This window comes from Lepisma saccharinum, chromosome 23 (assembly GCF_977018435.1).
Source record: "Lepisma saccharinum chromosome 23, izLepSacc3.1, whole genome shotgun sequence".
In the NCBI taxonomy this organism is placed as follows: domain Eukaryota; kingdom Metazoa; phylum Arthropoda; class Insecta; order Zygentoma; family Lepismatidae; genus Lepisma; species Lepisma saccharinum.
Genome location: NC_139251.1, coordinates 34,476,038 through 34,620,216, shown reverse-complemented (window position 1 = coordinate 34,620,216; position 144,179 = coordinate 34,476,038). Strand labels below are relative to the sequence as shown.

The 144,179-nt window shown below is 38.7% G+C and overlaps 2 protein-coding genes and 1 pseudogene across 3 annotated transcripts; 2 read left to right on the top strand and 1 right to left on the bottom strand.

The window, feature by feature from the left end:
• Window positions 1-12,852: 12,852 nt before the first annotated feature.
• Window positions 12,853-20,042, top strand: LOC145977867 (protein LLP homolog). 2 transcript variants are annotated; one of them, XM_083110195.1, is made up of 3 exons: window positions 12,853-12,934; window positions 14,201-14,366; window positions 19,778-20,042. In XM_083110195.1, exons 2-3 carry the CDS (start codon window positions 14,225-14,227, stop codon window positions 20,011-20,013), a joined length of 378 nt encoding a protein of 125 aa, XP_082966321.1. In that variant the 5' UTR covers window positions 12,853-12,934; window positions 14,201-14,224; the 3' UTR covers window positions 20,014-20,042. The 2 variants fall into 2 exon arrangements, with proteins under 2 accessions (XP_082966321.1, XP_082966322.1); XM_083110196.1 differs by having other exon boundaries at window positions 12,859-12,962.
• On the top strand, window positions 13,132-14,194 carry LOC146005464 (ATP synthase subunit s, mitochondrial pseudogene; annotated as a pseudogene).
• Window positions 20,043-31,517: 11,475 nt separating the features above from the next.
• LOC146005390 (epidermal growth factor-like protein 7) lies at window positions 31,518-123,612 on the bottom strand. The gene is made up of 9 exons (XM_083144621.1): window positions 122,308-123,612; window positions 77,122-77,247; window positions 73,540-73,658; window positions 70,296-70,391; window positions 51,143-51,262; window positions 50,700-50,818; window positions 46,381-46,497; window positions 41,160-41,280; window positions 31,518-31,912 (listed from the first exon to the last, which is right to left on the bottom strand). Exons 1-9 carry the CDS (start codon window positions 122,643-122,645, stop codon window positions 31,884-31,886), a joined length of 1,185 nt encoding a protein of 394 aa, XP_083000747.1. The 5' UTR covers window positions 122,646-123,612; the 3' UTR covers window positions 31,518-31,883.
• Window positions 123,613-144,179: the final 20,567 nt, after the last annotated feature.

Sequence of the window (144,179 nt, the reverse complement as noted above, 5' to 3'; positions counted from 1 at the left end):
TAATACTCCTACTCGAACCTGTTTGCCGGTTGGCAGAGTACCAGTGGCTAGGGGTGCCTGCCCACCCCTCAAAAAGGTACCACTCACTCACTCACCCTCTTCCCCCCTCTGTATGTTCATAATTTGGGGAGGCAAAATTTCATGAAAAATGGAATAATAACAATAAATCCTACTCATGTACATTGTGGTACAGTGGGATCCATGAGTATTACCATGAAAATTTTCCATCACCATGTTTGTGCACTTTATTTGACGTAATAAGAGCTTCAAGAATTAAAAGAAAACTTAAGGATAGGAGGGACAATTTCCCCTAGGTTTTTCTCGCTGGGGCATCTTCCGATCACTGTTGTCAACTTCGCTCTTTTGGAGCCAGATCTCTCTCTTTCGTGCACTTGTTTCCCACCCTCCGCCCCACCATGATGTGATCACTGGCTCCGGCCCATAAAGACCAACTTTTGCCATGAGTGTACATTTTGCACGTGACATGATATTCATATATAGGCTGCATCACCCACCCCCCTCTTTCCTCCCCAGGTATTTTTATATATAGCGCTGTGGCTAAGGTGAAGATGACAATATTATTATCCGGGAATCCTTTATTTTCGATTTCATATGAACATCATTGGATTATTGAGATGGGTGATGCCGCCAAATTTAGGCGGTGAAAACTAAGAATAAATTACCATCACTTTAAAGCTAACGGTAATAGCAGTGCCCCCACCCCTCTGACACCTACAATTACCCTAGGAGGCACTTTATGCGGCCTTCGTTAATCTAGCTCCTTGAAAGTCATCTTTAGCTCTAATAATGGTGAAATGTAGCTCTTTTATGCACACCAGGTTTAGCAACACTGCCAGGATGGCTGTATGAGGCAAGGAGAAATGCATTAGGTTTATGGGACCATTACTGTATTCGTTCTCTCGGGAATATCAAACATGCAATGACGTAGAAAAGTACATGGATGGAAAAAGGTCACATTGAAGTATGTTGTAGTAGTAGGAAAAGTCGAAACTCCCATTTGATTAGCCGTAACTAGAAGTTGAAGTCGATTTCCCATAAGGAATACATGGGATTCGGTAAATACTAATTCATCATATTTTTCAAACATCGTGTCTATCTTACTAATCAGCTTGAAAAACAGTTTCCACTTGCAACATGGAGAGAAATTCATACTCTTTTGCATACTAAACCCTTTTTTAAATAGCAGTGCCCAATCTGACGATATTGAAATAAATGCACAACTAGTGCGTAATTGTCCCTCCTTGCCTTAAAACAAGCTGTTCACAACTTCTGCACCAGCATACATAAAAAAATCCATCGCTTAAAAACACACATGATGTAAGAGAAATATGAATGAAAATATCACATCATGGTAATACTCATGGATCCAACTGTACTTGGTACTTAATATAGAATTCTGTGTGGAATCCAAAGCATGGCCTTAGCTTCTCTACCACACATACACATAAAACTAATTGTAAGAGTGATTGGAATAGGTGCATGCAGTAGCATTTGGGGTTAGGTAAACTACTGAATATGAATCCACTTCACACAAGTAGGTAATAATAATAATTGTAACTACCATTATGATATTACAATACATATGCAAGTTGAAACCCTCAATATAAAACAGCCTATTGAAATGCATTAAAACTTTTTGTGATTGTGTAACGGTTATTACTGTTGGCCTCTTTTACTTTAAATATTTCATTTTTAAATTGTAGGTACTGGAGGATTAAATTACATGTTGAATATAGTACAGTAAAACCTCATTAATCTGGACATATAGGAGGGGGGGATAGTTGACCGGTTTAACGAAAGTCCGAATTAACTGAAATAACGTAAAAGAACAGTAGAAAGTGCATTAAAACTCCGTTTAGAGCAAAAAAACACATTTACTATGGTGTATTTAAAGGGCATAGGCCTAAATGCACTATACAGTACAGTACAAAGTCTGCAAGAAACAGAATTTCATCAGTAGTTACTACCTTTTCTTTCGGAAGTTCTTTTGTTGACTTCTAGCTTCATTTAAAACCTTGCATTCTGTTTTGTTTTTTATCCAGTTTAATCGAAGTCCGGCTTATTGGGGTCCGAATTACCGAGGTTTTACTGTACTTGAAGTGGAGCATACTAGGGATGGCCAAACGGACCCAGATCCAAAAGTTCCGGATCAGAAAATTCCGGATCCGAGAGTTTGGTATCTCAATCCCATTATAATATTACCACACCTTAAAAGGTATTATGATCTTCGATTACAAAGAAATTTTTCATTAGTTAGTCCTTCAAGATTTTTTTTTTCAAGTGTTGTTCCTAAAATACTTTGCTACGCATCGGCTACCACACTCGTGCACAAAAATAATCGTACTTGTTTAACATAAAATGTCAGAGGTGATTTTGTAAATGCCATTGAAACGAATATGTATTCATTCGAATGTATTGGAAATGGAAACACACATAAATGTGACATTCCATTCCAGGATGAAACCTGTAACAAGATAGAAATGTTATACAAAAATTATACAATTGTTCTACATTATAATATATGCAGTGTTATATAATTACAAAGTGTAAGACTAAGAAGGGAGGTTATCTAAGTGTCCCCTTCCGATTTCCATGAAACTTGGCAGGTGTATAGAGGGGCTCAAAGGAAGAAATACGTGTTTTTTTTTGTTTCGCCTAAAAAACTGTTTTGGGGGCAAAACCAGCCTCAAATGTCAAGATGAGGACAAATTGACGTGGGGATCTGACCCTTGTGTACCCCTCCGATTTCCATGAAATTTGGCAGGTGTATAGAGGGGCCCTATGCCATATTTACGTGGTTTTTGGGGTCAGATCTCCACTTCAATTTCTCCTCATCTTGACTTTTGAGGGGGGGTTGCCCCCTAAAACAGTTTTTTAGATGAAACACAAAAACACGTACTTCTTCCTTTGGTCCCCTCCATACATTTGCCAAATTTTATGGAAATCGGAGTGGCACACAGGGGTCAGATCCCTGTGTCAATTTGTTTTCATTTTGACAATTGAGGGGGGTTTTGCCCCCTAAAACAGTCTTTTTTAGCTGAAACACAAAAACACGTACTTCTTCCTTTGGCCCCTCTATAGACCTGCCAAGTTTCATGGAAATCGGAGGGGGAGACTTAGACCTCCCTTGTAAGTGTATTAATTAAGTGTAACAATATGTTATAAACACATTCTTACTTTCCAAAGAAGCGCTCATGTGGGATGGCAAAATTGATCTGGATGCAAGAAATTTTAGGATCCGGAACCAACCAGATCTGGCCATCCCTAGAGGATACCATCTTCTCGGCTTGGATAATTTGCATGAAGTAGTCCCTTCCTGGTCTATTCTCAACGCTCCAACAAACATCACTCATTTTATGTAGGTAACGGAAGTGGTATAATTTATTACATATGATATTATAAATTCTATTATCTCTCCCCCCCAAATTCCTATGAAGCAGCATACATCACAACCCCCTCTGCTTCCTGGACACCCCTGCCTGTGCCCCTCAATAAATTAAATAGAAAAAAAATTGGATGTATATTGCTACCTTCATTTGGTGCAAAGGTACATAAACCTTAATCTTAAAATTCAGCTAGCTTATCTACAGGGTAGGGTTCTTTGTGGACAACGAAACCAGACAGGATGCCTTCCAATAGAGACGTTTAAACGAATATATTATTTAAACACAGGATACATGGAGTAAGAATATTTACATGATAAGCTACTTTCTTCTATAATTTTCTCATTTACAGTCAATTTTCATCTCAATATGCTTTTTATTATTTATTTTCTCTATTTGGATATTCTTCTATTTGTACTTCCTTCATAATGGACAGATCTGGATCGGGACTTCCTTCTTAATTAATGGTCTGGATCGGGACTTCCTTCTCAATGGATGGTCTGGATCTGGACTTCCTTCTCAATATGGAGGATCTGGACTTCCCTCTTAATGGACGTTCTGGATCTGGACTTCCTTCTTGTCTTCTTTGTGAACTTCCCTCTGGATTTCAATTTATTTATGTTTTGACGATTTAACGAATTCCCTTATCCTTTTCCAACTTTTTCCTTTAAGCTTTGGGAATAATACTAATATCCTCCCTTGCGGCTGCGATTGGAACGCGCCAACACTAACTAGGTACAACAGAGTGTATACTTGGTGCAAAGGATTGACATGCAAATCCAAGTAGGTGCTACGGTTAAAATGCGCAACCAAAAAGTGCTGTGGGGCGTCGATTGGAACGTGAACACCACTGATGTAAACAAAATTTCCGCTATGGGAATGATAAATCAATCGGACAGATGCAATATCTGTTCAAAGACACAAACTTGTATCCGTGCTTTGACTTCCTTAATTTTCATATTAACTTACATATGATCACTGATTTGATTTATAAAATATATATATTAATTTATTTATTTCATTTTTATTCTTTGTCTTCTTATAATATATTCTATTGTTTTTCATCTTTCCAATTTGCTTTGTTCTTATTTATAAAGTTATTCACATATATTATGCCAATTCTTAATCTTGCACGCCTGGTGCTGCCATGTCTATTCCTCTTTGGCAAACGTTTTACATTACTTGGTCCTATTGGGTACGTAACACAATATTCCCCCCGTTGGCCATAAAAAAAATTGTCGTAATATATATATATGCAGATACAATTTTTTTTTCAAATTATATATGTATGTATATTATTTCTTCTTGACACTTTCTTTCTTCTCTTCTGTACAATTATATCTTCTAATGTTGTCTAAATTCTCTCTCCTTTCTACATCTGTTTTTATGTGCTTTAGAAGAACTGTATTTCTAAAAGTACTTATCACTTCATATGGGCCTTCATATATGAAAAATAGCTTTTTGATAGCTTTCTCTGAAGCTTTGCTCACCGGATGTGTTTTACAAAACACCAAATCTCCTTTCTTGATATCTATTTTCTTAACCTTCTTCTCGTCCTTTGTCTTTCTTCTATTTCTCTTTTTATACAGCTCTGATATCACTTTCTTCATTTCGCTTTTTTGCTCCATCATATCTGGCCACTCCAGTTTCTCCAATTTCCTCGATATCTATCATCGCTTCTCTCTCTTTCTTCCACAGAGTCTATGTTTCTTTCATATCTTCCATTGTTTCTTCCTACGTCTCTTCTTTCTGCACTTGGTCTCTAATTTCTAACTTCTATTCTTCTTACATCAAATTCCTGTCTCCGGAACTGTGGTTTTGAGCGCCCTTCTCCTTCTGAATGTTGCCTCTTTCCATAGAATCTTCCTTCCTTATCGTTCCAGGAATTCTGAGTTTTTCTTAGCACATCTTTGGTTCTTAGATATTCAATCAAATCATCAACTGCTTTTATCTTAACCGCTGCTATAGCTCTATGTATTCTTAATGGCAATGTTTGGACAACTTGTTTAACCAGCTCCTCTTCACTGCATCCTTCCTTTAGGTTTTTGAAGCTTCTAAGAGTCTCCCATGTATGTTCTTCCAGGCTGTCGACTTTTGACCAATCTACATATCTTCTTTTTAATGCTTCTAGCTGCCTTTCCTTTATGTCTTCACTGCAGTAGTAATTCAGGAATTTTCGGCTGAACTCCTTAAAATTTCTAAATTTGTGCTCATTTAGTTGATACCATCCTGCTGCGGACTGTTCAAAACATGTCTCTTTGACGTTCAAAATCATTCCTTCGGGGATCCTCATAAGTCTGACATTTGTTGTTAGTTCCCTTAAAAACTTTCTGGGACATTTATCAGATATATTCCCATTGAATTTTGGAAGATGTTGCAATTCTTGTGGCCTAGGTATCCTGGTCCTATAGTTCTCGTCTCTCGGGAATTCATTTTCCAATATGTCTAAGAGCCTTGCATTATTACTTCCATCTTCGCTATTCTTCCATTTCCTTTTCTTGTGACCTCCCGCTATTCTATATCTCTTATGCTTCTCTTCTTCCTCCGTCGTCGATACATCGCTTGAACTCTCTTCTCTCCGCTCCGTCAGCTCTTTCTTAACATTCGTTTCTTCACTTTCTCAAAACCTAGGATTTATGTTTCCTTCTTTGATGAATAGCTTTCCTAACTTTCTTTCCACTTCTTCTACTTTCTTTTCTGTCTTCTCTATCTTTGACACTGCCCCATTTAATTTTCTGTCTAATTCCTTTCCTTTCTTATCTGCTGCATTAATTTTATTTTGATTTTCCGCAATGTCCTTCTCCATACTGCTAGTTTTTTCTTGAACTTCTTGCAGTTCCCGCATGCTTACTTCTGTCAGTTTTAGAACTTAATTTTCCATTCTATTGCTTGTTTCCCAGCTTCTATCTTCCATTAGGACCTTCGCTTCCTCTATCTTGCTTTCATTTTCATCTACTCTAGAAGATACTGCTTCTATTTGCGATTATTTTCAACAATTTTTCTTTCCATACTGTTGGTTCTCCTCTATAAGTTTTGAAACTTGTTCCTCGATCGTCCTATTTATATCCACGCTTTTGTTTTCAATTAGCAGTGTTGTTTCTTCTGTCTTCTTTTCCAATGATCTTCTATTTTCTTCACATGTCTCGGTTATATTATCGTACATTTTCTTGCTTTCATTTCTTACTGCTTCTAATTTTCTACTATTTTCATCGAGCCTTTCTTTCACTTCCTTGTTATTTTCTTCTAACTTTTCTTTTATTTCTCTGTTGTTCTCTTCTGCCTTCCTATTACTTTCTTCTACCTTTCTATTACTTTCTTCTACCTTTCTCTTACTTTCTTCTAACTTTTCTTCTATTGTTCTATTACTCTCATCAATCTTCTCCTTCAATTCTCTGTTATTTTCATTATCTGCATTGACAGCTTTTGGAACCCTTCAACATCCGAGTAGCGCACAAACCCATATCCCAAATCGGAAGGGCACTACCCAACTTCAAGAGATACTACCTACCCAAACTTGCATCCCCCGGTGTCTACAAGACCACATGCCAATGCCACAACACCTACATTGGCAGAACCATCCGCACCTTCCAAGAACGGATTAACGAACATGTAAAAGATGCCAAAAACGACACACCTAAATCAGGCCTCTCCCAACACCTCCACTCCACTAACCACACCATCTCCTCCATATCCATACTTCACCCAACCGGCTCTGTCATAGAAAACACCATCAAAGAAACCCATGCCATCATCCAGCAGAAACCAGCACTAAACCTGGACAATGGGCAAGCACACCCAACTTGGCACCCTGTCCTCAGAAAGATCCCCGACCTGAAAAAGAAAAGATGCTATGCACATACTCGACCCCCCTCCAGCCACGCGGGGAACAGGAACGGCACATTACCGAGCAACGCTGCCCAGCCCCCCAACCCCCAACTGACAACGCCACCGGACAACAGGAAGCAGACGACACAAACCAAGATGCGCGCGCCAGTGCTGCCGAACAGGAAAAATCGCAACCACCGCCACCCGGGAACAAACAATGTAGTGACGAGGTACCATCTCCGCTTCAAACGCCGTACCCTTTTGTGAATGAAGACAGTGGATCTTCGAAATTAATAGGATTGAACCATTAAATTGTGCAACGCGGAAGTACGAAATCTTCTAAATTTCACGTAAGTAATTTTAAACCACGTTTACCGCCATGAATTTCCATCAAGTTTATTTCTTCTGTTTTCTTCTGCTTTTCTTTTAGCTTTTCCTTCTTGCATTCCTTACATGTATAATCTTCTTCCCTTTTACTTATTGATATGTATTTCTCCTTTCTTATTCCTTCGAACGTCCAATGTTTCATTTCCTTACATGTGACACAGAAAATAATTTCTTCCTTGTTTCCTTCCTCTCCGCAACAAATGAAAGTTTCCCTTTTTTCTCCATGTTCCTTCATTGTAGCTTCTCCATTCTCATTTCCATCTTTATCCTTTTCCTCCATTTTCAATTAATCTTTCTCTCTTCGCTGTCTGATTCCTAATTCTCTAGCTCCAAAAGTTGGTCGCCATTTATTTATGCTACCATCATTTGGTGCAAAGGTACATAAACCTTAATCTTAAAACTCAGCTAGCTTATCTACAGGGTAGGGTTCTTTGTAGACAACGAAACCAGACAGGATGCCTTCCAATGGAGACGTTTAAACGAATATATTATTTAAACACAGGGTTCATGGAGTAAGAATATTTACATGATAAGCTACTTTCTTCTATAATTTTCTCGTTTACAGTCAATTTTAATTTCAATATGCTTTTTATTATTTATTTTCTCTATTTGAATATTCTTCTATCTGGACTTCCTTCGTAATGGGCAGATCTGGATCTGGATTTCCTTCTTAATTAATGGTTTGGATCGGGACTTCCTTCTCAATGGACGGTCTGGATCTGGACTTCCTTCTCAATATGGAGGATCTAGATGTGGACTTCCTTCTCAATATGGAGGATCTGGACTTCCCTTAATGGACGTTCTGGATCGGGACTTCCTTCTTATCTTCTTTGTAAACTTCCCCCTGGATTTCAATATTCTTGTGTTATTAAACCTATACACAATACTTTAAATTGTGGTGATTGGCCTACTGAGTGTTTAGCTTATGTCTGTGTGTTACCACTACGAAACAAACTCACCACAATATGCCTTTCCTCTTCGGTAGTTTCCTTCGAGTTGCGCCCCATTTTTCCACACAGGTCCAACCCTGGCCTCCAGCATGCACATTCCCTGTTGCAACAGAAGAAAGCTCGTACTTGCACTACACGAGATTCACCTTGCGTCTCAAAAGCGAGTACCTAGGGGGAATGATTTCATGGAACTATGTAGCAGACGAATACTAGTTTGGTGCGTAATATGACATGATTTTCGATATTTGTGTTGTGTTCGAACACAGCAGGAAATATCTTTGCTTTTTCTCTTGATTTTCGCAGAATGAATGTGGACGTGTGTCGGTATTACATTTTGCTCATTCTTTTCTTCTTTTGCAAAGTGCTATACATGGTTTGACAGTCTGATTGTGCTCAGACGAATACTTTCTGGAGCCACTGTATATACTCTTTTCCATCCCTACCAATTTCCTTTAGTTCTCAACATTATCCCTCCATCTTCGTATTGGTCTTCCTACTGGATTATATGATTATATAATAATGTACTAAAAAAAATGTAAGTTTATGTACAGTATATAGATAGATAAGGGAAAAACTGCTAAGCGGTAATCCCAAAAAGTAAATAAAATTTAGGCTCATAAAAGTACTATATTTAGAAGTTTTGTATTTACTTTGATTTATTGTTAGAGCCCACAGTGGCTTGCGGGAGAGAACTTTTTTTCTTTTATAAAATTTCCTTTCTTGCCCAAAGGAGTGGTGGTTTGCCACGGTGGCATCCCCAGGATATGGTTGGGGTTATCCCCCCCATTGATTCAGTTATGATCAAAAAAATTGAGAGCACAGATGAAATACTTTTTTTTTCAGATGTGTTTGAGTGGCATTTCACTAATGTAGGTAGTTTACATTTAACAAAGAGAACAACATTTGATATTAAATATTCGAGTTCACTTGCAGCAATGCACAGCCAATCCTTAGTGAAAAAGGAATTTGTGGAGAATTTCCTTCTGTTATTTTATTTGCCTTTATCTTTATAATAATTAAAATATGATCTCCCATTGTCAAGAAGCATTAATTTTTTAATCTCCGTATGACTCACATAGTTTTTCTGGTCCCTTCTGATCAAATTTTGAAGTTAGTCCTATGCTTAAGTTGAGGAATGCCAGAAGTATTTATCAGAAGACAAGAACCAATCTTCTTGAGAACAGCTTTCTTCTTAGGCAGTGTCTGCTGCCACGTTCTTTTTCTGCTGGAACCTCAAAAAAGATGTGCGTGGCAGCAGACTCGGTCTTTGTTTTATTGTGATTTCATCATGCTATGTATGCAATTACGTCTGTAACACATACTGTTAAGTTTTAGCGATTACTTACACAAAAATGATTTAAGATTAGGTCCCTTAGCATTCTTCTAATAATAAACCTAAATGCTCTCGCAGTTAGGTAAGGTTCTGTTAGCATTAAAATAATATCGCTAAATGCTTTCTAAAGATAAAGCTTCTAAATTACCTGTACATTCATTCCCACTAATCATAAACTTGCATTTATCTCGTCTTAATCTGTTCTTAAGATTTGTAACATCCTCTTAGCAGACGAATTACGTGGCAGGAGCAAATTTGACGCTTATTCTTACTGCTGACACGCACGTGGCAGCAGACTCTGCCTTCTTCTTAACCAACCTTTTATAAAACTCCCAAAAAATTACCCCACTTATCTGACACACATGAGATTTATCTTTTGAGTTTGTGTGAAGATGCAGGACTTTAAATTCTTGTTGCAGGTCTGTATTGAAACTACAGGGTGGGTGAGAAGTAACTAGGCATTGAACATTTCTTGTAGTGTTTGTCAGGGGCGGCGCGTGCCTTTTCAGTCAGGCAGGGCACATTTTTCTTTTGGGTGGGGAGGGGGGCAGTTAGCCTCTATATTCCTCTTTAAGGTTTTTGAGGGGAGTTCCTTGATATGGAGTAAGTAAATTGTTCGAACAATTTGGAATAAAATTAACATTCTGATCAAGATATCTCTCCAAAGAGCATTAAATACTCACTACGTAGGAATACGAAAAATCAGCAACATATGGAACAAAAATACATGAATAAAAAAAAAACCTCGAATACTGACGTCGCTTGCAGTAACTAAACTTTGGGTAGATACTGGAATGATTAGGAAAATGTTACACTGCAGTTTCTCTTCCATTGTCAATGAATTGAAAGGCGTACATATTAAAGTTTCTACATGATTCAATGTCATATTCACCAAGTATCCACTAATATCAATGACTAAGTAGGAAGATGATGCAGCGTTAAGTTCAGTTACAACACTTTACATTAGCCATGTACCCCCAAAAAGTTCGTTTATACTTACGAAGATATTCTGCATGTCAAGTTGCTGGAACACAGACACAATTACACAAATAAATAAACACGTACAGTAACTATAATATCGCGAAAAACTAATTATTTCATAAGCGACCAATACGCACAGACGGAACGCAACGCAAACTCACACACTAACTCAAATCCAAATCCGTATTACAATGGGAAGAAAAGAGGAAAGGAGGATCTTTTTGAAAATACGAGGGACTAGTTTGTGCAATAAAAAGTGTTGTCAACTTTTCAGGTCGCCGGAACAAGCGCGAAGAAAAGCATTCGAGGGATTTTTTCTATCTTATTGCTGCAGGCTGGAAGAACGAATGAACTGCCTACCAAGCGTTGGAAACACTGAACGGTGAACGAGGCAAACATGAATGGGCAGGGCACCTCGTTTACTGCCCAGAGACGGCTACGAATTTTGCGCTTTTCCATTGTGAGGGGACCGTCCCTTGCCTATGCTGCAAATGTTGGGATCAGTCAGTGACGTCACGTCTCCAGGGCAGAGCCGAAATTGGACTCTCTCCAACAGGACGGAGAAATATATTAACCTCGCACAGGGTGCATGCCCTGTAAGTCCGGTTGCAGCAACGTAGGGGTTGAGGGAAAAAACAAAAAAAATATTTACGCGTATATACCGATCGTCTCTTCAGATGAACTTTTTATGTTAAAATTGTTGTGGGGCAGTGCCCTAGTTGCCCTTTATGTAGCATCGCCACTGGTGTTTGTAATATTTAAGCAATCTCAATGAAATTTTCTGCACATGTACATTATGGAATGGGTCATTCCATGTCAAACTATCCAATGGTGGTTGCATGACCATTTTAGAAAAATGTGTTGTACATAGGTTTGTACATGTTTCTAGATATCAAAACAAATGTTCAAAAAAAATTATTGTCTTTAGCTCTCCTGGGGCAGCCATTTTTCCAACATGGCGCATGGCTTTTTTTTTACTCTTGTAGCAGTATACAGAAACCTTAATATCTCAAAAACCATTAAAGCTAGAGACCTGAAACAAAATTCATTTTGTAGCTAATGAAGTATACTTCCTATGATATTCAGGTATGTTTTGCTTGAAATTGCATCGTAAGTACGAAAATTATGGTGGAAAATGGGGTAAAAATAGTTAAAAAATTGCATTTTTAAGCCCGATTTTTTTAATGAAGGGATTTAGTCTAAGGCTTGATTTTTTTCATGTGTAGACCTACCTGCAGGGTGTCTGTAAATAAAATATCAGGGCTTAGAAATGCACCCCTTTTTTACAGCATGGGCTCAAATATGGCTGTTCATTGAATTTTGAGTTTTCGGAGTTAAATATCTCAGATGGGTTCTCTTTAAAAATTCTGAAGCCCTTCATGAACCTAATTCACAGTAAAAATATCAACTTTTAGATTCAACTCGTTTTGGTCAATATGATCCCGATCCCGACATCGGGAAATGACTTTTCGGGATCCCGAGCAGTCGGGAAATACCGAATGGTCATTTTAAGAAGTTGTTCATTTTCAACGTTTTCTGCATTGCGAGTGTCTGGAACGTATCAGAAATTGTTAGTTTTTATTCCAGCAATGCAAAAACAATCACTTAAGTTGAAAATGACTTGTAGAATTCGAGATGTTTAGAGCTTCGGAAAATTTTGAACATTTCCCGTCCCGAAAATATCCCGACTTTGTCGGGAAATGGCGAATATTCCCCGTCCCGAATGTCGGGGTTAAGGCCCGTATTCATAGTTAAATCTCAAGACACTGTAAAAAAATTACCGTCCCGACCAAATCCAGAAATGACAACTTTTAAAAATAACCATTTGGAATTTCCTGACTGTTCGGGACTGCTATAACTCGGGAAATGATTTCCCGAAGTCGGGATCCGGACACATGTCGTCGATGTCGACTAATGAAAACAAAATGGCCGAGTCTGCTGCCACGCGCGTGTCAGCAATTAACCTGGCAACTATGAACATGAACTAATCTGTCTTGAATCTGTGAGTTTACCAAAGCAACGTGAAACAGATGTTGAATAATTTCAAGTAATAGGTAAAAGTTTTGTATTTTGTGGCCTCAGGTAACTGTGAAGTATGGATTAAATTGATTGACAACATTGCATGTTTGTCACCTAGAACCTAATTCTGCATACATAATAGATACAATTTGAAATTTTTAAATTTCTGTATTCTTAACGTGAGCACTGCAACATGTTTTTCCCAAATTTTGTAAAAGGGCTAGGATTGAAAATGTACAAAGCGAATATCACGTCTAAGAAGAATATGTGGCATTGGGTGAGTACAGTTTTTAACCAAGTCGACGTATCCCGCATTCAAGCAGTTGGTCCAGATAGAGCGTGTGCAGAATGGGTGTTGAGATGCGGAGGATCGATCAAGTGGAAAGATTACAATGAAACTTTGAAGGATTACAATGCATTGCCCCCAGAACACTTTAAGCACTATATTGAGGAAATCGATGCTACAGAATCATGTGTAATGGATAATGGCTTTATTCACTTAAGGGACTTAAAATATTTGACTCGCTTAATTTTACACAGGTGTTACTTTGTAGAAGACGAAGGGTTAATTCAACTTAGTGAACATACAAGATCTACCCTTCAACATTTGCAAGTGAGTAGTTGCTCAAACATCACTTTCGAAGGAGTGAAATCCCTCAAGGAGCTTCAGGAACTGAAGACTTTACTACTATTTGATCTTGACAATGTTGACGGTAGGGACGAGTGCTTCAAGTTTCTTAAAGGTGAACTACCCAAATGCACAATTCAATTTCCATGCGAATGCCCTGAAATTCATCAAAACGAACGCCAGTAACTGGTGTGTTTTGTCTAAAAAAATTGTAAGGAAGGCAAACTTGCTTACAATTATTGGCATGCCAAAACGAGGACATTTCTCTTAATGTAAGACCAAACATAATTATGGCCACGAAGCCCGACGTGAAGTAATTCATTTTTAACATGTTAATCTCAAAATTTACAGTTTCACTTATTAGTGATCAGTACTGTGTTTTAGTTCTGAAAGTTTTAATTGTATTATTTAAAATCAGTTATAATTTATGTAGAAGAATACGCGGAAGATGTAAATATTTGTACCTGGTTACTGTGCTGGTTTTGCTAAACTCTTTCTCTGTTTATATGCAAGTTATTGCGTGGATCATATTTTTGTGTTTGTGCTATTTTGTGATTTAATGTGTTTATTGCACTCTAAACTTCTCTTCAACTTCAAGGATGGGTCTTGAATGGTTAATGTTCAAATCTGGTGATTATTACATCTTGTGTATCAACGTCCATTTATGTTTTAGGCTGTTTGCACATAGGTGATCAACATGGCAAAAAGCATTCGAAGCAAGTGGAAGAGGAAGATGAGAAACCTGAAGAGAGTGCGTTATGGTGCAAAGGAACTAGAGATATTGAAGTCTGTTGTTGGAGCAAAGTCGGAAATGAAGAGTTTATCAGATATAGTGACAGGTAACTCATGTTATTTCCATTTCCATTTGTAACTAGGCATAGTTAGTCACTTTTTGTTTATTAATGCCATATGTTATGAAGATGAATTACCAAGAAAGCTACAGATTTGGGTAAAAATTTGATACGGTCCCAACGGATTTCTTCATTTTTACACAAGATACTATTTACGGAAATGAGTTTCTGTACCATTAAGACGATTGTGGAGGTATTTTTTTTGGTATGACTGGAGATGACCGGACCCCTCTCCGATTTTCTTCATATTTGGCATACTTACTAATTGAGGCCTGCTAATGACGAATCTGAAGTTAAAATTGGTCAGAAACATCTAGAAATTGCAAACTAATTGTGAACCATTGACGCGAAAATCAACTTGTTTCCATTCCAAAAACTAGCACCTTATTTTAGCTTATTTTGCAATTTCTAGATGTTTCCGTCAACTTTTAACTTGAGATTCGTGATTAGGAGACCTCAATTAGTGAGTATGCCAAGTATGAAGAAAATCGGAGAGGGGTCCGGTCATCTTCAGTCGTTCCTTTTCTTTCATCGTGGAATCTATTTCACCAGGAAATCATGTATTTTTGAACAGAAATATGCGAATGTTTGATGACTTAACTCCCTGTCAGTGTTTCCAACCATGCCGTTTTTTGCAAGATGATGACAATTTTAACTATGTTTGCCTAACGTAACCGAACCTTGCCGTGCATGGTTTGTGGGGCTATCTGTGAATTGTTTGTGGGGCTTTTTCAGTTTCTGGGATGCATGGTTCATGAGGCTATCCGTGAATGATTCGTGGGGATTTTTCGGTTGACAAGGTTGGAAACACTGCATACCCAATGATGTACCACGCTAGTCAAGCTTTCTCACCATATTGTGTCTTACGGAAGCGAAATAAGGAACAACAATAATTACTCCTCATGTCACAAATTGAAATTATTTTCGTGAAAAAGCAAAATACCACCTTGAAGAATCTTTCGTAATGCAGAATAGGTAAGTACGAATGTTAAAAATGACGAAAGAAACGATTGAGAGGTGTTGGGACCATACCGAAGTTTTACCCAGAAATGATCCTTTTGAAAGTCTCTGAGAATAATTTATGTGAAATTAGGTTATGAAAAATATATTGTAAATTTTAGTTGCAGCTTTCTTAGGCCATTTGTATTACGTTAGTCGGAAAACAATACACAGGGTGTTTGCCCATGTGGAAGACCTAGAAATCCTGGAGGAGTCGTGGAAATGTACTCTTTTTCTGGAAAATTCAACTTTTTAAAAATTACTCCCCTGGGTTTCTCTGGTGAAACAAAATGGAATCTGGAGAATCCAATCCACTTATCACTATAGGCGATAGATACCTGAAACCATGAGTTTTCAACCATTGCAGTGGCCAGAGTTGAGGGGTAACACATAAATCTTCTCTTTCCTTTCTGCGACAGGCTCTGCTGAAACGGATTTGGCAGTTACATGTGAACTGTGTCTTCAAGAAGACAATAACTATTGTGATTTAAATTATTGCTTGAGATCATTGATCTATCCTGCTAGACTCACTACTCCCCGGTGCACAACACTGCAGTAGAAATTGTTTTTAAATACTCCTGGAAAAGGGGGTCATCTTTTGAACTCTCTAACATGTAGAAATCTACTACAATAAGTGGTCTTACCAATTTTTTTTTTGGGGGGGGGGTTCAGTATTCCCTCATCTGGATGAATATATTACTAAGTTTTAATAAATTATGAATTCATCAAAATAATTCTTTATTAATCTTTAGTCAGTTCATTTGAAGTAATACATAGTAACTGCCTTCCTCTACCAAACAGTCCATTACACTTTTCGTCTTTCTTCACATTGTTTGTTATCTTTACATGTGAAGTTATTATTCTAAAACTCGTGAGGTGGTAATCTAATTGTGAGTGTTTTGCTAAAGTATAGTGAACTTGTGTTCTAGTGCACTAATTGCTCTAATGATTTGGTCTAGTACAGGGGTTCTCAAACTTTCTTGCTGTCGTGGCCTCCCTCCTCTGCCAAAATAATCATGCATCTCCCCTCAATGAAATGCATATAGATGATTCCATGTGATATGGTCATGGAAGATCAACACGAGATCTCTTTGTGTGTTTATTTACTGTTGGTACATATACAAGTAATGAAAATCTAATGTACCTTCTGTCAAAAAAGTACCGGGAATTTGTAATTTAAAAGGCCCGCGCAAAGGATTTGTTAAAAATCTTTTTTTTCCGTAAGTTGGTAGCTCTGTACTTAATTACTATGCCAAACATGAGCGCGATCTGTCAACCAGTTTGTTTACAGCAGCAGGTTGAATCAGTCCACTTCAGTAGTGCATCACGATTTTTACAATGAACGAAATAATTGAACAAAGAGTTTGCCTTAAATTTTGTGTGCTGACTCGCTAAAAATGTTAGAAAAGACTTACTTTAACTGAACTTTAAAAGCCAGGTAAAAATTTTCAGACACCTGTATATTTCTACCCCTGCTGACTATTACTGGTAGTTACAGTATATATTGTATTGTAGGAAAATGTGTCATGGTTTGAACTGTTTACATGAAATCGACTACAGTACTTACTTGTTACAATTTTTGGGTCGTGTTTCATGTTAGGAATCACAATAATTATAACAATACATAAATGTAATTAAATTTAATAATATATACAGGGTGACTGGTAATTAGATGTATTCCCTGAAAGGGGTTAAAGTAGAGACAATTTGCAATAAATTTGACCATATGATACCCCGTCCGAAAATTAGTAGTTTTCGAGATAATCTAATTTCAATTGTTTTTTTTAAAAAAATGACAATTTTCCACATAAAAAGATGAATGGAGAAAAAACTGCTCATTATATGGAACTTGTTTCAGCATTTTCTGATAGCTAACAAATAAGTGATTTGTTGAAAAAAAAAAGTTTTTCCCAAATAACAATCACATGTAAGTAACGGGTGGGTCTAAACTTACAAGTGATGATAAAAAAATGCACTCTTAGTTTATTTGGCAATGTATTAATAACAAAAATGGTATGACACGAAACGTACAAATTACTTAAATTACTTCCTTGTGACATCTGCTATCCAACAAGGTACAAATGTTGCTAACATTCACATTTGTGTACAAGAAATAATACTTTGTTGATGTTCATGTGAATGGAATCAATGAATAATACAATTAAAGAACATTACACGTCTTGCTCAAAGTGGGCACCTCCGTTACGAATGCAGGCACGCAGGTTTTTTCGGACATTTGGTCTCTTAACTCGTGATGTGATGGTGTCCTTGATGTGTTGACCAGCTGTTAAGATCCTCTCCCTGAGCTCTTCTTGCGAGTTTACCTGTGTCTTGTCATGTGGCTCCAAATGTAGAAGTCGCAAAGCAAATCGGTGGATCGAGCCGGCCTTGGCAAATCCATTTCTTTGGGTAATTTTCATCCAGCCACTGTCGCACGCCCAGGCAGAAGTATGGATGGGCGTCATCAACAATCATTTGATTGAGCCATTTTTCCTGCCCCAAATCTGAAATGGCATCACTTATGAACATTTTTTGAGGAACAGGATGGCAATGTTGTTGGAGGATGTGCCTCTAGCTACAAGACGTGACATGATTTATCAGCATGATGACTGCCCATCTCGATCCCCCGATCGATTTGACGTCTTGCGACTTTTACATTTAGAGCCACATGACAAGACACCGGCAAACTCGCAATACGAGCTCAGGGAGAGGATCTTAACAGCTGGTCAACACATCAAGGACACCATCACATCACGAGTTAAGAGACCAAATGTCCGAAAAAACCTGCGTGCCTGCATTCGTAACGGAGGTGCCCACTTTGAGCAAGACGTGTAATGTTCTTTAATTGTATTGTTCATTGATTCCATTCACATGAACATCAACAAAGTATTATTTCTTGTACACAAATGTGAATGTTAGCAACATTTGTACCTTGTTGGATAGCAGATGTCACAAGGAAGTAATTTAAGTAATTTGTACGCTTCGTGTCATACCATTTTTGTTATTAATACATTGCCAAGTAAACTAAGAGTTCATTTTTTTATCATCACTTGTAAGTTTAGACCCACCCGTTACTTACATGTGATTGTTATTTGGGAAAAACTATTTTTTTCAACAAATCACTTATTTGTTAGCTATCAGAAAACGCTGAAACAAGTTCCATACAATGAGCAGTTTTTTCTCCATTCATCTTTTTATGTGGAAAATTGTCATTTTTAAAAAAAAAAACAATTGAAATTCGATTATCTCGAAAATTACTAATTTTCGGACGGGGTATCATATGGTCAAATTTATTGCAAATTGTCTCTACTTTAACCCCTTTCAGGGAATACATCTAATTACCAGTCACCCTGTATATTATAATTATTGTGATTTATCCAATATGTGGAAAGTGTTCTGTAAATTCTCACCTCTGATAGTCAATTTCTGTTCAGTTTTGCTTCTCTTTCTTATAACTAGAGCCTGGGAGTTTAGCAAATTGCCCTTTTTCCTGCTGCATTTATTGTCAAAATTTTTCATTATGTACATTTTCTATGCTGTTGCTAATGTTTTAGAAGTATTTTCATTTTTTCTTTTTTGTAGCCTACTGCCTATTTTTTATTAATGCTTTTTTTTCAATTTTCAATGAAATTTTAGTTTGTTAAATAAATTTATTTTTATTTGGTTTATTATGTGAATATTTTTCACCTTATGCACTAATCACTCCTGTCTAAATGGAGAGAGACATTCTTTCTGACACGTCTATGAAGCTGACCTCCAATGGTGGATTGTTTATAAGAGTACGCTTCGGCACCAAGGGCTCCTCGTTCGAATCTCAGCCTGGGCACGGGTGTTCTTTGAGAGTGTTCCATCAATTTCATGTCGCCATTCATACTTATCTTTGCGATTAGCCAAAATGGCAGAAAAGCGAAGTAATATAAAACGAAATCGTTCAATACGTCCTATTAAAGTTGAAAGCTAAAGTAAAAAAAAAATCATTGGCATTTTCAAATCCCCCATTCTCCTAGACTATATACAAGGTACATGTCCTAATTGTACATAAAGGTTCATTTAAGACCACACCTGACTATTAGATCATTAATTTCCAACAGTCCTATCACCATCCATGTATTTTTGGAAAAATTGTGTTCCATGCAATTATTGTTTTTAGGTTAATGAACGATTAAATATGTGACAGACACTGGTGCATTTTTATTAATGATGGCATTTTTGTAGTTATAATTATTGTATTACTGCACCTATATAAAAGAAAAAAGAGCAGTGATTCAATAACAAAATGATTTCTTGAATTTTAGTGATATAAAATGTGTGGGCGTCTAACTGCACTCCCTCCCTCTCTTAAGTAAATTTCTTGTATGATGCCAGTAAGCTAGGGGTTATTTTATCTTTTTCTTTTTCAGTTGTTGATGCAAATGAGTTACAGCAAGAACAGTCATCAGATGCTAATGATCATGGAACTTCTTCCAGTGTAGAACCTATTGATGCTGACGAATCTTCTAGTAATGAAAAATTGTTGCTTGATGAGAATGGACGATACCCTCCTTGGGTAGGTTCCCGCCAGCTGAAGAAGCTGAAAGTAATGAACCGGAAAAAACAAAATAAATTGAAGAAATTGAAACGGAAGCTTAAACGCTGATTTGATTGAAATAAAGGCTTTTTATTGTACTTGATTATTTTTATTTTTCATAACTTCCAACATAAGAACGTAAGTAAGTATTCGCAAATAAGGAGCTTCTGTCATGCATAATTGCTGTTTCAAAAGTATTCATGTTTGTCTTTCTCAATGCATTTCTAACATGTTGGCTGGTAACATGTTAAAATGCATGGAATGTAAGTGTTGGCTGCGGCAAATCTACACTCTATGGCACAACAGCCCTCAAACTGCTAGGGCTTGCCGAGTGGCTTTTTTTATTTGTTGTAGTGTGATCATCAGCACATTGGGCCCCTTCATCGGCCTTCCAGGCTTTCAAGGCCTGAGTCGCTGCTTCTTTTCAATTAGCTCCCCAATTGTTCTCACAATGCTGCATAAACACCAAAATTTTTGGATCACCCACAGGTATCGAACCCAGGAACACATGCTTCAGAGGCAAGAGTACTATCCAATTTGCTATAGGGTGCTCCATGTTTAAAGGAGTTGTTTAGCAGAGAATAAAGTTTTTATGATAAAACCTGATAAAGAAAATAGGATTCTTAAAGTAGAACATTACGAAGTGGTGTCACTTTAGAAAATAAAAAACTTTTCATGTAACACTCTTTACATGGAGTTACAGCAAGAACATTGCCATTCTCAAGGTTAAATGTCCACCAAAAAGTATCCAATTGTAAAAGTTGAAGAATTGTTTAATGAGTTATTATTGGTACACGATTTGCACATACTTTTTTGATACATATTATGTGCAAAATTCTGTAAAACTTCCTATTTTATTTGCTTAGTCTCATTTTATAATATTTTGTTAGGATCCATTTTACAATACCGGACACTTCCCCAATTTCATTAATATTTCGCACAATTAATAATTTAGGGCTCCTAAGCATGAATCTGCAGTTAAAATTTGGCGCTCACGTGTGGAACTGACAATGCACAATTGCTCGTTATTTATCACAAGATTTTGCGTTTTGAATACTTAAGGAACAAAATATATATTCCTGATATTACTACGACCCCAAATTTTAACTGTTTGCCTAACCTAACCTTGCCGTGCATGCTTCGGGGGCTATCTGAAAATGGTTTTTGGAGCTACGCGTGCATGATTCGTGGAGCTACCCGTGCATCGTTAGAGGGGTTTAAGGCTAATTCCGACCAGGCACCATCAAAAAATGTCAGTTTCGTAGCACTTGAGCCACAAATTTCAACCACAGAATCGTGATCAAGTGTCCTAAATTAGTGAGTATGTGAAATATGAACGAATGCCCCCATATTATTAATATTTACCCAACCGAAACTAACTAAAAAAATGACTTTTTTGAAAGCAAAACTTAAGGAAAAATGGACATTACTTCCTTCCTTTAAAAAAAGGACGCCATCTTCCTCACATGAACAACTGAGGGTCTCACTTATCACACAACACTTTAGCAACCTTTGGTACTGAACTCAACGTAACGAATTGCGAACATCACTTGTTCATATGAGAAAAATGGCTCCCATCGTTGTTTATGGATCTAGAAGCAGTATGGTTATTCACAACGTTATTTTACAACTTCTACATGTTAATTTACAATTTCTACACGTGACCACCAAATCTTAAGTGCAGATACGTCATCAGGACTCCATAATTAGTGAGTATTTGAATTAACAAAATTATGCCTTTTTTTGTATTGTAAAATCGCAGCCTTCTACACGTTATTTTGCAAGTTCCACACGTGAGCACCAAATTTTAACTGCAGATTCGTGATTAGAAGCCCTTAATTATTGAGTATGCGAAATATGAAACAAATTGGGGAAGTGTCAGGTATTGTAAAATCATACCTTTAGTTATACCAATATTTTAAAATTTAAAATTCCTAATACCTTTGTACTGGTCATATACAGGGTGTACACAAGTAAACTTATATCTTGTGCGTGTGCGAATTACTCACAATTACAGAATAATAAGCACTCTTAAATTATTATTATTTTTTTTTAAATTACTAAATTTCTTTTAGTTATGATTAGTGAGAATGTACTTTTTTCAAACAACTTTTCAGGAATCAACTGTTCTCTTCATCAGGTTCTTTCTTGACAAGCGAGATCGCTTCATAGCCACATCAAATTTATTTATTTAATTAAAGTTTCAGATACAGTACTGAAATACCATTTTATACTGAAACTGTAGCAACATGAAGAAAATAAAAACAACAATACAAGATGGCAGATGAAAAAATAAATTGTTACACGTACATTCTTAGCGATTGTCGGAAACTGTGTTCTGACAAGAAAATATCGGTATTTACAGGCAGGTTATTATATAAGTGGGGGAGCATATAGTAAAGAGACCGCTGTAGGAGAGAGAGCCTTGTAGCGGGAATCTGAAAGAGCTTTACTTTGCAGGTTGGCCGTGCGGGTACTCGTAGATGAAATTGGTTGACAAGGAATTCAGTTTTAATTTTGCCATTAATGATTTTATGCAAACATTTCATGTCTGCTAGTTCGTGACGAGTGTGTGGTGATTGGATCTTCAAAATAGACATAATATCTGTTTTATGGAGGTGTCTGAGAGAGGGAATTCTATGGCAAGCAATTGCGAGGAAAAAGCTGAGAAAAAAGTTGAATTATAAACAAGGAAAAAGGATATAGGAATGACTATGGTAGAAAAGGAATCCTAAAAACTTGCCCAATCCTGTTAAAACTTCCATCCCACACTACCATCCTTTCGTAAAACCATGTAAATTAAAAAGTCAATATTAAAAGAATATTTAGACTTGAAAAGTTAAAAGACTCTCCCCAATTCACTTTCGCCCATGAGGGATCTGGATTGCCTTCTCGCAGAAAGCAGGAAGTTGTCAGATTCCACTCCCTGCCCACAAATTTCCCCTTCACTTCCCCCACTTTTAGGAAATGACTTTTAGCGAACACAGAGGTGCGAGATGTCGTTAAAAGACAATACAACAACTATCCATCATTTAGGCCATACTCCCCTGCCCACTTATGTCACGTCATACTCAAAGTCACGGGTTTCCCGAGCCTCGTGAATTATGTCCAGGGTAATATGAAAACCTATTTTTTTGTACTCGTGCTTTTCTCATCTTTTGAACATCCTAATCCAAATCTAGTCAACATTTCCATCATCCGTATTTAATTTATTAGTCCTATCTTTGCAAATGTAGGTAGCCTCGTATACATTCCTGCTAATTTGTTTGTTTTCATTCCAAACAACCTCCCTTTTCTTAATATTATGTTCCGACAGCCCTGTTCTAGGAACTCCCTCCCTGATATCTTTATCATGCTCACTGCATCTTATACTTTGAAAAGAAAATGCTAAGGAGAAAATAAATGAACTGGGGAGAAAAGGAGGGGGCAAGAGGCATAAGAACTATAAAAGAAAACTGAATAATGTTAAGAAATGGGTCAAGGACAATGTCTTTTTGATCCGTTCAGATAAAGAGAACAAAATGGTTATCATGGATAAGGACGAGTACAAAAGAAAATTGGAGGATTGTTTTTGTAGTAATGATTTTGGGGTGGTGGTCAGAATCCGATTAACAAAATCAAAAGGGAGGTAAAAAAAGGGATAGAAACTAGTATTACCTTAGCAAGAGTAGAGAGAAAGAAATTAATTGAGTGCTGTAAGAAAGGGAATATCCCAATAGCCATTGGGATCCCAAAAACTCACAAAGGAACCCTCTTAAGACCAATAATCCCTATGTATATGCATGCACCTGGGGTACAAATTAGCCAAGAGACTTATTTCTAAAATTAAGGAGGTGGGGGAAAACACCAAATTTAATGTTAGGAATTCTTGGGAAGTAAAAAAACGAAATAGAAAAACTTGAAATTACAATTACAGATAATATTATGAGCTTCGATGTCGTCAACTTGTGTCCCTAGGGACAAAGCTGCAGACTGCCTACAAAGGTAGTTAATGGAAAAAGGGGTAAATGTTGTTATTGCATGGGAGTATGTAAAGTGGTTCCACCTGTACATGAGGAACCTGATTTTTGGAGTTATATCTAGTATTTTTCTACATTACATAGAGAGTGCGGCTATGAACCAAATGAAAGGTGAGGTTAAATATTTCTGCAGGTATGTTGACGACATTTTGATTGTAGGAGAGGAAAAGGGCTTAAACAAGATGTTTAGTATATTGGGAGAACAGGAGGAAAAAATGGGACATAATACGAGGGTCAGTCAGAAAGTAACAGTCATTGTGGCGTGGCGCTAGTAGTAGTGGGCAGAGCACAACTGTTGTTATGTCGCACAATCTGTGATTCAGTAAGCTTTCAACTGTGCTAGTGAGAGCATTGTAGTGCCGCACGTGTGCTGGTTAGAACATCACAAAATGTGTGCTGCCATCAAAAATCCCAGCGAGATACGGGGAGTGATAAGATTTCTTTGGGTAAAAATTCATGGAACGTGGTACGATGATCACTTCTGAAGTTTACTGTAACACTTTGCAGAAACTGAGAAGAGCCATCCAGAATAAACGTCGCGGTCTGCTGACATCTGGGGCTGTGTTCGTGCATGACAACGCTTGCCCTCACACTGCTCGGCGAACACAGGACCTTTTGCGCCAATTCAAATGGGATGTTTTTGATCCTCCCCCATACATCCCAGACTTGGCTCCTTCTGATTTTCATCTGTTCACTCACATGAAGTGGCTTGGGGCACAGCACTTTGCTGACAATGAGGATCTTCAAAATGCTGTGACAGGTTGGTTGAATTCCCAGGTGGCTGAGTTTTATGCAGAAGGGATTGGTAAGTTAGTGAAACGCTATGACAAGTGCTTGAATTTACATGGCAACTATGTTGAAAAATAGAGGATAGCTGTACCTTTCAGATGTAAAGTAAAAATTTATTGTATCTATGCGGGTTTTTTATTTATACCCAAACGGCAGTTACTTTCCGAATGAGCCTCGTATTAAGAAAAGGGAGGTTGTTCAGAATGAAAACAAACAAATTAGCAGGAATGTATACGAAGCTGCCTACATTTGCAAAGATATGACTAATAAATAGGGATGATGGTAATGTTGATGAGATTTGGATTAGGATGTTCAAAAGATGGGAAAAGCGTGAGTACAAAAAAAAAGAGGTTTTCATGTTCAGTAATTTTTAAATACATCTTTTAAAATTTTTTTAAGAGTGCTTATTACACAAGTAAAGTATACAACTTTGGAGTGTAATAAAATGGCAATATACAGGAAAATAGTTGGTGGAAGTGTCTTTGTGAACTTGCAACATTGCACTAGTTCAAAACTCTGGCAAGTGGCAGCGCTAGTTGTATTGTTAAGAGGAATTACGTCGTCACAAAAAAATTAACGCATCTCTTGTGGTTTGCAGACAAAAATTTCTAACTCTAGTGCAGCGAAATTTCAGATTTCACATCACAAAGCCGCTTACGCAAAAGAGCATCCATCAGTCAGTGAGTTAAAATGTTTAAAGAGACAGGAAATGTGCAAATGTATAAGACCAGTGGCAGTCCTTTGCGGGAATGACATATCTAAACATGTTGCAACAATTTGTATTTCTACAAATCCAGATTGTTTCCAGTCATCATTTACCAACAAGATAACGCAACTCCCAAAAAACTTTTCTCGGTAGGTTAGAGCTTGTTTAAACCAACCAGTTCGCCTGTATGTTTTTCTTAAAGGTTGGCATAACCAGAAAAAGGTTTTTTCCTAGGAGGAAACAAGGACACAAATTAGACATTCCCTAGAAGTGTAGAGCAACTAGCCATGAAAGGTTGTGTCTGTGTTTATCTTGATGTAAGCTTGAAAAAGTTCTGGGAAACCAGGACGAAACGTTGCTGGAAATATATAAACCACTAAATATACTGTATTATATTATTTTGTAGCCAGTTCCCCTGATATTATCCATGTGATTTCTTTCTTTGGAGCTTCATGAAGGGTGCCATGTACAAGAAAGGGTGGCATCAATAATTGACTTTCAAGCATTCATTGCTGAAACCTTTCAACAGGTAACACCTTTCATCTTGCGGTGTCCATGCAACCAACATATGTTACATCGACCAGATTGGTTTGTAACAGGCTCTAAACTAGATTTACATCGAGCTGTCACGCCAAGGGTCCCGGGTTCGAATCCCACTCGGGCTTGGTTGTTTGCGAGTGTCCATTCATCAATTTCATCACTCATCCCCATCTTCGCAAATTAGCCAAGAGGCACAAAATGCAAAGTAAAATAAACTAAATCATTCAATCAATCTAAACTAGATTTAGACTCTAAGGCACCAAACTTGAAGCAGTTACCAAAATTTGTTTCAATAGTGTAAAGTCGAATGTCAAAACTAGTGCATGGGAATAGCAACAAACTCTGCTGTTTTCTCTTAGGACTTCACAGGAAAGGAGGATACTGATTGCAATCTTAAAATCAGTTCTAGAGTTGCTGCATCTTGTCAATCCTGGATAATATTCACATGGAATGTCACTACATAGCCACCATGGCTGGAGGGATAGAAGCATTCTATGTGGCTGTTCTGTCATACTTTTCATCTTTGTAAGCTAGTGTGTTACAGATGTACTACCCAATAACCAAGATGCAATAAAGCGTATTACAAATCACTTGGCCAAAGAAATGTAAATAAAATGGTCAATTTACTGAAAGAAATATTCCATGTTTCTACAGCACTATGATGGACACAAAAATAAATATAGTTGCACTTTGCAGCTTGCAAAATGGAAATAGAGTCAGGACTAATGTTCTTCCATTTTTCAGTGTTCTTTTCCAGTGCTAATATTTGCAAATTTTATACAACTTATTCCAAGAGTTATTTCATGGTTTTTATGCAACTGTTTCATGTCTATAAGTAGGTTATATCTAGACCAGTGGTTCTCAACCTTTTTCAGTCCGGGACCCACTTTGAAGGATATTACACTTCATGGGACCCATAAGCAGGGTGCTGGCAAAATTACTTCCAGGGGTGTCCACTCGCTTTATAATCATATTTTTGCTAACATTGAGTACTTTATGCCCTCTTTCCTACACTTGCATAAATAAATTATACATATCGTAACGTTCTACTAGGAATGCAGGATCGAACCAGGAACCTTAACCATTCTGGTGGCTGATGTAGCTCACTGAACATTCATCCTCATTATATGAGCACTCGCCACTGGCAGATAACTTGATGGTAATGAGCGAGAGGTTAACTATACACACTTTGAAATGGCAAAACACAATTACTTTGATTTTATACCTTCAAGTCTGGATCAACATGGTTGAAACAGGATAATACCTGTCTATCACTGATGAAGTTCCCTGTAGAAAGCTCTTAGAATAAGCTTGTACTGGATCGCTCAATCTCCACAGTTCCTTCTAGTTTCAAGACTCGACACAAATGACCCCTCACTCCCCGTTGCTCTCTAACTTATTCCTTCTTCCGACCCCTTGGGCATTGCCCTGCAATACCAGGTGCAGCACCTTAACTCCAATAAACTAGGAAGATTTGTTAATTACTGACATGACATTCTTTGAATACCTGAGAGAGCAACGGCCGGTGATTGAGGTTATGAATTCTGGCTTGATACATTTCTCTATTTAGAGGAGATTGATACGATATTCATTCTAGAAAAGTAAATATGTCATTTAAAAGTCTAACTTACTCTAGTCTAACGTCTCACGAAACACACATGCAGAAATTGTGAGCACTTTTTTTTTACTCGCTGAACTAATGTGATGGTTGGAGCTGTCTTTTCCACATACGCTATACGCTGGGGTATGTCGGGTTCAGTGATGGTTAACTTAAGTCGTATATCTGAGTGCACGTCAAGTCTTATTTCTGTAGTTGCTTTTCAGAGATTAAAATCCCTTTTCACACATACGGGTGGGAAATAACCTTTTGCTAGGGGTCCACAGTAAAAAGTAAGAACAATTAAGAAATTTTGGTAATACCAAATGTTTACTACGACAAATGTGGTTACAAAAACAAAATTAAAAGTTAGTATGTCCGCCGTTTGCTTCTCTCACAGCACGAAGACGATCAGGGTAGGAGCTTAGAAGATTCGCAAACAAGTCCGTATTCCTTTCCATGTCACGGAGGACTTGTTCCAGATGGAGTGTTGCCTGGGAATAGCGGTCCGGTCCACGTTCCACTATCATCAAGGACTCAACTGCATCCTTCAGAATAGCCCCAAAGTGCTTCGCTGCATTCAGGTCCGGTGATGCACCCGGCCATTCAGAACTGCTGAAGAAGTCAATGCCACTTCGCCGAAGAAGGTCTTGGTTTTAGCATTTGCCTTGAAGCAAGGTGCTTTGTCGTGAACTAAGTTTTAATTTTGTTTTTGTAACCACAATTGTCGTAGTAAACATTTGGTATTACCATAATTTCTTAATTGTTGTTACTTTTTCCAGCAGACCCCTAGCAAAAGGTTATTTCCCACCCTGTATATGAGGTGGAGAAAGGCATGAGCAACTCTAATGCCTCATCCGAATGGCGATAGGAAATATCAAGTGACACTTTAAGTCGACATGCATGTGACACACAGATAATTTAGAACTGATTGCTGCGACTGAAACGAAAATGACAGATATCCGATTCCCTTGAGTTAAACATGAGAGAGAAGTACTACATACAACACGGGTTGAATTTAAATTGTTAAAACAATATATCTTTGTAATATATAGGTTTTTAAGAGAGAGTAAATAAATTTTTGAGTCCAATAAGATAAGAGTAAATAAATTTTTGAGCCCAACTTTGCCACCCACAAGACGGTCCCTCAAGACCCTGCAGTGGGTCACGCCACATAGATTGAGAAATGATGGTCTAGACTGATGGCATGTTGGTAACCAAGAGCTCTTATAGGTTTGATCCCCAGGTGGAGGGACATTGCATAGTGGTTGTTTTCATTTTCAATTGTAGGTCCAGTCATGAGTAGACTCAGCATAAAGTGGACAAGAAGTATCGGGAGTCTGCAAAAAATTCTACATGTTCCTTTTTGTGAACTCTAATTATCCTATAAAGTTTCAGTGGCGTGGCATGAGCATTGCAGGTGGTTGTGCCAAGTTCAACGGAAGATTACATCCTGTTGGCTTAAATAGGGTACTGCTAGAATGAATCTCGCGTGTTTATTTGCCTGAAGTTGGCAGTTTCCAATAAAATGCGATCCTCCATGTTTTATCATGTGATTGAAAAGTTTCACTGTGCAATACTGTTGTTAAGATGGTGTTTTATTTCTTGGAGTGCATGTTTTAGTGCATGAAAGTGACAAGACATTTGGACCACCCTGTATAAAATCCAATTAGGATTGTATGCTAATAAACACAAACTTTGTCACTACAGTAACATTCCAACAAGTCATTGAGTTAAATTATGAGATTCTTATGTTCCTAGTCAGACAAAGGCATGCAGGATGTTTATTCATACAAGGAAGGCAAAAATTATTAAACATTTATTTAGTTCTCTTCTAAAAACATATACATAGAAGAGAGTCAAATTTTGGCACAGTATACAGCACTATTATTAATATTCCATACTTGCACGTCATTATTTCTATATAAAAATATACCTAAACTAATAAATGCATACATATTGATATTGCATAAGAGTGGCAGTGCATGTTTCATCATGATGTATATAGGGCAGTATCTGGTGATTATTTGGTATGTATATTACCTTGAATGAATAAATGATACAAGTAAAAGTTATTATTATTTGTCAATTCTTTATGATAATGAAAATGGTGCCTATTTGCAAGTTAAGATTATGCTTGGAATGGAAAAAATGGTGTGTATATTTATGAGCTGAAATATTTCTTGTAGCATAGTGGATACATCTAAAGTTATTGACAGATCTACACTTCCGACAAGTTGTTTTTTCTAGGACAATATGCTCAAAATTCTACTCTACATGGAAATTTTTTACAGAATTAAAGTAGCCTTGTTTTATATATTTGAGGTGGTGTATCAAAAATATTAACTGCTTTTGGTTGGTTCTTGTTTGTTCTCGTGCTATGCAAGAGGATGTAACTGAAAACACTTGGAAATGTTGTATTGTATGCCCTGTACATAGGTATCGTATTTTTCACAGTGATGCACGAGATAACTGAAGGACAGTAATTGTTACTCAAATTGGCTTATAAGTAGAAAAAGTGATCTTCTAAACACATTTTTCTTTCATGCAAATTTAGCATTTTACTACATTTTTAAATGCTTCTGGCAAATTTTATCACTTTTTGCACATATTCCATGATGAATGCCATGAAAATCTTAAATCTTCTCCCATTTGAGCTTAATATGTGTGTGTAATATTTTGGCAAAAGTAGCATTTTGTGAATACAGTGATCACAGTAAATATATATAGTGTCAGATGCATCACATGTTATTTCAATACTATTTTCCCCCCAAATTTTCTAACACATTTTATCAAATGTTGGACCCTCCCTCCCTGAAAAAAAACCTTGGATATTAGATGGCTGCTAGTAATTGCATTATTGACAGCCACTGCTGCCTGTGGATATACTTAACAACTCATGAAGTTCTGGAGTGACAGTTCAAAATTGTTATAAACCAGATAAATTGCAAATAAATTTGCATATCAGAGAAAATGAGGATGTGAACAAAAAGGAGAGAGGAATTGAAGGGCCTAGTGGTAAAGAGGGTATCGCTCACCAGTGAAATGTAGGTAGCAATGTAATATGTATGGTCACACCAACTTCTAGCAATTTGTGGAATGAGTAAAGCATGGGGTTGTGGCAGTTGTCAGCACAAGTTGTATTCCACGTTCTGCAAACTGCTAGCAAATGGTGTAAGCATATATAGTACATCGCTACCTACATTTTAGCCATGGTGAGAGATGTAACATGGTCCTCCCCGATGGCGCAGTGGTAGCGTCGTTGCCTTGTAATCAAGGGGTCTCAGGTTTGATGCCCGGTGGAGGCACATAGTGGTTCGGATCCCACTTAAAACTGTAGGTCCAGTCCCGATTAGCCTTATTGTGCACAAAGTGGACTTAAAAAAGCCAAATCAAACCAAACCAAACATGTAGAGTATGGATGAAATGAAAAGAAAATATGGTTATTTGAATGAAATTGTCATGCGAGAACCCAAATTTATCAAATTTACAGGAGAGAGGAAATGACGTATTCTTAGGAATATGTCCGACTCTTAAAAAGAGGGGCCAGTAAATTGGGGATATTTGACTCAACCTTACTGCTGAGAAGTGGAGATATGCCAATCTTAACTGCAAATAGAGCTCTTCAGATGAGTTTATTCAAACGAAGGTGGCAATATATTCATAAATTATAAAGTTTATTTTTACGTAGTCATTGGAATGTGTGGAGCATTGGAATGAACTTCTTCATGTTGTTGACATGAGTGTCATTCATGTTAATGGTAATCTATTTGCTATTTTAGTTAATTTAGATTGCTTTTATATATCTTGTGCTATTAGCAACACTGAGGATTAATGACCTAAATCTGGAACCTCTGGCTTTGTATTCTTCCATGTAGGCCAGTTTATTAACTGTAATATGAGTATATATGAAAGTAGAAAGTGAAATAATAGAATAAATGTATTGTAAGCTAAACAAATAGTGATATAAATAACATGGAACCATTTATCAACATTTTCAGATGTTGGCTAACATTGTAGAACGATTGTTCAAGATGAGATGAAATGCAATTATTGTACTCCCAAATGTGGTTAAATGTCTAGGGTAATCAATGCAGCTCCTAAAATTATTTTGGGTATTAACTATATACTAAAGTAAAATATTTCTATCAAAAATTCATGGAATAATCAAGTAACAAAATGAATACATAGCAGTTCAGTATAAAATGAACACAATGATGTCTGGCAGTAATAAAATCTGGAACAATTATGAACGTGAGTTCACTTCTTGAATGGCAGAGTATCATTTTTATAGTCCCTTGTCTTTATTGCAGGCACCTGAAATAGAAATAACAATAAGTAAACAATGTAAAATACTTTTGTTATACACATTTTGGTTGTGCATTGTTACTTCTTATGCCCCCAATTTAAAATGATGACAAGAATTGCTCATAAGTGTATCAAATGTTCATGTGTGTGTCGACCTCTAAGATAGACTAGAAGAAGTGACATGTAGTGTTCCTCAAGGCTCTATTCTAGGGCCAGTACTATTTACCATATACATAAATGACCTGCCTTCAAACTTACCCTCAGTTAAAACTACCTTATATGCAGATGACAAGAGCATTGTGCTAACTGGCAAAAATGAACAAATTCTAAATTCAAATATAAAAAACACCTCAAACGAACTCTGCAAATTTCTCTCATTCAAGAAATAAGAACAATGAAGAACCAGTAATAAAAATAGAAAATGAACACATCAAATATACAAATTTCATAAAATTCCTGGGTATTTGGATACAGAAAAATCTCAACTGGGACATACATATAGAGCACCTGGCAGGGAAATTAAGCAAAACCATATATGGCATACGAACCTTAAGAACCATAATAAACAGGGAGACAATAAGAACAACATATTTCAGTCTTTTCCAGTCACTAACATACGGAATTGTATTTTGGGGGAATGCTAGAAACAGTGCAAAAACTTTTATTTTGCAGAAGAGAGTAGTACGAATTATGGCAGGAAAGAAAATAAATGAACCATGTAGGAAAATCTTCAGGGATCTTGGCATTCTACCATTACCTTGCCTATATATATTACATTTACTGTGCTATGTAAAACAAGATATGTCTAGTTTCTCCAAACGTATCAAGGAAGTACATCAATACAACACAAGAAAAAAATCACAATCTGGTTATCCAAACTTATAATACCACTCTCCTTGAAAAAGGTTCTAAATTCGTAGATATCCACATGTATAATAAATTACCTGATCACATGAAAACAATGGAATCAAGTACCCAATTTAAGAGGGAATTAACAAAATTCTTATTACGACATCGTTTTTATTCAATGAATGAATTTCTAAATTTGTAAATATTAAATTACATAAATTGTCAACAAAGAGAGTTCGGTTGTACAGAAAATGGAATTATACTATTTATATTATCATGTACGAAGATTCACTATGTGCTATTATTGTGCCTAAATGATCATTAATCGGTTCTGTATAGATATTGCATTCTTCCATGTTGTATAAGTTACATATTTACTTTTGCATTTTATTTTTACTCTAAAAAATTTTCTTCGCTTATTATTGTGCTCGCCTTAAATATTGTATGTAATTTCATTCCCATAGTGTATTCTTCCTTTATTTGGTTTTCCTTCATGTAGAAGTTATTCAAATCATTGCTGTAATTCTTGTCTATAATTGTATTAATATTTTATTAGTGTATTTGGATTTCCTTCATGTAGTAGTTCTTAAAATCATTACTGTAATCCTTGTCTAAAATTGTATTAATATTTTATTACTGTATTTATTGTTATATGACGATTTCCATACCTATGGACATGGGTCAACGGTAAATATGAATATGGTTAGTAAATAGCGTGACCATAATTTTTGACCCAAAAATGGGACATCCCAAGGAGATCAGTTTACTCCTCTCCTGAAAAATCGGTTAGGTCTAATTATAAAATTATTGTTTGATTTAACGTATCATTATTATTATTATATTTAAAATATGATCTCCCGTTGTCAAAATGTATTAATCATTGTAATCTAGGTATGACTCAAACAGTGTTTTTGGTCCCTTCTGAAACTGAGGTGTGTCAGAAGTATTTATCAGAAGAACAAATCTTCTTGAGAACAGCTTTATTCTTCACCAACCGTTCATAAATCTCTCTGAAAAACCTTACCCCAGATATCAGACACACAATGTGAGATTTGTCTTTTGACTTATATCATAAGAACTTTCAATTCTTTATGAAAATGGCGTACTGAAACTGCATGGGCACTTCTTGGCGATACTTATTCACTGTTCTACAAATAGCAGAACACACAAAACAATACAATACATTTTTTAGCAAGGAAATGTCTCTTAAATTTAGACTTGGTTTTCAAGATTACTCCTAGACTTTTATAAAACAGGACAAATGGTGGCTTTTTACTAATATCGACGGGACGACCGGAACGACCGAAACACACCTCTGAAATGGGACTGCCCTATTAGTAAAGTATGATTTGAAGTGGGTACTAAACGTTTGAATACCTTAAGTGAAAATTGTTTTGAAAATATATCTACTTTTGAAAGATAACTATTATAATCCAAATTCAAAAAGTTAACTGTGTGGATTTCTTCTTGATCATTCAAGTGATCTTCATGCAGTTCGCTTTCACTGTTCCTAGATATACATAGTGTCCCAAAATAGTGGTTACACTCAGCGGCGTATACTCTGGGTCATCTAGGTAATCGCAGATGACCAGGCTGTATTTCTTTCTTTTTTTTAAAAAAAAATATATACATTTCTTCGCAATATTCTTCCAAACCAATTTCGATGCATAAATTTCTTTGCTTCCAGCGCGCCGCGAATGCTTCCAACCGTTTTCCGCTGAATGTCCGGGAACCTTTCTCCAGCCGGTGGAATGACGTTAGGGAATCTCACCCTGACGTCATTCCACCCGCTTCCTTTACAACCCTTGGCGAGGAGGGAAGAGAAAGAAAAGAGGGGGGAGGAAACTCTGCTTCTCAGGCCCGGCGATTCCGTGGCCAGGGTAAGCTCCTTCTGGTGAGAGTCCACCGGTCTCAACCCCTAGAGTTTGCCTTTCCCTCCGCTGGCGACCATTGACCTCCTACAACCCTCCTCCACAATTCTCTCCCGAAGGCTATGTCGTCGCTAAACATAGAAACTGTGTTTTTTTATGGCAGGGACATTTCTCAGGAACGGGAATTTTGGGTTCACAAATTGCCTTCTGTAAGGGAAATAGGGAAAACATACCCGGTAAAGTGCGAAGAACAGGAAAATATGAATAACATAGGCAAACCAATTCTACGCTAATTTTCACTATACATTTACTTCTGTCTTGCTGATGTCTGTTACATAGAAATTTATCAAAAGGAAAAAGCTTAAATATTGAAGATGAAGCAAACTAAATTAAAATTCAAAACTTAAGCAATTAATGCACCTATAAGCTGACTCCCCCCATTCTTGTATTTGCAAAAATAGTGATTGCTTCTTCTCTCTAATCTTCAAAAGCAGCGAGAGTACTTCCTTCACGGAACTGAATATTTTTTAAAGGAAAAGATATAAATAAATTATATATATTTTAGTTAATTTAAGTTACAATTCCACTTTTTTAGATTAATAGTGATGAAGATAAACGACTAAAACATATAAGAAACAAACACATCAGGCACATAGCCAGGTGGAGGATTGTTTAATGAAGTGATCGACACATTACATGGTCAACTTTATGATAGATTTGGCGATTTTCATACATTGCACTTTGTTTCCCTCTTGGATTCATTTCAGTTCCCAGTGTTTAAGAGTAACTTTCCAGAAAGAGCTTTCATATGTCTATTGGAAAAATATGGTGCACACTTTGATTCTGTGAGGCTGAAAAATGAACTCACCGTTCTCTATGCATCTCAAGATCTCAATTTTACTGGGAAGCCAATTTACTAGATAGTTTCTAATATGGTAAAGAACAAACTAACTGTTGCCTTGCCAGAAGTATATAAGTAGGCAACACTCATTCTCACTATACCATCCACTAGAGCTTCTGTTGAACGTTCTTTTTCGGCACTCAAAAGAATAAAATCATTCTGCAGATCAACCCAAGGACAGGACAGGTTAAGTGGACTTGCTCTGCTATCAATTGAAATGGAGTTGCTACGTAATCTTCATCACAACCCCACCTTTCCATTTCATGAAGTCGTTATTGGGAAGTTCACCTCTCAAATAAGAAGACTGGAGTTCAACTACAAGTAATCGGGTCCTGGGGTAAGTTGAATTTTGCACTTAAATTAATAATGAGGGTTTCTATTTCACTAGTGCATGTCTTTCATTTTATATTTCAGTTGTTTTTTTTATTTTGCTTCATAATACTGTCTTGTTTTATTATTTGAAATTCTACACGTATATTAAACTGCAATAATGAGAATTAATTGATTCCCACAAAATATTCCTAAATCCCATATGGATCCTGATATAAAATGCATGGAAACTTTTGGAGTTTGATGATCAAGGGTCGGAGATTACCCACTCGTTAGAACCAGCATACGCCACTGGTTACACTCTTTGAACGTTAATAATGGGAACACTAATAACAGCAAGTATGAACTTTTTGCATGTCACATACATAAAAGTTATAGATGTTCATTGGCAGCAATACTTTGTCTGCAGTGCTATAGAACAGATCGAGAAATCAACAAACAGCAGATATGATTTCCACAGGAAGGGAAGCACAGGTAGTGTCAATCGCATGTTTCTTGTCATCCAGTGACCATGGCTTTGAGGGGTACACATAGGGTTACCAGATTGCTGTAAGGGAAATGTAGGACATACTGTCCCAAAATGTAGGACATCAAGTCAAAATGTAGGACACAACACATTCTCAATAAATAATACATATTCCTATAGAACACGTTAGAAAGTAGTTGTAAAATGACACTTTTCAGTTTTAAAAAAATGAATTCTCAATGAATTTTTAAATGCAAAATTTCAAAATTCGCAATCATTTAATCAATGCATCTCTTACTACATGATTTAAGTGGTACTTCTCAGAGGAGACAATTTTTATCAAAATTTCAGGTTTAGTCAAACTATAATTATGTTAGTTGAAATTATAGGGACCAATACAAAACATTTTACGGACTTTATGAAAAAATAATTTCTCTCGTGAGTCTGTTGTGCTGATGGTAATGAAAGTACTCACTCAACATTTGAATTATTACCTGTAATGGCAAACAAATATTCAGCAATTACCGTAACTTATAATGGTTTCAGAAGTTCCATCTTGGGTAGTTTTTAGTTCAATAACAGGGTGTCTACCAAAACAACAAACCCAAAATTTGTGACTTTTTCTGGACTTTTTCCTCTTTTTCGTAACGTTCTTTTTATTGGATCCCTACTTAATTAAAGTTGGAAATTAATCCCTCTGTCCCATAATTATAGTCCGGTATGCCAAAATGGTAGTACAGGAATTACAGACGAAGAGGCAGATGGAAAACACACGGATGAGGAGAGGCACAGTAGATCAATCTTCAAGATTGTGAAGAGGAACAACTTGACCTTATTGCAACGAGCAAGAAATACCACCCAGACGATTACCAAAAGGAGGCGTTGGGTTGCAACACACCGGTGTGGCACTGTATGGCAACCGGTCTAGCAAGGCACGCTGCAAATTGTTAGTAGAGCACTCCTTCAGTGAGTACGTGTGAGAAGAACAGCCATGAACACACAACCCATGATAGGAAGTGACAGGGGTAGCAAGAACCTCACGGACAGTAAACGACAGGCAGTGTACGAGTTTCTCTTTGAAAACAGTACGGCTGGCGTAGTGAAGAAGGTGCCATGACAAGTGCAGCTGAGAAATTTCATGTAAGTACGAGAACAGTACGTCACATTTTGCAACAGGGGCGGCAATCGTTGAAAAATGGGGCCATTCGTGCTGCGGTTGCATCTCGGATGAAAGGCAAAGTCGGACCAAAGAAGAAGGATCTTGCCCTACAACGACTACAGCACCTACCGCTGCGAAAGTGGCTGAATATTCATTCAATGGCAGTGGCGCTAAATGTTGCTAAGAGTACCCTACACAGGCGTGTGAAGGCAGGAGAGATCAGAGTGCATACGAATGCGCTGAAGCCATTATTGACTGATAGCAACAAGACGGAACGTCTAAAATTTGCCTTGTCAATGCTGGATCCTACCACAGTCGCTTGTCCTGAAAGCGGAAATCCGAAGTTCAACATGATGATGGAGACAGTTCATGTGGATGAAAAATCGTTCTACCTGATGAAGGATGGTCAGAAATTGTACTTGCAGCCCAACGAACCAGACCCGCAGTGAACATGTAAAAGCAAATATTTTATTCCCAACCTCATGTTTCTGGCTGCCATCGCCCGGCCTCGTTGGGATCCTGGTCGCAAGCAGTGGTTTAATGGTAAGTTAGGCATCTGGCAGTTCGTCAGCAAGGAACCTGCCAAGAGGAACAGTAGGAATCGTCCTGCTGGTACAATGGTCACCAAACCATTAACTGTTACCAAAGATGTTTACCGGGACATGCTCATCAACAAGTTAATCCCAGCAATAGATGCACAATGGCCTCGTGGACTGCTTGCAGGGAGAATCCAGGTGTCCGTTCAGCAGGACAATGCACGTCCGCATATCGTTCCCAATGACCGCGCCTGGATGGATGCTGCAGCGGCCAGTGGAATCACTTGGGATCTCCAATGACAACCGCCAAACAGTCCGGACATGAATGTTTTAGATCTGGGGTATGTCCGGGCAATTCAGTCTCTCCAGCATCAGGCAGCTCCACAAACTATTGATGAGTTGACCGCCGCCGTTGAAACATCTTCTCTGATCTGACACGCGACAAGCTCAACAACATGTTTTTCACTTTGCAGTCCTGTCTCATTGAAATTATGCACCTCCAAAGGTGGGAACAACTACAGGATTCCCCATATGCAAAAAGCACACTTGAACCGCCGAAACGTCCTGCCATCTCGCTTGGAGTGTCCTCTGAACATTTACGACGAGGCTACAGCAGCACTGCAGCACTAGATCTAGCTCGTTGATGGGACCTTCCTGGACCAACAATCTCTTTTGTCTTCATGTTTTATGAACTGAACATGTCGAACTTCTTGGTCACTTTGTATTGATCCTGGATTGATTACTTGTTATTTAGGTTCTTTTGGATACTGATCCTTGAGTAATAAAGCTGTATGACTCATTCCCGTGTTTCATTTTCTTCTTCTGTATACACCCATGTCACAGTTTGAATATCGATCAATTATTATGGGACAACAAACAAAGGTGTAGCGGACAATAATTATGGGACAGAGGGAGTAGTAATTAAGAAAATAAATATTTATTTAATGAAAACCCCTACCAAAGCGCCAGTTAATATGAAAACTGAAGCTGAATTTAAGAAGAGAATTAGATCTGCTTTCTCGTATTAATGCATCCTGAACTGAGTTTAGCTGACTAGCAAGGCTTTGGCGTCTGGACTCACAGTGAGTATAATCTTATGTGGGCTTGTGTCGGTTGTCCCTATATGTTTGTGACTGTCCCTTCATCCATCTTATCTTACCACCATTCATCCTCATCTTCGCGATTAGCCAAAAGGACAGAAAAAAGTGAAGTAAAATAAACTAAATCAACCAATCAATAGCAAAAATTGTTGACCACAAGGAAAATGTATTGCCTTTTTATTGACTTCTTGACCTACTTGTTGATTTCTTTACTTTTCCCTGACTTCCATGACTTTCTTGACTGGCAGACACCCTGAATAACTTTGTTCTCTATACCCCTCCTTTACAATTAAATTATATTGAATATTGAATAAGAATGGGCAACACCTTGTTCCATCAGTATAAACCCTAAGGCAAGAAATTCTGATCAGGCATTGAACAGTGACATCAGAAAGCGGTCCCAAAACTTTGTTCATTAATTGCTTCCGTTTTCCCGTTTGTTTAATAGCAGGGCATTTTTATTTTTATTTTTGTGGAAAATAAATTTCACTATTGAGTTTGGAAGCGCAGTCCATAGACTTGTAACTTGCATGATTTTTTTCTGTTACGTATTTTCCTAATTAATATTATATGACGCTCAAAATGTAGGACATTTATGATATTTTTCAAATTCCTCCCGGACACCAAACGTAATGCTAAAATGTAGGACATGTCCGGGAAAAACCGGACGTCTGGTAACCATAGGTACACACCGTTCTTCAGTTTCCCAGAGGTAGAAACCTAATGGTGTTAGATTGGGAGATCTGGGTAGTTATTTGACAATTCTTACATTACTCAAAAGAAAAATTGTTCACCTCTGTCACTTTGGGAACACAAATGCCTACTGCCTGGTGGGCTGTGATGGAACTAAAAACAACAGAATGCCTACACACGCTCGCACACTCAATATAGATATTGCAGCTTCAAATATAAAAAGTCCAATCAAGTTGTCTTGAAAAGTTTCTCTTGTTATTAACATTCAAAGAGTGTGAACACTATTATGGGACACACTGTATGTGCTGGTTTCCTGCCAGCATAACCTATTTTCTATTGCAAATATTTAGACATCAGCCAAAGCTTTAACTTTGCGGTACTAACCATTACTTTGAAAGTAAAGTCACGTGTTACTTTCTGTGTGATGTAGAAGTAATGGTAATGCACATGGGCATCACCATAAATTTTCATAGGGTGGGTGTTAGCTCATCGATAAAACTTGAACAGAGACAATAACATTTATTAACATAATGATTATTATTATGCAATAATTATTATAATGTGTAGATTTATTATTATTACTATTATTATTATTATTATTATTATTATTATTATTATTACATCCTTGGGGAAACTTCTACTAGATCCGCCAGATGAGTGACTATCCAGGCACGATTATTTTTCATGTATTTTTTTAAAGAAACATTTCATACAAGTGACCTCTCAAATAAAAATCTCATTTTTGGATTTTTAAAAACACTGGAACCATTTATTCCTTCTATTAAATGGTAGACAAAAACATAAACTGCCTCCTGTATTTTACACTTAATTTTTGCTATCTAGATCATTTCTTACTCGGGTAATTCTGTTGGAATATTAACTATTTGAAATGTATGTTATTAGGTATAAACCTTTCTGCTTTTTTGTAATCTGAAACAAAATTTCAATTTGCAGAGGGAGATTGCCCCCCCACCCCTGATGGCATAGTCGTAATGTTGCTTTGGAGTCCTGGGTTCAATCCTCGGTGGAGGCTCATGGTGGTTTGGACTCCACATTAAACTGTAGGTCCAGTCCTAATTAACCTATCTGTGCATAAGTGGACTTTAAACAAAGTGGAGCTCAGCTCCGGAGGGGGACGATGGACCAGTTCGACCTTCCCTTCTGAAACCAATGGGAATGTATTATCTTTTTAAATAACTTACCCAAAGATTTTGACTGGGAATACATTTATTCTTTATAATATATTAGCTGTTAAGTGTAAAGTAAGTACATTTCAATATACAGTATTTTCACATATTGGTGTTTCTGTAACCACGACTGTTTTAAGATATAGTTGGGGTGGGGTACTCACATTCGCCAAGCCTCTCTTCCAGCAAAGCAATCTGATCACTGAGGGATGCGATCCTATCATTCTGCCAGTCTGTACTTTGCAGCTTCTCCACAAGCTCTCTCTGTTCGTGCTGGCTCTTTTCCTGGAAATCAAATATGATGTATGCACTCGGAAACTAATTTTTGGAAATCTGCTTTTCAAACAAACTCTGTTACAAAATTAATAATGTGCATTATTTTAGAAATAACTCTAACTCACCTTTACGCTTACGTGGGGTTACCTTTTCCAGAAGCCAGGAGGGATTTCAATGTGATTTCCAGGTGGGAAACAGAAGAGTACAAAGGGAATTGAGAAAAAAAATGGTTCTTCAGAGTTGTGTGCTTATTTGCAGGCGGAGCAAAGGCCCCACACCAATTTCCTCAAGAACTGTATCTACTGTACACAAGTCCATCTGTGTTGGTCACAGCTATCGACTGCTGACTGGACGAGTCTAGTGACAAAATGGGGATGACGGTTCCAGGTGGAACTAAATGGAGAAACTGGTTCTGTAAAAAATCTGATGTTTATAAAAGGGTGAAGTTTCAAACCCAAAAGATTGGCCCATATAAATCAAATACCAACCTAAAATAGCCTAATTTCATTGCATATGTTTCTACCTTCTTGCCCTATCGCCTTTGTATTGGACCACTCATTCTACACTCTGTTGTGGGAATCTGTTGAGCAAGACCGTGCATTATGGTGGAGAAAGGGAGAAAGCGAGTGGACAGAGCAGTGGGCGCTACTGGTAGCTGCAGCCGCGCCCCCTCCTCCCCGCCCCATGCATTCGCTTCCCATCTCTCGCGTTCATTGTTCGAACCCTCTCACTCACTACTTGCGCAGAGGAGTTATTTTCGTTTACTAGCCCCAGAGATTCCAGAGACAGTGTAGGTTGGTCTTAATTGGTCGAACTGTATATAACGTTCATGTCCAACTTGCCCTCACACCCATTTCTTTGAGTTTGGCGCTGCTGTGTTTGAAAACAGATGCAGTATTTCAGCATTGCAATCGATACAAGTTGGGGAATGTACTCGAGAATTCATTGAAAAAATCGTCCTTTTTGAAGTGAAAATATTTTAGTATCCCATTACTTGCTAACATTTCGTAGTAATCTGCATTATTTATTGAAAATGCGATTGTGTCCATTTTGTGACAGTCCTAGTTTTTGCTTCCTTAGTGACCATGCACTTACTGTAACTAACTCTCACTAACTCTCTAGCCTTCTTAAACCAGAAGGTTCATAGCTGCACTTACTGTATTCTGGAAAACTATGTGAAACACAATCCGACCATAGATGGTACTCTCGATAATACCAATTTAACATGTATAGTGTGTTTCAAAAGTATCACAAACCCAAATTTAGCTTACAACTCAAAAACTGTAAATTTAGCTTACAACTCAAAAACCGTAACCGTAAACCATTGAAATATTCTTAATGCATTTTATGGCTAGTTTACTCCAGGGATTTATGCAGAATTCTCCATCAGATGGATTGTTAGTTCGTATTTAGGGAGGACGGGGAGTGTAAGGACACATTTGAGCCAATGCTTCGACCCGAACCCTCAACCTTTGGTGACGTGGTCGGCCACAGAGGCAACTTCAAAGTTCTGTGCCATTTATCCGGAAATCACCTGACTGATTGCCAGAGAAAGCCTCTTCAATATTCGCCGCCAGGAAACCTTCAAGAATTATTTAAGATGTTGTTTGCGCCTCCGCGATAGCTTAGTGGTAAGGCCACCGCTTTGTAATAAAAGAATCACGCGTTCCATATCTTGCAATCACACATAGTGGTTCGGATCCCACTTTTAAACTATAGGCCCAGTCCCGATTAGCCTACCTGTGCATGAAGTGGACTTAAAACTCAAACTCAAAGGCGTGGTTTGCGATCAACATGGGTCACACTTTGGGTATAGCTAATTTATTGGCAAAGTGTAAAAAGTGGCGATTTAGATGCACATAATCGTGTCTTGCGGCAACACGAGTTTAGAATTTTATTCGTTACCCCAAACACCACGTGCATTCAAAAAGATTGAGTCTCTAAAGTCTCTATCGTACGTTAGATTAGTGCGTAGTTAGAGATCGGTTTGTTCATTGAACTCTCCAGCCTAACTATTGCTTATTTTTGAGGGAGCAGGAAAAGGTTTATTATCCATTTTGCCTTGACTCATCTCACTCAACAGGTTAATAGGTGTCGGGGCTTCCCCCGAGTTGATACTTTCCTGGAGATGAGGCCTTGCTCGAAAAGGTTCATTATCCAAAAAGAAAAAAAAAGTTTGGGGTAACGAAAATATGTCTTGCAAACAAATATTTCTTTAAATGGGAGCAAACAAATAACTGTCCACCAGTACCAAATTATTTTAGTAATATCGATAGTTTGTGTAGAGTTACCAAATGAAATATATGAAGGTCAAAATGACCAAATTCACTAGAAGCTAGTTTTCTTTTGTTACCAAAACACAGGGGTTTATCCAGGATTTTTCTCTTGGGGGGTGTTGGAAATTTTGGGGGGGGTGTAAGTTTCGGAATGTTAAGTGCATATTTTGGACCCTAATTCAATTTGTTCATAGATGTTTCCAGAGATTAACCCCCCCCCCTTTCCCTTCACCTAACATTTCATAAGAAAAAATATGTCAAATGCAGGAAAAGATGGAAAATAGATTTTTGTGATAATGTTAACATTTTAGTCTAATGTTCAGTACCTGATTTAATCAATCATTAGATAAAACACAAGAGATGACATTGAAAAACACAAAATTTAAACATATTATTACCAGGAATCATTTCATGCAATTCTTAAGCTAGTTATAAATAAATTAGAAACATTTGCGCATAACTTTTAAATGTGTTTGTATGGTTCTTGTCGTAGATGTAACTCTTGAGTTTATCTTGGGAGGTGCCCAATTCATCGACGAAATATCAGTGCCTGTCTGAAGTAGTAGTAATAAGTATAGATATAATATGACCTTTAAATAAATTACTAAACTGCGAGCGAAGCGATCAAGAAAATTTTTAGAACTATTTCTTTGCAAACTGATTATGCATATTATTAATTAAACATAGCGACAGTATCCCACGATATTTACTCTTTACAATCTTGCTTTGCTCGTTCGGCGTCCTCTTTACCTAAGCACATGCCCCCTGCCTCCTCCTGTTCTAGCTTCAGTTAGAAAATACGCATATATATATAATTTTAATAGTTCTATGTAGCGAGTGAGTGCCAAATTCCTGCGGTGTTTTCAAATCTGTTTAAACAATGATTCACAAACTGAAATAAAGTAATGAAACTCTATATATTTAGAGCATGGCCATGAAGACTTTAATATATAGTGGGAACTTGGGAACCACGTTTGATAGATACCTGGTATTGCTTTTGAACGAAATCGGCAAGGAAATTCATATTGAAGTCTTATACCCTTACAAAACTTTGGAAAATACGCTTGGCGATATTGAGAGTGTATCTTTCAAATATTGAACAAGAGTCTCTAGGGAATTAGGAGTCATGTGCCTCTTTGCCTTAAAAGAAAACTAAATAACATTTGCAAATAAACGCATGGCATGTGTCTGCAAAGGGAAGGCAAGGAATTTTCACTTCTAAATTGAAGTAATGCTTTATTTTCAATTATTTAAAAATTGAATAGTATTTCTTTCACTTTCCAACACAAAGAGCACAATGAACCAAACGAAATGTTTCTCTCCACGTTTTCCAGCAGGCAGTGGCAAGCGCCGTCGTGCACCCACTGGTGATGCCTATGGTCAGATGTAAATTTGGAACTTAATGTAAATTAAATTTCTTTTTATGTTTAATTCCTTATACTTCCTTTGCTTCTTCTGAAAAGTTGGAAAAAATTAAATATGTCATTAAGTCAGGGAACCGACTAGATAAAAAGAGGAAGACAATTTTTACTAAATCTATATTTTTGCAAAATGACAATAACTTTAATTTAATAGGGTGCCAGTTATTTCACAGGGCACTACGACGTTAACGCTTTTCTATTTATCTGGTTTGCTTGTTCGGCACCCCATTTGTTCTTAGCGCCCAGGCAACCACCCCGCGCGGAACCCCCCCCCCCCCATTTACAACTCTCCTTCTAATATATAATTACTTTTACAAAGGTAAGAACTCAGAGCCACTAAAATGGTCACGTGAATGAATCACTTAGGTGCTTCATGAAATACTTGCCATTTTATATCGAATACTCAGTCAGTAAATTTTATATTGGTACTTTATGAATATCCGTTGGAAGAAATTATATCTACATAAAGTGTCACTGCTTTTCGACTCACCACTTTCGGTTTCTTTCTCTCTGGTTTCATTTTCTCTACCTTCTTCAGCCATATTGCAGTAAAGTTTCAGACATTATAAGCAGAACGACAACACACCAACTGAGATGCTACACTGAGGCATTTGACTGTTCTGAGTGTTCTCTTCTCTACCACTCCAAAATCATCCACCTCCCACAAGTTACAGAAAATAGTGTCGCTAACCATACTAGCAGAATTCACTACAATGAGTTAAACCTGTATCTTTCAATTTCTTCCCTTACTTTTATCGTACATTTTTCACATGAAAGAATCGAAAGGAAAATGCAACAAAATGTAAATTTCATTGACTCAGTTGAATTTACAAATCTGTAACGTATTTAAGAAATATTTATTTAGGTATTCAAACGCTAAATTGTCAGCACTGTATGCGGTATGTGCTCCCTGTAAAGAGGGCGAGAGGTCATTTGACATTTTCCAGATGGCAATGTCCCTTCCCTAGAGCTGACCGAAGCCTTGTCAAGGGAGCTAGTGTTTCCAGGAAATGGCCATGCTGTACATTCCACCCTCTTTCCTCGACACTTTGTTTTTTGTTGATCGAAAGATCCATTGGACAATGCTTCTTGTAGAGCTACAAATGGTTCCTTTCTGTTAATATTGAAGTATTGTCATTCCATTGTTGATATAAAAATCCATATTTAAAAATTCCACTTTTCTGCTTGGGGGGTGTTCGTCAAAATTCGGGAGGGTGTTGGGGGGGGTGTTAGGGGTGTGTGGATAAATCACTGCCAAAATAACTTAACGCAATGTGTTTTGTTATTTCACACAAAACCGGTTTTACTGTGTTACTACCAATGATGAAGACGCAGTCAAATCAAGAAGAAAATTAACCAGCCCTCGTAAAATCAAAACATTCTAAAACTTAAGCACGAGACCAGTTACTTACAATTTTGTCCATTCGTCCTTTCAGATCTGAAATAGCATCAATCACGATCACCAATTTCTTGTCAAGATCAGTTAGAGATGTTTCAGTTCTCGGAGAAATGGTGCTCTGTTGTATCCACTGAAGGAAAAGAGAAGAATAAAAACTATATGATACAATTTGTATCAATGCAGTAGCTGAACAGATACATCTAAAATATTATTACATAGACCTATCTATCCGGGGGGAGGTCAGATCCCCGTGATTTATCGACTGCCGCTTGGGCGTTCATTTTCAACTTACTGCTATTGAGATTTCTTAACATGATATGTGCGTAAATAATTATTTGCACATAAAAATCGATCAAGTTCTGGATAGGCCTACAAAAACTAAACTACACTCTGTGTCGCCTGCCAAGCGGCTCTCCATTGGGTGACGTGTGGTCAGCGCATCGACTCCTACCGACGCTGTTTTCTAGGCCGGAGCTCGCTCCACCTGGATATGGAATTGGGAAATGTTCATACCAAAGGCCGCGCTAAGCTACATGCTATCACAGTGACCCTGTGATTACTACAAAAATGAAGGATCGTAAAGCACCCTTAAGAAATTCCTGTGTACAGTCACGGACACCTCTGGGTTGTAACACCACAATTGACTTTCAATGAAATCATTACAACCCAGAAGTATCCGTGACTGTACCAAGAGATACAACTTGGACATTCAGGCCTGTAGCCAGAATTTTATTAGGGGGGCCTCATCCCAAATGAACAGCTGTATCTAAAGGTGAAAAGCTGGGGGGGGGGGCGTAGAAGCCCTGAATGAATTTCTCAGTATATTACAACTTAGTATACAATGTCTTTAATCCTGCTACGGAAGTAAAATTAATTACCAATGTACATTACATCCAACGATACATTTTAGGGAGTAGGGGCTTCAGCACCCACAACCCACCCCTCTGGTGCAGGTTATGCTAGGAAACAATTTTCTTTACTGAGAAAAATTCGTTTGGGGGTGGTAATTCTGTCAGAGAATGCCAACTCTGTGTTTGCCTCTCTACAAAAATGTCCTTGAGGTACGGAGAAGACCCTGCATAACTAATGGCTTAAAACAACACACAGACTCTGAGGAAGGTGGCACAGGTTGCTGCACGAACAGAGAAGAGCTGTAAGGAAGTAAAAGAAAGAAAGCGTACAGCTCTACTCCTGGGAAAACACGAAGCCATTAAAAGAACCTTTCTTTATGCCAACGTGCTTGGCATGTTCGAAGCGAATAAATATTTACAATATAATAAATCTAGTCGTCAAAGTGGCGTCAGATTGTTTTCTGGCCAGGATTTTCAACCAGACACCAGATCTCCCGTTGGCCAGAGGGTTTTGGAAGGTGGGAAAGGGCCAGAGCCAACAACCTGCAGAGTAGATGTGATTCTTCGACCTTCAAGTGCGCCAGACATGACCATGAAAGAGTTGAATGCCAAGTTGACAATGTAACTGATAGGTTTCTTGACACAAACCATATATCTGTCAGTTTTAAAATGCATCTCCTCACAACACAGAATATTTCTAATGTTTCGTTCTGAAGCCCTAACGTTAGCCCGAGTCAAATTTTGGATAGACCTTTACTAATTTTACTCCATATTTATTCTGCATTTGTGAAAGGATCCAAGCACAATCTCGCCAATGAAGTTGAAATTCCAGCCTTGGCATAGGTCTTTGGTGACTGTCCCTTCATCAATTCCATCTAATCATCATTCATCCTCAGTGTCCCGATTACTTTAGTCTGAAACGACTCTATATAACAAAAATGCTGGACTTCCATGATGGGTTGTAATAATGACGTAAACGGCTCCAATTGGTTATGGATTTGCCTTTACCTTACAATCTTGCAATAAACGAGAGATTATTTTCTCGCAACTTCCAGCCACTAACAAATGTCTTTCTAATTAATAACTCCGCTAAATCACTTAACGTGAGTGCTGAACAAAAGTTCGGAAGTGATCACCATGCCATCAAATAAGAAAGAACGTGCGCCGGACCCTGTGGCTGAGTGGTTAGCATATCGCGCTGCGACGCCAAGGGTCCCGGGTTCGAATCCCGCTCGGGCATGGTTGTTTGTGAATGTCCATTCAACAATTTCCTCATTTCATCACTCATCCTGAGCTTCGCAAATTAGCCAAGAGGTACAAAACGCAAAGTCAAATAAAATAAATCAAATCAAAATCAAAAGAAAGGACGTGCATTGCTGGTGAAGTTGTTTTATCAGAACGGTAGTAATAGTGCAGCTGCATATTGAACACTGCTGTACTGGCAGAAACCAACAATAAAGATTTGTACACCTGACTTATGGTTTTCAATATTCATTATTACAGCGCCACATTTCAACTTGGTGGCGGAAAATTGAACTATTTTTATATCGCCATCCTCCTCCCCATGGTCCGCATAGTGGATTCACCAAATTTCAGAATTCTACGATGCCTCAAACAGGCTACAGAGGGCTCTGAGTTGGTCAACTATAATTCTGGCCACCCGGTATGATATTTAGGTGGACTATTTTACGGGGTGGAGTAGTGCCTCCTCACCCATATGTGGGTTCCGAATCTTTGAAGAAATAGTTATCAAATCATAACGATTAGGGTAACGAATCCTCGATTCGAAAACCGGGTAAAGAATCTTATTTGTTTCGGGTAATATGAAATTCTGATTCGACTGCCCAACCAATTAATTCTTCTGCAGGTATGGGGATAAATTGCATTATCCTTTCTGTCTCTCACTGAACCTACAAGAATTTTGCTATTTCACTCTGCTTTCCTACCTTTCTACATTGATCGCGAAGATTGATGAAACATATCAAAGGAAACTCACAGAGAAATATCTTACCCAGAATGCCAACCTAAAACCTCTGACCACGTAGCGCGTTACGCTAACAACTACACCACGGAGGCTAGCACCAAACTTACAGTTCTCGCAAAATGTAACAAGATATCTTTTTTATCGCAAATGAACTGAAAAGGGGTATATGTAACATTTGGAAACTACCAATAATTTTGTAAAAAAAAAAAAAAGGTAAAGTGCTCCCCTGTGCATAGCACCACGCCATGAAGGCGTATAGGGGGTGTGGAGGTAACCCACACTTTTTTGATCCGGTCGTGAGTGGGGGTGATGTGATCAGCATCACGCCCCTGACCGCCTTTACCCCCAGGTACCCATGTTATTCGACACTGGGTGGGCGCCGGGGCCGCTTCTAACGTTAGAATAATAATTTTGTACTCATTGTTTTCTTGAGTATGTAATAAGTACAGTTGATGAGTAACCCTACAAAAAGCGACATTTATAAATGATTTGGTAAATTAATTATGAGTATCTTGGCAACCTTGATTCGCAGCAGGCTCAATCCTTTTTATCATTGGTCACACATAATGCGTGACAAACACACACGTTCAAAAGCCTGAAATGCAAGATTTTACACGTGCCATACTACAGCAGAGAAGAAGTTGAAAGACAACAAAGCATAACCCCCATTCATTTGTTTGAGGCCGTCATCAATCGTAGCATGGGACACTAAGATATCTATCTTGAGTTGTAGCGACAGCTTGTCTGCAACATTAACACAAACATTTCTTTACTTCCTTTGATCGCATCCAAATTCTATTTGGAGATAAATGTTCTTGGTCATGTTTTGTAGCGATTATAACGTGAATAGATGGTTTCAGAGAGAGAGAATGAAAAAAAAATCGCTGGTTAACGTCATGCGATTCATAACAATTTGTAACGTGATGTTATAGTCAATTTATCGTTTTTTTTTTATTCTCGTGTTTTGTGATCGGTGGCTTGTGTGGTACTTTTAGTTGCTGTAAACTATAACTTGTACGAAACCCCGGTAGGGTGCGAATCCCGGGGGGCAGGGGAGGAATTCCCCCCACCAACGATTTTGTACTAAAATCCCCCCACGAAACTTTTCCGGGGGGGTTGTTCTAACAACAAAGAAAAATAGTTTTGAAGTCGAATAATAACTTTACTGGAACAATATCGAAAACACACACACAGAATGAACAACAAAGAGCTCCATCTATAAGGACACTGAACCCAGCAATCCACAGTAATTAAGTCCTACTTGTTATTTCTTCCCCATTTCTAATCGCGTTTTGTCAGCTACCGCAAAGTATAAAACACCTAGATTCTGAAATACCCACTTGCTATTGAAGTTAGCTCATTACCGTAGAGTTAGGCAACACACAACGCATTACAGGGAAGCCAATATTTCAAGATATAGGTGTCCCATTTTTATTGTCGGTGACCGTACATCAATGTGTAATAAGATTTCAGCAAAAAGACCAAATATAATCTTACCTTCTCTTTCCCGTGGTCCATTCTACTTTCGATCAGTCTTTCCAACTTCGTTACTCTTTTTGTTAGGCCTAAAACCTCTTCTGTCACATTCCTTGTTTGTACTCTCGGAACTGCCTTAGCTGTGGAAAAACTGTACAATTAGTGTACATTCTAAGTAAGTTTTTCTCTGAAGTTGTACGCTAAATGAACCAATAAACTTTTCAGAAAAATAAACAACTTGTACCATTGAACTAAATAAGTATGTGCAAGCCAAGACACCACATTGTGGTATTTCCTTTGGTTTTAAAGATATATGTTATAAGACTTGGCAACATTGCGCTAAAACGAAAAAAAAATATTAGTTCTTTCATTATTATTGCCTAAATTTTCCTACTTAATTCGACTTTATGGCCGAATGAAAGAAAGATTGCATGCAACATGATTCGAAAACAACACTGCTTTACCCTGGCAAGATTTCCCGTCATGCTGAAGGTCGAATCCATCTCGACATCGACATTTGTAGCTTCCGGCAGTGTTTATGCAAATTTGATCACACAGCTTCTTCTCCACGCATTCATCCACGTCTGAAATAAAAAGTGGTAAGTTAAAACAGCGTTGCAGGCCAAATAAGCTACTACTTATTTAGACACTAAAATCGCCATTTAGGGAGTGATTGATTAACGAAGTTCTCTTGGGAAAGTAGTTTTGTTTATTTCTACTGTTATATGCTAAGATTTTGTATTCTTATACTTCGGTTAGTAAATTTTGAGTGTTAAATTACTGTTGTATTAATTGAAGTAGATTTCGTACAATAGAATGGAAAAATATTACCAGAAAAATTGTCCATTATTCTTTTCTTTGATCCTACGTTTCTTTAAGAAATGGAACAATATTTCGCCGCAACCGAATTGCGCACACTTTAGATCCAGGATTGCGCACAAATCTCACTGACCTGTTTTGCGCACAGATTTTGATCGAACGTTGCCACTTTGATAGCTTTAAAGTCTGTGCGCAAAACTGTTTTTTTCTTTAGACAAGAAGAGAGAGCGAAATTAGAAATAGAATAGTAAATCATACCAATTTACTCAAACTCAAAGGTTAGGTTAGGTTAGGTTAAGTTAATGACTGCAAAAACACGTGTCTAAGTCCACACACACACACAGACAAACACAAGCCCGACCCTGTGGCTGAGTGGTTAGCATATCGCGCTGCGACGCCAAGGGTCCCGGGTTCGAATCCCGGTCGGGCTTCGTTGTTTGTGAATGTCCATTCATCAATTTCATCATTTCATCACTCATCCCCATCTTCGCAAATTAGCCAAGAGGCACAAAACGCAAAGTAAAATAAAACAAATCAATCAATCAACACAGACAAACACAACAGAAGTGATAACGGCTAGAGAACATTTTACATCTGACAACATCGCCTCATTTTTTTGTGCGCAATCCTGTACATTGTGACAGCTTGTCAACGGCTTATCAGATACCACTGATAAAACCGGAAAAGTGTGGGCAATCCGGCTGTAGCCCAATATTTTAGTTCATTTTCATCTTTTCCTTTATGGTAGTATATAAAATCTTGACACCCGAGACGAGTTCAATTTCCCTTCGAGGCCGAGACGAAACGTAGAAAAATACAGGCTCATTCACAAGACGAGAGAAGACTCCACCTTTAAAAACGCACAGTCATGCACTGTAAGCAGTGTGGATTGATTTAAATCACTCTAAATAAATAATTTATAGAATAATGCACATAAGGATTTTGTAGATATCAGAAATACTTTTGGTGAAAGTACATTATTCTCGTAATCATTTAATGGTGATTATTAGGTTCTAAGATAGGAAAATAAAGGAAATAAAATTCTGTGAAGCTCATACGAAAGGAAATGTAAACACAGGATTTATCTTGATTTAAAATTCAATAATTTTATGGGCTAAAATAGCAAACATTTTGTGTAGAAAAATATACAAAATAATAATCATGTTAAACCATAGTGTCAATATCATTAAATTGTAAATAAACATGGCAGCTGATATTTTTCGAACAATTATTAAAAAAAATCTCCAACATTTAGCTACAAAGACCATAAAAATATTTAAGTTAATATTTTAAGTTACAATTATAGAGTACATCCACAATGTTTTATTTTCACTGGAAGAAAAGTTTCTGAAATGACTATTAGTTTCATTAACAAACTCAACAAACATTTCTATAATAGTTACAGTATCAGAAACAGAAAAATGTATGTTTAGCTACGTATATTTTTTATTTGCTTTAATCAAACTGTTCAAATATTTTACAGGGCCATTTACTAGAAAAAGCCTTTCTATAAGAAGCATACGGTACCAAAAACCATGCAAGCAATTTTAAGCATGTTAAAAAAAGATTTAAATAAAAAAATATCAGATTTAATTTTAAAAAATCAACAAAAATGATATTTTTAATAAAAATCATTATTTTTATCCACCCTGACTGTAAGTTATTTGGATATTCAAATATTTCAAATACGTTATTGAAAATGAGTATGTTTACGTTCAATAGAAATGATCTAAAAGTATTGTTTTTTAAGTCGATGTCCCGATCACAACAATTCCACTCGTAATTAGCTTTATGATTTTTTTAACTTTAATATTAATTTAATATTAATAAATAAATTATGGCATAATCATAAAGCGTATTAGTTCAATTATGTCTAGGTTCGTTGACAAATATAAAATTTGGTTTAAAGTTGTTGACAACGATTGGATCTAATTACTTTCTTCTGGCCAATATCATTCAATTAATTTGGTAAGTGCTGATTTTCATTTGCGTTTTTCATTTCGGACACCGAAAGAAACAATTAATTAGAATATTTCCACTTCAATATATTTGTTAATAAAAATTGCTGTGCTGGGCTGCACCTTTCTGGTTCTAAATGGAGAAAAACCCAACCATTAAAATTCTAATTTGGAGGCTGTACCGGTGGCAGTTCCCCCTCAGAGGATTTTCTCTTATCGCTGGTGAACCTCGAACGATGGGTCCACCCTTCGATATGGTTGCCAGCTGGTGCTGGAAGTCGCAAACTTCTGGAAAACCTTTCGCGACCCGGTATAATTGACGCCAGGGCTCGGCGGTTGAGAAACACTGTTGCAGAGTCAGAAACTTTGGTATTCGTGATGTTTTTTAACTTTGTACGAGCCAAGTTTTATCAAGACTTGGCACTAGTGTTGGGGGATATATCGTATCGCGATATTGAAAAAATATCGTCCAGGCAATATCAACTAGACGATATTTTGGCGATATATATCGTGTCTGCGACATTTCGTCACGATATTCGGCGATATATCGCCACAATATTTTAGCGATGTATATCGTGTCAGCGATATTTGACTATATATATCGTGGATACGATAAATCGTCGATATCACGATACGGAAAAATATCGTATTGTATCGTCTGTGACGATATTTTCTTGACGATATGTCGCGATATCAAATTTCCGATATCGTCCATCCCTATATACTTGGCACAGTATCGTCGGCCACGTTATAAACAATTGTCTCGTTCTCGTCTCGAAATACCTCCTTTACGGTCACATTCTAATTTACGAGCATTCTAGCTACTCCTCTGTCTACACTCCAATTTATTATGCGTGCCCTTGTACAAATTTCGGATCTGAGGACATAACAAACCACGTCGTAAAATATTTTACATCATTAAGATATTATTTTTGACTACGTGCAACAATGTAGCTAAAGTGGGAATTTTGTCCAAAAATTTGCAAGGAGCTTGCTGAAGGATCTTGAATCATTAACCCTAGATTGTGTTCTTTTTTATGGAGGAAAATTGGATACTTAGCTATTCAGTGCCTTAAAATATTTCAGAGTAGGTGCATTATACATATTTGACGATGTTATAACCCATCCTTTACAACTGCAGGTGGCAATTATGAAAGGCTATATAAGTCAGTCTGATGTGCAAGGGCTGTTGCGATTCAACTTAACGATTTCGAAGGAAGTTTTATGCTTCTTCTTCTTCTTCTTCATTTTGTGTCTCCTTAGTATGATGGGAAAACGTGGACAACTTGCAGGACCAAAGGCGCTGTAAATCACACTGATTTTTGTGGGAGAGATATTTCTTAAGGAGTTCTTTGTGGTACTGAAATGTCAGGTGTTCTGTGTTCGTTATAGTCTGTCAGGGACTGGCAACGGTGGGGCGAAAAAAGTCGAGCCAGAAGAAGAAGAAAAAAAGTAACCAAGATAGATTGCGTTGGTCGTACACTGAATGGAAGGAAGATGTTGTATGGGACTTGTATGTTTGTGCATTTCTTTACATTTCGGCTGTGTTGCTCACAGATATGCTTTATCAAGTCGGTGAAACATATGTACTCATTATTTGTGGGACAAACATTTTCGGCTGTATAGTTTTAGATATGTGTTCTCACATATCTATTATTTATTTCATAAATGTTGACCCCTGACTTCACGCTTCGCCATTAACGTGACACGTTCGTGTGCACGCGTTACACCATGTTCATTTGTTAACTTTACGTTGCTTTTCTGCCACTCTCGGCTAATCGCAACAATAAGGATGACTGGGGCTAAGATGAAACTGCCGAGAGTACAATCGCAAACACACATGGACAGGTCACAACACAAGCGCCACAGAGTATTACTAGGGTGACCAGACATACTCTTTTTAAGAGTATTATACTCTTTTAGAGGTTCATATACTCTATACTCTTTTCAATTTGCAAAAAAAAAAACAAATATACTCTTTTCCTTGCTATTTAATTTCATTCATTAATTTACGCTTAAAAATACCTTAAAATCCACAGAACGGAAACCGTCAAGATGTCAACAAATTGAAGTATTTACTCCTTGACTCAAGAATTTCCTATGAACAATTTCAAGTGTAATTTTCATATTCCATCAACAAGCAAAACATATTTCAAATTCATTGGAATTTAATGATAATGATTAGGGCTGAACTTTGAACCGATACCGATACTTGAAAATTGCAATAATTAAAATTTGTTCAAAATATTGATCAATATTGGTGTGTAAATATTCTCCTCCAATTATATGCATCAAAATACCAAGAAATTTGCTTTATAATATTCAAGAATTGCATCAGAATATTAAAATAGACATTATGTAGTCACAAATAATAGTTTTTTGTGCAAAATTAGTGTAAAATAAAAAGGAAGTTTTAATTTTGCATAATTTCCAGGATAATTAGACTGTCAAGAAGTCGCGCGGGATTTTTGCGGACCCCGTGAAAGAGCAAAATGCATGCGCACCTTCAACCTATAGACTATACTCTTTTTGGTCAACAAATATCTGGTCACCCTAGTATTACACTGGCTGCGAGTCCAGACTCCATTGCCTCGTTAGTCTGCAAATTACAATCCAGGGTGTGCTACGTGGTAATCGTGTGAGTGTCCCCTTTACGGGCGTATTATAAATATATTTTTTGCTTCTAAATGTGTACAGAAAATAACAAAATTTACGATAAATGTGGCCTTGGCTCGATCACATTAAAAAAAAAAAATTAAGTTGGCTCCAAACGACACGATTAGAAATGATATCTTTTGCACAACTTATAGGAAAGCCCTTGAAATCGATTTATTAATTTGTTTTTTTTTACTTCGCATTTCTGCCTCTTTTGGTTAATCGCGAAGAAGAAAGGCCCTTTAAACATAACTAGTACAAAGCTCTATGTTCTACATTGGAACATTTTCCAGGAATAACAGAAAATGATTTGTGGTTATGAATATCGACCAGCGGATAACTCGGCTGTGTAGTTCATTAGCATGTTGTTGGAATTCCGCACATTTGATAGCCAGCTCTTTTGTAGCATGTTACATGAAATTAAGAAGAAATTACGCTGTGTCGCGCAGCGTGTTGACGTGCCGTTGTGAGCGAAGTGTGGCAGCACACAAGAAAAGGTGCCGAGAAGAAATCGTAAAATTATCGGGGGTTGAGAGAAAAGTGGGAAATGTAAAAATGAATGGCATGCCCACAAAGTATTAAGTTTCTTTTCTTTTTGCAAGTTTTTGCTTTGTTTTCTCGTGTGTCCAAATAATTTTGTTTTGCCCGAGAATTTTTTTGTGTTGGTAATGAACCGAAAGAGCATTTTTGTTTTGTTTTTGAAATCTTGGAATGATTTCATATTTGTTTTCTCATGTTTTTTGTTAATTTTTTTTAAATAAACAGAATGTTTGGTTACTTATAATGAAGTTTGTTGCCAGAATTACTGGAAATCATTGACTGTCCGAATAATTCTGACAGCGTGTGCAAATATCTCAACAGAATTGGCTTTCAACCTACGATAGCCACAGGTGTAACCTCCCCCTCCCCCACAAAAGGGAAAATGGCGCGTCCAATGAGATTGTCATTATCCTCATAAAATATTTAATTACAACAACACGTCTACTACTACTACTATCGTAGTAGTAGTAGACGTGTTGTTGTAATTAAATATTTTATGTAGCGGGGACAGATGAAATAACATTTTTTTAAAGTTTTACTGAACATTTTTATTTCATCTGTCCCCCCTACATTATTCGTCTTCATTTGACGGGTTAAATATGGTGCATCTATCTAGTAGTTTCATACTACTAGAAAGAGTAGTGAATTACTAAGAAAATATATATAGTTCCCCCTCCCTGTCATCTCATTGCATACATTACAGCATGGTGCCAAGGTGTAAACTTATTTTTACATATATTTTAGAAAAATACGTACAAGTTGACTGTATATTATTTTAAGGGAAAAATCCTCCCCCCCCCCCCCCCCCCATCAGAAAACTTTGATGTCGCGGTCCGTGTCATTATCCCTCGTGTGGACAACCCTGAACATCCAGAATACTAAGCCCCGCGACAGGTTAACTTTGCAGCAACTTTTCGCATATATAGGCGCAAACGTGCTCGCAGAATATAGTTCCGATGCAATACTGCGAATTTGTTCAATGAACAGCTCGGCGGTTAAGGCGAGACTGGCACGGGTATGCTGAGTGCCGTTCTAGAGTGGATTGATACATAAAACCTGCCGCAAACTTAACGTGTCGCGGGGCTTAGTCACACTTTAACTTGTTCAGACTTGTTTGCTACTCTAATAGCATTGCTACTGATATCGATAATTAAAGTGTTTGCCGCTATTATATGTATAGGCGTATATTTCAGACTGCACTTGAGCCCATTAACGCCCACAGTCCTCATATGAGAACACTTACGTCAAATTTTTTTTTGACGAGTTTCTATGCTATTTTATCCATAAATTACTACCTTTTAATGTAAATTGCACTCTTAGTATAATGTTCATATTCATTTTTCCTCGATTTTGTAACTATTATATTTTATAAAACATTAAACAGTGTGTGGCAAACCAATCAATTTGCAACCTATTACATAACATTTCATTTCTCTGTCATGTAAATCCTGTCAATTAAATAACAAACGGAATCAACAGAGAATAGCCTCAAATTAGGCTTAACTACGTTTTCTAAACAGTGCAAAATATTTCTATATTTCTATCATGTTAAAAATAGGTGTCCTCAAATGAGGAAGCTGGGCGGAAAGGGTATAAAAATATAAGGTATGCCACAACCCGGGCAAGCGCACATTGCTTCTCCAGGACAACCCTCGACCTGCTGAGAACATTTCAATGAATGTCCTTACACATCCTCCGTGCAGCCCCGATATTTTCCCATGTGACTCCCATATCTTCGGCCCCTTAAAACAATCACTCAAAGGTCAACGGTTCACCTGTGACGAGGAAGTGCAGAACAGCGAGGAAAACTGGATCCGTAAGCAACCCAGGAGTTTCGACACTGAAGCCATCCACTCACTTACTATGCGCTGGGATCAGTGCATCAATATCAATGGCAATTATGTGTAGGTATCATGTTACACATTAATTGTACTTCACATATTATGTCATGTAAATATTCTGTAATATAATATTCTTTAGATATAACCGTAGTCTCCTTTTCATTTGGGCATACCTTATACACTAAAAGATTTCCTTCCGCCCTTTCGTAAATTTAGCATGATTTGTTTACTTCCATTGTTATCGTTGTTCTTTTCTGTCTTTGCATTGTTTTGCTGCACTATGAAGACAATACTTCAATTGTCATAAAGAATTGGAGTGGAAATAACAATGACTATGTGTAAAACACTGTTGCCAATACTTCAGTTTGTTTCCTTTTGAAGTCATATTGTGCCAACATGTCGTGCAAGAAGGTTCGTGCTCTAACGCTCGAGGAAATAGCAGATCCTGGGTTTCAAGAAACTGTTTGTGATGAATATTGTGATAATATAAAGAACTCTCAAAAGAAACAAGAGGAACTTACGACTACAGATACGATAAGTGTGGTGAAATTGTATTCGTGCGATGGAACGACAACAAATGTGTGACCATAGCCACCAACTGTGACACAATTGAACCTGTTAGTGCTGCTTCAAGGTGGAACAGAGCCACGAGACAGAAAATCGGTATAACACAACCGAAGGTTCTGAAATCATACAACGCACACATGGGTGGAGTAGACTGGCTGGTGGGGAAAGTACGCAATAAAGTATAAGAGGAAAGAAATGGTACTGGTGCCTTTTTACTTGAATGCTTGATATGGCTTTAGTCAATGCCTGGATTTTATATAAGACAGTTCATGGAAGAGAATATATGGACCTTCTGGAATTCAGACGAGCTGTAACGGTATCTTACCTAAAGTTAGGATATTCCTCAAGAGCACACCCTGGACTTCTTTTAACTTCCTCTACCGCACGTGCTGTGATTTCAGACATAAGGCTAGACGGAATGCAACATTTAATAGCTTGTCGCAGCAAGCAAAGAAGATGTGCGAAGCAGGGTTGTAATGCCAAACTACGTACATATTGAAAGAAGTGCAATATTACTCTGTGCATCAAGTGTTTTGTACCGTACCATTCAAAATAAACTAAAAGTCTGAGGAGAAGGAAGATAATACGTTAAAGATGTGAAACAACATTTATGTAAACACTGCACTGTTTTTGCAAAGTTCAATTATAACTATTTACTTATAACTCGTATTTTTAGAAAAATCTTCTAAATGACAATTTTATCTCATATCCGCCCAGCGTCCTCATTTGAGGACGGCACATTTTGAGAAAACTGATGCAAAAAAAAATGTTCATTGTAATATGTTTATGTAAGTGTTTTTCAGGTGAATAAAACAATAAAATAGGAAAATTAAAGATAAAAATAATTTGGGCGTTAATGGGTTTTAATCACATTCAATCGCTTCTTTGCAGCCCCAATCTATGAAGTCTCAAAGACGTAATGTTCTTTCAACTGTGTTTTCCCGGCACTACTTCCTCGCGCGATTTTGGTTTTGACAAGGTAAGTGGCGCGCCAGTTAGTTTGGGCTAGGTGCTTCGGAAGCTCGCATCTGTAGCGTACAAGTTCTTCGCCCACCTGAGTTGCTGATTAAGAAATACGTTTTGTTCAATATTTGCAGTTTCTAACTAGTAGAGTGAAGTTCGAAGGAAAATCCGAAGTGTTTAGTGAGTGCTGCAAGCTGTTAAAAGATTCGTTGTTTTGTGTGCAATGATGTGAAGCGAGTACCTCGTCCAGTGTCATATGGGAAGGGGAGGTGGGGTTTTAACCTTCAATAGCTGGCCCAGTTTACTTGCTCACGGAGGACTTACTAACGTAGGAAACAAGGCAGAGTGTTAACTCGTTTTGGCGCGTGTGTGTATGTAAGTCAAAATTCATGAACCGAGTGCACATGTGATTTAGCCGTAAGAGTTGATTACAAAGGGGGAAAGGGGGGGGGGCCTTTTGAGGCTGTTTTAGTGTGAGGTCACAAATGGCAGCGTATTAAATTGAAGTTGCTGTTTTCGTAATGCTTGTCTCGTCAAGACGGGTATTTCTTTCGATGCAATTAAAAAAAAAACTCCCCATTCTATTGAAACTCTCTTTACGTACGGCCAGTGTACAAAGGGTGTGAAGTTGGTGTGGGTGGCTGTGTATGGGTACTGCTAGTGTCAAAGGAATAGAGCCGTCATTACCAATGAAGTGCCGTCCAGTCCAGTGACAGTGGTTCCAGGTCCCTTTCCATTCCAGGAAGTGGTAAGTATTGTAGTACTTGTAATGTATTTAGCTTCGAGATTGTTTTGCTTCTTTTCTCCCTTAAAGACAGTAACCTGCCTTGGCTCTACCTGTTACTTGTTCGCTACTGCCACAGGTGAATAAGATGCAAAAACATAATAAACATAAAAAACAATACGGTTCATTCGAAATAACACACCTTAGAATAACTACCATACAATTTCTTGTTATTTTTCTGTACCATGAATATAAGGGAAACTCGTTCTTTTCTCATGAATGAAAAAGCTTGGACGTTCAGATTAGAAAGATATAAAAAGACTATTTACTCCTTGTTTAAATATGTACAAATGAATTACTAACTAACTAACTCCCTAGCCTTCTTAAACCCGAAGGTTCATGGCTGCAGCAACACAGGCCTTCCATCTTTCCCTATCTTGAGCAAGTTCTATATACTCTTTTCCATCCCTACCGATTTCCCTTAGGTCCATCTCAACGTTGTCCCTCCATCTTCGTCTTGGCCTTCCTACAGGTCTCTTACCATCAGGTTTCCCAACAAGAATCCTGTAAACTCCTCTTTCCTCTCCCATTCGTGCCACATGGCCTGCCCACCTAAGTCTTCTTGATTTAATTATTCTAATAATATCTCGACATGAATACAAATTATGTAACCTTCTCCACTCACCTGTCTCCTCATCCCTTTTAGGTTCAAAGATTTTCCTAAGGATCTTATTTTCAAATACTCTCAATTTATGTTCCTCTTTCAATGTAAGGGACCAAGTTTCGCATCCATATAATACTACAGGCAAAATTACTGTTTTGTATATTTTAACTTTTAGTTTCTTAGATATTAAACGAGAAGACAAAAGTTTATGAAGAGAGAAGTAACATGCATTTCCTGAATTAAGCCTACTTTTTATTTCCTCTTTAATATAATTTTCATTTGTTAATATTACTCCTAAGTATTTGAATTTGGAAACTGGTTCAAACGAGTTGTTATCAATAATTAGATTTTGATTATTACCTAACACTTGGTTTCGGCCTGTAAGCATATATTTAGTTTTCTCTTTGTTAACTTCCAAACCTATCTCTTTAGCAGTTTTGAAAAATATTTTAGCATTATTCTTAATTGTATTCACATCATCCCCCAGTAAGTCGAAAAAATCTGCATATTTTCTAACAACTGAGTCACATCATTTAATTTTAGTCCTTCTTTAGTTTCTTCTACCCTTCTTACAGCATATTCTAAGGCAAAATTAAAGAGCAATGGAGATAATGCATCTCCTTGTTTTAACCCATCATGAATTGTAAATTTGTCAGACATATTAATACCCAAACGAATTTTACTTTCTGTTTCACTGGTGCATATTTTTATCATACTAACAAGCTTCTTAGGTATTCCAAACTCGACTAATATATTATATAATTTATCTCTTTTGACCGAATCATATGCTTTTTTGAAATCAATGAATAGCTGATGGACATTTTGATTATATTCCCACTTTTTTTCAAGTGTCCGTCTGATGTGAAAAATTTGATCTGTAGTTGATCTGTTACGTTTAAATCCACATTGATAATCACCTATAATTTCATTAGGATATGGGGTTAGTCTTGTTAAAAGAATGTTAGATAATATTTTATATGTTGTTGAGAGTAGAGAAATTCCACGGTAATTATTGCAGTTCATTTTATCACCTTTTTTAAACACAGGAACAATTATGGATTCTTTCCACTGTTGAGGGATTTCTTCTTTATTCCATATTAAACAAATTAATTTATGAATTTGACATATTAATGAATTTCCACCATATTTAATTAACTCAGCTGGTATTAAATCAATGCCAGGTGCTTTGTTATTCTTTAGCCTTTTAATAGCATCTTTAACTTCAGTCAAGTTAGGTTCTGGAACTAAAGGTTCTGCTGTGTGGACTTCATTTACTTCTGATTTATCTCCTACATGAACATTTAAAAGGTCATTAAAGTAGTTCTTCCATCTATTTAGAATATCGCTTTGGTCAGCTAGAAAATCACCGTCTTTATCTTTTATCAAGTTTACTTTAGGTTGCCACCCCTTTCTAAACTCATTTACACCTTTATATAAATCTCTGATATTTTTGTTTTTGCTGATTGTTTCAATTTCGTTAATTTTGCTTTTCAAGTAATCTGTTTTTTTACTTCTAAACGTGCAGTTAACTTCTCGCTTTATTCTATTATAATTGTTTAGTTTTGTATATTCAGAGTTATTTAACCACCTAAGTTTAGCCTGATTTCTTATTTCTATTAGATTATGACATTCATTATCAAACCATGGCTTACTTTTTCTCGGTTTATGGTATCCTATACTTTCTTTAGCTGCTGATTCTATTGCATTACGTATGTGCTCCCAATTCTTATTTACGTCTGTTTCATTTATATTTTCATCATCATTTAAATCCTGCAAAACATCAAATCTATTTGACAGTTTAATTTGGTAATCTTTCTTAATTCTTTCATCAGTAAACTTTCCTGTATCAAATTTTAGAACTTTTAGATTTTGTTGCTTATGATTTATCACTGAGAGTCTTTCTCTTAATTTAGCAATTACTAAATAATGGTCACTGGCACAGTCAGCACCTCTATGTGTACGAACGTCAATTATACTAGTATGCCTTCTCTTATCAATGAGAATATGATCTATCTGATTATGAGTTTTACCATCTGGAGAAGACCAGGTATATTTATGGATATCTTTATGTTTAAAAGTGGTACTTTTCACAATTAAATTCTTTGAGGTTGCAAAAGTAATCAATCTTATACCATTATCATTACTTAATTCATGAAGACTTTCTTTACCAATCGTGGGTTTAAATGTCTCTTCTTTGCCAATCTGTGCATTACAGTCACCTAACAGAATTTTCATATCATACTGAGAAAATTTATCAAAGACCTGTTCTAACTCTGTACACCTACCCTGTAAAACTGCATATGATATCCTATCATTAATAAATTCTACTGATTTAAGAGCCGAGATAATTCTATTATTTATGAAAAAGCCTGTTCCAAAATTATGATTTTCAGTACCACCATAGAAAAAAGTATAATTTTTAGTTTTACAATTCCCTTCTCCTGGCCACCTAACTTCCTGGCCAGCTACTACATCTAATTTATACTTAACTATTTCATTAACTGTACACTGAAATGCCCCAGGCCGGTAAAGGCTCAGAACATTCCAGGTGCCTAATTTAATATCATTATTCCTAACGTAGATCTTATCCTTATAGATCCACCAACCCATCTGAAACCCTGGCGTGGAAGCAGTGGCGCTAGTGTCGCTAGTTAAAGAAACGGGGAAGCCTGTAGTTCGCATATTTTCCGAGGTTTCAGAAAGCTTGGTGGATCTATAGTCCAGGGACCTCCCAAAGTAGTCCCCACCCGGAGATCCGAACGGGGGACTAATTTACCTCCGGAATATTTTACCTTGGGAACATCCATGGCCTTATATTGCTGTTTCTTGACACATTTTTTTACAGTGCAGAGTTGTCAGCTCTACGCATAACCCCCAATATGAATGGAGGAACTACTACACAAGACAAACACAAACACATTAGACAGCACAATTACTACACAAGACGAACACAAACACATTAGACAGCACAACTACTACAGAAGACACACACAAACACATCACAACTATAACACAATATAAACACAAACACACCACAATGGAAACATGTCTGGAGAGTATAAAATTCAGAAGAAACTAGAGTGGATAAAAACAAGGGAATTAAAGTATTTGACATAGAAAGGACTGAAGAAAAGGGAACGAGGAAGATATGTGAAGTGTAATTCCTAGTCACAACGGTTTTCTTCAGTTGATTACCTTTGAAGCCCATCATGATGAACTCGTCAGATTGACCGCTTGAGATCCGTCTTCACTGAACAAAAGCGAACAAATGAGGGATCTCCTGGCTCGGGGCCGGCTTTATAGTACGCAAGGATACATAGGCCACGCCTTCTGCGATGCATTCCGCACTACAAACATCCGCTGTAGGAAGAACAATGGATTGACTCTGAGCACAATGCAGTCAATCATTTTGTTTCCATTCCAATCCTCCGTTGCTGCTTCGTGGAATTGCAGCTTACAATGAGTGGAATGCGACGCCCGATAGTGACTACCTGAGTCCCAGGATATTATCTGATTGTCGCTTATCGCATTGACACCCATAAATTCAAGTTATGCGACTGTGCATATCGCAATGAATACTCTTTGTTATGAATTATATATATATATATATATATATATATATATATATATATATATACCAGGTGGTTATAATTAAAGTGACGGTGTTCAGAGTGGTACAGCACGGGCTGTAATGAGAGTAGCAGTCTGAAACTTCGTAGATATGCTAATGAAGCAATGCGCTCGCGAATTATGAAAAAAAAAAAAAAAATAGTTCCAATTCTCGCCACCAGGGTAAAAAATGGCGCTGTAAGCAGTCAAAACGTGGAATTTTCCGTAACTCTGACGTCAAAGTCGGTGACATTGCCTAACCATTGTGTGAGCTCCCTGGTTGTTGTTGGTGACGCTTGTTGATTTTTAATTTAGTAATGTTCATGTAATTCGAATAGTGAAATTGTAGCGATATTTTATTACAAAGAGCATTGTTTTCTGCGATTTATAGCGTTTTTCCTGTAACTATACCACGTTGTGACTGCTTACAGCGCCATTTTTTACCCTGGTGGCGAGAATTGGAACTATTTTTTTTTTTCATAATTCGCGAGCGCATTGCTTCATTAGCATATCTACGAAGTTTCAGACTGCTACTCTCATTACAGCCCGTGCTGTACCACTCTGAACGCCGTCACTTTAATTATAACCACCTTGTATATATATATATATATATATATATATATATATATATATATATGTAGAATAGAGGTTCGCTCGTTGACCTAGACCATCAGAACTATCTCTATTTAAATATGGTTACCCCGTGAGCGCTAGCCCTCTTAGACTAGCCACAGCCACTACTAGAAACGCCGTTTCTTTAATACAAAATTAAAACTTGGGTGCAAAGCGAGATTTGTACGTTGGCCTAGACCCTCAGTACTATCTCCATGAGAATGGTTGACTAGTGACCGCTAGCCATCTAAACTAGCCACAGCCACTACCAGCATCGAGAGAACTTCCAAGATCTCTCCTCTTGCCCAAGCAACTAAAAAATGCCAACCCACACTACTCAATAGAATCCCTTATATAGGCGATTCGAAAAAAGCCAGTAAACGACTTCTTCTTTCACCCTCCGGGTTTTGAAAGGACAAGTTTTTAAACTACCCGCTTTCTGAGCAACTGGCTTTCCCAGACACGTAGGCCAGCTCTGTAGCTGTTTCATTAGAAACTGAATAACAAATATTACCTTCACCAACCCATGAAAATAATATTAATGAACATATACCAACATTTAATAAAGAAAAGGATCATGTACTGGTTCTACCATTACATCATCATTCCCCCTACAAGTAAATAATAATAATAATAAAATCAATATACAGTAATGTCAGAAATTGATACATGGGCACCTGTACCAATCTAAAAAAGAAAATATACACTAATTAACAAACATTTATTTATGCTTCACCAGTCATTGAGGGTGTTTCTTGTGCTTGTGTGTTTACTATTTCAGTATTTCCTTCTTCAAACTGACAATGAATTAAGGAAAAGGCATGGCATATTATGAATGAATATGTGCGAGAATAGAGGAAGAAGTATGGGAATACTGCAGTCTTCATGCTCTTGAATGAGCCAGTCCATTGCAAAATAGGCTCCTTTGTTTCCCTTCGGAAATGTCAAAAATCGCTCGCCCAGATGAAAATTTTATCTTGGGCCTTCCTTTTTAATGTAAATATGTGTGAAGATATTAAACTCATATAAAGGATTGTAAGAATAAGTATTATAAACAGAATATGATAAGAAATTCTCAGTCAAAGGTTACATGTAAAGTATTATGTTGTATAATTACATAATCACAGTAGTGCAGTGAATTTTTTGTCCAGCTAATAAAGTTCGATGTACCCTGATATATATGTTTTGTTGTCAAATACAGTTATTGCAATTACTATTTTTCAAAGGTTAATTCAAGTGTATTAGGTTCCACCTTAACGAAAAAAATTGCCCTTCTTCCCGCAAACAGAAAGAAATCAGTATTTATGCTTTACTTAGCTTTACCCCCCCCCCCCAATCTCTTAACAAATCGGCGCCTATGCACATCACCCCCTTCCCATTTAAAAAGAAAATTGAGTTGAATTCAATATGGCGGCCACTAATATGGTGGACATCCGCTTGGAACACACCAACGTGGTTCCCCCTAAGCCTAACCTGTTTATATCAATTATACCCAGCCTAACTCCTTTACTTTCTATGGGGGTGTTAATGGACTATTGAATCACCCTGTAGGCCCTCGTATGTGAGTTTGTCAACATGAGATCAAGAATTACATACACATACATTATATATATATATATATATATATATATATATATATATATATATATATATATATATATATATATATAAAATGTAGGTGTGTGAAGGTAGGTAGAGGGGGCCTTTGGTAATATTTTGCGGGGGGTCCAAGATTTGTAGATCCGGCACTGGTTACAATTATTGATAAAGTATACTATCAACATTAATTTTGATTTTCGAAGTCACTTGTCCGTATATGGACATGTTTGTAGCATACAAAGACGTAGTGTCGAATCAGCTGTGCTGCTTGAAAATCCATGAATAGATTGTGTTAAACCTTTTATAATTGGGTGTATTTTGGTACAACCGTCATTTAAAAAGTAGTAATTGGACAGCTTGAGGCGGTGTAGCCTAATTTACCAGCAAATACATATTGTTAGTATTTGCATCTTTCTAGGTAAATCATTCAGCTGTTCATCCTGAGATAAGCAACAGTATTTTGTTTGAAGAAATATCAGAAGTCACTTAATGCTCATAAGCGACAGTCATGTAAAATTAACATACTAATAAATAAGTGCAATAGTTTATGAATTCTGTTTCACTCGGAATTTACATATGAGATTTATTCTGAACTCGGTGCATGAATCCATGTTCTACCTACCATATGTGTATTCTCTTTCAGCAGGGAGAAGTTTGGGTGTGCTATTGATGTATAATAGCACTTACTAAACAATCTCACCAAATGTTTGGGAATATACAATGAGGTATTACTGTTTTGTGTTCTTCCTTGACATATACCAGTATTAAGAATTTCGTTCTGTCGGGTTTAATAGAACATGCAAAATTATTTGTGTTTCTGGGAAATAAGTATACACGAGGGCGTGTTTGAATATTAAGGATTGGGTTCAAGTTTGTAATCTTGGAATTCAAATATCACTCCAGAGAGATATGGGAATGCAGCGTGGTATTACAGATAGTTGTTCTAAATATCCATAGGGTACTCCTAAGTTTGGTAAACAGAAATAAATTAATATTTTAGTTAATTGGCTATTTTCTGTTAGCACTTTGTTTCTATATATATATACAGTTGGGTTAAATAGCGTATTCTCTTTGTGGTTGGACTTTCCCTTGCAACAACACACTCCAGTCAGCGCTATCAGCATTTCGGGCGGGACACTCGAGAGTCATCTAGGAAAGATTCAAGGTTAATGTAGTGGTAGTTTGAGATATAGTAGATCTGTTGTTGGGGCTCTCGTGACGTGAGTGCGTGCAGTTAACCCTCACCTCTGACGTACCGTCTCATGCCCTGTGGTATGTTTTCACAGTTTAGGTTTTATTTTTATCGAGGAATGAAAATAAAGCTACAGTGAAAGACTAAATAGAACTGTCTCAATCCCTGCGAACAATCTATCTGACAGACGTAGCAAGTCATAGTATGGCGCCAAGGTTTTTGGAGCTTGTAAGCAAATAATTCCTTTTTGACCGAAATTCGACTGTGTTAGCGTCAGTTCGTTGGCTGCTTGCTCACGTGCATGTTCTTGCAGAAGGAAGTGCTTTAATTTTCTTAAACAGTGGCGGCGATAAGGGGATCGTGGGGGCGGTTGCCCCCCCCCCCACACTTCTTGTTTCTTTTGGCCCCGCACTATGCTAAACCTTATGTACCAAGGGAAAGCCAAAATCCAAAAGTTTTATAAATCTCCCCCTGTTTGTGACGCGCAGAATATGATGTCACGTACCAGTTCGGAAGACACAATGAGAAATGCAAGGAAGAAATGTTTCCCGAGAGCGACGATAGATGGCAGCACGCCATATAAAGAGGAGCAGAGCTCATTGTACAAACTAGGAGCGGAGAAGAGCGATTATATATATTATAGTAAATGAAAAATATATAAAGGAAGAGTATAAAAATTATAGAAGGAGTGAATAAAATGTTGTATATAGTAAATTAAAATAATTAAGAATATGCATATGAAACGTTTAGGAAAGTTATTAAGTAAGCGAACGAATTCAGAAATCTATTCTCTTTTGATTTCTCTGACGAGGAGAACATCGTCAGTGTTTTGGTTTTTTGTCTCCGGTGGCGCTGTGTCAAATTAGACGCCCCGAAGCACTTTTCGGTTCCGCTCTTTATTAGTCACACTGGGCCATTGGTAGCGCTTGCCATTAGCGATCCTGGTTATTCCCCATTGGTCGTTAAATATAAGGTGGCGCTATTGTCAATTTAGTCGACCCTACTCCTTTATATAAGTATAGCTTGGTTGCTGGATAATGCCAAAGAAGCGAGCAGGAAAGAGAGTAAAGGAATATGTATTAAAACGAAGAAGACAAGAGGGTGGGGAAACTATCCAACCTCCAGTTATAAGTAATGATCCATTGGGTTTACGATATGACATTTCAAAAGAAGAAAATAACTATCATCCAAAGGTCATAGACTTACCGCCATCTAGTAAATGTAATTATGAGAATTGCCAGGGAAGTAATGATAAAGACCCACGGGGAAAGGAAAGAAAACATATATAAGGCATAAAGAAAAGGAAGCTAGACGACGCAATTGGACTTCTTATATATAGAAGAAATAATAAAAGAAGAAGAAGCCTTTTCGATAATCAAGGAAGAAGAAGCCTTTTTTCCTATAGAAGAAATAGATACAAGAAAATAATACCTTTTCACTTATATATATATATATATATCTGTATTTTGTATTGTTATCAGAATATAGATCCGCATTTCACTATATCCTCTTAGCTATAAAACGCTTTCTTATTTGGAATTCTCGAATAAAGAACCTATCCCCTGAGATTAAGATATTTCTGTAGCCGTGGTAAATGACATTTAAGTACGTACCCCCAAAGGGTGTAGCAATGAAGGATTTAATACTGACAAACTGTCACAGTGTACAGTCAAGACGAAGAACTTTTCTTAATAACAGTTTGATCCTTGAGGTTTCATTTCGATGATCGATCATTTTGGTTAATTATTATATGCACATTAAGGTTTAGAATCAAAGTAACACTCACAAATGAGAAATCTTTCGTACTTTCTCTATTGACTTGTTTATATTTTGAAAGTACTGAGCTTTAATATCAACAATTAAAATGTACTTACCTTTTTCGCATTGCTTCCCAGTGAACCCTGGTTTACATGAGCACGTTTCCGGTTTCACACAGGAGCCTCCATTCTGGCAGGATTTCGTACACAGCGCTATAAAGAAGAAATAGACTTGTCAATTAACTTTCACTGGTTCCAATTGATCGCTAAATAAAATTAGTACCATCATCTTGTATGTACAGTGGGATTCACAAATATTACTCGGCTCGGCATAACATTTTCATTATTTTTTTCTTGCATCCAAAGTATTTTTTTTATATATGAGGACGTGCTTTTTACGTATGCTGGCACTGGCGTACGTAGGATTTTTTTCGGGAGGAGCTTGAATTGTATAATTGGATAGTATATAGCTGCTTTCAGTGGTGCCAACTTATTTGGGTCCGATGGTCCCGAGCACACCAAATAATTTGTGATATTATTGCTGTAGTATATTCACTTATTGAAATCAGCAAAAAAAAAAAAAAAAAAAAAACACTTTCAAATAGTAAAGATTGGATTATTGATGTGCATTAATATGATACATGGAAGGAAAGATAAATGAGATTTTTAAAGTTACAAGAACCCAATGTTTTTCAAAGGTTGGCGTGCCTGGCTGCTTTCTAGGGGCTGGCGTAGACAACATATTGCGTATATTTACAATTTTCCACTCTCAAAAATGGCCGGGAAAAGATTTTAAGGGGGTTTGCATTTACTATTTTGATTTTTCCCGAGTTTTTCAATTTCTTTTATTTGTAAAAGTTGATTTTCTCAAAATTTCGGAAGGGCTGTAGCCCCATCAGCCCCCTCTGCGTACACCAGTGTGTACTGGTGCAGGGGTTGTCAGCAGCTTGTTTGGCGTTTTGTATAAATTCTTGAAACTCTCATTAGGCTTCAGTGATGACGTAGTGGTAACGTCTTGGGTTCAATACCTGGGTCCTGTTTTCAATACCCGGTACAGACACACAGTGGTTCCTATGCCACTTTAACCTGTAGGTCCAGTCCCGGTTAGCCCATATGTTCATAAAGCGGAGTTAAAAACTTAAATTGAAACTCTCATAGCGTGAAAGTAAGAGAATAAACATTGTGATGGACAATTTGCTTAGTAGTACTCATGCATCCTACTCTACAGGTCCAAGTCACAGTTCTTTACCATTGTAGCAGGACTCGCTATTCGGATGGGTGTTTCATTGTGAGAGTCATCAGTTAATTTATACACTATTCATCCTTATCGTCGCGATTACCCAAAAGTGAGTGAAAATATGATAAATGCAAACCATACACATGGCTCTGTCTTATGATAATTGTGTTCGCTTCATTTACCTTTCAGGCATCCCAGAATATTGATTTACTATGTTTTCTCTGTTTGCGGAATCATTTGCAAACATATACATTGGCCATTTGCTTTTACATCCAGTTTCGCGTTGTATTAATCTACTTAGTTAACGTCATTAGCTTACGCAGGATTTGGGGGGGGGGGGGGTGGAATTGTAAAAGTTGATATTTCATAGCTGCTTGCTAAGTAGAGTCGGCATAAACAATACAATATTCTGCATTTACCGTTTTTATTCTAACTTACACTTTAAAAGTTGTTGAAATGCCAAAATTGTAATCAGAGGTCATTTTAATGGAATTTTAAAGGGAATTTGCATTTGACACTTTGTTCCCATGGTGAAATCCTTGTAATCAATGCATCCTGGGTTCGATATCTGGTGGAGGTTCTGACCTCACTTTAAACTGTAGGTCCAGTCCCAATTAGCCTATCTGTGCATAAAAGCAGGGTTGTTGAAGATTCAGGGATGGTAAATAAATTCATTTCTGATCCGGGAGACAAAATCAGAAAACATAAATGGGTTCTGGACTTTAAAGGACCTTTCTAACTTTAAATTATTTCAATTCGTTCCCGGAACCTTTTTTTCCGGATGAATTTAAATACGGCCAAGTTCGGTACTGAAATGAAACAATACGCAACTTGGACGATATTTAAATTGTACGAGAAAAAAGGTTCCGGTCCTGTTAGGGAACCCATTAGTATTTATGGCTTCCTGAACTTTTAACAACTCTGCATAAAAGTGGATTTAAAAAACTCATCCAAATCCCAATGCGAAACATAGTTGGCAACTCTGTTGCACCACAGACTATTCCTGCCACTTAAGAAGCGGTTTAGCAAACGAGAATTTAAGGGATTAGTTCTATTTTCCAGTGTCGCCACCTACAGCCGTGGCAGGTCCTTGTATCCACCAGGTGGAGTTCTTGACAAACAGGGGGCGTAGCGAGCAAGTACAATCTTGATTCATGGTTGCCAGACGGAAGGAGCAATAACTGAATCACTTCATTGAAGGCGGTCGTGGCAGCTTAGGTTATCAACGAAATATGGTTGACGGTGACAAATATAAGGATTTACGAGGACGTTTGCAGTGATAAAAAAAGGACGTGATGTCCCGGCATTGCAGATGCACTGAGTTCACACAAGGTCATTCAGATAAAAGACAAAGTAATGCATCTTGTACATAGTGGCGAGTGGGTTAGGCTCGGGAAAAGATTAATTCGACTTCAACCGCATGTGGTTTTATGATTGGTTTTAAAGACGTGATTCAGGCTGGACTGAATATAGATAGGATCGTAAAACTAGGTCTGAACGGATGGGAAGCTGGAGTATGAAGACATGAGATGAAGGCGCAGATATGGGTTGGGAGTGAGTTGCCTTTGACCAATGTGCCTGTAGATGTCAACCTTGGAAGCTTTATGGACGACAGTGTTGCTAACTATGAGTAAATTTTACCAGAATTATTTTATTTTAGTTGTTTTGCCAGACGAAGGATGAATTACCTCCTCTATCCAAAGCTTACGTCATGTTGTAGAGTGCGCTGTAGTGAAACGCCCCTACTTCTAACTACTTCATGGCAAGTTCGTAATCTTTGTAATCACAACTTTAGAAGCTCATATGAATAGAGGGGAAATCCATTTCTATTCTACCAACGCAGTACCAGAACAATCGCTCAAGGTATCTAACTATCATAAAACACACATTTCAGCTGAAAAAACTTTCATGCTACGGCATTTATCGTGGGTACAACATTGGAGACTTAGCCCTCCACCCACCCCTCCGAAACTATGCACCATATTTTAAAGCTATTATTGCCAAATTGTAATTCTCACGTCATACCTAAAACTCATGAGAGTTCAAAAGTGTATAATTGTTATGGCTTGCCTGCCACAGTTCTTATTAAAGTCAGCAATGACGACAACAATGGGATGTATATACCTTTGTTGCATCCGTGGGCAGCTTTGTTGCCCTGAGACCATCCTGGGCAGCAGGCGTATGTGGTTTCGCGTGCATTCCTCATTTGGAGCACAGTTCGATAGGCGATCTCGTACACTACCCTGAAAAAATGAAAGGCATATGAATATCGCAAACACACTGGAGAACAGTACTCAATTAGCATATTCTGTTGGTAGCTGTCGAATATTTAGGCTCCGGAGTTGATCGTTAAAATTTTATTCAATTGCAGAGTCATACACCAAAACTAGTATATGCGATAAACTTTATATAAGATCTAAATTTATGTGTTTTATAGAACTATACAACAAAGGAGAGTAGCATTAGTACAATGGGGATTTATTAATTATATTAATTCGATGTCACAAGTTTTGAAACGTAATCTTGTAATCTTGCTGACTCACACGTCCTTTGACTAATAATATCGTCTCCTGATTGATTGATTATTATTAGACCTTGGTTTTTTAGGTTATAACAAGTGTGCTTCTTAAAATAGGCTCTAAAAATCCTAAAATAGGTTCTAAAAATTCTGAAATAGGTTCTAAAAATATTAAATTAGGCTCGACAAAATCCTGAAGTAGGTTCCAAAAAACTTAAATGGTACAAAATTCCTGTAAATTACTGATTACATAGAATCGTTAAAAAAATCACAAGAACCTTAAGAAATTTTAGTAGGCATACATAACAACCAAATGTTAATTTTCTAACCAAATTTTCATTTGTATGCATCATTTTCAAAATTATCCACAAATTATTGTATTACTATACTTGTGCCGTTAGCAAAAGTTACTTGTTGGTATGAAAAATTAATTACGTATGTATAATATGCTGCACAATATCAGGGTAGATCATTTGGAATACCTTGAATTCTGGTCTGGGAATTATGCGTGAATTATTGGCTCTGGCAATTATGCGTGAATTTTGGTAAAACATGAAAAAAGGTACAAGCAGATGCTTTATTTTATCTTTTTCTTTATGTTTCAACTGAAACATAGTCAGTTCTGCAAATTTGAATGCCGAAACGTTATTTCACAAGGCGTGAATGCCACAAAAGAGCCGAACTGACGAGAAAGTGAGCAAGACCACACGGATCAGAAGTTTGCACTTTGGACTGTGCAGGCAGTAGACACGATTGGGTGCCAAAACTGGAAGGGAGGGGGGGGGCAAGGACAGTTTACTTTATCTTAGTAGACAAGGCTTAGCATTAAGGGTCCATGGTGCGGGGGCAAAAAGTAGGAGGGAACTGCCCCCTCTAACCGCCGCCACTGTGTGCAGGTAACAGTGACGTCAGACATTTTGTTTTGTTTATAGCTTTGAGAAACAAAATAAGTTGAAACACGCCAATCATTGAATTGTTTCGTTACCAAAGCAAGTAAATACCTCTGAGAAACATAAAAATCCTGTAAAATCTAAAGGAAATACAAAAACACCTAATAAAAGGTGTAATTTAAGCACATAAACATAAAATAGGTTATAAGAAGCAAAATAGGTTATTTTAGGCACTATAACATTTCGTCGGTTGTTGCGTTTTTTAATGAAACGCTGACATAACTTGTTATTTCTTGTTTACCTGCAAAGGAAAAATAGGTAAAAGACCTAAAATCCGAGGTCTAATTATTATACTACGGGGACATCAGCACATAGGCTATTTTTGCCCCGTAACTCAATACGGGAATAAGCCCGTTAACTAAAACAAAACTGGTGACATGCCTCTAACAAGAAAATATAATAGGCACATGTCTGCTAAAAACGCTCTTACTCAATTGTTAAAACTAATTCATTCATTACTTACTTGACAAGAACTAACATTATACTATCTCTGAAGACTAAAAATCTTCTTACCTAACTTGAAAGCTGATGCTGTAAAGAGGCACTCAGCACATAGGACAAACATAGGACAACAAAGGATTATCCTGGTCTCGTTGGACTACAAGGAGCAGTTACTGGCAGTGTTCGAATTGAAGAAAATGCAAAGGGACTTACGAGAACTACCGGTAGAGTCCAGCTGACTGCGCGAGTCTAGCCAGCGAGCCTACGAGCAGTGTACAGCGTGAGCAATGGAGTTAGCTATAGGCGCAGAGTAGAGATGACATCAGCGGTTCACCTCTTGATTGGAGGTGTCGGGAGTTATGACTCGCTCCCAAGGTGCAAGCGCAGAACGGCCAGAGATGTTACGGAAATAATCTCAGTTCTACGCTTGAGTTACCGTTTCGATAGAGGGCCGGGGTGGCAGTAGCCCTCCACTTTTTGATCCTTTAGAAAAAGTAAAATGCCCTTGCGCCCTCCTTGATTTTTGCTGTCTTGACCGGACATAAAATAAAATGCATCCATAAAAGATTTAAACGGCAATGACTAATATTTTCACAAGTTCGAATTTATTTGATTTGATTTGCTTTATTTTAATTCGCCTTTTTACCACTTTTGGCTAATTTCCGAAGATGGGGATGAGTGATATGATGAAATTGATGAATGGACACTCGCAAATAGCGATGCCCAGGCCAGGATTCGAACCCGGGAGCCCTGGTGTCGTAGCGCGATGTGCTAACCACTCTGCCACAGGGGCCGACAATTTCGAATTTATGATTCAAACAATGAATGACTGTCATGCCATCCCAAATAAAAATAGAACACATTCAGAAGGGGAATTTTCTTTCCCTGGTTGGGAATGAAAATATAAATGTAGAGCCGGGGATCAAAAAATTAGAAGGGGGGGAGGGAATTTCCTGGTTCCTTCTTCAATTCGAACACCGGTTACTGGGATGTACTACGTGGAAGTGAGGTCGACTCTTTTCGGTGCCTTATCAGAAAGTCGTCCCTTACACCTCATATATCGTCTCGTCAAAATACATGTTATACAAATGCATTGACCAACGAATGCAAATGCAAATTCCAATTACAGTAAAACCTCGTTAATCCGGACTAATGGGGGATAAGTTGACCGGTTTAACGAAAGTCCGGATTAACTGAAATAACCTAAAAGAACAGTAGAAAGTGAATTCATTAAAACTCCGTTTATAGCAACAAAACACGTTTACTATGGTGTATTTAAAGGGCATAGGCCTAAATACACTATACAGTACAAAGTCTGCGGGAAACAGAATTTCATCAGTGGTTGGCTGTCTTTTCTTTGGGAAGTTCTCTTGTTGACTTCTAGCCACATTTAAAACATTGCATTCTGCTTCTTTTTTTTTTATTAAGCGAAGTCCGGCTTTTCGGGGTCCGGATTAACGAGATTTTACTGTATATGAAAATATCGAACATTCTGTTTTGAAAGTCAAGAAGATCCAAATAAGAAAAACAAATTTTCTACTGCCTAGCCACTAAAAGTGGAAACCGTAGCCAAATTGTGATCCTGACGTACAGTCACGGACACTTCTGGGTTGTAACAATGGAATCGTTACAGCCCAGAAGTGTCCAGGACTGTACACATACCGTATCGTATCGTAGAATATGTTCTGTCTAAGTGTGAACGAAATTAAGAAACTACGTAGTTATTAACGGAAACCCTTGTTGCCGCTTGGACAAACCTTTGAATATGCCGTCACACTAAATTGAGATGCCACCTACCTGGCTGCCTTGCACAGCCGATTCCTCTCGCATATCTGAGTGTACGTCTTGTAGACAGGCTTGCAGAAGGTCTCCACTTTCTTTGCTGGGCGGCTGACCAGCTTCACTTGAGTACACACGTGTCGCCTGGAAGAAAAGTCCTACTGTATAAGTTTATAATGCAAGGGTAGTCATCTAGCTTCAACAATGTTGGCATGCATGATAAAGCTCTCTTCCAAGTGATTACATCATAGCATTGTTGTTTGTTCTTATAGGGCTAGCATTGTTGTTAGTTTATAGGAAACAAGACTTTTATTGTACATTGTTATAAAGGATGAATCGTTTCTTCGATTTGTATCCACGATACAGTGTATAAAAGAAGCATTCGGAGATCTTTCCATAACATTTCACGGAGTAATTTATATGAGCGATCTGTATATCAATACTACGTTGTTTTTCCCCCCATCAAATGCGCAAATTCGTTCTCACAACTTTGTACAAGTGAAATTTAGTTCAGAGTATCCTTGCCCGATGCTGGTAACAATGGGATACAGTTACAGTATTGACCGGCAACTTGTCCATCATATACCTGCCGCAAAATTAGTTTGGTATTGAGAGCTGAAGGAACACGCGACACGGTATTGCCATATCGTGCGGTACGGTACGCAGTGCAGCCGTCTGGCGCTGTGTCGAGGAAAACGTGTTATGAAAAGGAACAACAATGATGAAATGAGTTATTGTTATTGTTATTGTCATTGTTTTTCGAGGAAACCGGGATTCATTTACGTGTTATGAAAAGGAACAACAATGATGAAATGTGTTATTGTTTTCTCTCTTCATTTCCATATCCCTTACAACATGAACGAATTAACGAAACGAGCATTTTTTACAGGTTATCTTTTAAATCCGTTCTGAAAATATTGAATATATACACATGCAATAACCATTTCTTTCCGAAGTCGCCATTCAAGTCTGCCCATCTTTCAATTATACCGCAACTGAAGTGCACAAAGGTCCAGCTGTTGGGGCGTGTGACTTTCATGGGGGAGACCTGTGGTACTTTGTGGAACTTTTTCAAATATCCTGAGCGACTACGGGGTCGACTCAGCCCAAGTGATTACCTGGGGCAAACCTGGGGTAAAGGCGGTCGGTGAACCACATCACCACATTCACATCACCTCCACAATATGGCCTAGGTCGAGGTCGAGAATGTGTGGAGCCCTAATTCTACATCCCCATATGCCTAAATACTTTATATGCATTTGTTTAAAATATGGAAAGAAAAGATAAGTCAGTTACATCAAATATATAACATAAGATTATCAAAGTAAATGAATAATAAATAATTTAAAAACCACTGTACCTTGAAGATTATTCCAGAGGTAAAACACCACTCATCTCTAAATCACTAATGTTATCGCTATTCGTGCTGGAGCTGTCGTCATCTTCATCTGAGGAATCACTGGAACTAGCGATATTTATGATGAGTTCTTCTACACTTTCCTCCAAAATACCCTCATATTCCCATGCATCTTCAATAACTTTTTTGGTGTGGCGCACAACATTTCTCCAATTCTCGGGTGTTACCGAGGCTATAGCTTCTTCAGTCAGTTTCACTACAGATGACATGGTGAATTCTTTGTTGTTGCGACCAACATATCCTTTGATCTGCGCCCATATCATTTCAATGGCATTAAAATGGCAATGGTAAGGAGGGAGTCTAACTACTTTGTGCCCATGTTCTGCAGCAATGCTATCAATGACGTACGTAGGAAACTGCGGCTTGTAACGGTTAACGAGTTCCATTAATTCCACCTTCTTCAGGTCTTTATTTACTGGTACATTTTTGCGTGTAAGCCACTGAACAATATCACTTTTTTTAATCGCCATAGTTGGAGCTTTGTCCAAAAGCACGGAGTGATAACTTGCATTGTCACATATGATAGTGGACGGTGTGTGTAGATTGTCAAGAAGCGAGTCCTGAAACCATTTTAAAAATGTGGCATGGTTCATTTCTTCATGATAGTCCCCCGTTTTCTTAGAAGTAAAAAGCAGACAACAGTTTGGAATGAACCCTGAGGATGTACCGGCATGAAGTAATATTATCCTGCCCCCCTTACCTAAAGGCAATCCCATCGTACCCTCAGGTGTGTCATCAGTCCATCCTTTATTCACACTGTGATTGGCGTTTACCCAGGTTTCGTCAAGCCAAACAATTTCGTCAAAATTGTGCTTCGTAATTTCCCTGAGGAATCTACATCGCCATGCGGAAATGTAAGGTTTTTCCATCAGTATTTTGCGTCCATTAATTTTCTTGTATGAGAATCCCAGAGATTTTATGACTGTTCTTAAAGATGTTTCCCCACCTTGAAAAAGTCCCGAATCTTTCAACGAAATGTGCAGTTTCCCAACAGTGGGATGATCTTTCCTCCTATAATACGAGTAAATATGGCGACGAATAGCGTCTTGCTGAAAGGTATCTAAATTTGTCACACATTTACTGATATTCTTCTTCTTTCCTGGGGTTTCCAATTTTGAAGCCTCGCATTGATTTATTTCCACCACATTATATTTTTCTTTCCCTATGGTAACAATGGTGTTCTTAGACACGCCGACAGCAGCAGCAGTCCTGTCCACAACTTTATTTACAGATATGATTGGACCCCCATTGTTTTTCTCTTGCTCAAAATATTTGCGCACAGAACAAACCATCTCCCGCGTTTGGCCTTTGAGAGGAATTCCTTTACCGAAGGCTTTATTTCTTTTAGTGCATGGCCTCTTTGGTACATTGTCATCTCGATTATTGTCTCCTGTGTTTGACATTCTTCACACAACACACACACAAGCAGAACACAGAAAATTATGTACAAAAAATAACACACTAAAACAACACGCTATATACAACAAAGAATACTCTAAATTCAGTAAACACTAAACAAACGGACCGGTTAAAATATCACAGCAACGCAACGCAACAAACAAACAACACGTCTTCTCCCAACAACATGAATCTGATCGCAAGAACAATCGCCCGATAAGCGGCAACACCGTGATAAACGTTTTCTGTTGCTAGGTAACCAGGGCTTTGGTGAAGCATTGGGAAGATTTTGATTGGCTCGCATGACAATAACCCACCCTCCCGCAGTGAAGGAGACCCCTTTCCTCCACGTGCTTCTCAAACGTCAATACCAAACTAATTTTGCTGCAGGTATAATTTTTCTCTTGCAGATTACGTCTTTTAATGAATGGATTTTTATGCATGGTGCTGCGGATGTTGTCAGCAGTTGTTTGGTGTTCTGTTTCAATTCTTGAAACTCTTATTGCTTAAAACAAAGAAAATGAACATGGTGATGGCAATTTACTTGGTACTCTTGTAATACTGTACTTAAGAACTTAAGAGGTCGGTATTGCTGCTACAATCATTTTCGTCTTCTTCTTCTTCTTAAAGAACCAAACCCAACTACTATCCGTGACAAAAATATTGAGCCCTCTGTTTACGTGCTTCTAAAATTGTACTCCGTGGGAGGAATAAAGTCAAATATACCTCATTGGAAAGCTACAAGTGTATGCTTTTAGACAAAACCAAGACAAAGTGATTTTAGCTTTGTCTGTTCTCTATTCAAACAAAAATGTTCGTAAAAGTGTAATTTTTTCGTGTGTGTTTTATTTAAGTCGAATTCAATCGTGTGTAGCTTCTTGAAAAACAGTCCTAAAAATATGAAATTTCTTGTGATTGAAGCTTGTTTATGTGTAAATATCTCGGTCATATATAATGTTGCTATCATTTGTGGAACAACCAATATTAATGTTTAATAACAGTGTTGCAATCTCGGTAATGGTCAGCCCAATGGCGATGCAAAGCATATCTAAATAATGAGCATGGAATAAAAATCAAATTTTTATGGCTTATCTTTTCATATTCTGCGAATTGAAAACGACAGACAGAATTGTTTCTCTTGGCAACGGCTCGCGCGTTTTTCGCCTCGTTGCTACGACGAAGTGCGCTTTGTTGCCACACGCCGCCGGCAAACCTTTAAACTTTGCCAGCAGCTTTGACACGGAAAGTATGCCGAAAGTTTTCGTTACAAAGCGAATTGTTGTGCATTGTTCAGATGCAGTAATTGACGAATGCAGATTTTATTTTATCACTCTTGTGTTCCTACCATATAGCCTGAACTCGCACACATACATAAGATCGCTTACATGCTACTTTCTTGCTGTTTTCCTTTGTTATGAAGTTGCTGTTGCTGTACATCGCAAGCATGTTATTTTTATATACAGAGGAGACTGCGAAGCCAGCAGTCACGGGTTCGAATATTTGTTAAGATATTTCATTGCCTTCATCAAATCAAGCTCATCGTTGCACTTACTCTTGTTAAATGAGCGACATAAAATTATACGTAGAAAATGACGTTCGTATAAAGATTGGATAAAAGCTAGAAAATATAACAATAACTAAAGTATACAAAGAAAATGTATTTCATTCATAATATGACAAATTGTTTATTCATTATTTTACACTGCCACAATGTTTTGGATCAGACCAACGGAACGCACTTCCACTATTCTCGCAGCGTAGACAGTGTAGCTGCAGCGAAGCGGCAACACTGTGCAAGTCACCTGCAGCCCGCGGAGTCTGAGATTGGCCGCATCTCGCCATACGTCATCCGCGCGTTTACCATATTAGGAGTGGTCAATAATAATTTATATCTGTGGTCATACTTAAGATACACATGTTAAACTTCTGGATTTGGATCAAATGTGTCATATAAACGGATTTTTACAATTTAATTGAATTTGCAATTACGCATTTCAAGATTGCACGTTTGCCTAAAATTTCAATTTTTGAAGCATCTAGTGAAGATCTGCATTTGACTTCTTCCACAGAGATGCAAAAACAATCCGTCCTCACGTACTAAAAATCTCAATATTATGTCAATTTTATGAACTGTATGATGTTAAGTTCCCCGTTCTTGGAAACTGGAAGAAAAACTGCACTTTTTAGTGAATTTTTCATTATAATACGAAAATGCAACGAAGAATAATTTTTAGATGACCCTTATTAAAAAATAGATACTTGAAGCTTTCCAATGAGGTATATTTGACTTTTTTCCACCCACGGAGTACAATTTTACAAGCACGCAAACAGAGGGCTCAATATTTTTGTCACGGATAGTAGCCTAACCTATCCACCAGATTATTTACTACCCCAAAAAGCTGCCAGCCAATGGGAATGCTTGAAAAGGTTGTAGCAGCAATCAGTAACCACTTTAAAATCAATAGGTAAACCATCCTTCGCTATCTTTCTTCTTTATTCTGTGTCTTGGAGGAGTGGAATTGTACAGTCAACGGCAAAGATAATGAGGCAAATTGTCCACCGCTTTTTTCATTATTTTTTTATTCTACATCCTGTGTTGTTTTAAGGAATTAAACTATGTTGATTCGAAGCAGGCACTGTTCTCTGCTTATTGGCGTCCTTATTTCAATTCACTGTCATCACATTGTGTAATTCAGACCGAATGAATATGGTGGTGGACAATTCGCCTACCGTTTCTTTCGCCGTTGGGTGTATGGGTGTAGTACACTCACTCAACTTAGTACTCCGGCAGTTTGTTTCTTTATACAGCATATTTGCAGAAGATACAATTCAACCTTGTCTGACTACCATGCGAAAGTCCCGGGTTCGATTCCCGACGGGGGAGAACCGGGATTTTCCCCACCTTTTCAAGCGGCTCCGGCCTCCACCCAGCGTCGTATAAAGTGGGTACCTGGAGGAAACTCTGGGGGGTAAAGACGGTCAGGGGCGTGGTGCTTGTCACATCACCCCCAACTTCGGCCGTGATCAAGAACGTGTGGTGAGCTAACTCCACACCCCTATACGCCTTCATGACGTGGTGCAAAGCACAAGGGAGCCCTTTACTTTTTACAATTCAACCTACAATTGTATGAGTATACACTGTATAAAACACATCTTATTACTGACTTCGATGACTGTACTTGTATTGGAGCAGAGGTCGTACTCATGACTTTTTTGTTTCAAGTCTTGAATCCCACGTTGTGGAAAGGGTTGGAATTAGTACCACAACACTTTGTCTTCTTCTTCAAGCCTAACCTCACAGTGTCTGTGCTTATCCTAATGACGTCACGTCACAGCCAATCGGATTGCGTAAAACTGTAGTGACAGCAATCACTACCAACAGAATGAGTGATCATGGTGGACAATTTGTCTATTATTATTTGTCGTTGTCTGTTCACTGGAAAAAAAATACTAACTCCACCTTGATACAAGAAACAGCAATTAATTTTGTCTTCCTTCTGAAAGATCCTGATCGATACGAGAAAGTTTCACACTATTACTGTTCCTCTGGTTCCTCCTACACAGAAGTGGAAGAGATCAATCTTGTCCAGTGATGTCCAGCTGAAGTCTTAAGTAGAAATCAAGGTTTCGAGATGAAAAATCCTCGAGGAACTCCAGCTAAATGAAAACTAAGGTTCGGTTGAGGTGTGATGGATACCTGAATCCCAGTTCCTCGGCAGATACATCTTACTAAGTGGCCTGCAACTAAGCACCCACGTTGCTCATCATTGTCCGCTTTAGGAGTCTGTGTGTGGTCCCGGAGTTGCTAAACGCTGTTAAAGGTGTTGTTTCTTGTAGTGACCATTACTCTTCTTACTGAATGGTTGACCTCTTCACCTCCGGTGCAACTTGACTCTGAAATAACTTCCAGAAAAAGATAGACGTCTGAAACCGAAACAGTGTTGCCATATCACGAGAGTAAAAATTGCCTAGAGTTAGTGAAATATGTTTGAAACCGGGAGAACTTTATATTAACACTAACAATATTGCGATTTCAATTTGTAATGCAGGTGAACTGAAGGGCTTCCACGTAGCTGAATGGTGGGCGATGTCTCCTTTGGCATGAATAAGTGTTCCGCATTCGACGTGGGAACACCAAACTTTCAGTGTTGACTGAAATGTGTCATGTGGACAGTTGTGGAAACACTTGAATCGAATTAAAAGCGGCAGTGGGAGTCGGTGTGTTGACCATGCGTAATCTAAATTGATTTGCAAATTGCAAGGGGCTGTTGCGTTACTAAAATTAGACATTTAACATAGAAAGCTAAAACCTTTGTGGTATTTGTTGCCTAATTCTTTCTCATTAATTATAAGAAAGTTCCAAAAATACCAGTTACACGTTTTTCGCAATTTTGAAAAGAATGTCCACTGGATATCTTTTGGATATTTGTGTCGGAAGTTCTGGATATTCAATAGATATCCAGGAATGTCCAATTGACATCCACTGGATATCTGCTGGACATCCATTTGTCCGCATATGTGATATACAAAAGATATCCAGAAAGGATATGTTTTGGACATTTTCGGATCACTTTTGGACATGTTTCGGACATCAAGTGAGGCAATACTTTGGATATTGTATGAACACGAAAAGTACAATTTTTGATCTCATCTGAATATTATTTCGATATGAAAGGATGCATGCAACATTCAACCACCAATGTTTGTTGTTAATTTTCTTGCTCCCCCCTTAAAATAGGCACTATTCAAGTTGGATAGTTCAATGAACTAACCGATCTGTAACTACGCACTGCTAATGAGCAGGCTGGAAAGTTCATACGAACTAACCGATCCCTAATGATCATTTTTTTTTATATTACAGAAGGGTTGGTCATGGGAGATTCATTTTCATGCACTGCATTACATTTTCTTCTCATCCTTGTAGCTTAATGTTCACAAATCTTTCGAAGGGTATTAAAACACAATTTCTCATTATATTTATAATGAAATATACCATTATTTGTGTTTCGAAAACTTAAGTGTCTTTTATACATTTTGCGAGTGCCATCTAGCGACTGCAGGTAACATCAACATCATAATGTATCCACATTTCACTTCATAACACTGTAAATCGGGTTTTATTTCATTTTGTCATTATTGTTTATGTCTAATGAGTATCTCTATTGTTATATTAAATGAGTGTGTCTATTGTTATATTTTTTTAAAAATGTACCCACCAACGCTAAGTACCACATAATTACTTCAAGCTTGCATCCACTTTGCCATATCAAGCTTGCTATCGTAAGCTTTCCGCAAGCTTGTGTGCTTGGAGATTTGTGATGCTACGTATAAGCGAGCATTGTCCCGATTCTTGTATGCAGTGTATTGTAGCGTTTCTGATTCTAAGATTTTAAAAAGTTTCAATCACTGATAGTAGCAAATAGCAAGACGCTCACCAACAAGGAAAAGAGTCACAAGCTTGTGATTCACTCAGGCCTCAGGAGTAATACACACGAACTGAAAATGATGTGCATAGCTACTGTCTATGCTAAATATACAGTATGTAACATTGTTATTCGTACAAATAGAATTTCCGAGGAAAAATGTCATGTCTACTACTAAATATAATCATTTTCATATGTACCTGGAAATTAATGTTAATGGAGGTTTCACCAACAAATGTCAATAAAAATTTATGTTCAAAGTGTATAAACAGAGCATGTAATTTGTGTGAAAAGAGAAAACCACACTGTTTCATGCAACACTGTTATTCGTACAGGCAAGAGTTTCAATCTTCCTCGCATACAGCGCCACCGCTATTCGGGCGATTTCGTGCAGTTTGCAACTTCGTAACAAGTTTGAACATGCAGGCACGCTCCCCGTCAAGCGGAATACTGGCGTAGGTATTGTTGTAGGCCTATCGTCTATCTATCGGCGTGTTCGAAATGGGCAAGGTGAAGGAACTTAGTTCCGATCTGAAGGATGTTATTATAAATTTAACCCTTAGAGGTTATTCGTTAAGGAAAAATGGACAAACAGTCAATAAATCACCCACAGTTCAATACATAGTAAACAAATTTAAATAGGAAGATTCAACACAGAATGTACAGAGAAAACCAAAAGAGAGACGGTTGAATAAACGTGATGAACGCTTTATTTTAAAAAGAGTGCGAGAAAACCCCCGACTAAGTGTTCCTCAGTTACGACCGTTAGTAGAAAATATTGCTGGCAAGATGATGTCCGATCAAACTGCCCGACGTGCTTTGTGGAAGCACGGATATCATGGCAGAATACCACGAAAGAGGCCTTATGTAAATAAGGTGAATCGCAGGAATAGACTTTCATTCGCGAAAGAACACATCCACAAGGACCAGGAATTTTGGGATAGTGTCATATGGTCAGACGAGTCCAAGATTAATATATACGGGTCAGATGGGATAAATAGGGTCTGGAGAAAATCAAATAAAGACAATGATCACATTAACACAGTTCCAACAGTTAAACACGGTGGTGGGTCATTAATGATTTGGGGCTGTATGTCGTCCAAAGGTGTTGGTACCATCCAGTTTATTGATGGTATCATGGATGCATATGTCTATTTGGACATATTGAAGAACAATGTACAGCAGAGTGCCCAAAAAATGGACATGCCGTCTATCTAAAGATTCCAACAAGACAATGACAGTAAGCATAAGCCGCGAGTTTGGTTTGGTTTGAGTTGGTGTTTTAAGTCCACTTTATGCACAGTATGGCTAATCGGGACTGGACCTACAGTTTAAAGAGGAATCCGAACCACTTGTGACTCCACCGAGTATCGAACCCGGGACCCCTTGATTACAAGGCAATGACGCTACCACTGCGCCATGGGGGAGGCCCTCATAAGCCGCGAGTTAACATGAATTGGCTAATATGAAATGTGCCCAAACTACTACAAACACCAGCTCAAAATCCAGACTTAAATCCCATTGAGCATTTATGGGCAATTTTGAAGAGGCGAGTCCATAAAGTCCAAACAAGAGTTGAAAACTGTTTTGCAAGCCGAGTGGAATAAAATAAGCTCTGAAACATGTCTGAAACCGGTTAATTCTATGAAGAACAGGTGTCAAGCAGTAATTAAAGCCCAAAGGATACGCATCAAAGTATTAGAACTGTCAGTCAATTTGATCTGAATATACTTTTTTCTTTTATATTATTAAGTGTACGAATAGAAAAGTTGTACAAACAATGGCATTTTCTCTTTCAGTTTCATTTAATTTATTATTGTCATTGGTTATACAGAATTTGGGTAAGATTTTATGTTCCTAATGATATTAGTTATTGAATTGTAAAGAAACAATTTCAAAAGAGTGTATTTCCTTTCAGATATTAAAGAATTTTCTTTGAAAATCCGTGTGTACGAATAAGAATGTTACATACTGTATATACCGTGCGTTCATTTCGATCTTCAGCCGAGAGATCGGGAGAAGCGTGGCGGGCGGCGCTGACGGAGATCCCGACGTTTGCTGCCTTTAATGCCCGCTTATTTTTATGGACATATGCAGACATTTATATAAATATTGCAAAACGAGCACTAACCTGTGTTATAAGAGTACGGTTTTAATTCTAGTAGCTTAGTGGCTGTATGTGCTGATGACTTTGACACGCCCATCTCCAGTTAAACACGGCGTAGAGGTTTGTTTGGAGAACGTTCTAACGCTGCACCAATTTCATCGAGTTTTTCTTCGGTTAGAATCCGTCGTTTTTGCTTAGGTGTTTTAAAATTTAACGATCCAGTTTCTCGTAATTTAAGGACAAGATGTCCAACCGTATCTCCATGTGGAGGTGAAACGCTTGGGAATTTCTGAACAAATTTCTTAAAAATGCTTTGTTCTAACGTGAACCTTGCGGCTGGCATTCCAATCGTCTCACTGACACAACACACATACACACTGCAATAACACAAACAAGTAACGGCAAGTAACCAAGAATAACACTCTTGCGCACAGTACGAAATTAACACGCTCTTGGTTTACATCTGCTCGCCACTATATTCACAGCTCTGTCTTCATCTAGTCTCGAAGGAACAAAAAAACTCGAGCTCGGAGATTTCGGATTGCAAGGAAGCTCACGAAAACCATTGACTTTTAACGGTTTCGTCTGCAGCATAATCTTGATACAGTGTTGCACATTCGAAACCTCCAAACGATCCCCATCGACACAAAACTCTTTCAAGGATATAAACTTAAGCAGGACGTTACTTGTCAAAACTATGATTGAAATGTTTTATTATCTGCGGCTCTTAACATCGTTTCTCAAGCGTATTTATTTGTGTATATAAGGGCAGAACGTGGATGAATTACAGAAGAACTTTTGCGTGTTATAACACAGGTTAGTGCTCGTTTTGCAATATTTATATAAATGTCTGCATATGTCCATAAAAATAAGCAGGCATTACAGGCAATGTCGGCATCTCCGTCAGCGCCGCCCGCCACGCTTCTCCCGATCTCTCGGCTGAAGATCGAAATGAACGCACGGTATAAGGAACGGGTTTTCCCGGTTGAGCTACTAAGTAGGATTTACTCGATTTTAGTCTCAATTGTATTGTAGCGTTTAGTAAGACTAAATCGAAATTTTCTGATTCTAAGAAGAAAAATATTAAATAACTAAACATAACAAGTAAATAAGTTTAGAAACGCTAATGCTTCAATGCAATTATTGTTTCAATTGCAAGATAAAGTATAATAAAGTATACACAACGGGAATACTATGACAATATTCTTGGGGTGTGTGGGACAGAATTTTTTGGATCGGGACGGGAAATTTTTTAAATCCCGACATTCGGGACGGGAAAAATTCGCAATTTCCCGACAAAGTCTGGAAATTTTTCGGGATGGGAAATGTTCAAAATTTCCTGAAGCTCTGGGAAATCTAGAATTCTACACGTCATTTTCACTTTAAATGATTGTTTTCGCATTTCTGGTACAAAAACGAACAATTTTCGATAAGTTCCAGACATTTACAATGCAGAGAACGTCGAGAATTAACGACTTTTAAAAATGACCATTTGGTATTTCCCGACTGTTCGGGACCCCGAAAAGTCGGGATTGGGACGGGAATTTTTTTTTCCGATTCCGGTCCAGACTTTTCGGGATTCCGCACACCCCTACCATTTTCTAATATTCCAAACATATCCTATTTATGTTCATTGTTGGATAACAGTTCTGGATCAGTTCTAGACATGTATTAGATATCCAGAATTGTATGTATTTTGGATATCCAGTTTTGGACAATATCTGGATATGTTTTGGATATCCAGAATTGGATGTGTTTTGGATATTCAGTTTTGGAAGAGATCTGGCGACGTATTGGGCGGAATTGGAGAATGTTTCTTACAACCAGTTCTACACACGTTTAGGCTGTGTATTAGATATCAAGAATTTGTCGAGTTTTAGATGTCCAGTTCTGGATATCCTAAGACGTCTAATGGATATCCAGAATTGGATATACAGAAATGGATATCTAATGGATATTCAATGGATATCCATAATATCCATGGATCTGATCTGGACATTGTGGATAACCAAATGGATAACCCTGGGAGATTTGTGCTGTATGGGGTCGGCCATATTGGATTCCATCCACACCAATCAACATAGACGATTATACCGAGTGCTAGGTAAAGTTCCCCGTGTACATTGGAGCGTGGCATGATGTTACATATAGGTGGAATGGGGAGTTATGGCCCCCCCACGTTTTCGATCTCGGCCATTTTTTTAGGTGATGTGATTCGCATTACGCTCCAGCCGCCTTTACACCCCAGGGTTGCTCCAGGATACCCATTATTTGAGGCTTGGAGAACCGCAGAGCTGCTTTATGCAGACAAAAGGTCTGATAAATTCCCAACTTAAATCACCCACCCCAGAAATCGAACCTGGGTCTCCCTCATGACTGTCAGACACCCTACCGACTAAACCATCGAGGGCGGCTACCTATATCGAATGTGAAAAAAAAATAAAGTTTCTCTTCGTGGGGCTATCTTTTATTTCAGAATTATGGAAATCATTGTTAGATATTTCGATACATTATTATTCAGTAGCAATAGGAAACATAAACAAAACTGTGATAGTGTGGCAGTGCCAACCTAACTAACGACTGATCCTGTTGGATATTCATTTCGTCCAATGTCTTCATGAAGCGTGTTCTCCGGTGCTGTAGCGGCACATTCGCACATTCGCACCCAAATAAATCTGTAATGCAAATCATTATTATTATACTTATTTATTGAACTCTATCTCCTTCGAAACCTTAAGTGTTCCCACGCCGCTCCACCAAGAGAGATGGTGTAGAAGCCTGCGATCACTGATATCAACCCGCGCAGACCAGGTCGCGATCGGGGCTGGAACAGAATGGTAGTTTCGCTCCCTATGACGCTCTTGCAGCAGTCGCGTAGAGGACGCTGATTGGATATTTTGGCTTGAGCGCCGTGAGAGGGGAGGCTGTGAACGCAGCGATCTGTGTGCAAGCAAATGTAGTGTTGCAAACCCATTCCATTGGAGATCGTGTGACGCAGTCGATGCAACCAATACATCATCGCAAATTGAGGGATATTTTTATGAAAGGAAAATTTCGATGGTATATTGTGCCGAGCATAACAGGGGAAGAAAAGGAGGAGAGGGGAAGGGTAACTGAAACAAAAACGGACGTTTTAAGCATACCTTTGCTTCGTGCATCTTGGTCAAAATAAACGGCCTTTGTGGCGCAGTAGCCGAATTATCAACCCGCGGGGAGGGAGCGCGCATCAAATAGTCAGCTGTTTAGCATTATTGGCTGTTACTGAGTTACAAAATAATTTAACGCTGTCAAAAGGTCGTTCCTGTTTCAGTGCAAAGTGTTTGATTTCATGATGAATAGGGAAACTACATAGCGAAAGCAGACTTAATATTTAACGTTATTGAATTTTTGGAGGGAAGTTAGCTACAAAGCCTGTAGCAACTGCAGTAATATATGGATACGGCGGAAGAGAAGGAAATTTCTGAAGTACGATTACGAAGCAGGGCAGTGTGAACTTAGTGAGTACTGTTATTTGCTTTAACATTTATTATTCTCTTGATTTCGCTTGATTTGCTTGGTTTGATCAGTCTGTCATTAGAAATAAACAACAGCTAGATAGATGACAACTGATTTCCACCATGTGGTAGTTGGATCGGCTTCTTTGGTGTACACCAATGTTATTATTCTCGTTGTTCATTAATATCAGCAGAGCCGGGAGAAAGTTTTTACGAAATATTTTGCAAATCGACAATAGTATTGATATTGTAGATCGGTATTTCAATGTTTTGAGTGATTTTGTCAGGTTATTGAATGCTGAATTACATACTGCACAATAACATCGTTCTTCTCGTGATTGGCTGGATGATTTCCGAAATATTTGAAATTTGTAAAAAAAATCCGTGTTAAAAAATCATGAAATACGTATAACTCTGTCATAGACCCGTTTTGAGTGAAAGGTAATCAAAACTTGGGTTGTCAATATATTAAGCTTCATTATGTACGCACAAACCGGTGTGAGTATTTCACAGGGGTGGTATAACACTTCTGGACGATAGACTGAAGTGCACACCTAGAGCCAGACGACGAGCCGCCACTGCCCCGGTGAGACTGCAATCTCAGTTACCAAGTGAACGCTGTTGGCGTAACGTCACCTGTCGTGTGGCAAGCGTAAATCTGCTTTTGTGTGTTTTCATGTTACCATTAACTTTTTTCATAAAATGCATTTTTAGCTTTACTTTCTTTTGTTGTTGTTGTTTGTTGTTGATCTTCCCTGCGGAAGAAACTTTGCGCGTGCAGAAGTTTTGGCAACATGCAGCGTATCCGACACTCATTTATTTCACCCGCCAGCAGCGTTCGGCTTCTTCAGACACGAAAGTAAACGATATCAGCCGAGTATAACTAAAACCATCGCTGATTTGTTGCTTTCAAACCGTCAATGTAGTAAAACTTCCCCAAGCTGGCAACACTTTTTCTGAGTACAGAAAAGCCCCTATACCCTCGCACCTGTACCGTCCCACCCTCTGGCGGCTCGTCCCGGAAACTCACCTGGGCAGTTGCTTGAGAGTGGAATTATCATTAGGGGGAGAGTAGTAAGCGTAAGGGCCATTTATTCCCTTGGAACAAATTGGGTATGATATCACACACTCTTTCGTTCTACCTGAGCCTTTGATACCGGTGTGATTTTCCACAGTTGTGTACCACCCACCCAAGCCAAGATTATCTTGCCACCCACGTGAGAAGAATGTATTATGGCAACCCTGTCAGGTAGATTTGATTTCACATTCATCTAAGCTGAATTTATTAAGCCATCTGTCAGGATTTATACATTTAATGCTTGCGGAACTTCAACTGTAGATTTGCATTGGAGATTTGTTTGTTCACCCTTTTAAAGCGCAATCATAGATTACTATGAATGGAAAACTCGAGGTCCTGGCCGTACAAAAAGGCTCATTTAGTACGCTCCACCAGGTGGCAGGCCAGTCGATTAAAACGAGTCGAAATTGCTTAATACTAATGTCCAGTAGAGACTTGAAATGGAAATCTAAGATTGGTTTCTGTATCGAATTGTACATTTATAGCAGCTATTTTCACTAAATAACAGGGATAAAAGCAATATATTACTTCGCTCGATGAATTATTAATGAATTCAAACCAGATTGGATGGCAGGTTCCCGTGAAGTGTCGTGGACGAAGCAGAAATAGTGGACTGTGTTGTGTATCCAAGCGAACATCACAAACTAGGTGAGGCAAATAAATATGAACTGAATTCAAGTGTACATTTTTAGATAGAAACTCACTTTGCAATTTGAGTTTAATAAATATATTAAAATTGTTTGTAGTCATTGATTTACTTTTATGGTCGGACTGATGTAATTTTCACACAGTGTAAGAGATGGCCATTTCTGAAAACATCCAAATGTTGATCTCACTTCCTGCATTTTGGAGACTAACGAGCCTCTGGCGTGTTGACTCGTTGCGCTCGCTCTGTGGGGATTCTATTGTACCTTGTTCATGTCTTTGTCTTTTCAACATTTTCATCCTTTATCACTTTTCATTCTCGTTTTCGCGATAAGCTAAAAGTGGAAGAAAATAAAGCAAATCAATCAATTCAAAATTTACTATTAAAAACCCTTTGACTGACTGTGACGAGGGTTTGTTATCCAAAAGCTATCTGAGGATGTGCATTTATTTTTGTATGGTTATCATAAATCCTTCACGTTCGTGTTTTGTAAAAAAAAAATTCGTGACTGCCCATGTCCTCAGATATGCGCTAAGTCAGGGGTCCTAGATTCGATTCCCGGCGGAGGAACATTGTACATTAGTTCGGACCCCATTCTAAACTGGAGTCACACTTATCGCACCCATATTGAAGACATTTCGTGTTCTAGCATAATTTCAGTATGCCCTCGTTGTTAGTTTAAGTTTGTTTTAGTTTTGTTAGTTATTTTAGTTCTCTTAGCAGACGTTTCAACTGTTAGAGAATCCCTTGCAGGGTGCGAAATCCTGTGGGGACCGGGGGATTTCCCCCCACCAACAATTTTGGTCTCAACAATCCCCCCCAACCAAAAATTTTCGGGGGAAGAGTTTTTATTATAACAAACAAAAGATAAGTAATTACTTTTAATTTCAAATATACTTTACTAAGAATAATATCGAAAACGCACACAAATTAGTGTAGTTGTAAGTATTGAATGCATTCTCTCTCTCAAGAGATCATTAACAAATCTACATCAATACGCGCAATAAAATTAAAACAAGAATGCAAGAAAATAATAACTATGAAATCTATTTGATTTATCATAAAGCACAAACTAAACAAAAACTTACACATAATAAATCCAATTGAACTATTTCATAAATTATTAACATCGTTAACCAGTTAGTAAAGGAATTAATTAGCTGCTTTGCAATATCTGATATGTATAAAAGTAACAAATATTTTCCTTCATGTAATTAATAATAGTAATAATAATAATATATTTTTAATTGAGTAATTTATTTTTACTTTTAATAACATTACAAATAGGTATCGTATAATTTACACATATGTTTGTGGGGGAGGGGTTTTGTAGATGAATTACTTTCTCCTCCCCACCAGTTTTCAATGATTTCGCACCCTCATCCCTTGCCTCTCAATTTAAAAGTAGCCAGAATTGGAGATAAAGTGGTTGAGTTGCCAACACTGCTCGCTTAACACCATAGCAAGCAGCTGGGTGTTATCTCTCCGGAATAATAGTAAAAACAAATGTACTATTGTTCTCTCTAATGCGCTTTCCTTAACGGTAAAACCCGACGTGGACGCCATCCAGGCATACGTGATATTGCGAACAGTCTTTCTTTTCGGAACGAGCTTTTGACAGAATGCTCTTTCGCATTCAGACCATAATTTCTTTTGTTTCCCCCTTCAGCGACTCGTTTTTTGTTTCCGCGTGATTTCCGAAAACCCAATCAAGAAGATCGTTCGCAATGCAGAGCATGAGGCACTACGGTCATTACGAGGCTCTTGATTTGAGCCCTGGTCACGGAGTCCAGGCAAACAGATCAAGATAAGACGCTCTCCCCTGAATCTTCCAGGTCTCTTGTTTGGAATTCTTGAGGAGTTATTAATGCCCACAAGGATGGGACATAACGAAGCGAGAGCGAAGTGTCTTTAACCGACGCTCTTGAATGCGTTACCTGATCCACCTATACGTACGTAAGCATTTATATGTGCAAGGGGTTTATTTCCACGTTTATGTGTCTGTGTTAATGAGGTTCGGTACTATAAAATTGTCTTGTAGACATTCCACTCTTTGGACGTTGGGCAAGAAACTCAGAGTAAAAGCTGAATCACATGGGGCTAGATTTCATGGTGGATTCTCCAGTTGGACTTGGCTAGTGGATCTCATTCATCGCACCCATATTGAAGACATTTCATGTTCTGACACTTTTGCGACATGCCTTCGTGGTTATGTTAAGCTTGTTAGGTTTTGTTCTCTTAGCAAAAGAAATAACTTTTTGGCCAATCCTCGAAATACTGCATTGTACTTATGCTAAGAGAACCAAACATAACAAGCCTAACTGGCTTTGAGATGCACTGTGTTGTGTAGGCGGGAAGCTCAAATGCCAGCTAGTCCTTCAAGCCTGCTGCAGTGCACCTCCCCCCAGATAACTTTACACGCACAATACGCATGCACATTCATGTTGTCACTTTTCTGTGCCGTGGCTAGAGTGAGAAGTCAACATGGCTTTGGTACACATAGTCTATTGAACACAAATACATGTTTATGTACACTCCTGTTCAGATAAAATGGCACATACTTCAACTGTCCAACCTTATAAAATGTACCTGTATGTGATCAGGAGTGTACAATATTTAGTTATGTTTAAAAAGATTCAAATTTAAATTTGAATATTGTATCTTTCACAAATATAGATAATAATTACAAATTGCAGTTGTGTGCGCAATAAATATATTTTAAAAATTGAATCATCAAAATTACATGAATTAGGATACGTTTAACTATGTAATAGCCTTTATTAGATTAATAACGGTCACGGTTCATTTTACAAGGAAGAGTAAAATGAATATCTTTGTTTTTGTTTCTTATCTAGTAGATGGCGTTGTGAAGCTCACTTGATTAGTATTGCAGCCTTGAGATGGTTTTGTAAATAACAGTTGATATCTCATGCAATTTGAGCTGTATACAGTCTGCTCTATAATTTTTATAGGAATTTAAAGGCCTTCTTTTGACTCTTGTAATATTTTTTTTAGACTGTAGTTGAATGGCAGTGAATGTTAGACCGTCCTTTCTTCAGTCAAATTTAGCAGTATAGATAGGTTTATATTGGAAATGGGCCAAACAATAAAATTGTTACTAAATCTTTGCAAAACAGACAACATTAATTTAATAGGACGCAGCGCCAGTAACTCTTTTCCAACTTTGTTTTCTTTTTGATCATTCAGCGCCCTGGGTTACCACTCCCATTCACCACTGACCCTCAGCAGAAAAAAATAACTCTGGGTGTAACTGACAAATACACTGACATTCTGAGTTTCCTTTCTGTTTGGTATACTACTTGGACCACCTTCCCTGTTCACAGAGCTCCCATTATGCTCCAAAGAAGGTCACAGACAGAGACTTGTAACTGATTTTCCCTCCACACAAAACTCACTTTGATCGTCTGTTACACCCCTTGTACATAAAAGTGGAGAGACGGTTCCACCCTCACAAAACACCTCGTGGTATCTTCCACCCTGAAACTAATTGTTGGGTTGTGTCCAAAAACCCTGCCCCCTCTTTCACATCAAGCTGACTGGGCGTTGCCTTATACTATGAATCACACCCCACACCGTTGGAAATAAGTGGCCCACTGACTGTTCGAGCACTTAAGGAGTTGGGATTGACATATCATTTTCTTCTTATGTGCCTGCTTTTCATATGTTCTGTCATTTTGTTCTCTTTTGTTCGTTCTGACTTGTGCTACACCCAAAAGAGTGTGTGTGAGATTCTCTCAAATTAATAGCTTTTTAAACAAACGACTCTGCTTACCAGTGGCGCAGGAACAGGAAGGGATACAGGGGTGCATTGTACGGTCTCAATTTTTAGAATGGAGTATAGTACCCCCTCCCTCCCCCCAAAGCCACCACTTCACGTTGTACCACCTGAAAATGTGTCTGATAAATGCAAATAGTTTGTAGAAGTACATTTTCGTAATATAAAACATGTTTTTTCTGTTTGCCTACGTTACATCCAAAAGCATGCAATTTCCAATAGGAAATATTATTCAGTTCTTTTTTTTAAAAAAAAATCTCATATTTTCGACATACAGATTACAAGAAATTTCAATTTCCGAAACACACGAAGCTAGAGAGAACATTCTGGACTCATTTGAAAGCTAAAAGAAACGAAAAAAAAATCAATGAACAGAGATGATAATCCTATGCTTCAATCTGATCCAAAGTTATACCAGTATTGTGAGAAAAGCAATTTTCCAAATGTGCACAGTGTTTTGCTACTGGGACCATACATATTTCGTAATTTTCTTAAAAATTCGATGGAGGATTGATATACTAGCATTGTGCGGTCATTCACTAATTAATTTCCTTCTTGACTGCGAGAGGAGGAAACAAATGACTGTTCACTTTAGTTCGCAAGTTGGCCACGGTCTTTCTCTTCTTTGTTTTAGACGGAAGATTTCTTTTAACATTTTTGCTAGCATAAATGCTACGCAAATGCTTCCAAAAATCTTATAGCATTTTTATAGCAAACAATACTTGACACGGAAGCATTTCATGTAACATTTCGGTTAGCGATTGCGTGCAGAGACATCACGAAGCACCAGGAGTTCACGGTTTTAATTTGATAGCTAATAAAATTTAAAGAGGAATACGTGTAATTTTAGAGAGGAAATGGTTAGTTAATTAGATATCGTGTACACAAACTACAACTTTACACATATATTTTTTGTTATACAGCGTGTCCACGCTAGAGGGATCGAGAAATAAATGCTCGCCATTTAAAACCAGATAAGGATATTGCTGTAGTTTTCATATGACAGGAAAGGGAAACTCTCCGAGATTGTGCAACACTGTTTTCAGACAGCTACACGGTCGCGCATGCGCGTCAATAGCTTTTGTCTCGAAAGGAAGCCAGGCGCCATTCAGTCAGGGGGTGCTATTCCGGCTTCCCGCGCTACGGCGGCACGTGAAGGTCTTCTGCTTAACATGTAAAATCATACAAGTTTATCGCCTCATAGAGGCGATTGTAACTCTTGGGAAGCAATGTTTATAACATGAAGTTCTTCTTCACTGCTTTCCCGTACCTTCTCAAGTTAACTGAGGATGGCAAACGAACAAATTCATGCTGAATTCAGCAAAAAGGGAATCAATGTATTTGGTTCTTTAACACTATTTGTCTACACTTCTACACGCAGCAATAAAGTTGGTTGGTTGGTTGATTGGTTGATTTGGTGTTTTAAGTCCACTTTATGCACAGTAAGGCTAATCGGGACTGGACCTACATGTTAAAGTAGAATCCGAACCACCATGTGCCTTCACCGGGTATCGACCCCGGGACCCCTTGATTACGAGACACAGCAATGAAGTTAAATGATTATTAGATGAGAGTCTCATCTTGAGACGAGCACAATAGAGAACACCCGAAAAATCGTAAAGTGAAACAATTTGAAATGCCTGTGTGTGCTGGAGGGGGGTGGGAGTAGTGTCTCGTGCGCATATTTTCATGCAAATAGTTTACTAACTTAATTAATTATAGCGTGGACATAACTGCAACAGGATCGAGAGAGTAAGATTGAACGGAAAGGATTAAGTAAGTCCCTCTACATGTATATAACGGGTCTCCATGACAGCATAACGCTTTAGGAAGCCAGAGGCCCCAGTTTGAACCTTAGTAAGGCATATAGCAATGTTTGTCTCATTCTCCACTCAATAGTTCATCATTCATCCTCATAGTAGCGATCAACCCAGTAGAAATTCGTCTTTAAATGAACGACACATACATACATATTGATTTATTATTATTTCGTTTTTCTGCTACTTCTAGCTAATCGCGAAGATGAGGATGAATCGTGATAAGATGAGGCGGATGAAGGGACAATCATAAACATGTAAGGACAACACAATACGAGCCCCACCGAGGATTATAATGGCCACGAGTCCAGACGCCAGAGCCTCGCTAGTCACTAGTATGTAAAATGCAGTGGTATGAGTCCTGTCGAGTTGCATCCACGGGAAGCTCCAAAATGTCGGTGTTGTGTGCGTGTGAATAAAACTATTATTATTATGAAGTTACAGTTACGCAATAATAAACGTCTAAGCCGTATGAATGCAAATATTGCCATCAGTTTCAATAATACGAATGTCTATAACAGTATCCTTCTTATTTAATTTTTATGTAACACGTAGTTTTTTATTTTGATACGGAAGAAACATGCATCAAATTATGTCAATATATTGTACATATATTCAGGTAGTGTTGTATTTTAAAAAATTCCAGCAGTAGAATTTCAGCAACTTCTTTGCAGGGGCGACTTATTGTTGACAAGAATTAATTGAAGTTACTGCTGCATAACATAATAAGTACGAGTATATTGCAAAATCATAGACAAAATGCAGTGGGTGGAGGATGTCTATGCAATTTATCCTAGTGGGGGAATTTTCTTTAAGAGGATTTTCTTAACTAGAGAGATAGCATTCCAAAACCTTTCCCTCTTTGAGCACTGCTGCCTCTCCTGTGAAAAAATCTTGCGGTCGTCCTTGTCAAATTGCGTCATTACAAGGCAAATATTTTTTTCTTATTTTTGGGTTGCTTTCCTGTAACTTTTACCTAATTGGAAGGCGAGGATGAGTAACGAATAGATGAAATTGATGGACACCCGCAAAGGGACACAATGTCCAGGCGGGACTCGAGCCTTAAACCTTCGCTGGGTAGCGAGATCGTTACTGAACCAATTAACGTTCTCATCTATTTCTATTTTGAGGGCCTCCCGGATGGCGTAGTGGTGGCGTCATCGCCTTATAATCGAGGGATCCCGGGTTCGTTACCCGGTGGAGGCACGTAGTGGTTCGGATCCCACTTTAAACTGTAGGTACAATTAGCCTCAATGTACATAAACTGGACTTAAAACGCCAATTCAATCAATCTGTTTTATTATTTCACGTCGCTTTTTGACATATAGAGCAAACTAGGGCAATGAAATGAAAATGAAAGATGAAATAGATAAGACACACAATGATACACACCCATGCCTCAACCAGGGTTCGCTTCTGAGTTCATAGAGCGTTACGCTAGCGATTCCTCCAGGTAAAGGATATTCGATAGACGATTTGACGTACACCGAGGGGGTTCATACCTGCAGTTGGGAACATTCAAATGGAAAGTAATTTCTTCCAGTTTCCGAAAGCGACATGGCTTTCATTGTTCGGTATAAGCCAACTTCGAGGCACAGATTTCTCCCAGATGTCAGAAAAATCTGCAGGTCCAGTAGTAGCGATCAGGTATTCGTTTATAGAAGTGCTTGTGCTGTTTGTCTTGAATATTAAAGCGAGTAATTTTAGGTCGTATTACGTTTATTCGGTGTCTGTACCATGAATAAGCGTGCCAAAGGTAAACATTCTTGTGCTGTTGCAGAGTGTACCAATTGGGGCTTTAAGGAATCTGGCACCACATCTATTTCTATTTTGAGGGCCTCCCCGATGGCGTAGTGGTGGCGTCATCGCCTTATAATCGAGGGATTCCGGTTCGGTACCCGGTGGAGGCACGTAGTGGTTCGGATATGGAAAAAGTTATTCAATTTGAGATTGTGTTTGCATCCTTCCATGGGTTAACTGTTTCCAAGCAACATAAAGTTATGGACACTCTAAAGACAGTACTTCAGTCAAAATTTCCTGAAGTTAACGAAAAGCTTATTTCCCTGTATGTCAGAACAAGAACTTTTATTAGAATTCGACATTTGAATAAACTAATGAAATTCAAGTCCATGGAAGCAAGTGCAGCGAGAAAAATACGACAGTGGGTAGCATCGTCTTCAAAATCATAAGTCTCCAGGAAGGGTAAGTTGTAATGAATTTTTATTCTTACTCATATTTATTTCCGCCTCGGCCTCCACCGTATAGTGATTAACGAATCACATTGCTAAACCAAGACAGAGGCCAGGCCTATTGTTCATGTATTTGTTATTTGACGTCGCTTTTTTACCACTTTTGGTTAATCGCGGCGATGAGTGTTGATCACATAAACTTGATGAAAGGGCAGGCACAAAGAACATCAATGCCCACGACGTGACTCCAAGTCGGGAACTTCAGTGATGGGATTCAAAGTCGAACACGCGGTTGACCAGATTCGCCATCGAGCTGGCACGAGTTTTCTTGAATTTATTAAGGGATTACGCTTTCCCACGACATTGCATTTTATCCATTTATTATTTATTTATTAAGTTCTAAAAAAACATATTTTGGTGTTACGGTTTTTTAAACACAAATCAGTTTAGGTAGAATATTTCTGCAATTTTACCATAGTGTAAACTTTAATGTAAGCGAAAACATGTGTGCATCACTAGTTAAAGATTTTCACATCTACAAAAAAAAATATCCAAAACCCATTTCCACCTCACTCAAGGATTATGTTAATTCAATTCAAATTGTACGCGGGTTCAGTGCCATGAATCTAATCTTTACTGAACAGAATGAGATTGGTTCATAGAATGTATCGCCGGAAATCAATTTCGCTGATATCCCGTTGTCGCTGTTCTATTTTCATTAGATACGAGCTCCAATTACCATTTTAATCCTTCGTTTTAAAAGTTATTCAAACACAAAAATAGTTATTGGGGGTCATTTTAAAGTTGTTTTTTTTTACTTCATTACTGGTGTTATAATTCATTACTGTCTTCATTTGATTTTTTTATTTTCTAAGAATTTCGGCGGGCTGCAGCCCCTTAAGCCCCCCTGCGTACGCCAGTGCTTGCCACACTCATCTAGCCTACGCTCCCATCAAATTTATCATTTCATCATTCATTTTTGTTGTTTCGGTTACCCTAAATACGTAGAAAAGCGACGTCATATAACAACAGCGACAGCGACATCCTATGTATACTAGATATATAAATTATAATGAACAAATTATTAATAACAAACATCTGTGAAAATTTGAAGGTATGAAGGATAATAAGTATTGGTGTGGTAGCGAAATATTTAATACGTAAAATTGTATTTATTTACCCATACGCAACTTCAGATTTCAATGTATCGGCGATATAAGAGGATAGTCGTGATTACTTTTTGTTTGATTTGTATAACGCCATTTATTGTAATTGCGTGCTGTAAACTTCTTCATATTATTGCCTAGGTCTTATTCCTTGCGTTTTGCTTATTATTCTGCTCCAAATGGTTTATAGAACCAAGATATGGACAATTAAAAATGAAAATATTTCCCGTAAGCTTCCATTGCTACGCGAGCCCCGCCCCTTGACAGATCCCCTTGGTCACGTCAGAGCTCGTTGCGGCTTCTGGCCAATGGGAGAGCTCCGTGTCTCGGAATGCTCTTCCTAAAATACTTCTATATTCCTTGCCATTCAGTAGTCGATCGCGCAGTGGAAAACATGTGGACACCGCAACAGAAAGTTCAGTGCGTGTTATGGCTAGCAGAGGAGAAATCTGTTACTCGGGTTCAACGCCGTGTTCGTTGTACGTGGAATGTGGATCCACCTGGTCATAAAGCGATTCTCCAATGGGACTGAACGCTCCGAGAAACAGGTTCTTTACTACCGCAAACCGGCAAACATGCGAAAGTGTCTGTGAATGAGGCAACAATCGAACGTGTGAGAACGGCATTTGCAAGGAGTCCAAGGAAGTCTATCCGAAGAGCTAGTTCCGAACTTCAAATTCCTAGATCGACTATTCACAAGGTCTTACACAAGCGACTCCATTTGACTGCTTACAAGATCGAGCTTCATCACCACATAAAGCCAAATGATCGTCCGCTTAGGGCACATTTTGCAGCTGAAATGCTTCTGCGAATTGAAAATGACAACTCGTATCTGGACAAGATTGTTTTCTCGGATGAAGCAACCTTTCATTTATGCGGCAAAATTAATAGGCACAACTGCCGGATATGGGGTTCAGAGATTCCCCATGTTATTCACGAACATGAGAGAGACACGCCTAAAGTGAATGTCTGGTGTGGATTGACGAGGAACTCTGTCATTGGACCATTCTTCTTCTTAGAGGCTACAGTCACAGGACATGTGTATCTGGACATGTTGCAGAACTTCGCCATAGACCAATTTCCCAGCAAGATGGAGCACCGGCCCATTATCATCGACAGGTGCGTGACTTCTTGGATGAACGTTTCCCCAATATGTGGATCGGAAGAGAAGGACCCCTTGCCTGGCCACCCAGGTCACCCGATTTGACCCCTTTGGATTTTTTTCTGGGGATATGTTAAGGACGTTGTTTATCAAGGAAACAGACCAAGAAATTTGCAGGAACTGAGGGGCCGCATCACAAATGCAGTATCGCTTGTGACTCCCCAAATGCTAGAGAACACTTGGCGGGAAGTTGAATACCGTTTAGATGTATGCAGAGCCACCAAAGGTGCACATATCGAGTTGCATTGAACATCATCTGAAACTCGGTGAGTTTTGTATCAAGTAAAAGTAAAAGTTTATGTTACCAATACATTCTGTTCACTAGAAATTATCACTTATTTCTCGATCCTTTTAGCGTGGACACCATCACTCTCACCTATATATTGAAGTATTTCCATGACCTAGTGCCACAATTGAAACAAACAGTGTATTAATTCATACGTGTACTTTATACGCTACAATGTATGTATTTAAGCAGCGCCACTGATGTGCACCTGAAACCATTTTGTAGGAAACTATTTCCCCTCTCGATTCAGTAGTTACTGACTTTTAAAAATGTGAAGTGATACATTGTTTACATCGCACTCGACCGCCATTACATCCTCACTAGTGACGTACACCTCTCTTCTGATTGGTTATGCTGCGCCAGATGTAAAGAAAATTAGGACCGGTTCCTATCTGTGAAATATGCCACGGTATGGTATCGAAATGCTGTTAGGTTTCTTCACTTTACGCGGCAGAATATCGATGGAGCAGAAATGTTAAGAAAAATACCAAGGAAATGCTGTCGTCTCAAGCATGGCCTAAGAAATGTAACCGCCAAATAACATTCTACCATGTAAGGAAAGAACACAAGAAAAACCCAACCATCCTTGAAAAGCAAAATTAGATTTACTTTTACGGCTTGCGCTCACGGGCAAACACTTAATATGGAAAAAAAAGGAAGAAGAAGGGTTTTGCTACCGATTCATAGAAGCAGCACATGCGTGAGCCTGCAGCTGTAAATGTTTTAAACATTCGGAGTGGATTAACATACTAACACGCCACTGTGTTGTGGCGCATTCACCCGTTGCTGGTTTGGCATGCTAACTGGATCTCCTAGCAAGATAACATCGGAGATTTGGTAGCTGCTCACCCAATTGGTTATACAAGGGGCGTTGTTTGACACAGAAGCATATTGTTTTTTTCTTCTTCTTTCTACGACACCACCGGGTAAGCGTAGAAGTTCTTTTGAAAGCAAGCTATCTTTGCTTACCCTAATCAGTTTTTACCAGCATGTTCAAGGGCGCTCCGAGGTGGGAATTGGGTGGTGGGGTTTTAGCCCCATATAAATACTATTAACACGGTATGAAAATGAGTAATGTCATACATAAATTTCTACATATATACAGCGTGTTTCAAAAGTCACTCAATCCTAGGAGAGACATTTGCACCGAGTTTTCGGCATTTACATAGCCCCTATTTTTAAAAAAAACTTTGCTTGCAAGTCCAATCCATAGAGAATTTTTTTTTTTCAGAATGCTAAATTCGGGATAGTGAAAGGGATAACTATCGCAGGATCATGACTGGCACCGCCTTAGTCTGGGATTTGGAGCCAATAGTGACATGTGCAAAAAAAAAAAAGAAAATAGATTTAGGAGTAGTGATTTCTTGGGAGAATCGAGAATATGCCATTTCAGTGGCTTATATTCATGGTTAGCAACATTAGCGGTCAAAAATTTTGTCCGCATGGAAACAAAGTATGTTCAAGTAATGAAATAAAATAGCATGAAAAATCATAATTTTGCCCTGAAAGTTTTCTTTCGACTGTAAGTTTTGTTGCTCTCGGCAACACTAATTATATTATGCTGATTAACAAGCTTCATCGTGCAATACCGGCTCAGTTGGAATTGAGTCAAACTAAGGTATCCAAGTGCAACTGTAGTTTATGTTCCAGGGTAAAATTTATTACTTGTTATTTTTCGTGCGGTTGTGCGTCGACAAAATTCTGGGCTACTGGTGTTGCTAACCTAGAGTATCAGTCACTACAATTCCACCACAATTCTACTACAAGATCGTTATTTCTAAACCTGTTAAGTGTTACATATGACTCCTATTCGTAGAAAGTCAAAGATTGACATATTATGACCCTGCTATAGTTTCGTAGCCCCCCCAAATTAGCATTCTCGAAATAATTCAGCCTGACTTCAGACATTGATTAATGTTTAGGATTTCCTGCAGGGATTGAATTGGCAACCAAATAGCTTGGACGAAGCTTCATTATGCAGACAACCTTGTGTAAATACCTCTCGTAGTTTGCATGTTATAAACGATGAAAGTTAGGGCTACACAACTTTTGAAACATTCTGTACTATACATATTTATTGTGGACAGTGGAAGGTTTTCTTTTATCCTGACCACGCTCCTGAGTATAATTGTGATATGATCTGAAAAGCTAACGGGTTTAGCTACAAAATCCAAAATTAAGTGTATCGAATAGTAGCGCGACCAGGAATGTTCCTACCCATTTATATTAATGAAAAGTTTCAGGTCACTCCGTGAACTGAACCTGCATCGCGGATAGACGCACTATACCAACTGAACCGACAAGGCTCTTACAGAGTCCAAAAATCAAAGATCCAAGTAAAAAAATAAAATATTTATTTAAAAAAGGCTCTAGAGTAAATGAAAATAATTATTTTCCAAGGTTGTTTATAATAAAACAAAGAGCAATTAATATTGCATCCACAGTTCACCATAATCTGGCGAATTATCGTTCTAGAATTTCTCTTGCAATAAAAGTTGGACACTAGATTTTTCTTATTACTGCAATATGGTAATGAACACGTTTTGAAAAGAAAACTCGCACCGTTGAGTGCACAGACTACCACGTCTTCAACAGTGGCCTTCAGATATCACATCGTCTATCAGTTAGTCTAGTACTGCTGTACTGGGACAACGATTAGATGAATGGCCGCTTGACTACGTACCGGTCAATTCAACTACAGATTGCCCGCATTTGAATATCGTTATGACTACCTACCCCGCGTCAATTCTAGGAGGCCAGCGAAATCACAGAACTCCGCGCCGCGATGAAATGGAGTCGTTATTTGATTGTATACACTAATACTTTCCTAGAGAAAGAAGAAATTATACGAACAGATAATTTAAGAGATGTATTCGAAGTCAAGATTTAGGTGGGGCACGTTCCCCCGGCCATTTCCTAACTGAGCTGATTATAACGAACACTGATTGTGACACAAAGTACTTCTTTTTTGCTTCAGCAGTAATTTTTACGTGTAAGTAGCCTATTCGTAACTTTGCTCAGAGTCCAATTTTAACTTCACATAAAAACTAAACACACAGATCAACTTCTACTGCTTTTTTCATCTACTGTTCAAATCTCCAACCACTTACTTAAACATTACAACCACTTCAGTATAAGAAGCGTTGATCGAGATTACAATGAAACAAAGACATATTCTCTCTAGACCATCTGGCTTGATTATATAATTGCACGAAGATAGTCTTGCATGGCAATAATTTTGCTGTAAATCTTCGACTTGAAGATTGCACAGACTATTCTCGCTGGCTGTTTGCGTCGCGTCGGGTTAGATCTTTTTGATAACAGGTACCTCACAAGTAAAAACAAGCAAGGCGCCATTTTGTTCCCGTAATTGAGTAACGCCGAACGAGCAAGACACACAGAATCTCGACCACAGATCGTTATCTGTGACAGGGCAATAAATTCTTTCTAAAAGATAAAGTATTGAGCGAATTAAGAAAAGAAATGTACACATTTGTATTGTAGTCACATCTGAATCGCCGTCCCTAACCCGGTCTTTGTCAAAGGACGTTTAATCACAGTTTTTTAGTTATTACACCCTCTCCTTTATCACTGAAGGAACTTTGGGTCCAAATTCATTAGAACGAACTATTTTTCTCTTGTGTTGTGCTCAGTTCACACTCATCAAACAGTGTGACCTTCTTCACTGAACAATCTTCATAAACCATTAACAGATCACTGAGCCCACTTGTGGAATACAAAACTTGATTTGAAACTCCTTGATTATGGATTATGTTACGTTGTGGATAGAGGAAGCCTTTTCTAGCATTTAAAATTTGACAATTTGTAACATTATCAATGAGAATTCATGCCACTCGTTGGCTGGTTCATCTGTCTTGGAGATTAAACACTCGCATCCTATCATATAGTTCACATACCGCGAGAACTACAAATATATAATTTAATATAATTTAACATTCCCGTTTCGGCTTCGAAGGAAAATCTCGATCTGGTCTCGAATTGAGTTTCGAAATATCGAGGCACAAGCAAGGGCGCTCGCAGGGTTGGGCCAGGTGGCACTGCCCCGCTGAGATTTCTAGAAAGAGTTAATGTAATTCGAATGCTGAAATTGTAGAGATCATTTATAAAACAACATATTTTTTGATGGGACTTACAGGAAGCAAGTTACAGCAATTATTATTATTATTATTTGAAGCAGGGTTTCATTTAAGTTTATAGTCTATTTTACACTGATTATCTAACTATAAAAAACAGCTTTTTGTCCTACATGAATTAATATGTTAAATATACAGTTATGCAAATGGTATGTAGGTACACAGAATATGGAAATTACAAATGTATGTAATTTTAAAAAAATAAGTAGAAGTAGTAGTTGTATTAATAATAATAATAATAGTTTATTTAAAGTACTGAGAACAGTTAAAAAAACTTGTACAGCACTATGTCACAAAGAGTAATATCAAAGGATTAACTCATAATGGTTTTTACAGCAAATCACATCCTATACCTAAATATAATATTTTAAGGGAAGTCATAGTTGAAGTCATCAATTAATATTTTTATAAATTCACCACCATTTTTCAATTTTACAGATAATGAAGTTCTTCCTGTTTCATATTTTGGAACGTTATATACTATTGTATTTATAAAGTATTCACTATCAATCCTACTTGACAAAATGTTTTGTATGAATACATTAATTTTATCTTTCCTTCTTGAGCTGAAGGTTGTTAAATTAAGTATATCCAACCACTCCATATAATTTTGTGATATGTAACTTTTCTTCATTTTCATACAAAGTAACCTAATAAATTATTTCTGAATTGATTCAATCTTCTCGGTGTGACTATTTGCTGCTACGTTCCATAATTCACTTCCATATTCCACTAATGGGCGAACCAAAACTATAAATAGAAATCTAAAAGTTTCCATTTTATTAAGGGAAGTCCAATTAAAAAATATAAACCTAAAACCTTTTTAGATTTTTTACAAACTTCAATTATATGTTCATCAAATAGCAATTTAGAATCTATAATTATGCCAAGATCCTTATGACTAGAACAAATAGAAATCTTATTAGATTTAATAACATATTGAGAAACTTTACAATTTGTTTTTCTCGAACATCTCAATAGTTTGTATTTAGCAAAATTAAGTTGCATACCATTTATGTCTCATAATAATAATAATAACCACAAAAATAATAGCAACAATAATAGCAGTAATAATAATAATAATAATAATAGTTTCTATGACTCTGCCACCCTGAGAAAAAAATCCTGCGGGTGCCCTTGGGCGCATGTCTTAAAGAAGGAAAAAAATTAAACAAAATACACGTATGTTCACATTGAACAGTATCTAACTTGTCAAATCAGACATAGCCTACGCCCTTGCTATGCCTGAATAAGTTTCGTGCTAGAGTTGTTTTGATATAAGCGAAATTTTCATTCGTATTTAAGGTTGAATTTACTGACATCTCCAACTAAACGAGACCAAGTCTCGGTCTCGTGTTGATTTTACAGACATTTGCCTTGTTTTCTTTATTTCAGTTCTGCTAACTAACGTGACGTCATATCCCATCAAGGAGTACTTTAATCGACCAACCTGTATGTATCTACCTGGATTACGCGGAGATCTGGCAACATGGCCCTCGCTTGCCATGGCAAACGGTGCTGCCATCTGTTATCGAAAACGTACCACAAAATTGCCTTTAGTACGGCCTTAAGTTCATAAGCCTCAACATTGCGGAACACAATGAATTAACATGGTGCCTACAGTTATTCTTTGCGACAGACTGTAAGCCTCTCCTCCATCGCGAGCTGCATAGTCCGAGAACGGGATCTTTCAGCATCTATTTCACCATTTTCTCATTCATCCTCATCGTTGCGACTAACCTATCTGTACAACAGCGACGTAAAACAACAAATGTTAAAGGAGTGTATAGGTAACTGAAACAGTCCTTGAAATTAATAAATCCGTGCGTTTCTACTCTTTAGCTCTGTAGTTCGCATGTTTTCTGAGTGTACACAATCTTGGCGCAACAGTATTTCGTATTTCCTTGAATTCAATATTTCCTGAAGTCTGGCAGTAGGATGTCCCTCAACGCTCAGCTGCCTCCTTTATTTAAAATCACCCTGTGCAGTTGTTGTTATCTCTAGATCCTTGAAGCTTTCCCATTTTAATCGTATATTTCTTATTTTATCTTCATCAATCCATTCATTATACCCATGAGCGTTGGGAGGGGAAGTCGAACACCCCCCCCCCCTTTCTCTCCTGTAAATTGACATCATTCATTTCAAGTTACAAGAGAGCTGAAAGTTTTTGTATTCGAACGGAAAAACCTAAGTAAAAACTACCTAAGATCGATAAAATTGACCGTAAAATACAACAATCGGATTATGTTATTGTATTTTACCATAAAAAATTAACCCATAGAATAAATGGTCCCACAGTTTTCAAAATTCCAAAAAAATAAAGTTTTATGGGAGACGTCAAACAGCATAAACTTTGTCTAAAATTTTCATTTAAACTTGTTTTGAACGAAGTATATAAAAGTTAATAACAAATCAGAATAGCTGTGCCTTTGAGTACACTAATGTGAAAAGTTAAGAATAATGTTAAACAGTTATCTGGTAAAGCGAGTTGAAAAGTATCCCTAATGATATAATAGTAAATATTATTATTATAAATTTGGGATAAAATTGGTTTATTTTTATTAAATTATAATATTTATTATTGTATAATCCTAACCATAATCTCTACATTTCAAGTTTTATCAATGACCTGACCCCTTACAAAAGGTTTTGGCGACGCCCATGATTATACCAGCAATTCCTTTGTTCCCATTCTTCCGGAATGTCTTAAGAGGCACATTTATCAAAAATAAGGCATTAGTAGAGGCAGCTATTTAAGGGAGAGCACTTATGATAATTGACTCATTAGACGCAACAAATTATCATGGAATAAATGTTCTTTAGCCAGACCCCCGCCCCCCACGCGCACACACGCATCCTTACAGCTAGGAAACTCCCGCCAGCATTATCTCACAGACCAGCAAAAGAAGGAAGTTTGTTAAAAAAGTAAGCATGAAAGTCGAAGTGAAAAATGTCTCCTAGGCTCTCCCCCAAGGTTTTGGGCGGTGCTGCGTGCTTCAACTGACCTTCCAGCGGGTCACGCAACCTTGGTGCCCTCTGGCGGCAAAACGCCGAACTATTAGTTCCACCGGTGTTCCCATGTGATTTTTTTTTACCTCAGCCTTCGAGGCCCAATGGTTTCAGGAGCCATAAACTCACAATTCCTTTCTCCCAACCACCATATTTACCAGTGGTGCTACTTAAGGTAATAACAGAGGAGAGCTTGTCTGTTGTTTTGTCTGGACTCTCCTCCCTGCATTTCTAACTATTAACCGAACTCAAAATACAGGGTGACTGCAAAAGAATGCACCAAAAGCAAATATTTTAATTAGGCACAAGAATTGTGATGTAAAAGCTCACATAAAGGAGTGAGCTTAATTCTAATCGATAATAAACATTGCTTTGCGTGTGCATTTTTTTTAGTGTGGACAACACGTTCCAGAAATATATGGTCAAGTTATATCTTCCACAGCATAATATCTTCAGCAAAAGGTTTTCCAATGAAACATTTTGTCGGCACATTCTGCATATCAAACTCTATCAGCATACCGACGATTATCTTCCTGATGCACTATGACCACTGGCGTACGCAGGCTATTTGTTTTCCGGGAGGAGCTGAAATTGTAAAGGTGGGTAGTACAGTGGGATCCATGAGTATTACCTTGCAAATTGTCCATGACTATTTTCATTAATTTCTCTCTTATATCCTATGTGTTTTTAAGCGATGGATTTTTATGTATGCTGGCGTAGAAGTTGTCAAGAGCTTGTTTTGAGTTTTCTTTTAATTCTTGAAGCTCTTATTAGGTCAAATAAAGTGCACGAACATGGTGATGGACAATTTGCAAATACTCATGGATCCAACTGTACGTAGCTACTTTCTATGGGGTCGGTATACATAACAAGATATTTCGTATATTTAGAACTTTCTACTCTCAAAAGTAGCCATCGGGGGTCATTTTAGGGGGGGTTGCATTACCACTGCTTTCTTTTTTTTTTTTTTTCCAGTTCTTCATTGCTTTTATTTGAAAAAGTTGATTTTCTCAAAATTTCGGAGGGCTGTAGCCCCATCTTCGTACGCCTGTGACTGTGACCACCCACCACATCGCCGAACGTCGGTCAGTCAAGGCAGATTTATGATTATTGTAATTGCAAAGTTAATCTATTAGTGGCAACTGTGAATCTGTGCGTCGTGGTTGCACACATCCGGGACAAAAATGCCATTTTTTGACGGTTCGTAGTCGAAACAAGACATCAAAGATATAAACCCTTAGAAAACTTGTTTTCCGTAATTACCTCAATAAGCTGCGCTGCGAAAGTTTGTGAGGTGTGTGTGTGTGTGGGGGGGGGGGGAGGGGCGTATTGCGAAACTCGAGACAAGAACGATACAGGCATTTACAACTCCAGACAAGTTACAAATGTCTGTCATCTTGTAAATGCAGCTTCGTGGTGAACGAGCCATTACTTCTGCACCCAGGGGTGCCCACAGGGGGGATTATGGCGCAGGCTGCACCATCGAGATTTTTTGGGGGGATTTTTTCCATTCAAATAATATAAAATTCAACATTTATATGTTTTTCCAAAATATATGTAAACATTTTACACCTTAAATGCACCATATTTCATATTTAAACCATTAGATGAAGAGAAGAAAGTGTTTAAGGGTAGCTATTGTCGAAAAGGGGGGGGGGGGATATCCAACTGTTACATATTAGGCCTTAATTGATATGTGGGTTCTGCGGGGAGGTTGAATTAAACGTTGGGGGGGGGGGGGGCAGTATCCAGCTCTATATCTTAGATTATTGCGTGTATTTTAGTTAGAGGGAAATTGAATCTTAAATTCAGGGAGATATCCAATTCTTGTGTAATATTGTCTTAGACTGTTGCGGAAATTCTGGTGTGGAGACTGAGAATTATTTTTTTCGAGGAGGCAATATCTACTCTTCAATATCAACAGTAAGTCTAAAATTGGTATGGAAATTTTGGTGGTAGGCTTGAGTATTACATTTCAAGGAGGAGACAGGAAGCTCTTGATAATAATAATAATAATAATAATAATAATAATAATAATAATAATCCGTTGCGCAACAGCCCATGAAGGGCCTAGGCATACCTACCGACTGCCGATCTCCCTCCCACGCTTTCCTTCGTCACCTCTAAGCGTGGAGATCTTCAACCAGTATTGGAATAGTCGGGGGGTCAGCCCGACGTATCCCCAGCCGTTATAGTAGGTCTTCTCGACCGGATTACGCTCACTCACTCGGAGCTCCCACAGTGTTAAATCTTAGATTGTCGAGAGGTTTCTGTAGTGGAGAGAGAGTTCTAACATTAAATTTTGGAGACTGTATTTAGCAATATGGTATCCACACATTTTCGACTCCGAACGTGCCAAAAGAGAAGCTGGAAAAGACTAAATATCTCGGGATCCTAAGACAGTATTGACACGTCATTAAATTAATAGCTATTTTTGAAAGCCTGCAAAGAAGTGGATGTTAAAAAACATTTCTTGCTCGCTTCGAATGCGTGTTTGGCGCTTTGCTGAGATGAATGTGAAGTTTAGCTATAGCTGCATTACAAGATATAAGCGATATTTTCGATGTTCATTAATAACATCCTTCTTAAAATATAATGCTTAATGTTGGTATACTGCTTAATTTAAAGCAGGTGCATCGTTTGGAACAAAAATATATCTAACTTTAACAAGGTAAATTTGCACTGAAGATAAATTACAGAATTATTGTTATTGGTTACTAAAATAATTATATTTACCAAAAGAAAACTGGGAAGGGGGGTGAGTTCTTTGAAAGAGGAACAGTATTTTATTATCGCCCTGAGCTTAAGAATTTCTAGCTAGGATTCTGTAATTTCTCTTGAAACAATAATTGAATCGGTCATACGGCTGGAGCATGTTATTTGGTTTGCCAAGGTTGAATTTTCTATCTTTATCTTAAGTTGTGTAAAATACTCAAATTGTGAGTTTTATAAACCCACTCATAAACACTATTTATATGCAAATTTGCATAATTTAATTTATTACATTTAACCAATGAATGTGCTAAGTTTCTTGAAAATCGAACAATTTAAAAATATGGACAGTTTTACATGGTATTTCATTCAAATAGCCATCAATATTACGTATCCATCCAAACTATTTTGGGGGGATTATGATGAACGATTTTAGGGGATATTGAGTGAGAGGGAACCCTGTTCAGGGAGGAGGAGGAGATCAAGTATAGTGTTCAGTAAAGATAAGAAAAAAGTTACTTTCGGTAGACACGCTGTCGTAATTAAATACTTTGTGGGGATTACGATATTGTTTGAGGGCGCGAATGATATGATTTGGGGGGGGGGGTGCATGTCATGAATTTGGGGGGATGCGCCATTGGCCTTGGGGGGGATGGGCACCCCTGTCTGCACCAACGTCATTGCCTCCGTCCACTTGAATAGCTAATGAACCTCGTGCTTACCACACGAGAGGTCTACCTCTGCTGTCTCAACCGAAGAAAAAGTTGTTCTTCATATTCCGGAACATCATCCTCTCTAACCTGCCTTTTAAAGAAGTGGCAACAGATATGATAGACCGCCCAATTGAGCAGTAAACTTGGATCAGTGCCATCTGGCGTCGGGGTTCAAAACGCCTGACTGCACAGTAGGTCTTGGAACCCAAGGTCAATAAAGTACAGGTGGGTCTAGGCAAGAATCTCAAGTGTTCGGAAACTCTTCGGTGTTACTTCTTTTACATATTGACGTATTTTTTTTCATTCAGCAAGAAACAAATGCAGTGTTTGTATGAATTACGTTTTCTCCGATGTTCTTTTCATAATTAATCATATGATTTCTTGTGCATGTATAATGGTCAACTGTCATTTATAAACAACGTTAAAGTGAATCATTCATTTTTGACACTTTCTAAAAATGGACAGAAAGTGTTCATCATGATTAAGAGGAATGAAAGATAAATCGAACGGAAGATTATAAAATATTACTAATTCAAACGCAGTTCAGTAATATAGGTTGAATTCTGCAAATATACTGTGTAAACTTCTGCAATGACAAGTATGATGAGTTTTTGATATTTCTCATATTGTGACTATATTACACGTAAACTTTCACAACTCTGAAGTTCATCTAGGCGAAATGTTTCCGAGTAAGTTTTTACGTTTCTTCGATATATCCTTTCGACGTTTCGACTCTAAGATTCCCTAGTTATAAATTGAGTCACACTTCAATATATATATATATATATATATATATATATATATATATATATATATATATTACGAATGGGACTAGAACTAGATAATCGGTAGAGGCCGATAATACTAGTAATTTACCAATCCGAAATTCCTATAAACAGCCTCAAATGCAAAATTATATATTTTTTTTACTAGGTGATTCAGAAGTGAAGATTCAAACTGTAAATGTGAAAATTTCACACTATAGGAGAGTAACAAAAGTTTGCTAATGTTGGTGCGCAAATTAATCGTTGCGAGAAAATGGTGAACGTAAGTTATTCTTACGATCCGCTACTGACGTGTTGCTGATACTCATGCTCACCGTGCGCTGAGGGCCTCCTCGATGGTGTAGTGGTATCGCCGTCGCCTTGCTTGGCGGAGGCACATAGTGGTTAGGATCCCACTTTAAACTGTAGGTCCAGTCCCGATTAGCCTTACTGAGCATAAAGTGGACTTAACACATCAAATCTACCAACTAAATCATCGTGTGCTGTTCGAAATTCTGTCCTTGCATCCGTACACAATAGTATGCTCCTCTCAGCGTTGTGTTCATAATTCTTCAAACACCCCCGCCTCATTTCTTAATTGGTAACAGGCAACCTTCATCCAGTGCTTTTGCTCTACGACTGTGAAAAACAGACAGCTGCATATCCACAGATAGTCCCAGACACAAACATCCAAAGGATTAAAGTCTGGTAACAAGTGTGTGAGGAGAACCCAGTAGACTGAGCTTGGGTATAAGCAAATACGTCAGAGGTGGATCGCATCAATAACCTGTCCTTCGTAATTTTCTCGCAAACTGTTCATTGCAACATGGGTCCGGACAGTTTGGCACCAAGAGAAGCGAGAGTCTCCCAGGGAAATGGGAGCAACGCGAAGTAAAATAAATCACAACCGAAGCTTCTCTTGATGTATACATTTCACCTTTAAAGTTTTGTATCATCACTTCTGAATCACCCTGTACATACACCGCCTCCAGAAACGTTCTTCGAATTGACGAAACAGTCTCCCTTGTGGCGTAGTGGCAACGTCGTCGCCTTGTAATCAAGGGGGTCCTAGGTTCAATACCCGGTGGAGGCACATTGGAGTGCTTTGGACCTCACTTTAAACTGTACGTCCAGATTTGCCTATTTGTGCATAAAGTGGACTTCACACCAATAGTACTCCAAAAACTTGAATTGACAGAAAGAGGGAAGAGAGATTTTCATTAATTTTTGTCCCTTGTTTGAGATTTTTCAAATGTAATGGTTACCTAATAGGAATCAATACAGACTTTTCTATTACATTAGCTTTCTCTCTCTATCCGTTATATTCCGTCGCGTTTCCTCCTATTGGGTTAATCGCGACGATGATTACAAATGATGATGATGAGATGGAATGGATGATGGAATACACGCACACAATGATACATTCATGACTTAACCAAGGTTTGGTTTGGTTTGAGTTGGTGTTTTAAGTCCACTTTATGCACAGTAAGGCTAATCGGGACTGGACCTACGGTTTAAAGTGGGATCCGAACCACTGTGCCATGTGCCTCCACCGGGTATCGAACCCGGGACCCCTGGACTACAAGGCGATGACGCTACCACTGCGCCATCGGGGAGGCCCCTACTTAACCAAGGTTCGAACCTGGTACCCCTGGCTTACGATGACTACTCCCAAAACTAGGCTGGTTATAGAAATAGAAATTTCACAAAGAGTCTATTTTTATTAATATGTACAATTTTATGTAAGAATAACTTACACTTCTTTGTTTCCAGACTTTTCCATGAAGACTTGTCACCAGGGTTGTTAAAGGTCCAGATATTTTAAATAAATTCAATTCCGGTCCAGGAGAGATAATGAGCAAGCGTAAATGGGTTCTGGACCGTAAAGAACCTTTTTATCTGTAAAGTATTTCAATTCGGTCCAGGAATCTTTCTACCAGATCAATTTAAATACGGTCCAGGAACCTTTTTTGATGGATCAATTTAAATACAGTCCAGGAACCTTTTTCCGGACCAATTTAAATTGTCCAGGAACTTTTTTTCAATGAAACAATACGCAACTTGGACCGAATTTAAATTGTGCGAGAAAAAATATTCCAGTCCTGCAGCGGAACCCAATAGAACCCATTATAATTTATGGGATCCTGGACCTTTAACAACCCTGCTTGTCACCCGACAGTTCAATTATCATATAAATCGAGAACCTAAGCACATTAACTTCGTTAAGATCGCTCCTCTTGTTTTTGTATGCTCTTACACTCGACTATCTCGTCAAACTATTACGCCAACTGCACTAAGTTGACTTCCCTTTACATATCAAGCTTGACACACTGCAACATAATGCTGTTCAAGGGATATTCTCGTGAAGTTCACACTTGAACAATTCATTTTATAAATGTAGCAGTTAAAGTGTTTTTTCTTAGCATGGACTTGGAACTTTCGACTCCACAAATGGCGTTTCCCTGCCTTGTACGCATTTCCCGAACACCAGCTCCACCTGGTGTGTGTGAGACAGACCTGTGTACAGCAAATAAAGCACGTTTGTTTTGCACTCATCGTCCCCTTGCAATGCAAGAAGAAAAAACGACAAAGAAGCAGTGCTCGGTGCAGCAGGAATTCTGTGTAACTTGATCTGCAGCTCCTATTACGCTCGAAGGATAAACTGCCTGAAGGTCTTACTTTACTCTGGTGCATTCCTCGAGTACAGGATGCATCAAAAGTAACGACCACTTTAATTTGGTCATATCCAGTCACGAAATCGCCTTTTGTCTATACATCGAATATCGAAAGTAGGCAAAAGTTTCACATTGGGATAGGAGTGTACATATCAAATTGGGCATTCTTGTAGGTTTTTAGGCTGGTGTTGAAGGAAATTTCGATGAGTGTGTGGATGAATCATTGTAGTCGGTGATGCGTTAGTGTTAATTTTGTTTATTTGCACTGGCGTAGGCAGAGTGTTGGAGTTATAAAGGTACATCAGCTGCCTTTCAGAGGGGGGGCATACACAATAAGATACTTCCCTTAATTAGAACTTTCCACTTTCAAAAATGAGAATTGGGTGTCGTTTTAAGGGGAATTTGCATTTACGACTCTGTTTTTCCCGAGTTCATCACTTTTTTCTTTGAAAATATTGATTATTTCAATATTTCGGAAGGGGCTGTAGCCCTCCCCCCTCTGCGCACGCCAGTGCTTATTGTACTGTTGGTTAACCTCAACGGATATATTGGAGGGGTCGAAGGAAGTAAATTGGTTAAAGAGGTTCACCTCGAGTGATCTCAGCTTCCGTCAGCTTCCGAAAGCGAGGCCCATTACTGGAGGTACTTGCTCAACTCGTTAATATCAGTGCCAATAACAATGATATTATTACAGTCGTATTTGCATTTTGGTTATTTAACGGCGGTTTTCTGCAACTTTTAGCTAATGGCGACGGTAAGGATGAGCGATGACATGATGGAATTGACGAAGGGACGCTCCCAAAGAACACTCATGTCGGGATCTGAATCCGCGATCTTTGGTGAGGTGATCAAAAGTCGGCCACCGAGCCGGCAATGTTACCATCCTCATCATCAATTGCAATGTGGCATTGTGCTCGGACACAGAATCCTAGTCTCCAGACTACTCTATTCATAGCCTTCATTTCATTATCTTTTACTTCCCATCAAGTAATCAGGTTGCCCCCATCCTGCTACAGGGTGTTTGAGAAGTTCCCGTACCTCTACGTTGTATTACACAGAACACCTGTTCATATTTATTCATTACAACATTGTCTATTTATATTATAACCTACTTGCGACCGAACAAAATCTACAAGAAGTGATGATAACAACAATATAAAAAATAAAAATTTAAATTATGGCGATTCAGCCCATATCTGCACACTTAACCCTGCTGTAGTGTTCAAATTTTGCTTACATTTGTAGTGTTCGGGTCAATATGACCCGAGTGAAATATTTCTTATTTCTTTAAAGAAATATGGCAACATTTGCTTTTCGTAGCTTTTATTTTGATTTTTGATTTTTATTTCGTAATTTTATTAGTAATAATAATACATTTATAAAAGTTCATATAACGACTTCGGGTCATATTGACCCGAACACACCATTCAGTGATAGTAATAAAATAATATTTATATATATTTTCTTTTGAATAACCAAGCAACCCACTATAAACATAAAGTCACGGGAATACAGCTTTGTGCAAACATTAATACAAGATTATATACACATAAAATATAGTTTCGGGTCAATATGACCCGAACACAACAACAGGGTTAAACTTTGTAATAATATTAAACACCTAAAGCCATGAACGCCCTAGGGCTTGTAATCAACTGGTTGAATAGTTCACCATAAATTGCCCTGTGAGTATAGAACGGATGTAAAGTTGAAGATTAAAGAATACTGTCCAATTTTCAACACACTAGGAATATGATAGGCTACATACAAGAGAACAGGGACATCTCATTTGCCGTCCTTAGTATTCGTTCCTTCTGTTTCAAGCAGGTTCTGTTCCATTCCCCCCACCTTTCATTTATCATATTAAAATGCGTCTTCTCTTTCAATATTTCAAGTACTCGTTCACTTCGAATCCTATGGATTCACTTTTCATTTCCACTCTTCAAAATCCTCATCAAAACGCTTCCATTCGATAACGTTCGTTACGTAGCTCAAATTATTGACCTACACATACACTGCTATATATCATGTTTTGAAACACACCATCTGGATTAACGAATGTCTATGTTGAAGACACAAACTTATTCTAATTAACGGCGAAGCTATTTTCCGCAGTTCTGATCAGTTCTAAAATTGTATGCATGGTATTGATTAACCTCTGCGGATTTTAACTGCCAAACTTTTCCTCGCGAGATACGTAGCAGCCTCATTCTCGTTAGTTAAAGTATCGGTTATCGAAATGCTGATGAAACTAGCGTTGAATTGTTGAATGCACTCTTCTTGAAGCATCGAACGATATGCAATTCCAAGAGTAGGTCAGCAAGTGATATACGTTCCCGAGAATGCTTTGTAATAGAGATAAGATTTTTGAATCTGCACAGTCAAGCAACTGCACAAGCTGTTCTGTACGTGTGATACTGCGATATTCCGTCTTATATAGTATCATGTTGTTTTACTTTTATTTCACAATACTTTTGTGTCGTATTCAACATTTGCGCCCTCTCTTTTATGGCACCATTTGTAACATTAACAAAAAATATATCTTCCAAGTCAAAACCTGGCTACACTTCACGTTGTCTTGTTCTTCCTAAAAGAAGAAAAAGTATCATTTCAAAAATGTATGCACTTCTTGGTTAAGTGTGTATAAGAAGCTTGCTCTTATTGTGACAATATCAAAGTTGGAAAGTTCGCAGAGTGAAGGAGCCTCCGAAGAGAAACTTTCGTATCTACATTGTATACATGCTTGTATAATTTCTCAAAGACGTCATAGTGTGATGTCAGTGTCCATTCGGTTTAGTAACGGTAAACAAAACAAAGACACGGATAAACAGCACCATGGAGTTTTGATTTGATTTTTGTTACTCAGCATCGCTTTTCTGCCGATTTCGGCTTATCGCGACGACGAGGATGACTGATGATTTGATGAAATTGATGAAGGGACACTCACAAAGAGCACACACGCACAGGTCGGGATTCGAACCAGGGACACTACGCTGTAACTCGCTTACCACTCCGCCACGGAGGTCAAACCCATAGTCACAAGTGGCTGAATCAACAGTGAAAGCACGAAAGAGTGGGCACTTCCTTCCCCTGTCGTGGTTCTCAGTTTTTGAAAACAAAATGGCTATCAAAATATAATGGGTATCATGATCAACATATACAATATTCTGCATTAACTTTCGGCTTCTGAGATTTTGTGTGTAAGCTTCCAATCCCACTCCGCCCTCTTATTTTTTCTGGCGTCTCTACTGAGCAGAAGGGGCCAATGAGTACCCAAGCAGAAAGAAGGGCTGGCATTTTCTCATCGGCAGATCTTCAGTTAGTACTCCTAAGAGAGAATTATTGTGAAACAACTTCAAGTTGCTTTACCAAGAATAGACGACGTATGAAAGTTTGATCGGCCTTTACTGTACAACCACGCCCTGCAAGATTTCAGGATAAATCATTGAACTCTCATTGTTTTCAGCGAGGGGAGGGAAGATCGTTCCCAAGTTCAAGAACGAAGAGATGATCACACATGAACATGTCATTTCTGTGTGATCCCATACCGATAAACGCATTGTTTTTTCTTCCACGTTTGAAATGGCCGCTCAGCCGTTCTATGACACAAATGCATTCTTCCACGCGTACTACTTCACAGATTTCGATTTGAAGCAGGGAAGTGATATTTTCTCTCAGGTTCTACATTCCAAATATCTTTCCCAACCTTGCAAAGAAAGTTTTTCCCTCTGAGATTATACACGGAAAGAAAAAGTTTGTCTGGGCTAGCCAGAAAGTAGATTCAGGTAATCAAATATTCATTTAAATAGTCGACAAACAAATGTACCAAATGATTTTCGGTTATCGTACAGATTTGTTTAAAGTTGTTACCAAAACATTTGGTCAAAATTATTTGTTAATTCAAACAAATTCCTGGATATGTATGCTATCATCGTTATTTATATATATATTTTTTAGTATTTTAGAACATAATTTTGAGCAACAGAAGCCGTAATTCTACTACAGGCATATCTAAATTTGGTTCAAAACATGCATCTGTATTTATAACTAATAGGTTGCGGCGATTAGGGGGGAGCGAGGGGGCAGTTGCCCCCCCCCAATTTTCGCTACTTTTGCTCCCGCACTATGGTAAACCTTATATGCAAAGGGAAATATACTCTCTTTGCCCCCCCCCCCCGGTTTTGGAACCCAATCGCAGCCACTGCTAATAGTATTTAAATATCGTAATATCATTACTACAGTCCTGTATATTCTGTGAATGTTAAGTGCGATATGCAATTGGTAACGTTCTATAATACAGAAATGTAGTTTATAGTTTACTAAAGATCAATAATTTACTCAATCACCGAACAAAAGAAGATAAAGACCTCGCACATTCTAGACCTACATAGCCACAAAGTTACACATTTCTATCTCTTGTCCTTGTATTGAAACTAGGGTTTTACGGAACAAGATATTTTTGGTCCAGACTGGACAAGACTTGAAAAAATCCCGGTACTTCAGAAGATAAATTTTCGAGATTTTCAGAAGATTCTGGAAATCTAGAGTTCTACCACAAGGGTATACCCTTATCTGTGGTTCTACACACGATTTCCCACTGAAGCGGCCTGAGTGGGTTGCACGCGTGTTGGTTGAACGACGTAAGAAATCGCTACCAAAGGTTCCAGGTTCAAACCCTCTGCCTGGATGTTTCTTTGAGTGTTCTTCAAAAGTTTCACCCAATCATCGTTCGTCATCAACGTCGTGATCAGCCGAAAATGGCAGAAAAGCGAGACAAATAACAAAAATACACAGTTTGGAAATCATAAATAGGATTTATTTTTCTATTTCGTTGATTTTACATCGATTTCTGTCTCTTCGGTTAATTGCAACGATAAGAATAGCTGATGAACAGATGAAATGAATGAATGAACAAGCACAATGAACAATAATACATCCATGCCTCACGCAGGGTTCGAATCTAGGACTTTTGGCTTCTACCGTGTTATAACAAACACTCCGCCACGGAGGCAAGAGGCAATCCCGAATCGGAAACACATTTCCCAACAATTGAAATCGGGACAGAAATTTCGGAATTCAGAATGCCCCTAATTGGGAAAAAAAGAAAAAAAAGAACTTTAATTTAATTAATATATTGAAATGGACACCTCTTAAATATTGAAAAATATACAAAGTAGTAATAAAAACAGACTACTCACCCACTTTGGTGTCTAGTGTACGGTTTCATCTCTGCCTTGTTCTCTTCTTTTTTCGGTGGGGGAGTAGTGGCCGAAGTTGTCAACACTTTCGATGTTGTTGACGTCACAGTACGCTCTTCATCCCTTAAATGACTATACGCAGGAGATACTGGATTGGTACCCCTGACGTAGGTCGAAGAAGATCCATAGTTTCTGAGATCATTTTGAGCCGGGTAGTGCCTCTTTTCGTAAGTTCTTTGCGATCTGTATGATCTTGGATTGTAAGTGTTGTAGTGACGTCTTGTGTGCACGACACAGAAAAGCATTGCTACAAACAATGTTGCACGCGGAATTCCCATATTTATGTTTACCCTGAATGTTACATGATCCGTATCATTTTCCTCTCGGTATTTTGGACGTGACTTTAGTATCACCCTATATTTCAACTCGAACAAGGAATTTGTTTTTCAAACTCGTGCCACTTTTAACATTAGGTTTCCATTAAATTACCTATTCGCAATTAGACGAAACACTGTATAACACACAGAATAAACTCAAGGAAAACACGCAAACAGAACATGTTTCTGCAGCAGAACAAAAAATAACTCCTCAACTCAGCAGAAAATTACACCCTTCTCTTCTTGTTGCAGGTCGTTGTTTGTTTGCCTCCTCCATCCAAAGGTCAACGCTTGTTTATCAAGTTTGTCGATCTTCTTCACGCCGAATTCTTTCTACAACTTTTTCCACCTCTTCTCTTCCTTCTCCGCTTGTGGTGCGTCTTTAAAATTCTTACCGAAAACTTGCTTAGCACGTTCGATGCGCAGTCAATTCGAGTGACAAATTACAGACGATTTTACGTGCTGTGTTCCTCACCGTACAATCGGCGCCATGGTGCAAGGTAATTATCACGATATCGCCCACCTCATTCTTTTAACCTTAGGGTAAAATTAACCGACGACCGGCCGTCATATAACCGTTAATTTCTGGCTAAAGTGCCCGCTGTGTAACAAGCATTAAAGGCAAGTTCGGGGAGAAGAAAAAGAAGAATTCACAGGCTACTTTTCTTCTTTCTTTCCTGAGCTTCAACTTGATTTAACTTGAGCTCTGCGTTGGTGTAACAAATCGTGCGAGCACAGAATTATGTTACAGAAACTAATGTTTCTTTTCTTTCGTTTCGTAAGATCTAAATTATTAGATTGATTTTGTACGACACTGACACTTTTTCGTAGATTAAAAAAATCCATGCACTTAACGCACTCGCTCACACATACACGCGCACATGTTCACATACTTGCAAGTTGCTCACGCCGACGATAAACGCCTGATGCCGCGAGTGTCGAGCAAGCGACTGTTGATTGTTTAGAATCCTTCTCACGGCCACGTGCTTTTCCCAAGCAGACGATATGTTGGCCCTCTGAAAACAGCCAATTGTGGTCCACGGTAGAAAGATTGCCATGTTTCCGCACCTGAGGGCACCACTGTCGTTACGAACTGAAGCAGCACGAAGATGAAATCCCACTTTTTCTTTCGATGAATTGAATGTCATCTCGAAATTCACGTAGCTTTCTTTCCATGTTCAGATGCCATGTCAGTGGTTTACGGCGAATGAATGGGCGATGTAAAATCTGTTTGTAGGTCGCTCAGAATTGAGGAAACGTGCTTTTGAAACAATACTTCACAAGACACAAGTTGGAATTGCTCTTAAATATCGAAACTAACTTACAGCTCGAGTCTCGTCTTGTTCGAGAATAATAAATTTGAATGTCAATATGAAAATTTCACCTGAATCACAATTTCATTAGTATGCCATGCCGAGAGAGTGCCTGAGGCTGTCTGTTTATATGTTACAGTGGCGCAGAAACGTTTTTGATTTGGTGGAACGATACAAAGTTCAGCCTCTATGTATGTGTGTGTGTGTGTGTGTGTATGGGGCTGATCTAAAATATACTGGCTAATGTTACATAACATATGGATTTTGTTTATTCGAGTGTATGATGTGTGTTATACGCATAAACATGGGACATTGTATTTTAGAACAGATCACATAAATTTCAATTTTTAAAATAAAATTTGCACAACATTGTGCTGTCAATAAAAGAGCAGTACTCACAAAATAATTTTGATTCTTCCAACTGTTATGGCTGTTTTGAAGCTAGTTTTTGACAGATTTTAAAAGCATGTACAATTCAGGAACTGATAAGCTCTAAGCCTCATTCCGTCATTTTGAACAGTTTTTACTTCCCTATGAAGTTTTCCGAGGGCACGGATCACGTGAGGTAACTAGTATAATATGTTCACCTTCACGCTGATTTTCATTGCTCTGAATATTGAGATAATGTAGACAAAATATATTTTTTTTCATTTATAGTTACTTAAACGAGATTCTTTGAACAGCAGCATCTTGCGACTGTCAAATTATTTGAAGAGGCACAATGGGTAAAATTCGGATCAACACATGTAGAAAGTACTGTAAAGTCGCAAAATGTACCCCTGTACCCGCCCGTTCCTGTGCCATGATATGCTGAACTTTAGACATCTCAAACTGCAACACATTCTCAGACTAACGCCACCAAGCTATTTTTTAACGAGTTTGGACGTGCTTGACGATAAAAAAGAGAAAAAAAGGAACCAACATCACGAACTTGTGGAATCATGACCTCCCAAGATAAACAAACCTATAAATCATGCCAATTTGATATGTTGCACTTACCAAAAAGACGACAGAGGGGAAAATGAAGCAAAGCACAATGAAAAGAGTGTAGCTAGCTTTCGTGATGTAGCATGAATGCTCTGAGGTCATAGGTTCGTATCCTGGGTAAACGAATGAATTAATGATGTATTTTACTTAACGTTTCTGCCACTTTTGGATGTAGACCATGAGGAAGCTAAGTGAATGTACATGGGGAAAATAGTTCAAATTTTCACCACCAGGTGGAAATGTGGCGCTGAAATAACCAGAAATCGAACATGTAAATTAGTTTTAGTTTGTCAATCAGTACAGCAGTGCTCAATGTGCGCACCGTCAACGCCAATAACATTTTGAAAACGTAAGTCAGGTGGATTCGACAGTAGGATGTTGTTCACTGCACTAGATTTCAGCGCTATAGTTTCACCTGGTGGTGAAAATTTGAACTAATTTGTTTTTCGTCAATATTCACTTCCGCATGGTCTCCATAACCTTTATACCAAGAATCAGCTCAATCCGAATGCTTTGAACAGCTCCAGAGGACTCTGAGTAGGATTATAACCACCCAGTGGCGTGCACAAGGGGGTTTGGTGGGGTCATAATCACCCCCCAACCCTTGGGCTGAGCATTCATAAAAAAGAATTACATCAAAGACAGGAAAAGATCGCAAAATGAAGACAGGCTTCCAAAAATATATATACATAGCCCCCCCCCCCTCTGTTTCGAAAATCCTGAGCACGCTAGGGTAATCAACCGATATATGGACGACACAAGATATCGCTGTTTTGCTAAATGTTGTTTCTTTACTCCATATGTTCTTTATTCAAACATTGTTCAGGCGTCTGCGAAGATTTTCCGTAAGTTTCTCGCTTCGTTCAGTGGTAGGAAGCTTATTTTTAGCTCTGTCCATGGACCATGCGGCAAGTGCGCCATCTGTGCTATTTCGCCATCGTGGGCAATTACACGCACCGTGCTCCCAGGAATGCAGCTGTGTGAGTGCTCTCTGCTGTGTTCTGAATCCGAAATCATCCGGCTCGGGACGTTCACTGCTGCTTCCCTGCGTGCAGAACTTGAATCTCCAGACTTGGGTCTATCCACGTGCACTTTCCAGACAGTCTCTCAGAAAATATACTCTTCTTTTTTTCTCTTTCTATGCACGGCAAAAACTCCGTGCGAACAGGTGGAAGAACAAAGGTCGATCTATCAGGGCTAGCGAGCTCCCATTAGTTTACCAGAAGTGACGTCAATGTGTTAGAAAGTGAGGTCACGAACAAATAGGTTTTTATTCTGGGAGTTATTTGCTAGGATATTGGAAGCTAAAATGGTGTACACATTTTGTTATGTGTAAGATTGTTCGTTTAATAAGAAGTGTCTAATGTAACTTTGTACAGTCAGCCGCAGAGATAACAATAGGCAAATTGTCAATCGCTATTTTCGTTCTCTTCCCTAAATTATGTTTTTTTTTAGGGAATGGAATTGCATTTATGTTCGACCAGAAGTTGTCCTCAGCTAATTGGTGCTTTTTGCTTTAATAATTCTTGGACCATACGTTGTGGGAAACAGAATAAATTAACATGGTTATGGACAATTTGCTATTATATTTGCCGTTGGCTGTACATCTGAATTAATACATACAATGTTTTTGTATTGAAAGAGGTGAAAAAGCAAGCAAAGCATGGAAAAGTAGTTTGTTGGATTCGGTTGAAAAAATGGGTATAATATTTACAGTAGATCAATAACTCTTTTGAAACACTTACTGTTTTCAGTTGATGAACTGTACTGTTAATGTTTTCTACTGTTCTTGGTTGCTTTCAACTTTCCTCCGGGGGACATCAATCTTAACGAGGGGATGCCATAGGCATCAAATTATAATACAAATAAAATAATAGCCGGAACCTGTGGCCGAGTGGTGTGAAGCCAAGGGTCCCAGGTTCGAATCCCGCTCGGGCTTGGTTGTTTGTGAATGTCCATTCATCAATTTAATCATTTCATGACTCATCCCCATCTTCGCAAATTAGCCAAGAGGGACAAAACGCGAAGTAAGATAAACTAAATCACTCAAATCAAATCAAATAATACTAATATTTTAAAATGCTCCCTTACATCTAATATGTATTTATTTTAAATGTAATTAGGTATAATAATCTATCATTTATAAAATGAGATTATGAGACTCAATAAGATAATAATATAGCTTGCAATAATTGACACTTAGAGCAAACTAAGACGTCTAGGCTTTCTACGTCATTAATGAAACTTTCTGTGGGTTTCTCGGCCCCTCAATTGACAATATCATACAAGCTTCAAGTTTATCCATGTCCATTCTATTTCTTAATTTAGTAGTTAACAAAACGGACGATAATTTCAATGCGTTCGTTATTTTGATTTTTAATTGTAAAAAGGACTGAATCAGTACTTATTACAACGAAAAAAACAACGTAAAGTACAGTGGTATCCATGTATTACCGTGCAAATTGTCCATCGCCATGTTTGTGCACTTTATTTAACACAATAAGAGCTTCAAGAATTAAAAGAAAACCCAAAACAAGCTGTTGAGAAATTTCTGCACCAGCATACATAAAAATCCATCGCTTAAAAACACACAGGATGTAAGAGCATGGACAATTTGCCGAGCAATACTAATGGATCTCACTGTACAGTGGTATGAAGAAGTTTTACAGCTATTCTTAGCTATTGCCCGAATGCTCTGTTATTTTGCTGATATTTTCGGGAGGGAATTTTTAATTTCAGATGGGGGGGGGGGTGTTAACCCCGAGCCACCCCCTGAATTCATCACTGGATGGGACTTGATACACTGGCCATGTCACCCAATGTTATGTCGCTTGGCAGGCTGTTGTGCCACAGACTTTAATTTTTTATTCATTTTCTGTGCACGTACACCAAGATTCAGTAATGGACGACATTCTCTGGCAACTCTTTAAAAAAAGTAAATCGTTCACAATCTACCGTAAATCTCTTCAGAGCTCCATGTCTGGAAAATTAAACTGCACTTCTGTTCTTTCGAATTAACTTCGACTTAGTTTAAGCTTTGACACACAGATGGCAGCTCAAGTCGTCAGCGCTGCCAATCGACACCACACGAACCAACAGATGTCGCGCGCGTTTGTGGACGAGTCTCGGCGAGTTGGAGGAAAGAAAACAAGGCGCATTGATCAGATGTTGCACAGAGATTTGTATGGTTTCCTATAGCAACAAGCGGCTCATGCCGTGCTGATGGTGTACGTGCAATGCGATATACGGACTGGGCACTACTTTACTATACCGGAGACACCTATCAATGATTTATTTCGCAATTTTTTACATTGATAACGTACTATTCTGCGTTGCAGAACATTTCTTTAGGTGAAATAATGGATTTCTAACGAAAATAATGTATGTCTATTTCTTACATACGATAGCCCCACGAACCATCACGGGGACGAGTTTGGTTTGAGTTGCTGTTTTAAGTCCACTTTATGCACAGTAAGGCTAATCGGGACTGGACCTACAGATTAAAGTGGGATCCGAACCACTTGTGCCTCCACCGGGTATCGAACCCGGGACCCCTTGATTACAAGGCAAAGACGCTACCACTGCGCCATGGGGGAGGCCCCCATCACGGGGACGAGGTATGCCTACTAGGTTAGGTTAGGCCTGTTAGGTTAGGTTCCATTAGCACTCCTTTCGTTCAATTTAGCATATACGGACAACATCGGAATTACAAATTCCACGGCATCTTCCACACCCGACAACAACTTCACGACGCATCCTCGACACATCATGTTGTAGCAGCAGCAATAGCGCGTATTGTGCTCTCGTGCAGAAAGCAAATGGCGGCAGCAGCAATAGCGCGTCGGAAATAGATTTTCGTAGAAAAACACATGTATTCGCATTAAAATGGATCAAAACTACATTCCCGAACATCAACAACGCTACAGAAAATGATTTGCGTAAGTACTTTATCCTGTAAATTTGAAGAAATCCGTCTCCGGTATAGTAAAGTGTTACCACGGACTGCACACGGCCACTTATCATTTCGTTTAGACGTGTAACATATACACTGTAACTATACTTAGTATACAGGGTGTCCCCAAGCGCGGGTTCACTCAGATCAGATAAATTCGGCTTTTGATTACATAGTAATATTCGTGGTAATATTATTGACAACTTGAATGCTCTAGAGATGATCTTTTTACATTTTCCAGGCGTAACAGAGACATGATTATCGAAATTTCTGTCTTGATTTACAATTTTACATCCTGTGTTTATATCTCTTACATTCCGAATCTTCTGGAAATCTCGAACATTTCTGAAATACAGAATTTGTTTGAAGTCTCGTCCAGTCTGGACCAAAAATATTCTGTTCCGTAAAACCCTATTTTTAATACAAGAGCAGCAGCTACAAATGAGTAATTTGGTGGCTATATAGAATGTGTAAGATCTTTATTTCCTTTTGTTCGTTCTGCTTATCAGAACAATGCAATGTAATGAATCGTGATAAAAGCTGTGGCGCAAACTTACATGGACCTGTGGGGCTCGAGACCACCCAATAATTTGCCTATTATAATGTATTTGACAATAATGTCCCCGCGATATAGGGGTTAGCACACTTCAAGAGTAACTTTTCAGGTACGTTCACAGCATGGCCGTATTTAGGGGGGGGGGGTATGGTTCAAACCCCCAAGAAACATCTGGCTTGTTGGATTTATGGAAGTTCAGAAACAAATTTGTAACACATTTTCAAAAATTTATTCACAGTTTCACAAAAATACAACAGGGAGACAAGACAATCCTGGAATGATCGAGCTAGAATTTTCAAACATTTTGAATTCTGAAATTTGAGCGAAACGGATTTAATTCTCAGAATCGCAGCCCACCCGCGAGTTACGACGTGCTCTCCAGACCAAGAGACAGGAGATGCAAGGTATAAGGTCATTATAAAACCATCATGACAATGCCAAGCCTCACACAGCCATGATGGCACAGCAAAAAATCATGAAAATGGGATGGGAAGTCGTCCCTCAGCCTCCCTATAGTCCGGACTTGGTTCATTCTGATTTCTTCCTGTTTGGTCGTCTGAAGGCCCACCTGCGGGGAAAAACATTCGACAGTGACAAGGACCTCATTTCTTGTGTGAAACAATGGTGTAAAAGTCAGCCACCAGAATTTTACCAAACTACATTCAAGGCATGGAAAAAACGTTGGACAAGATGCGTCACAGCAGATGAAGGCTACATTGAGTAACATGGTATTCTAGCCAAGGGATCAAAGTATGTTCACCTAAAATTTCATCATCATATTGCAACTAATAAAAATATTATAACCATCTGTGCAAAACTTATTGAACGCCCTTTGTATATATTGCTGTTTGGTAAGCATAGGAACAATATGAGTCCCGTTAGTTAGTATTCCAACAGAATAACCAAAGAAAAACAGCGTTAGATCAAAAAATTGATGTTACAATACAGGCTCCAGGTTATGTTTTACCACTTAATCCAAAGAATAACTGGTTCCACATTTTTCGAAATTCCAAAAATTAAGTTTTATGTGAATGGTCAAACAACATACTCTGTATGACTACAATTTCTCTCTTACTTTTAAAGCTTTTTCTTGAGGTACCTAAAATTTAATAACAAAATATAATAACTGTCCATTTCAGAATACATTGCATGAAACGTAAAATAAATAAATAAAAACAATTGTGCTGCAGATTTACACTTCTGATGGATAAAGTAGAAAAGTCTCTTCAAGGATATAAGGATAGCAATAATAATAATATTAGCCCGACCCTGTGGTCGAGTGGTTAGCACATCGCGCTGCGACGCCAAGGGTCCCGGGTTCGAATCCCGGTCGGGCTTGGTTGTTTGTGAATGTCCATTCATCAATTTCATCATTTCATCACTCATCCCCATCTTCGCAAATTAGCCAAGAGGCACAAAACGCGAAGTAAAATAAACTAAATCAATCAATCAATCAATCAATAATAATAATAATACGTTTGGAATTAATTAGTTTATGAAATTTAAAAATTATTATTATTATTGCTATTATTTCTATTATTCAAATTTCTTGTGACGCCCATGGGAACAATAATGAGTGAACCCCCCGAAATTCTTTCCTACCTACGGCCATGGTTCACAGATGCAAGAATATGTTGTTACGTTTTTAAAAATAACTTTAAATGTTCCTGTACAAATTTTCAAAATAGAAATTTTAATTGCTATTTTTCATTAATCAGATGAAGGAAGGCCCAAAATTCCACCCGTCTCCTCCATTTAGTTGAGCAAGGTTGTTTAAAGTCCACTTTATTCTCAGATTTGATCATTGAGACTAGACAAAAGTGGAATCCGAACCTTTGCTTACAAGGAAACAGCATTAATCACTACGCTATCCATTCTTTTTAATCCCTGTCCCCATTTTTATCGAACAGCAGTCGTGATGCGAAAGTGCCCTGGCATGTTCTTTTCAAATCGGGAAACGTTTATTGCGAAGTGTAACGCCGCAGTCATATTTTTAGATGCATTTTTGTCGTGCATTGCTTTCAAATATTCTGTGAGGACATGTGAATGATATGAAATGGCGTTCGGAGCGGGCTTTGGTAATATTAAGCCTCTCTACACAAAATCACTTGCTCAAAAATCAATGTACTTTCCCTGAGTTTTTGGCATTTGCGTTTACATGGTGTTTGCGATTGTCGTAACTGCTTCACCACACTGATTTTTGTACGAATGCAGTAGACGACATTTCTTGTAAATGCTATATTTGAGGAATACACATGATTACATACACAAACTAACAAATACAACTAGATTGTGTTCCCGCAACACACACGCACGTCTTGGTAGAATGTTCCACTGCAGCCGAATGAGACTGTCTTGAGGCAGTGTTGCCAACTGTACACGCTGCTTCACTGGCGTGCTGCAAGTCCCACTAAAATACACTGATTAATGATTAAAACCTGAACACATGGAGAAGCGAGCCTACCCAGAGAGAGTAGTTCCAAAATCTCTCTCCAGATGCCATATTAGATAGCTGAAATAGCGAATTTGGAACTCTATTGTATTGACGATCCTTATTAATGAATTCTGATACAGTTAAGAGGCAGGTTTAATAGGCGAGCCCTCGCTTGAAACGAAATCGATGCTTTGCTAGGAGAATAGCAACATTTCCCCGTAGTAAGGGTGGGTGGGGGATGATTCTCTCCTCTGCCGTAAATATATCCAGCCACGATGCTGGTCTCAGCGCCATAACCACTACTCCAACAAGAGGAATCCAACTTCTGCTTTCTCAGCGCTTTTCAGCAAAATCATTGCTTGGAAGAGAGGGAGGGGAAGGAGGGGAGAAGGAGAAAAAGATGCAGAAACGATTCGGCGGTTCTGAAAGTGATTCAATGCTTCTCGCTTGACCAAAGGTGGCGCTGCCACTGACACCGAGTGGTCGTTATCTCATTTCGCCCTCCGCACTCCGTCCCCCACCTAACGTGTCAGCTGGTAGGGTATTTTCCAACACATGTTTTCGCAGTTGTTGCGTCAGCATTCGACGTGCCGTGGACGTCCAACGGATGGAACTAGGGCTCGAAATAGATATTTTCACAAACGTAATGCTTTTATTAACATAGAGTTGTAACGGAACATCTTGATAGTTGACCATGGTTGTATGTTTGCAGCGCTTTTTCTTCTGACTGTACGCCGTACCGGCACCTTTTTATGCGTGAGAATAAAAACTAATTACGTTTTATTTTGACGAAGGAAGAAATGTGTGCGTGCATGTGAATGCACAATCTTTTTATGAACCAGTGGCGTGCGGTGCTAAATCAGGCAGGGGAACAGGTGGCATGCACTTGCCCCCTCCCCTCCCATACCTATCGTAATATAATACAGTAGACCAAGTAAAATTCAACCCTTGTTCAAATAAACCAAATAAACATACGCTAAAAAATTTCAGAAGTCACATACATGAAGCACGTTAAAATTATGAAAATACGAATGTTAAAGCAAATATGATATAACTTTTTTTTTAACCCACAGCGCTACAGCCCTTGGAGGGCCTTGGCTTACCCAAAGTAAGTACAGTTGGGAGCTGAGAAGACTGCCAGTGCGGGGTGAGGTTCGGGGGTGAACGGGGAGGTAGTGTGGGGAGGGAAGCTTCGACTTGGTGTTCAAGTTTTTAGTGTTGCCAGACATGCAGAAGTCCCTGTAGGGAAGGGTGAGAATCTGATAATGGAATCGGGACTTACAGTATGAGGTGCAGTCTGGCGTTCGGAAAAGTTCGGAAAGTAAATGTATATGTATAGAGCAGACTATATCTAGTAAACTGGGTCGCTGAAGGTTAACTGTCAATAGAATTAACATGCAACGAAAAGAGGGAAAGCCGACTCGGGGGTTGAGCAAAGGTTTATTCAGATTTTTTTTTATTGAGGGGTGTAAGTTTGTGTTTATGTGTGTGAAAAGGTATACAAAAATGACCATAAATTTGTCCTTTTATAAAAATTGTGTGGGGTGTTAGCATGGACGTCAGCAGGATTCTTTCCAGGGAGGGGCAAGCAAGGTATTTTTTTCCAGGGAGGGGCAAAAGACACATATTTTCATCTAAAATAGTGATGCCCCCTCAAAAAACACTGTTTCAGTCTGAAATTATAATGTTTCTTCAACGAATTTATAATAATTAACATAAATTACTGTGATTGAAATGAAATTATGTGTGAATTATATAATTTTTATGTACACATTCTTTTTCCAGAGGGGGGGGGCGTGGCCCCCTCTTGCCCCCCCTTGCGGACGCCCACGGGTGTTAGGGCGTAGTTGGTGGATAAATCAATGGGGCCGAGACATTACAACTTCATGTTCCATAATCCGAAAGTTGCAGAAAAGCGATGCTACATACCAAAATGTAAATACAAACGAGGGAGAAAATGTACTACCCTGCATAAGTTAAAATTAATTGATCCATGTCCAGGAAAGAAGCATTAACAAGACGCTAGGAAATACACAAAAAGCACGCACACACCCTTACTTTCTTAGTCACGTTGGAAGCAGATTGCTTTGATTTGTGAAGTTTCATTCCATTATTAGTATTGCTTTCACTTGTTACTATGTACTATGTTCCATTCATTTGCAATGCGTTTTCGTACCATGCCTTTTTTATTTATGCCGCTGCCACCCTGAAGGGAAGACGAGCTGGCTGCACACGGCGACAACAGGCAGGTCAGTTTCGCATTCCTCAGCCTTGCAGTCTTCTCAGCTCCCAACTATATATATATAGTTGAGAAAGTAGCGCAGTCTTCCCTCCCGAAGCTGAAAAAAGAGGGTCGTGGGCGGTCCCAACCCTGACGTCACTCACAGGACAGGGGTGACTGTCACTGACCTTTCCGCTTGTTATAGGATCTGCATTTGTGCGAGAGAGTGTGAAAGTGCCTTGTTTTTCCTTTTTCTGTAGCTTGTGTGATAGTGGAGAATTTTTTTTTTTTGCAACAACAATAACATTTAAGGAAGATGCCGTGCAATTGTGCTGTTGCTTTGTGCCCGAATGCTGATTACGAACGGAACTTAAAAGCAGAACTGCTGAGCATTGCCTGTAGACCGCAACTTAATAAAAACGCTGTACCAAGTTTAAATTTGCCTGGTTGTGTGGTGAATTGTAGTAGTGTGCAACAGTCAAATGACATAATTGATCGAAGTGGACGTGCCAATAAACGTGAGATTAGAAAGCGAGCATTGGAAAAACTTGAAGAGTTGTATCCTCGCAAAAGAATTTGCATGGCACATAATTCAGAGACTTTGAGTACTGGAAATATATCCAATCTGCAACAAGATAGTGAGTTCGAAACGCTGACAAAGAAATTAAAATGTGCTGAAGAACAAATAAAGAAACTGCAGACACTACATGATGAAAGTGCTAAGAAAGTAAACAAAGTAAAGAAACAATGCAATCGTTTATTACATAAAGTGAAGAATTTACAAATTAGCAATAAAAGTTTGAGGCAACAGTTAGTAAAACTTCACAAATCAAAGCAATCTGCTTTCAATTAGGGATGGCCAGATCCGGATCCTAGCGGATCCGAAATCCGGATCCGGTTCGTTCCGGATCCTAAAATTTTTCAGATCCGGATCCGTGCATCCGAAATTTTCAGATCCGGATCCGCATCCGGATCCGGTACTTTCGGATCCGGATCAGGTACTTTCGGATCCGGATCCGGTACTTTTGGATCCGGATCCGTTTTGCCATCCCACATGCGCTTCTTTGGAAAGTAAGAATGTGCTTATAACATATTGTTACCTGCTAATATACATATATATGTAATATACATACACACACATATATATATAGTGTGTGTGCGCGCGTGCGCGATTTGTAATTAATTAATACACTTACTAGGGAGGTCTAAGTCTCCCCCTCCGATTTCCATGAAACTTGGCAGGTGTATAGAGCCCCCCCTCCTCAAATGTCAAGATGAGGAGAAATTGAAGTGGGGATCTGACCCCGAAACCACGTAAATATGGCATAGGAAGAAACAGGGGGCATAGGGCCTCTATATCTGAAACAAAAACACGCCTTTGGGCCCCACTATACACCTGCCAAGTTTCATGGAAATCGGAGGGGGACACATAAATCAAATGCTCACTTAAATTTGTTTTCATATTGACATTTGAGGGGGGTTGCCCCTAAAACAGTTTTTTAGCCGAAACAAAAAAAAAAACACGTATTTCTTCATTTGAGCCCGTTTATACACACACCTACCAAGTATCATGGAAATCGGAGGGGGACACAGGGGTCAGATGATCCCCACGTCAATTGGTCCTCATCTTGACATTTAAGGCGGGTTTTGCTCCCTAAAACAGTTTTTTAGCCGAAACAAAAAAAAAACACGTATTTCTTCCTTTGGACTCCTATATACACCTGCCACGTTTCATGGAAATCGGAGGGGAACACAGGGGTCAGATCCCCACTTCAATTTGTCATCATTTTGACATTTGAGGGGAGGTTGCCCCTAGAACATATTTTTAGCCGAAACAAAAAACACGTACTTCATTTGGGCCCGTTTATACACACACCTGCCAAGTTTCATGGAAATCGGAGGGGGACACAGGGGTTAGATCCCCACTTCAATTTGTCCTCATCTTGGCAATTGAGTGGTTTTTTATCTGTAAAACCGTTTTTTAGTTGAAACAAAAAAAAACAACCAACACGTATTTCTTCCATTGGGCCCCACTATACACCTGCCAAGTTTCATGGAAATCGGAGGGGGACACATAAATCAAATGCCCACTTAAATTTGTTTTCATATTGACATTTGAGGGGGGGTTGCCCCCTAAAACAGTTTTTTAGCCGAAACAAAAAAAAACACGTATTTCTTCATTTGGGCCCGTTTATACACACACCTACCAAGTATCATGGAAATCGGAGGGGGACACAGGGGTCAGATCCTCACTTCAATTTGTCCTCATCTTGACATTTGAGGGGGTTTTGCCCCCTAAAACAGTTTTTTAGCTGAAACAAAAAAACACGTATTTCTTCCATTGGGCCCCACTTTACACCTGCCAAGTTTTATGGAAATAGGAGGGACACAGGGGTCAGATCCTCACTTCAAATTTGTCCTCATCTTGACATTTGAGGGGGTTTTGCCCACTAAAACAGTTTTTTAGCTGAAACAAAAAAAACGTATTTCTTCATTTGGGCCCGTTTATACACACACCTGCCAAGTATCATGGAAATCGGAGGGGGACACAGGGTCAGATCCTCACTTCAATTTGTCCTCATCTTGACATTTGAGGGGGTTTTGCTCACTAAAACCGTTTTTTATCTGAAACAAAAAACGCGTATTTCTTCCATTGGGCCCCACTATACACCTGCCATGTTTCATGGAAATCGGAGGGACACAGGGGTCAGATCCTCACTTCAATTTGTCCTCATCTTGACATTTGAGGGGGTTTTGCCCCCTAAAACAGTTTCTTAGCTGAAACAAAAAATCACCTAATTCTTCCTTTGGGCCCCACTATACTGCCAAGTTTCATGGAAATCGGAGGGGGACACTTAGATAACCTCCCTTGTTAGTCTTATACTTTGTAATTATTTAACACTGCATATATTATAATGTTTTATTTTAATTTGTAAAACTGTAACTGTAGAACAATTGTATAATTTTTGTATAACATTTCTATCTTGTTATATGTGTTAAAGGTTCATCCTGGAATGGAATGTCTCACATTTATGTGTGTTTTCATTTCCAATACATTCGAATGGATACATATTCGTTTCAATCTCATTTACAAAATCACCTCGGACATTTGTGCACGAGTGTGTTAGCCGATGCGTAGCAAAGTATTTTAGGAACAACACTTGAAAAAAATTCTTGTAGGACTAACTAATGAAAAATTTCTTTGTAATCGAAGATCATAATACCTTTTAAGGTGTGGTAATATTATAATGGGATTGAGATACGAAACTCTCGGATCCGGATCCAGATCCGGATCCAGATCCGAAACTTTCAGACCCGGATCCGGAACTCTCGGATCCGGATCCAGATCCGGAACTCTCGGATCCGGATCCAGATCCGAAACTTTCAGACCCGGATCCGGATCCGGATCAAGATCCGTAACTTTTGGATCCGGATCAAGATCCGTAACTTTTGGATCCGGATCCGGATCGGAATGGATCCGGATTTTTCGGATCCGGATCCGTTTGGCCATCCCTACTTTCAATGTGTCTAAGAAAGTAAGGGAAATTCTTCGACCAGTGTTTTCCTCCAACCAAATCGAATGTCAGTAGAGCAGTGTCCCCGGTTCAACGCCCGAAAATGAGGCTCGGTGAGGCTCGCCTTAATGGATTTCTCTCGTAAGGCATGAGCCTCATTTTCTTGCAGTGTTGCCAACTCGGATGAGGCGTAGCCTTTTACGGTGTATGTTAACGGTTTGCTCTTGTAAGGCATGAGCCTTATTTTCTCACAGTGTTGCCAACTCGGGCGAGGCGTAGCCTTTTACGGTGTATGTTAACGGTTTGCTCTCGTAAGGCATGAGCCCTATTTTCTCGCAGTGTTGCCAACTCCTCACTCGAAAAAATCACCAAGGTTTTTTTTTGGGGTCTAACCTAACCTAAAGCAAGGAGCTGGCAACACTGCTTGAGGCTTGCTTTGCAGCGTTGCCAACATCTTACTCGAAAAAATCACCAAGGTTTTTATCTTGGTCTAACTTAATCTAAAGCAAGGAGCTGGCAATACTGCTTGAAGTGTAGAGCAGTGGCACCGGTTCAAGAACCGAAAATGAGGCTCGGTGAGGCTCGCAGTGTTGCCAACTCCTCACTCGAAATAATCACCAAGGTTTGTTTTTGGGTATAACCTAACCTCAAGCAAGAAGCTGGCAACACTGCGAGAAAGCCTCAAGCAGTGTTGCCAACTCCTCACTCGAAAAAATCACCAAGGTTTGTTTTTGGATATAACCTAACCTCAAGCAAGAAGCTGGCAACACTGCTTGAGGCTTTCTTGCAGTGTTGCCAACTCCTCACTCGAAAAAATTACCAAGGTTTGTTTTTGGGTCTAACCTAACCTAAAGCAAGGAGCTGGCAATACTGCTTGAGGCTCGCCTTGCAGCGTGGCCAACATCTTACTCGAAAAAATCACCAAGGTTTGTTTTTGGGTCTAACCTAACCTAAAGCAAGAAGCTGGCAATACTGCTTGAGACTTGTTCTGCAGTGTTGCCAACTCCTCACTTGAAAAAATCACCAAGGTTTTTGTTTTTGGGTCTAACCTAACCTAAAGCAAGGAGCCGGTAACATTGCTTGAGACTTGTTCTGCAGTGTTGCCAACTCCTCACTCGAAAAAATCACCAAGGTTTTTTTTTTGTTTTTGGGTCTAACCTAACCTCAAGCAAGAAGCTGGCAACACTACTTGAGACTTGCTTTAATGGTTTGCTCTTGTAAGGCCACGTTCGAATTGGCAGCAGATGTTGCCTAGAGCACTGTTCCATCTGGGGACTCAGCCAACCTCCGTTGTCCGAATTTGCGGCAGACGTGGAGTCGGAGGGAAGAGCAGAGAGGCGCGACAGATGCATGCTTGAACTCGCTGTGACGCTGCGCTTGGCAGCCATATTCTAACTTTCACTTTGTACAGACAACATTTACTGATTAGAGGATGTAAAACTCAGTTATATTTTAACATTTTATCGATAATACTCAATGTAGAAAAATTATAAATGATGAAATAGCGTGTTATATTTTTAATATGAGTAGTAAATAGGTGGAAATCATTGTGATGTTTGTTTGGCGTCTGTCTTCTACTTCCGTGCGATGCGCCTGCGCCCCAGAGTGCGGTGGGTGAAGTTTGGGCTGACACCTGGCGGGAAAAGTGACAGCCGTACTACAAGGGGACATGCAGATTCGGACGACTTGGACGTGACTTCGAGTGCACGCGAGAGCAACGGGAGAGAACGGGACGGAGTGCTTGCCAATCCGGACACGGCCTAAGGCATAAGCTCTATTTTCTTGCAGTGTGGCCAATATTTTACTTGAAAAAATCACCAAGATTTTTTTTGGTCTAACCTAACCTAAAGCAAGGAGCTGGCAATACTGCTTGAGGCTCACCTTGCAGCGTTGCCAACATCTTACTCGAAAAAATCACCAAGGTTTTTATTCTGGTCTAACCTAGCCTAAAGTAAGGAGCTGGCAATACTGCTTGAGGCTTGTCTTGCAGTATTGCCAACATCTTACTCAAAAAGTCACCAAGGTTTTTATTTTGGTCTAACCTAACCTAAAGCAAGGAGCTGGCAACACTGCTTGAGGCTTGCCTTAATTAATTGCATAAAGCAATTTGCCAACCTACTGGTATTTTTGCCATAGCCTTTTACAAAAAAAAAGAGAGGGGAGAGAGAGGGAAGAGTTAAACAACCGACAATGCTGCTAATATTTACCTACAGCTTTTTTTTTACTTGGCAAGGGTTTAGCCAATTTATACACTGGCGCAACATACACACACTGGGCAATAGAGCCGGCAACAAATATATACTGCCGTAAAAGAGAGAGAGATGGATGGATGACAACACAGTATGTGTGTGCGTGTGTGTGTATAATATGTAGCATTATTAACTAGAGTGTGTTGGCAACCCACCTACAACTAAAAAAGATAGAGATACCAACATTGCCGTAAGATAAAGAAAGAGAGACCTATCGCGACTTTTGTAAACCTCTCTTGGGGGAAACACGATGTGCTATACACACGTGGGCGCTGGTGCTTCTTATTATTTTTCGTATTGTGAGGCAAACAAACAAATAAATAATTGTTGTTTTTTAGGATGCCTGGCCCCTAACCCCGCCAGGGTGCGTGGTGCCCAACCCAAAAAGGTTCTAACGGCTGCGGTTGTAGATTACCGCACCTCTGTAGGGTTTCACGTGTTTTTTTTTCTATCTACAATCATATTTTTCTTATATATTTTTTTATTTTTTTATAGGGTTGATTAAAGCACATATTTGAGGAAGACAGTACTACCCATATATAAATAAACCCCTCAAACTAACACCAATTAGAATTAGCTTACAAAATTTTTCTCATAAGGCATTTTTTTGTTTTGTAAACACTCTACCACCAACAGATCACATATAAATAAACATACCCCGAAAAAAAATGCGCTCCATGAAAAGTTGCCCTGTGTGCAAAAGAACTATATCAAGCAAAAATTTTGCAAGACATTGTCGCACCTGCGTGCCAGGCAAGCATTTGGCTGCTACCGAACTATGTTCCGGATGCAATAAATATATCACAATTGCGTATGCCAGGAAGCATAAGCTTACTTGTTTAAGCGAAAGTACATCTGGGGCTCAACCGTCGACCAGCTCAACCAAGAGGAAGGCAGAAGCAGCCTCCATCAATGCACCACCCGCCAAATGCGTCAAGCCTGCGATAAAAGCGAACCAGTCTGCTTTCCAGCGTTTGTTAGAGGACTTTCCCCTTACTTCGGAGGGCTCATGCGACGTGCGTAGCTTTTTGGAGAACGTGCAAGCCCAAATTATTTCCATCCTCGGCGATGCATTGGCTACGCACTCCACCAAATTCTACGCATCGCTTTGTTGCTGGTACAAGAAGCCGTCTGATGAAATTTACAGCTTCTGCCACAACACCAAGGCGAAGACGCTGCATCTGGCGGATGTTGACAACCTCGAGGTCATCTACAACAAGTTTGTCGAGGAGCTGGTGGCAAAGCAGGAGGAACATGAAGCTAAGGGCTCGGGGGGTTCGCTGTGTGGCGAGCCTCACGAACTGCGCGTCAAACTTTGCAAGTTTGTGCCTCTCTCCGCCTCCAGCTACGTCCGCTTACCATCTACGATTGATGCAAAGAATGCCGTCGTGAATATTCAGAACAGTGACGCCAAGTGCTTCGTATGGTGTGTGCTTGCAGCGTTACACCCTGTCCACTGGAAAAACCATCCACACCGAGTTAACCACTACCTACCCTACGAGCCAGAGCTGGAAGATGCGATGGCTGAAATTGACTACCCGGTGGAGGTCTCGGACATTCGCAAGTTCGAGGCCCGTACACACAACCCTCGGTTGGCCATCAACGTTTATGGCCTCACCGACGAAAATGTGGTGTACCCTATCCGGGTGAGCGACGTAAACGACGGCGGTGTGCAGGAAATTTATCTTCTGCTCATCAAGGACGAGACCCATCACCATTACACTCTCATCCGTTCCCTCTCTCGGCTTGTTTCGAGCCAGCTGAGCAGTGATAGTCACCACATAGAAGTTTGCCCCAGGTGCTTGTCTATATTTCGTAATCGAAAACGGCAGGATTACCAGCGCATCAGAGGTCGCAACATCGCTGCCGAGAAGCTCGCTAACCACAAGCTCTACTGCAAAGCCAACGAGCCTGGGGTGGCAGACTTGCCCAAACCTGGTGCCGTGGAGTGTTTCCACATGCACGGTGCCATGGTGGAGCACCCCGCTATCATCATCGCGGATTTCGAAGCCTTCCTCAAACCCCTGTCCACTTGCGATCCCGATCCCGAAGTTTCCTCCACCACCCCTTACCAACTCCACGAGGCATCCAGTTTCGCATACGTTGTGGTGCGACGGGACCAACACATTGCCCCCGAGCCCTACGTGTACCGTGGTCCCGACGCAGCCAAACACTTCCTCGAGAGGATGGTTGTCGAGGCCATCGAGATAGGGAAGTTCCTGTTGACCCCCAAGCCTATGGAATCGCTGTCTTCTGACGACAAAATCAAGCACGAGGAGGCTACTACCTGTCCTGTGTGCACCTGTGAGTTTAGCATCAACAACCGTAAAGTCCATCACCACGATCACTTTAACGGTAGGTACGTTGGTCCTTGGTGCAACGACTGCAACCGTAGGGCCTGGGACCCGCGCTTCATCCCAGTGTTTTTTCACAATGGCTCGGGGTACGATTTTCACCACCTGATCAAGCATCTTGGATACGACAATGCAAGAATCAATGTCCTGGCACAAAACGAGGAGCGTTATATTAGCGTCAGCAAGTGGGTGCCGATCCCCAACTCAAAAAGCAGGAGCATCGAGCTTCGCTTCCTCGACTCCCTGAGGTTTCTCCCGGCCAGCCTCGATGCTCTTGCGGGGAAGCTGAGCAACGAACAAATGCTTATTACCTCTGCAAATTTTCCAAACTTGGACGCCGGTCTCTTCAGGCGTAAGGGGGTCTACCCCTATGAATACGTCACAGACCCTACCAAGTTTGCGGAGACGTCGCTACCTCCCCAGGCGAAGTTCTACAGTCAGCTACGAGGCTCGAACATCACCGACGAGGAATATCATCACGCCCAGTCCATGTGGCGCGAGCTGGGTTGTCGAACTCTCGGAGACTACCACAACGCCTACCTCAGACTTGATGTGACGCTCCTCGCCGACGTGTTCCAGACGTTCCGGGCGACCGCAATGAACATCTACCACCTGGATCCCGCCTACTTCTATAGTCTCCCCGGACTGGCGTGGTCAGCCATGTTTCTGGTGACGAAAATCAAGCTGGAGCTTTTTTCGGACGTAGACATGGTGCTGTTTGTGGAACGTGCCGTGCGGGGTGGAATGGCCCAGGTGTCGCAACGGCACGCGCGCGCCAACAATCACCACATGGCTACTGGCTACGACTCCACCCAACCGTCGAGCTACATCATGCACACGGACGTAAATAACTTGTATGGGCACTCCATGATGCAATCACTCCCTTTTAGAGGGTTCGAGTGGGCTGATCCTTCCAAATTCGACATCGAAAGCTTCGACGATTCGAAACATGGGTTCTTCGCCGAGGTGGACCTTGAGTTCTCCGAGAAGCTGCAGGATTTGTTCTGCGATCTTCCCCCTGCACCCGAGTTTAAGTGTCCACCCGATTCCAATCAGAAGAAGCTCGTCATGGATTTTGAACCTAAGAAGAATTACGTTCTTCACTACCAGAATCTCCGGTGGTTGATGCAGCAAGGGGTCACAGTCCGCACAGTTCACCACATCCTCAAGTTCGAGCATTCTCCGTGGTTGCGTCCATATATCGAAGTCAACACCAAACACCGCACCGCAGCCACGTCCGAGTTTGATAAGGATTTTTTCAAGCTCATGAATAATGCGGTGTTTGGCAAAACCATGGAGAATGTACGGAATCGCGTGGACATAAAATTGGTGACGAGGAAAGAGCGATGTCGTCAGCTTGTCGCAAGTCCATTGTTCAAGTCTCGAACAATCTATAACGAGCAGCTGGCTCTGATTCACATGAAGCAAGGTGTGGTGAAACTCACCAAGCCCATCTACGTCGGAGCTACTGTTCTGGATCTGAGCAAGCTTCACATGTTCGAGACGTATTACAACATATTACGTCCACACTACGGTCACGACATCTCGCTTCTCTACACGGACACGGACAGCTTGGTGTACCACGTTCGCACAGCCGACGCATACGGGGATATAGCCACAGCTCCATCTTTGGTTAAACTCTTCGACACCTCGGGCTATCCCCAGCCGAACCAGTACGATATCCTGGCCCACAACAAGAAGGTGCCTGGCAAACTCAAAGACGAGAAGGACGGAGACGTGATTCTTGAGTTTGCAGGTCTTCGCGCCAAGGCCTATACCATCAAAGCCGAGGGCAGCGTTACCAAGAAGGCCAAGGGTGTCGGCAGACAGGTGGTTCGGGAGCATCTCACATTCGAGGACTTCGTGGATTGCCTCAAGACTAGGTCGTCTGTTCTAAGAGCTGAACAGCGCATC

Coding starts and splice junctions, on each gene's coding strand:
- LOC145977867 (XM_083110195.1), top strand. CDS start 14,225: ATGGCAAAAAGCATTCGAAGCAAGTGGAAGAGGAAGATGAGAAACCTG. Junction 14,367..19,777: donor TTTATCAGATATAGTGACAG/GTAACTCATGTT, acceptor TTTCTTTTTCAG/TTGTTGATGCAAATGAGTTA.
- LOC146005390 (XM_083144621.1), bottom strand. CDS start 122,645: ATGGGAATTCCGCGTGCAACATTGTTTGTAGCAATGCTTTTCTGTGTC. Junction 70,392..73,539: donor TGCCCACGGATGCAACAAAG/GTATATACATCC, acceptor TCTTCTTTATAG/CGCTGTGTACGAAATCCTGC. Junction 41,281..46,380: donor AAGGACGAATGGACAAAATT/GTAAGTAACTGG, acceptor TTTGATTTCCAG/GAAAAGAGCCAGCACGAACA.